The sequence below is a fragment of the Talpa occidentalis genome, unplaced genomic scaffold (genome assembly GCF_014898055.3).
Source record: "Talpa occidentalis isolate TD23 unplaced genomic scaffold, MPIMG_talOcc4v2.1 talOcc4.12, whole genome shotgun sequence".
Classification (NCBI taxonomy): domain Eukaryota; kingdom Metazoa; phylum Chordata; class Mammalia; order Eulipotyphla; family Talpidae; genus Talpa; species Talpa occidentalis.
Window position 1 is genome coordinate 73,623,981 of NW_023601212.1, and position 138,916 is coordinate 73,762,896.

Consider the following 138,916-nt stretch of genomic DNA (forward strand, 5'->3'; position numbering starts at 1 on the left):
GGTGTGGAAGATCAGATCATTTAATTTGGATTAGGTCAGACTCTCAAGAGATAATAAAAAAGGGAAAAAGGCACAGCCACCCCCAGGGGGAGGAGCCGAGGGCTCGCTCAGTCACATTGGTATCTAAAATGTATTTATTGCACCGCGCCCCCTAAGCTCCTCCCGCCCCCGCCCTGCCCCGCCCCGCCCCTCTCGAAGCCCCGCCCCTCCCGCCCTCCGGCCCCGCCCCTCCCCGGCCCCGCCCCCGGGCCCAGTACCGCGGCCTCCTCCTGCGGGCCCCTCCTCCCCGGCGGTTGCGCGCTGCGCTCCTCCCCCCGCGCCCGCGCGCGCCTTCCCCGCCCCGCCGGGCTCTCTCCTTTCGGGGCGGTTGGGCCGCGCGCCTGTGGGGGCGGGGCCCGGAGGAGGCGGCCGGGCCAATGGGGCGCGGCGGCGGCGGTGGCGGTGGCGGCGGCGGCGGCGGCGGTGGCGGTAGCGGCGGCGGCTGGGTCGGGCCCCGACGGGCGGCGGCGGCTGAGGTGGAGGCGGAGGGCGGCGGCGGCGAAGGCGGCGGCGGCGGCGGCGGCGGGGGGAAGATGGCGGCGCCCGTCCTGCTGAGAGTGTCGGTGCCGCGGTGGGAGCGAGTGGCCCGGTATGCAGTGTGCGCCGCCGGGATCCTGCTCTCCATCTACGCCTACCACGTGGAGCGGGAGAAGGAGCGGGACCCCGAGCACCGGGCCCTGTGCGACCTGGGGCCCTGGGTCAAGTGCTCCGCCGCCCTCGCCTCCAGGTAGCCCGGCCGGGGGGAGCGGGCCGGGAGCGGCCGAGCGGGACGCGGGCGGCGGCCGCGGGTGGGGGCGCGCGGGCGCTCGGGCCTGGGGGCGGCGGGCCCGGGCGGCGGGGGGACCCGCGGCGCGGCGGCCGGGCGGGGGGCGGCGCGGGCCGGGCCGGGGCGGCGGCGCGGGCCGGGGCGGCGGGCGGCGCGGAGGGATGAGGTGGCAGCGCCGCCGAGGCCGCGCGCCCGGGCGCCGGGCAGGCTCGTCCGGCCGGGGAGCGCCGAGAGGGGCTCGCGGTGGGTGGGTCCCGCGGCCGGGCGGGGCGGGGGTCCTCGCGGCGGGCGGCGAGCGGGGTGGGCTGCGGGGTCCGCGAGGCCGGGTCCGCCCCTCGCCCCGGGCTGCGGCCGCGGGGGCTCCGGGGCTGCGCTCCCCCGTCTCCCGGGCTGGCGAGGACAGGTGTTCCCTGCCCAGGCCTCTTTGTACTCGGCGCTGAGGGGCTGCGGACTTCTGGGGACCGTGACATTCGGGGCGAGCGCGGGTTTGACCCCGCTCTGGAGGAAGGTTCCGGCACCTGATAGGTCTGATTTCTTGGATCCCCCCTCCCCCCCGTGTATTTCAGTGTCCGGGCGCAGGGAATGGCCCGAGTTTGGGTCCAGTTGAAGCGGGAGTAGCAGGAGTATGTCCTGGGGAGTGATGGTTTGGACACCGGGGTGACTTTCCAGCGTTGTGGGTGAGCGCGATGGTGTGTGCCTCAGATTGGAAACACTCGCCGTGCTCAATGGGAGGGACGGGTTGGTTTTACCGATCACTTTAGGTTTTTTAAATGTTACGTTTTCTTTTCTGCTTTAGATTTTCCTAGGTAAGTTACTTTGGGGAAAAGAGGCATTTACATTTTAAAAGAGGCTGGTTTGTTTGTTTCTTGTTGTTTTTGTTTTTGTTTTTTTTTTTAACTTGAGCAGGGTTCATTTAAAAAAGGAGCACCAGCGAGAGAACTCTGTTCACAATTGATAGGTTACAGTTTTAATAGAGGCATACTTTGCCTTGAATTTTGAACTTGTTAGCATCAGTCACACTGGAACAGCTTCTTTCCCTCCGTTGATCTGCAAATTGCTAGGTAGACGGTGATGGAGAGCTCACTAATTTATTTTGACCTACATATTGCTGACTGTTTGAACAAGCGAGGATTGAAGTTTATCTTACAACTATTGGTAAAGTTCAGGCTGCTGATCTTTTCCGGTTAAACAGTCCTTTTCGTTGACCAGGTATTGCCCATAAACTAATTTTCAGTGGGAAAGTAGTCATCATTATTGGTACAGTAAACAAAGTGTTTAAAATGGTAGGTATCTGTTGACAGTTAAAATACAGCCATGTGACAAAAAGCGCACATTTGTTGTTGGGTACTTTGAACCAAATTAATAAGAGTTAATAGGTTGTCAGACTCCCTTTGAGAACTATGGAGTGTATTTTAGGCAAACATTTTAATGTTATCTTCACTAGCCATTGGAAAGGACTTTTATACTTGAAAGTATCCCGCACCCAAAGTTAGCTGAATAAATACATAATGAAAAGACTACCCCAACAGTACATTTCAAGTATTTTTAAAAAAGAAATGAAAAATAACTTTTGATACTAGATTAATGAGGAATGTAGGTAGAATTATTACCAATTTTAGATTTTTATAATCATTGTAGTCTATAATTTTTTTTTTTTTTTTAAAGATTTATTTATTTATTTATACTAGCACTGGATACAGTCAGAAGCGCGGGAGGGTGAGAGAATTCACCAGAGCCAGAGCAGGGAGCAGAGCAGGCAGAAGGACCGAAGTACACTGCTGAGGGGAGCAGCGGGCGGCAGGAGAGGTCTGCGGCGCCATGGGGGACCCTCCTCCGGTGGCCGGGGAGCAGCCGGGGATCGAACCTGCGTTGCAGAGGCTGCGGGCAGCTTCGCAACCCAGCGCTCAACCGCTGCGCCACCGGGGAGGCCCTGTAGTCTATAATTTAACTGGACTTTTTTTTAACATTTGGGCACGGAAAGAGTGCTTTATGTTATCCAAGCAGTATGTTTAAGTTCGTTTTTATAAAAAAGAATATTTTGAACCAAGTGTAGACTATAAATATTTTCAGCTAATGTATCCTACAAGATTCACGTTTTTGTGCCTTTTAAAATAAATCACCGTAAAATAATAACATCAAGTATCAGTAGCATATTTTATGCTGTTTATGTAAGAATATATGACTCACTGGATCTCTTTATAGTTTTAAATATTAAATTGATATGTTGTGACTGAAACTAGTGTTTGTGTAGTTGTGCGCATAAAATATTTGCTAGTCCCTAAAGGAGGATAGGTAAGAAATAACACAATAGGGAGTACATACCTTATTTATCATTATATGCAATAAAGGTATTTTCGAGAAGTTTACCCAGTTTGATCATCCTGTTTATAAACTGCTTGTAAAACCATATGTATATGTAGGAATATATGTATATGTAGGAATATATGTATATGTAGGAATATGTAGGAATATGTATACATATGAACATATCTTTTTTAATAGAGATATAGAAATTTGGAAATTAAAAGTGGTCTGAATCTTATTTATAGACCAATTTTATTTTGGAAGTAAGTAGAATAAATATTCAAAGTTTTTATTTTGTCAAAGTGAAAAAATGCATTAAATAAAAGCAGATCTTGAAGACGTCAAGTATAGTTCTTTTTATTTGACTTAAATATTGATTGCCATGCGGTAGTATTAAAAAATGTGACTATAGGAAAAGAACATTTGAGCTGAGGTTTGAGAGTAGGATTGAAAATAAAGGATGGAAAAGTTAGCAGGTGAAAAGAATCCTTCCAGAATCCAGTGTTAATTCATGTGATTTTGAATTGCTTGAACTCACTTCATTTCTCATTTCTCAATCCTAAGTGTCCTAAACCAAAGAGGTTAATGAGACACTGTGTGTGTGTGTGTGTGCGCGCGCGCGCGTGTGCGTGTGTGAAGTCGTTTAGTATTCTGGAAGGTATGGTTGCTTAAAGGAGTAGTTCTCAAACTTTTGGATATCTAAAGAAATATTCCCCCCCCCGCCCCGCCCCCAAACTCAGAGGTTGTATGTAGTTGGCAGTTTTCTGTTGTGGTTCTGCTGGGTAGTCACACCACTGTCTACTGTGACCTTCACTTCATTAAAAAAAGGGATATTTTAACTAAAATAATTTGAAAGAATCAGAATAGAATACCTATAAGTTTAATCATTTAGCTTTATTAAAAATTATACTTTGTTCCCCTTATTTTAATGAAAACTCTGTTGCACATGTTCAAGGGCTTGCCAGCTGACATTAAGTAGTAACCTATTGGGTGTACTGAGCTCAGATCCAAAGAGTCTAGGTGGGCTCCTAGCTCTGCTCGCAGTGAGACTGTGGCTTTATGCTGTTACTTGTCTTCATATACTCAATTATTTATAATTGTTATTGTTGATTAGAGGTGTTATTTTTTTCATAGTGTCTGATAGTAAACACCATTAAGTAATATAAACTTCTCGATATAGTTATTTATGTCTCTTAAATGTGGGTTGTTTTAGTGTACTTCATTGCTCATTCCATGGCCTGGCTTAAGGACTTAAAGTTCATTTACAACATTTTCAGAATTGTGGCAAGAGAAACAAAATAATGTGCAGAATATTCTTTATAGGTATTACTTATAAAGATTCCTTTATTAGCTCCATTAGATCCCTTCTTACATTAGATCCCGTTTTTATGTAAAAGTAGTACAGATGATCTTGAAAGGTTAATAGACTTGACAAATTCTCCAGTTAAAACTGTAAAATAGTATTTGAAAACTATGTTGCCTTGTTTTGTAAAATGTTGGACTAGTAACTCTGATGTCTTCAAAAAATATGTAATGCCATCTATTTACTACTCCCTTCATAGATGATGCAGTTTTAGAAATAGAATAGAAATCTTTGCTGCTGCTCCTTACTTTGTCCAGCTGAGACTCAGAGGTTAAATCACTTGCACCAGGTAACATAGTGGCAGGTTGAGGCTAGTTTTCTAGAGTTTAGAGTTCTCCCTCCCCCACTTTTCAGTGAAATTCCTGTACAGGTAATACATTTGCAGATTCAAATTTGAAAAATATTAAGACACATACAGTGAACAGTTTTCATACCCCTTTCCCAAAGGCATGCAGTTCTCTCTTTCCACAAATAACCATGAAATTATCCAGAGTTTGTTTTATGTATATATAACCATAAATATATTATTGTCCCCATTTTTAAAACATAAAATTAGCCGTTCTGTTCTGTGCTTTGACAGCATTCTTTCTATCATCCTCATACTTTTATGCGCTTATATTTTTATTTAGTGGAATGTTAATAATGCCTAATATGTAAAAGAAAATTAGTTCTAGTAGTTTTGACTGTGATGGAGTAATTAAATTACAGATTCATATGTTCATTGTTTTTTGGTATGGAAATTTAGAAGCAGTATGAACTTAACGAGTGTGAGAGGAATAGAAGGATGTCACAAAGAGAGGAACTTGGGTTACCATGCATCAGTAACTGTTACTTAGATATTAACTGTGAGCTAGGAAGTGTTCTAAATGCAGTATATATGTTATATAATTCTCATAATAGTCCTGTGAGGCATGTAACATCATTTTATAAGTGAGAAAACTGAGGTAGACAGAATGTAAACGTAACTTGATCTAGATAACAGTGGCAGAGGCGTGATTTCTAACCCAGGCAGTGTGATTCAAGAGTCTCATGTCTTTACCATTACTTTGAGTTCCACTTGGAGCTAATATTGATTGTATTCAATAGTATTGCTTATTAGTAAAATTTTAGAAATATGCAAGCATTTGTGCCTTCTTTTACATTATCTTTCCGCACAATTCCTAGATAACTTTACTTGTTTTAAGCAATCTTTTCTTGAAAAGCAAGGAAGTTACTACAAAGGCCTGGGATTCAAGAAGTTTTCCTTCTGTATGGCATTTTTCACACCTACTCAGCTAACTATATAAGGAAGATTTAATAGATCAGCCAAGGGAAGAAAGATATAGTAGATTTAGGGACCTGGAAGTTGGGGGTGGGGGGTGGGTTGGGAAGGAAAGTTTGTTTGAATTTGGGTGGATTACCTCTTTCTGATAGTGGTGTTGAGTTCTGTGGACCTGCTGTGCATATAGATAGGAGAATTGGGCCTATGAGTTAGACATAGGAATTTAAGGGGAATTTATTTCCTCTGTGATTTGGAAAGACTCTAGGGAACATTGTGAGGAATACCAAAATACAGTGGCCATGGGTGGGGGGTGGATAGAAAGTGGTAATATGTGATATAACATAAACCCACCTGAGTGTTGGACTGGAATCTAATCTTGGCCAGAAAAATACAAAGGGCCTCCCTGGTGGCGCAGCGGTTGAGCGCTGGGTTGCAAAGCTGCCCACAGCCTCTGCAGCGCCGGTTCGATCCCTGGCCGCGGGGGGAGGGTCCCACATGGCGCGCAGACCTCTCCTGCTGCCCGCTGCTCCCTCGGCAGTGTACTTCATCTGTCTGCCTGTTCTGCTCTCCGCTCTGGCTCTGGTGAATCCTCTCACCCTCCCGCGCTTCTGACAGTACCCAATGCTTGTATAAATAAATCTTTAAAAAAAAAAGAAAAAGAAAAATACAAAACCAGAAATTCTTGTAAAACCGTATGTTCCTGTAAACATAGAGAAGACTTGTAAGCACTGAGCCTTGGATTTCTCTATATAGTGTTTGTAACACAGTTTAAAGTGTACTTTCAACTTTGAAATAGTAAACATTTATATACTTTCAAATGCATATCATGCTAAATATTAACATATTAGAGAGCACTGACCTGTACTGCCAGGTTATCGCAAAGGAGATAGGTTGGTGGAAAAAAAAAAGGTGCCAATTTTAAATTGTTACATATTACGTGGTTGTGTTTATATAGCATTTTTTAAAAAGATTTATTTATTTATTTATGCATACAAAAGCTGGGGTATAGGGCAGAGGTAGGGGGCGGGAGTGAGAAGATTGACCAGAGTCAGAGTGGGGAACAGAGCAGGCAGATCTACTGAAATGCGCTGCTGAGGGGAGCAGCAGGCAGACAGGAGAGTTCTGCACCGTGTGGGTAATTCCCTGGCTGGGGATCAAACTCGTGCTGCAGTGGCTACAGGTAGCTTCATAGGTTGCCTCTTAACCCCTTGTGCCACCCGTGAGGCCCTTATATAGCATTTTTGAAATAACAAAATTATAGAGGGTGGAGGACAGGTTAGTGGTTGCCAAGAATAAGGAATTGGGAAAGGGGTGGTGTGATTAAGGAGAAAGTGTGAAGGAGCCTTATGGGGATGGAACAGTTTTCTGTCTTGATTGTGATTGCACCAAGCTACAAATGTGATGAAATTGTGTAGAATTACACACACACACACACACACAGACACACGTGCGCTTGCTTGCTTGCTTCTTGTAAAACAGATGACATCTGAATCAACTCTGTGGATTGTAGCCCAGTCAGTTTCCTGGTTATGATATTGACTAGCGTTCTTCAAGTTGTTATCATTGGAGGGCAGGTGACAGGTGCTTAGACCTTCCTTTAATTTTTTTTTTTCCCAATTCCTGTGGTTTAGAATTTTTTTTTTTACTTTGTGTCATTTTTTTTTTTATCAAGATAACATTGATTTAGAAGATTGTATGGCTCGGAGTATAGGTTCTCACCTCTTTAAATGTGTTACCACACCAGCTCTACCTCTGAAGCATCTATATTCCTCCACTATAGGTCTCCTTACCTTTTGCTGTACACCTCCCACCTTCCCTTTCTGGTAGCCTCAGTTCCACAGTCAGACATTTATGGTTTGTTTTGGTTTATTTTTTCTGCTCCTTTGCTTTGTTTCTTTCTGGTTTTCATCTTTCTCCTTCTGACTTTTCTTATCATAATCCCCTCCAATTGTAATCATGTTGCAAATGGCAAGATTTCATCATTTTTATAGCTGTGTAGTTTTCCATTGTGTAAATACACCACATATTCCTGATCCACTCATTTGTTGGGCCTTTAGGTTGTTTCTATGATTTATAATTTATTTTTTTTTAAGATTTATTTATTTATACAAGAATTGGAGTACAGGCCAGATGCGCAGGAGGGTGAGAGGATTCACCAGAGACAGAGTGGGGAACAGAACAGGCAGACTGACTGAAATGCACTGCTGAGGGGAGCAGCGGGCGAGACAGGAGAGGTCTGCAGCGCCATGTGGATTTCTCCCCGTCCGGGATCCAATCCGTGCTGCAGAGGCTGCAGACAGCTTCACAGCACTGCACTCAACCGCCTGCGCCACCAGGGAGACCCTATGATTTATAATTTAAAAGGTAAACCAAAAAAAAATGTACTTAGAATATTTGAGCGAAAATAAAAGGAAAAATTAAAATTATATATAATGCTCTCTACCAAGGATAGCAGTCCTTATAATAGTTTCTTACTTTCTTTGTGCATATACTTGAATTTTTAAGGATTTAATTGATTTGGGCCTCCCTGGTGGCGCAAGGGGTTAAGCACCACACTATGAAGCATTCCGTAGCTTCTGCAGCATGAGTTCGATCCCCTGCTGGCCAGGGAGCAACCCACATGGTGCAGCTGATCTCTCCTGTCTGGCCAGCTGCTCCCCTCAGCAGTGTATTTCAGTCTATCTGCCTGTTCTGCTCCCTGCTCTGTCTCTGGTGAATCCTGTCACCCCCCCACACCTCTGTCCTGTACCCCAGCTCTTGTATGCATAAATAAATAAATCTTTATATAAAAAAAAGAATTTAGTTGATTAGAAAAGTTGTAACTTTATGTTGGTATATTTAAAATTCAAGCCAGTGCTTGCATGCTCATGTAAAATTATATAAGGAAATTGACTACTATAGAATTCTCACTGACCTATGTAATATTATGTGACTGTCCTTATGCATAATATCCTGATGTCATGATTAGGATATAGTTTAAAATTTTATTTTTTTCTAACAAAATAGTTATAGTTATCAAGTATTTACATTCCTTAATATTATTAGAGGGTCTTCCTGGTGGCGCAGGCTGTTGGGTTGAGCGCCGCACTGTGAAGCTGTCCGCAGCCTCTGCAGCGCGGGTTCGATCCGATCCCTCCCGGCCCTCCTGGCCGGCCGGCGAGAATCCCACATGGCACAGCAGACCTCTCCTGTCTCGCCTACTGCTCCCCACAGCAGTGTATTTCGTCAGTCTGCCTGTTCTGTTCCCCTCTCTGTCTCCGGTGAATCCTCTCACCCTCCCGAGCATCTGGCCTGTACCCTAATTCTTGTATAAAAATAAATAAATCTTTAAAAAATATTAAAAAAAATTATTAGAGATTTAAATTAGAGATGCTCTACTTCTTAGATTTCTGAACAGTTGTAGTAAGTTCCTGATAGCATTCATGTACTGCTTTTTTTAAGTTTAAGACATACAACCTGATTGTTTGATTTACATATATTATGAAATTGTCACTACAGTAACTTTTGCATTTCTTATAGATAGAATAAAAAGAAAATAAAATCTCCCCATGTGATGAGTATAATTAAGTTCTTACTGTCTAATTTCATATCAGCTTTCTTTTGTCAATAGCAGTGTTGTCTGTAATCATCATGTATATTACATGCTTGATACTTATCTGAAACTGAAAGTTGGTACCTTTTGACTGCTGTCCTTCAATCTGCTTCCATCCCCACCACCTCTGGTAACCACAAATCTCATCTTTTTTTTATAAGTTTGGATGAGTTTGGTGGTGTTTTTTTTTTTTTAAATTCCACATGTAAGTAAGATCATACAGTATTTGTCTTTGACTTATTTCACTTAATGTTTTCAAGGTCCATCCATGTACATGGTAGGGTTTCATGATTTTCTTTTTATGGCTGAATAATATTCCATCATATATGTTCTTTACCCATTCATCCATTGATGGAACTTTAGGTTCTTCTGTGCCCTGGCTATTGTAAATAATGTTGCTATAAACATGGATGTGCAGATCTTTTTGAATTTGTGTTTTCATTTTCTTTGAGTGTATTTCCAGAAGTGGGATTGCTGGGTCATACAGTAATTCTATTTTTTTTTTAAGGTTTATTTATTTATACAAGCACTGGGTACAGTCAGAAGCACAGGAGGGTGAGAGAATTCACCAGAGCCAGAGTGGGAAACAGAACAGGCAGACTGACGAAGTACACTGCTGAGGGGAACAGCGGGTGCGGCAGGAGATCAAACCGGCACTGCAGAGCCTGTGGGCAGCTTCGCATCCCAGTGCTCAACCACTGCCACCAGGGGAGGCCCTGTCTTATTAATTTTTTATGGCATGTAACTTTTAATTAAGTATGTAAAACATTTTTTTTCTTTGTGATTTTTTTTTTTTCCCCTTTCGGTTTTCAGCCTGATATCTGATATCTGATCGATGTGTTTTGAAAAAAACCAGTTTTTTAATGTCTAGAATGTAGCTTATCAGGTATTAGTTGAGTCTGTATTCTAATTTTTGTACAGGTGTATGTTTAATAATACTTGTTTTCTTCTGGATATTTCTTGTTCATACCTTGTTCTTCCTACCCCACCACCAGGTTGTTTGTCTTTTTCTTTTTTATTGGTTAGCCAGAATTCTTTCAATTTTACAGTAGTTACTCCTTTGTTATATGTATTACACATATTTTCTCTTATTTCCTCATTTGTCTTTTATGTATCTTTAGTCATATAGAAGTTTTAACTTTTTATGTGTCATAAAAAGTTCCTTATAGCTTTTGACTTCCTTATAGCTTTTTTTTTTTAAATAATAAACTTATAGCTTTTGCATTTTCTTTAATCTTACCAGAAAACTCACTACCACTCCAAGATTATTTTAGCTCATATATTTTGTTTGAAACAATATTTTTTTCATATTTAGCTCTTTTAGTTTATGTGGAATTTACTTTTTTTGTCTGGTGTGAGGTAGTGATCTAACATACATTTTTCTCAATTGAAAGTCTTGCCTAACTCCATTTATTTTCTTGTCCATCATTCAAAATTAAATGAATTTCCCTATATACTGTGGGCTTCTTTCTGTACTTTCCAGTTCTGTTGCTGTGATAAGTGTATTTTCCACATAATTCCATTACCACAGTCCCCCTCTTGCATGACTTTGTACAGTAAATTTGATATCTGATAGGGCAGATAGACTTGTTTTCAAAATTTTCTTGACTGTTATGCATTTATTGTTTCAGGTGAATTTTAGAATTTATTGTAGAATTTTATTTCTCACTGAATTTATCAATAAATTTGGAAAGGAGCCAATCTTCCTTTTATCTTTTTGTTTTGAAGTTGCTAATGTGACACTGTTTTGACCTAGATGCTCATTATGGTTTTTATATATCGTGTATGGTGCTGGAAAATTGAGAAATTTTATAATGTGATCCTGGGACTATTCAAATTTTCTTCAGTTTATAACCACTATTCTCAAGTTAATGGGGGTCCCTGAGAGGGATTTTGTATTATATATTTGTACTGATAAATGAGACAAAAATACTTTGCATTTTATTCTTAATTAAGGACTTGGGCTGCAAGCTCCAAGAAAAAAGACTCGAATGAGCTCAGGTAGTTCATGTGGAGATGCTGGGTTTTTATTCCCCTCCTTCCATCTAGTTAAGCCCATTTTGTTTTACACTGAAACACACCATGAGATGGGTCCTCTCATGTCCCCCCTTCTCAGGCACCTTTATGATGTGACCGAAGCCTGCTCTAACTCAATTCCTATCGGTTCTTGGGGCCATGTAATTAGAGAGAGTCCATTTCCCTGGCTGACTGCTAATTTGGCTTTAGTCACCTGCTTCAGGCCTTTTCTGCCCAAGTAGTAGATTTGACCCTGGCTCTCACTTGGTTAAGAGAGACCCTTTCCTGAAGCCACCAGGTATCACTTCCATCACATGGACTAGGTCGAAAAGTGAGTCAGCACCTTTGTACTGACCTTTTAATGGTGAGTCTGCCCAGTAGCATTAAGACCTGATGTGCTTTTGTTTTCCTTCCTGCATTAGGGAGGGAGTGGGCCTTGATTCCTGATTCCTCACTTCCAAAGATAACACAAAAACTTTCTTTCAGTCATTCTCAGCAGCATTGTTTTTCTCTTGCATTGTTGCTTTTCTCAAATCAACCAGAAAGAGGTGGAATAAAAACTGGCTTGCTGAGTATTACACATAACCCTTATACTTTCTTAACTATGCATCAGCCTCCAGTTAGTGACTTATTTACTCATGAGACGTTCTCTTCCCTTGCTTAATGGCTCATGACATGTTCATGATTTCCCTCCTACTGCTTGGTTCCTTCTCATTTTTCATTACTGGCTTATCTTTCTTTACTTGCCCATTAAGTGTTCGTGTATCAAGGGTTAACCCTATACTCCATTGTCAGTTTTCTCTCCCTAAACATTCACATTCATGTCCATGACTCACTTAAGAGATGAATCCAAAATTTATATCTCTACCCTGGACCTCTCCTTTGAACACTGGATCAGCATATCTGATTGGCTACTGAACATCTCCACTTGGATGTCTCAAAAGAACTGTAAATTTTACATGATTTAATGCATATTTTTCCTCTAACAAGGCAGTTTCCTACCTCAGTGGCATGCACACCCTCCCAAGCAGTTGTGCAAGTCAGAAAACTGGGAGGTTGTCCTTGGTGATTTCTCCACCCTTCCCTCTCACACCAGATTCATCCGATCTCCAGTTCCAATTGATTTAACCATTTTTGTTACATATAGAGACGGCATCAAGCTGTTCATATTTGTCCATTTTTTTATGTAATTGTAAAAGCATATTCCTTATAAACAACATTTAAATAGATTATTGTCAGTATTCAAAAAAACATTCCTTTTTTTTTTTTATAGATTGATTTATTTATGCATACAAGAGCTGGGGTACAGGCCAGAGGTGTGGGGGGTGAGAGGATTCACCAGAGGCAGAGTGGGGAACAGAACAGGCAGATTGACCAAAGTACATTGCTGAGGGGAGCAGTGGGTAAGGCGGGAGAGGTCTGCTGTGCCATGTGGGTAGCTCCCTGGCCAGGGATCAAACTCATGCTGCAGAGACTATGGACAGCTTCATAGGTTGCATCTTAACCCCTTGCGCCACCAGGGAGGCCCCCAAAAAACCTTCCTTAAACTACCTCCAAATCAACTGTTCTCTTCCTCTTCCTCTGGAGTAGCTTTTGTCTTTTCTTACTCTTATATCCAAGGTTGTAACAAACTTGGTAGTTTAGTTTTGCTTGCTTTTATAAATAGAACCATTTAGTTTGTTTGTTATTACACTGTTGGTGGGAATGTGAATGTGCTTTCTCCCAACTATTTCAATATTCACCTTCATTTTTATGAGCGTAGTTTGTCATTGCTGAATAATAATATATGGACATACCACAATTTATTCACTCGGATATTTAAATTGTTTTTGGATGGCAAAATTATAAATAATGTGACTGTGAGTACTTTTCTGTATCTTAAGTTTCATTTGGTAGTGCCAAACTATTTTCCAAAGTTGTACTATGTTAGGTTCCTAAAACTCTTTGCCACACCTTGAAACTGTATTGGTACGACTTTTTTTTTTTTTTAGCCATTGTAGCATGTATGTAGTAGATTTTTGTGTGTAATTGAGGTATGTTTTATATGCACTAAAATACAGAAATCTTAAATGTACAGCTTAAAAATATTCTTACATATATAAGTACTATATCCAGATAAAAATACAGAAAATTTTCATCACCCCAGAAAGTTATCTCATGTTCTTTTTCAGTCATAAGTTGTTATTCTGACAATACTGCTTTGACTTTTATTATAATATCATTTTGCCTTTTTTTTTTTTTTTTTTTTTAAGATTTATTTATTTTTATGCAAGAGCTGGGGCATAGGCCAGAGGTGCGGGAGGGTGAGAGGATTCACCAGAGACAGAGTGGGGAGCAGAACAGGCAGATGACTGAAATACACTGCTGAGGGAAGCAGTGGACGTGACAGGAGAGGTCTGCTGCGCCATGTGGGATTCTAGCCAGCAGGCCGGGATCGAACCCATGCTTCAGAGGCTGTGGACAGCTTTATGGCGCTGCGCTCAACCCACCAGGGAGGCCCCCATTTTGCCTTTTCTTGAACTTCATATAAATGGGCTCATCACAGTATGTTCTTTGGTGTTAGACTTTTTTTTTTTTTAAAGATATATTTATTCATGCGTATAAGAACTGGAATGTAGGCCAGAGGTGTGGGGATGAGAGGATTCACCAGAGACAGAGTGGGGAGCAGAACAGGTAGATTTTCCTGAAATACACTGCTGAGGGGAGCAATAAGTGAGACAGGAGATGTCTGCTGTGCCATGCGGGTCAGCACCCTGGCCGGGGATCGAACTCATGTTGCACTGGCTCATGATAGCTTGATAGTGCTGTCTTTAACAAACCCTGTGCTACCGGGGAGGCCCTGGTGTTTGACTTCTTTAGCCCAGCCTAATAATGTTTTTTGCATAAACAATTGGAATTACCTCAAGTTAAAAAGCTATAAAGGGACTTCCTTGGTGGTGCAGGGGGTAAAGTGTCAGCGCTATCAAGTTGTCGCCAGCCACTGTAGCATGAGTTTGATCCTTATCCAGGGAACTGACCCACATGGTGTAGCAGACCTCTCCTGTCTCACCTGCCGCTCCCCTTAGTAGTGTATTTCAGTATATCTGCCTTTTCTGCTCCCCATTCTTGTCTTTCACCTCCTGCACCCCTGGCCTACACCCAAGTTCTTATATGCATAAATAAATAAATCTTTAAAAAAAATAAAAAGCTGGGCCTCACAGGTGGCGCAGGGGGTTAAGACACAGCACTATCAAGCTATCCATAGCCACTGCAGCATGAGTTTGATCACTGGCCACCCAGATGGTGCAGCAGACCTTTCCTGACTCGCCTGCTGCTCCCCTCAGCAGTGTATTTCAGTCAGTCCATATTTCAGTCAGTCCACTTGTTCTTTTCCCTACTCTGTCTCTGGTGAATCCTCTCACCCCCCAACACCTCTGGCCTGTACCCCAGTTCTTGTATGCATAAGTAAATAAATCTTAAAAAAAAAAAAAGTAAAAAGCTATATACAGCAAAAGAAAATACAAGACAATTAACTAGACACCCTAATGAATGGGATAAGATATTTACACAGTATATAACTAATAAGGGGTTAATATCTAAGATATATAAAAAACACATACACTTCAACTAGATAAAAACAAATAACCCAGTTAACAAATGGGCAGCAGAGGGCCTCCTTGGTGATGCAAGGGGTTAAGCACAGCACTGTGAGGCCCTCCGCAGCCTCTGCAGTACAAGTTCGATCCCCGGGCAGGGAGCTACCCACATGGCACAGCAGACCGCTCCTGTCTTGCCCTGCTCCCCTCAGCAGTGTATTTCAGTCAGTCTGCCTGTTCTGCTCCCCACTCAGTCCCTGGTGAATCCTCTCATTGGCCACACCTCTGGCCTGTACCCCATTCTTGTAATGATAAAAGTAAATAAATCTTTAAAAAAAAAAAACCCAAAAAACAAATGGGCAGCAGATATGAACAGATAATTCACTTAAGGGATTATCCAGCCAAAAGACATGAAATATGTTCATCATGACTCTTAATAAGAGATGCAGATTAAAACTATGAGATTACCCAACAAGTACAGAGAGGATGTGGAGAAAAGGAATCTTATTACACTGTTGGTGGGAATGTGAACTTGTGAAACCACTATAGAAAGCAGTCTTCCTATTTCTTTAAAAAAATTAAAAACAGAAATACCATAGTACCTGGCATCCTACTCTTGGACATATATCTGCAGAATATGAAATAATCAACAGAAAAATTCCTTATGTCTACTAGCAACAACAAATGTTGGCGAAGACGCAATGAAAAATGAACTCTCCTACATTGCTGGTGGGAATACAAACTAGTCCAGGCTCTTTGGAAAGCTGTCTGGAGGTTCCTCAGTCTACTAAAAATGAAGCTACCATATGACCCAGTAATTCCACTCTTAGGGATCTACCCAAAGAACACCTGTACACCTATGTTTATTGCAGCACTATTTATAATAGGTAAAACCTGGAAACAACCCAAATACCCAAAAATAGAGGACTGGATCAAGAAGATGTGGCATATATACACAATGGATTATTACTCAGCAATCAAAAAAGGTAAACTCACTCCATTCGCAGCAACTTGGATGGAGCTAGAATGAATTATGGTCGATGAAATTAGAAGGAAAAAGAAAACTATCTAATGGCTTCATTTATAGAAGGAATATAGGGGAACCAAATAAGACATTAGTGTAAAAAATAATAATACAAAACACAGAAAAACAAAAACAGACAATTATAAATCAGAGACATCCTGCAGGAGAAGAGGAGGGAGAGGGATCAGAGGGAGGGAGGAGCACAGGGGGTTCAGGTGATGGTGCATAGATGCATTGGTGAAGGAAATCCTATGGGGACTACACCTGAGGTTGGTGGGGGGTGGGGGGAAGCAATATTGTTTAAAAATGAACAATGGTGTAAAAAATAAATTAAAAAATGAACAATGATGTAAAACATTAAAAAATAATTTATAAAAAGTAAAAAAAAAAATTCCATATGTCCTACGATGTTTAGAGCATCATTATTCACACCAGCTATGACATTGGAGGCAGCCTAAGTCATCATCAGTGAATGAACTGGTCAAAAGGATTTGGTGTGTTCATATCCTAGAATACTGCATGGCTGCAAGAAAGGATGAAATGCAGCCATTTTCAACAAAATATATTTCAAAAAAATTTATGCACCAGAACAAGTCAGAACCCACAATTTGGCGATATAAAAAGCGCTAAAAAACTACTGAATATCAACAAACATCCTGAGGGCTCTGAGGTTAAGAGGGAGGGGGAGAGACAAGGAGCAACACAAGACCAGCTTTCGGCAGAATGTCGGGTCAGGTGTCCCTGAAAGAATGAGACTGCCTAGGCGAAACTTGAGGGCTGAGGGGAAGGGGAGTCAGGCAGACACAGACACTCTTATATTGGTGAAAGTATCTCCCGCTGAGGGTCTCAGTGTGTCTTTATTTATACATTAAGGCAAGTGGTGGGATTACATCATCGTATGCATAGAAGCAAAACAAACAATCACTACATTCCATTTCCATAGACATTTTTGTGCCTACGTGTTTTTGAGAAAAGAAGAGACCTTAAAAGGTTAATAGATAAGGGCCTCCCCTAGTGGCGCAGTGGTTGAGCCCTGGGCTGCGAAGCTGCCCACAGCCTCTGCAGTGCCGGTTAGATCCCCAGCCCCCTGCGAGGGCCCCACATAGCACGGCAGACCTCTCCTGCCGCACCCGCTGCTCCCCTTGGCAGTGTATTTCATTAGTCTGCCTGTTCCGTTCCCCACTCTGGCTCTGGTGAATTCTCTCACCCTCCTGCGCTTCTGACTGTACCCAGTGCTTGTATAAATAAATCAATCTTAAAAGAAAAAGTTAATAGATAATTAAAACTTAGACTCATTATTTCAGCCTAAACTACTACTTAGGACAGCTAATAGTCTTTGGTACATCCCTATCGCCAAGGCTACAATATCAGGAGACTCCTCTATCTATATGGCCTGCAGCTACAGTTGCTTCCCAGTAATCAGTTATTAGAACTTTTTTCTACCTAGAAACTTCTAGCCTAATCAACTTTATGATTCATTACAAGGCTTCTTTATGGAACTTCCGTATAAGGAATATTGTGGCTCGCTCTGGGTTGCTTATCAGGCATGCCCTTGCACAATAATTATTTCCCATAGTCAAGTGGGCCAAATTATTCAGTGTTTAATTTTTAAGCAAGTAATTCTCCGTGCCATGTACTTACAGTATTCTTACATGTATAATTTATTGCCCAATGTATATTCCATGAAGTTTTTTCTTTTTATGACCAAGAACAAAAAACAAAGGGATGTTTAATTTTTTAATTAATTAATTAATTAATTTTTTGCGGGGCCCTCGCTGGTGGCCGAGGAATGAACCGGCGCTGCAGAGGCTGCGGGCAGCCTCGCAGCCCAGCGCTCAACTGCTGCGCCACCAGGGGAGGCCCGGGATGTTTAATCTTCAGCCCCACGGTGTGAGGCACAAGGAGTCTTCGGCCCCACGGTCTGAGGCCCTTTTTCTTCAGCTCCACGGTGTGAGGCCCTTTTCTTAGCTGCTTGCCAGTGTCTTACCTGGCTGGGGCAGCAAGGCCCCCTGCAGCAGGTGATGGTGGGGAAATACTAACAGTAGAAATACATATGATCCAGTAATACCACTCCTAGGATTTATCCAAAGAATATGATAATTCAGAAAAATACAAGTACCTCCTATGTTCACAGTAACATTAGTCACCATAGCCAAGTCATGCAAACAACCTAAATGCCTGTCAACAGATGAATGAATAAAGAAGCTGTGGTATGTATATTCAATGGAATATTACTTGACTTTTAAAAAAGATGAAGTCTTGCCTTTTGCAGCAACATGGATGGAATTTGAGATGATTATGCTAAGTGAAATAGATCAGAAGATGAAACCAGATGGTTTCATTCATGTAGACTAAAGACTTCAAGCAAGTGAACTAACAAAACACAAGAAAAATAACTCTTACACTGTGAGAAAAATATGGTAGTTACCAGAGGGGTAAGGAGAGAGGATTGCGTTAGGAGGAGAAGGTAGAGGGGGGGTCATTTGGATAGTGTGACTGGCACTAGAATCTGTGTGTGAAAATACTGCTTTTGGATTTTGGGCTATTGTAAATTAAGCAGCGGTGAACATTCTCATGCAAGTCTGTCTTTTCTTCCATCCATCCATCCATCCATCCAGATAGCTGTATTGCAAATATCTCCTCCAGTTTGTGACTTGATTTGCCTTTTCTTTTTCCTTAAAAGTTTATCTTTTGATTAACAGAAAACTTTAAATGTATTGTAGTTAAATAAATTATCTTTTTCTTGATTAGAGTTTTTTATATTGTAGTGTTGAAGATACTCTATATTTTCTGCTATCTTTTGCATTTCACCTTTAGGTCAGCAATCTATGGAATTTTTTTCATTGAGCCATAATTAACATATAATGTATTCGTGTCAGGTATACAACGTAATTTGATATTTGTACATATTGAGAAATTATTACAGCAAGGAGTCTACTGAATACCCATCACCATACATAGTTATATTTTTTTCTTGTGATTAGAACTTTCAAGATATACTTTCTGGAACTTTCAAATACGTAATACAGATTTATTGACTATAGTCATTACCATCCTGTATAACTGGAAGTTTGTATCTTAACTTTCAAACACGCCATACAGATAGATTTATTTATTTATCTATCTATTTATTTAAGATTTATTTATTTATACAAGATCCAGGGTACAGCCAGATGTGCAGGAGGGTGAGAGGATTCACCAGAGACAGAGCGGGTAACAGAGCAGGCAGACTGATGAAATACACTGCTGAGGGGAGCAGCAAGCGAGACAGGAGAGGTCTGCTGCTCCAAGTGGGCTTTACTGTGGCCAGCCAGGATCCAACCTGTGCTGCAGAGGCCGCAGGCAGCCACACAGTGTGACGCTCAACCGCTTGTGCCACTAGGGAGACCCCATACAGATTTATTGACTATAGTCATTAACATCCTATATAACTGGAAGTTTGTATCTTTTGAGTTCTTCTCTCATTTCACCTAAGTGAGATCAAGCAGTATTTGTCTTTATCTGACTTACTTCATTTAGCATAATGCCCTCAATTTCCTTCCATGTTGTTGTAAATGGCAAGACTTCATTCTGGTTTTGACTGAATATTTCATTATATATATACAAATAGTCCTCAACTGATGATGGGCTGATTTTTTTCAACATTATGATGGGTTGGGAGGTATATGCATTCAATAGAAACTACATTGAATTTTGCAGTATGTAGTAAGATACTCTCTCAATGATGGGCAGCAGCAGTGAGCCTCAGCTCCCAGTCAGCCATGGGATCACGAGGGTAAATAACCCATACTCTACAGACTGTTGTAATTTTCAATAAGTTAACTAGACTTTGTGTTAGATGATTTTACCATTGTAGGCTAATGTAAGTGTTCTGAGCGTGTTTAAGGTAGGCATGACTACGATGTTTGGTAGATTGAGTATATTGAATGCGTTTTTTTACTTATGATATTTATGATGGGTTTATTGGTGTGTAACCCTTTGTAAATGGAAAAAGATCTTTATACCTACATTTCCCTTATAAATGGACAACTAGTTGTTTCCATTTATTGTTTATTATAAGTAATGCTGTGGGTACAGATATCTTTTCGAGTTAGTGTTTTTATTTTCTTCAGCTAACTACCCAGAAGTGAAATTGATTCTTCATATGGCAGTTCTATTTTTAATATTTTGAGGAACCTCCATACTGCTTTTCAGAGTGGAATATTTAGCTGCACCAGTTGACCTTCCCACCAGTGGTGTACAAGGCTTCCCTTTTCTCCACATCCTTGCCAACACTTACTTTTGTGTTTTTGGTAATACCCACTCTAACTGATGATATCTTACTAGTGGCTTTGATTTGCATTTCCCAGATGTCTCATGATACTGAATATGTTTTCATATATCTGTTGGCTATTTGAATGTCTTTGGAAAAATTTCTTTTCGGATATTTTGCCCATATCTTAACTGGATTGTTTGTTTTTGTGTGGATTTTTTTTTTTAAGATTTATTTATTTATGCATACAAGAGTTGGGGCACGGGCCAGAGATGTGGGAGGTGAGAGGATCCATCAGGGACAGAGCTGGGAGCAGAACAGGCAGATTGACCGAAAAACACTGCTGAGGGGAGCAGCGGGCGAGACAGGAGAGGTCTGCTGCACCCGTGTGGGTTGTTCCCTGGCCGGCCAGGGATCGAACTCCTGCTGCAGAGGCTGTGGATTGCTTCATAATGTGGTGTTTAACCCCTTTGCGCCACCGGGGAGGCCCCTATATGGAATTTTTTTAAAGATGTGAGATAATGGTTAACTTAATTTTTTTCCTGTATGACTATGTGGTTGTTATTGTTGTGACATCACTTATGAAAGGACCATTCTCTCTTGTTCTGTGGAGTTACTTGTCATAAATCATCTGTGTGTGCAAGGATTTGTTTGGGTTCTCACTTCTGCTCCATTCTTTTATTTGTCTTTGTGCCAGTGTGTACCATTGTAAGTACTCTATTTCAGTAGTTCTCCTGGGACCAAGTGGGGTCCCTGAGTCCCTTTCATGGAGTTTTCAAGGTGAAAACTCTTTTCATAGTGATATGATGATGTTACTGTCATCCACTTTCATTATCTCACAAGTGTGCAGTAGGTTTTCCAGAGACTGCATGACATGTGATATTGAAAGAGATTGAATGCAGAAACAGATAAGAGAATCCAGCTGTCACCTATTTAGCCAGATATTAAAGAGAATTACAAATATGTTAAAACAGTGCCACTCTTCACTATTTTTTTTTAAAGATTTTATTTTTGCATAGAAATGCTAGGATGTAATCCAGAGGTGTGTGTGGAGGGGGGGATGGAGAGAGGGATAGGGGTGGATGTGTATGAGAGGATTTACCAGAGAGAGTGGGGCGCAGAGGAGATGGATTTACTGAAATACACTGCTAAGGGGAGCAGCAAGCAAGACAGGAAAGGACGCCATATGTGGGTTAGCTCCCTGGTCGGGGATCAAACTCAGGTTGATCAAACTCAGCCTTAACTCCTGGGCCACCAGGGAGGCCCTGAATTTTTTGTTTGAAAAACATTTTTCCTAAAAATGCTATTTCTGCTAGCATGTAATAGATTTCTTATTTTAAGTAACTATTTAAAAATTTTATGTTTTATTTTTGAATGTGGTAAATAGATAAGTTCACATAATCTAAAGCTCTTTGGAATCTCAATGATGTGTAGGGGTATAAGACCAAAAAAGTTTGAGAAACACTACTCCATTTTTATACAATCTTGATGCCTGGTGAATGGTAACTCTTGGCTAATTTTGTTCCATTGTATTTGCATATACATTTTAGCATCAGCCTGTGAGGTTCCACAAGAATACCTGGTAGGATTTTGATTGAAATGATGTTGAATACATTTAGGAATAATTGAAATCTTTTGTACCACTGGGTCTTCCAAATCATGAAAATCTCTATGTGTTTTGACTTAAATTTTTTCACTGCTTTATAGATCCCTAAAGAAGTTTTGCGTATCTTCTTGACAGAATTTTTGAAGGAAGAAAGGTCTACAGTGAAATAAATTTAACAAGAATATGAAGTGACCAACTTAGTATGTTTATTTTTTTTTAAGATTTATTTATTTATTTATGTGTTTAAGAACTAGGGTACAGGCCAGGGTTGTGGGAAGTGAGATGAGGATTCACCAGGGACAGAGCGGGGAACAGAACAGGCAGACTGACTGAAATACACTGCTGAGGGGAGCAGCGGGCGAGACAGGAGAGGTCTGCTGTACCATGTGTGTTGCTTCTTGGCCAGGGATCGAACTTGTGCTGCAGTGGCTGCCGCGAGCTTCATATATTGTGTCTTCACCCCTTGCACCACCAAGGAGGCCCTTAGTAAATTTTTATTTTTTTATTTTAAAGATTTATTTATTTGTTTTTAAAGATAGATTTATTTATGCATACAAGAGCTAGGGTACAGGCCAGAGATGCAGGGGGTAAGAGGATTCACCAGAGACAGAGCGGGGAACAGAACAGGCAGAATGACCAAAGTACGCTGCTGAGGGGCGCAGCAGGAGAGTCAGGAGAGGTATCCTGCACCATGTGGATTGCTCCCTGGCTGGCCGGGGAATCGAACTCGTGCTGCAGAGGCTGTGGATTTCTTCATAGTGCAGTGCTTAACTCCTTGCGCCACCAGGGAGGCCCAAGATTTATTTATTTATACAAGCACTGGGATACAGGCCAGAGTGTGGGAGGGTGAGAGCATCCACCAGAGACAGAGCAGGGAGCAGAACAGGCAGAAGAACTGAAATACACTGCTGAGGGGAACAGCAGGCAAGACAGGAGAGGTCTGTCGCACCACGTGGGAATCTCCCCTGGCGGGAATTGAACCGGCGCCAGGGAGGCTGCGGGCAGCTTCACAGCGTTGGGTTCAACCTGCTGCGCCACCAGGAGGCCCTTAGTAAATTTTTAATGTCTGTATATACAAAGTATCCTAGAGCAAGGTGGACTGTCTCCAGCACCCCCCAAATTTCCCTTATGCTCCTCTTACTCAGTATCCTCTCTTACAGTGGTAAACTCTTTTCTGATCTCTATGTATACATTTATGTTTTGCCTGTTTTTTGATTAACATGTCTATGAAATCTTTTTATGTTTCATGTAACAGTTCTTTATTACTGTATAATATCATATTAATATGCCACATTTTATTCTACTGTTAAGAGAGATTTTGGTAGTTTGCATCTTTTTGGCTAAAATGTGTATAACTCTAAGGACCTTCTTGTAAATGTTGCATAGACATAAGTACTCATTTTCTGTTGGAACTGAGTGGAACTGCTGGGTTATAGGTTATATGCATTTTTAATTTTATTTTTCCAGAGAGACTGTCAGCTTACACTTCTGACAGCAGAATACCAGTTGCTCTGAGTTTTATAAAAACTTGATGAATTTGCCTAAAGACAGGCAAAACCTGTGCATGGCAAAAGCTAGCACAAGCAAAATTGAAATTCCAAAGATAAACTGGAAAAAATATTTGCTATCATGTTGAAGAGGCTAATTTCCTTTAAAATAGGAAAAAAAAAATCAGGAGTCCTTTTAAATCAGTAAGGAAAGACCAGCAACTCAGTAATAGGCAATTGGGCACAGGGCGTTCAAAGACAAACACATAGTTTTTCAAATTTAGTCATAAGAGAAAAACAAATTGAAATTATCTTGAAAGCACTTTTGATGTGTCATTAGCATAGATCACGAGGTTTGATTAACTTGGAGAAGGTATTGAGAAATAGCTTCTGTTATATAGTGTTGGTAGGATTCCAGACTGGAAAGCAATTTGATAATATCCTTTGAAATTAAGAATACATATACCTCACAAGTGGTATGGATAAAATAAATTGTGACATATTTATACAATGGAATATTACAGAGGAAAAAGATTGAGTGAAGTTGCGGCTCACACAATAGATGATTTTCACAACATAATTTGAATGAAAGAGCCGGATACAAAAATCTAAGTTCAAAAACAAATGATTTATGATCTTGGGAACTCGCTAAAAAAGAGCACAGAAGGGCTTTTGGGGACTTGTAAAACATATCTATAAAGGCATAATAAATAGACTATCTCTGGAAGGATGGACAGATAATATTAATGCTGACTCTGCAGAGTAGAACTGGGCAAAATTAGAGATGCTTTGTCTCTGTGTGTATTGTTTCGTGACTTTTAAGTTAAAATTTTTTTTTTTTTTTTAATAGAGGCATGTTTTATTTATTTATTTATTTGTTTGTTTGTTTATACATGCACTGGGTACAGTCAGAAGCGCGGGGGGGTGAGAGAATTCACCAGAGCCAGAGCGGGAGCAGAGTAGGCAGAAGGACCGAAGTACACTGCTGAGAGGAGCAGCGGGCGGCAGGAGAGGTCTGCGCGCCATGTGGGACCCTCCTCTGGTGGCCGGGGAGCAGCCGGGGATCGAACCGGCGCCGCAGAGGCCGCGGGCAGCTTCGCAACCCAGCGCTCAACCGCTGCGCCACCAGGGAGGCCCGTTTTAAGTTAAAATTTTTAATTGTGCCAAAATACACACAACATAAAATTTACTGTCATAACTATTTTAAGTTCAATGCTATTAGGTATATTCACTCTGTTGTATACCAGCCTCCTGGTATACATATACAACTTTCTCATGCATATTAAATAACTCCTCACTTCCCCTACCTCCTGAACCCTGGCAACCACCTTTCTTTTCTGTTTCTGTGAATTTATTTTAGATACCTCCTAAAAGTAGAATCATAGAGTATTTGTCTTTTTTGTGACTGACCTGGTTCACTTAGCATAATGTCCTGGTCTTATCCATAATAGTTTAAGACTTTTGAATTCTGTGCCTTGTTCATTTATTACTTTTTTTTTTTTAATATTTTTAAAAAGGACAGGTTTATTAGGAAAAGGAAGGAGAAGAGGCTTGCATAGACAACAGCCGGCAGAAAGAGTTCAATTATTGCCTATTTTTTTTAGAAGAGCATTAAAATAAAAAGGCATGACCTCTTCAGAGCTGGCTAATTATATGGTAAAAAGTTGATAAGTATACATCATTCAGCTCAACCACATTTAATACCTGTTTTGGCAGTAAGACAAACTTCATGTCAAAGTGCCATTAGAAATTTTATTTTACTTGTGTTTTTTTTCCCCCACATTGATAGGTATCAGCCAAAATGCAGGCTCATTTGGTCCCCAGCCTCTTTTTTTTTTTAAAATATTAATTTATTAATTTATACAAGAACTGGGGTATAGGTCAGAGGCGTGGGAGGGTGAGAGAATTCACCAGAGAGAGTGGGGAACAGAACAGGCTGACGGACCAAAAGCACTGCTGAGGGAAGCAGTGGGCGAGACAGGAGAGGTCTGCTGCTCCATGTGGGAATCTCCCTGGCCGGCTGGGAATAGAACCCAGGCTGCAAGGGTGCCAGACAGCTTCACAGTGCAGTGTTCAACCTGCTGCGCCAGCAGGGAGGCCCTGGTACCCAGCCTTTTGACTGTTTGCTCAGTAATTTTTCCTTTGGGCTTACTGTCCAACTTTGACTCCCTCCTCAAAATCTGCCTCCTATCCCAGGCACAATCTAAGTTTAAGCCAAGGAATTTGCTTCCTCTTGCAGATTTATCCTGTATCTCTGACCTGGAACCCAAGGGTTTTTCATTCTTTTTACTATTCAGTGCTGCTTGAGATTATTATTCAAAAGCTTTTCTGCAGTATTTTTTTCCATGAGTTGAAATTCATTGCTTCCATTAAGATTGTTGACTGGATGTGGGGACAGTGGAACAAATTGAAATGTCTCTGAATCATCGTATCACTAACTTTGTGTCCTTAGCTAGAACAAAGGAGGCCAGGCAGGCTCTTGATGGAAGATTATGTGACTGATATTTGAAAGTATTGGTTTGAGGTGCTGGGTTGTGAGACAGCTGGAGCTTTGAGCCCTTAATGGGGTCTTAGAAAATAACATTATATTGGTACATTTAGTGTGTGCCTGTATGTATATACAGAAAAGTGTGAAGAAGAAAAAGTTATCTATAAAACATAATCATTTTTAATATTTTAATTGAATTAACAGCTGAGTTTTCTTCTGGTTTTATACATAAAAAAGTACATACATAAACTCACATTTTAAGATGTGGTTTTTTCTTTGTGTTTTATTATAAATGAAGAAGTCAAAGGCCAGTTACATGTTCTTTTGAGTGAGCAACAAAAGAGATCATAAATGGAATTGTGGGACTCCTGATTTTACACATGGTGAGATCCTGCACAGATGGAAAAGAAAATTTGGAAAGGACAGAGCTTTGGAAACTTGCCCATATTTGAGGATATGAGAATAAGAAATCCTAAGTAGAGAAGACGTATAATTAAGAGTTCAGTGTCAGTCAAATGAAGAATGGAGCAAATTGTAAGGAAAAAGAAGAGTAATTCACATTGTTAAGTATCTTATTTTTCCATTTATTTTTTTGGAAGTGAACTTAACCTCAAGGTTTTATCATCTTCATAGTACACAAAAGATGAAGCTTAGAAGTAGATGACTTGGCCATTTTTCTTTTATCTCCTCCTAGTTCAAAGTGCTTGCATCTTTTAATAGCCAGCCTTCTCTTAGATTTGCATTTGGGCTCAGAGCACTCAAGACTCAGCACAGAAATCTGTAGTGTTAGCCTTTTCCCAGAAAGCTGCCTTTGTCTGCCCACCATTGGCACTCTGCTCCCTGCCGTAACACCGCATTCCCAGGGCTTATAGAGAATCTTGCCCATCTTGTATTGTGTCACTTTGTGGGGTTGGTGCTTGCCACACTTCTTATAGAAAGTTTAGTGGATTTTAGGAACCATCACCATGTTTGCAAGAGTGCTGTCAGCATGGAAAGAGCTTATTAGATATTTTTTAGAAGAAGAGGTAGCATTGCATGAAGACTAAGAAAAAGATTTTAGATAGGAAATTGTGAAATCATTAGTAGATTTAGAAAACTTATTCTGTCTAGCAATGAAGAAATAGCAAGGATTAACAAGAATGTCAGCAAATTTCTCATCAGAAATTTAGCAGATCAAAAGGCAGTGAAGAGACATCATTGAAGCGCTTAAACAACAACTATCAACCTAGTATTCTTTACTTAGGAAAATACCTTTCAGAAATGGGAAGGGAATGAAGACTTCAAGAAACTGATGATGAGAGCATTTGTTGTCAGTGGACCTACATAACAAAAAATGTTTATAGAAGTATTCAGGCAGAAGGGAAATTATTTAAGATGGAAATTTGAATTTTTTTTTTTAAGATTTATTTATATAAGAGCTGGGGTACAGTCCAGACTCACGGGAGGGTGAGAGGATTCACCAGAGACAGAACTGGGAGCAGAACAGGCAGACGGATGGAAAACATTGCTGAGGGGAGCAGCGGGCTAGACAGGAGAGGTCTGCCTCGCCATGTGGGATTCTCCCTGGCCAGCCGGGAATCGAACCAGTGCTGTGGAGGCTGTGGACAGCCTGCTGTTCCCCTGGGGAGGCCTGGAAATTTGAACTTTTTTACAAAGGATTGGAAATTATTGGGACTGAGTGACTGCTGACAGGTATGGAGTTTCTTTTGAGGGTGATGGTTATACAATATGTGAATTAAATATCTAAATATTAAGCTTACATAAGCCTAGCGCAGCATTTCTTAAAATGTGGTGAAGGAAGTTTTTAAAATTTCCAATCCATTGTGGACTGATTTTTTTGCAAATTGACTTGATGAAAACAACAGACATGAAAAATATAAGCTCCAGTTTATACCACTGCCAAAAATCACATTTTAACAATGTAATAATAGATACCTTGAATATATACCTTGAACAAATACTTTCATCTGTTTTTAAAGTTATAATGTGACAAATGTGGTTGTATCTTGCTTGTTATTTAGGTTGGGTTGAAGACAGCTTTACTTTCAAGTGATACATATAGCTAAATTGTTGCTTTGCTTTAATTTAATAATACTCAAATAGAGAGACCATTGTTACTGAGTTATGTCGGTGGGATTGTTACAGGGCAGGGAGAGGTGACACCCAAGAACCCCCAAACCTGTCCATTATAAATAGGTTCTGGGCCTCCCCGGTGGCGCAGCGGTAGAGCGCTGGGTTGCGAAGCTGCCCGCAGCCTCTGCGGCGCCGGTTCGATTCCCGGCTGCTCCCCGGCCACCGGAGGAGGGTCCCACATGGTGCGCAGACCTCTCCTGCCACCCGCTGCTCCCCTCAGCAGTGTACTTCGGTCCTTCTGCCTGTTCTGCTCCCCGCTCTGGCTCTGGTGAATTCTCTCACCCTCCCGCGCTTCTGACTGTACCCAGTGCATGTATAAACAAAACAAATGAACAAACAAATAAATAAATAAATAAAACATGCCTCTATAAAAAAAAAATAAAATAAAATAAAATTAAAAAAAAAAAATAAATAAATAGGTTCTGCTACCTGCTGCATTAAGACAAAACATAAGACCTTTAATGGAAAGGAACTTTAATACAATTAGTGTGCAACAAAGAAAAGACAATATAGTTTCCAAAACAAGCACCTGAAGTTCCCCATCCTCTCATGGGTAAATGTTCAGCCAAACAATGTTGGCCAAAGCAAGGCCTGAAAGATTGCCCTAAGTCTAAAGCACCTTCCAGCGGGGACCCACAGAAAAGGGTCAGAAACAGCCAGACAAGTCTGGAAGGATAAGAGCAAAATCAAAATCAAAGCTGCTCGAGGTGCAAGGGACTAAGACGCAGCCTATGAAGCTTTCACAGCCGCTGCAGCATGAGTTCGATTCCTGGCCAGTGAGGTGACCCACATGGTGCAACACACCTCCTGACTCGCCCACTGCCCCCCTCAGCAGTGTATTTCAGTCAGTCTGCCTGTTATGCTCCCCACCATGTCTCTGGTGAATCCTCTCACCCACCCCACCTCTGGCCTGTACCCCAGTTCTTATATGCATAAATAAATAATTCTTTAAAAAAAAAAATTAAAGCTGCCATTGTTAACCTCCCCATGGGTCTTTCACCCACGTCTGTTTTGACCAGGCCAAAGCCAAGAAGCAAGCGCAGTTCTTCACATGTCTCTCTGCTCCATGTGCCTCCTTTAGGTCTCCTGGCTCTCCATCCCACCTTCCTTCTCCAGTGTCCTCTCTAGCTGCTTCTCTTCCTGCTCAGCAACACCCTCCTTTGGGAGGGGCCAGGGACACTGGCATCTCTCCCTTCCCTGGGACCATCCTGTTACAGGACTGGAAGAAATCTTAAAAGAAATTTCATAAAGCTCAGGATGTTAATTTAGAATTTTATCCAAAACCAAATGATGCTGTAGCCTAAAGTATATCCTTTATCTTTCAGTAGTAGCCATTTCCAACAGGTCATCCTGCGAGTAAATTATTTTTTTAATGAAATAAATGGATTTCATTCTATTACATTTCCTGTTGTGGTCCTCATTTGCTTGGTAAATTGTTTTGTTTTTTTTTTAAGGGTTGTTAGAATTTTTTTTCTTTTTCTTTCTTTTTTTTTTTTAAAGATTTATTTATTTATTCATACAAACACTGGGTAGAGTCAGAAGCGCGGGAGGGTGAGAGAATTCACCAGAGCCAGAGCGGGGAGCAGAGCAGGCAGAAGGACCAAAGTACACTGCTGAGGGGAGCAGCGGGCGCAAGAGAGGTCTGCGCGCCATACGGGACCCTCCTCCAGTGGCCGGGGAGCAGCCGGGGATCGAACTGGCGCCATGGAGGCTGCAGGCAGCTTCGCACCCCAGCGCTCAACCGCTGCACCACCGGGGAGGCCCCGGTAAATTAAGTTTTAAAATATTCTGTTACCTATATAAAGTATATGGTGGTAACCTGTTCAAACTTACAAATTTTGTTATTTTTTAATTTTATATATTTTACATCATTTTTCATTTGTGCACAATGTATGCATTTTTGTCTTGGTTATAGTCCCCATACAATTCCCACCACCCTTGTTTTGATCCTACTCTCTTACCCACCCTCCTCCCCTTGTGTCTCTGGTTTATAGCTGCTTGTTGATTCTGATTTTTACTTTATTTTAATTAGTCTTTTTCCTGGTCCCTTATTTAGGTTTTATAAATTTCTGCTATGAGTGAGACCATCCAGTGTTTTTCTTTTTCTATCTGGCTTCTTTCATTGAGCATGATCCCTTCCAGCTCCATCCATGTTGCTGCAAATTGCACGAGTTTATCTTTTTTGATCGCTGAGTAATATTCCGTTGTGTATATGTACGACATCTTCTTGATCCAGTCATCTATTTTTGGGCATTTGGGTTGTTTCCATAGCTTAGCTATTGTAAATAGAGCTGCTAAAAACATAGGGGTGCAAGTGCCCTTTTGAATTAATGTTTCTTGTCCTTGGAGTAAATACCTAGGAGTGGAATTGCTGGATTATATGGAAGCTCCATCTTTAGCAGATTGAGGAATCTCCACACAGCTCTCCATAGTGGTTGGACCAGTTTGCACTCCCACCAGCAGTGCAGGAGAGTTCCCTTTTCTCCGCATCCTTGCCAACATTTGTTGTTGCTAGTTTTTTTTAAAATGTGCCATTCTCACTGGTGTAAGATGGTATCTCATTGTAGTTTTGATTTGCATTTCCCTGATTACAAGTTGGCCATTTGCCATGTGGGACCCTCGCCAGCCGGCCGGGATCGAACCAGCACTGCAGAGGCTGTGGACAGCTTCACAGCGCTGCGCTCAACTGACTGTGCTACCAGCGGAGGCCCAATTTCATCTTTTTTATAGCTGAGTAGTATTCCATTACATTTATACCACATCTTCTTCACTCATCTGTTGGGTTATTTCTATAGCTTGGTTACTGTAAATAGTGCTTCAGTGAACATAGGAGCACATATATATCTCTTCAGATTAGTGTTTTTTGCATTCTTCAGGTAAATCCCTGACGATCTGGATCATGTGATAGGTCTATTTTTAATATTTTGAGAGACCTCCATACTGTTTTCCGTAGAGACTGGAGTGGTCTGTATTCCTACCAAAAATTCTGGAGTAGTCTACATTCTCACCAATAATTTAGAAGAGTTCCCAGACTTGTGTTTTATCTTGCAGAAACACTAAGAGTTTGTTCTGTAACCCCAGCTTTCTCTCAGTAACCATTGTTTTAAAATTGACATTTTAACATTAATGCATTAGCAGATATTTATAATTCTTTATTATCACATCATAAAGATAATGATCTCTAATGCTTTAACATTTACATTCTCATGATTTTTATTATAACACTGAACATGTTTAGTTTTTTTTTTTTAAAGATTTATTTATTTATGCATTCAAGAGCTAGGGTACAGGCCACAGATGCGGGGGTGAGAGGATTCATCAGAGACAGAGTGGGGAACAGAATAGGCAGATCCACTGAAATGCACTGCTGAGGGGAGCAGCGGGCGAGTCAGGAGAGGTCTGCTGCGCCACATGGGTTGCTCCCTGGCCGGCCGGGGATCGAACTCGTGCTGCAGAGGGTGCGGATTGCTTCATAGTGCGGTGCTTAACCCCTTGCGCCGCCACCAGGAAGGCCCTAAACATGTTTAGTTTTACTGATTTTTTATATGAAGAATTTGTTGGTGACAGAAGTAATGTGTTGGTTTACTTTCTGGTGCGCCTTTTTAATCTGAGGAAATAACTTGTTTTCTTTAAACTATTAGCCATTCAGAGCTACTATATTTGTGGACTATAAAAATGAGAACAAGAATTCTTCCTTCATAGAGCCATAGCGTTCAGATAGCATATTAGCAATATCTGTGCACCTGTTTAGGTGCAATAATAATTACTTTGCAAGCATTTTTTTGTAAACTGGTTTTCCATAGCATTAGTTTCTAAATGTGGCAAGCTGTGCTATCATTGAAAAGTGCAAGTCTCCCTGGTACTTCCAAGCAACTATCTTTGATGTAATCATTTCCTTGCTTCCTAACTTTTGTATTTAGTGTTTTTATCCTAACAAGCCTGTAAAATAAACACTTATGAAGTTCTGAACATCTACTTCTGTTTGCTTTTTAAATTCAGTGTGCTTTTCTTTCAAATAATTCTTTTGGTTCTGAACTTATTTCAATGTACTTTTTAAAATATTCCTTAGATTTTGATGGCTTTGTTGCTCCATTAATTAATATATCTCTGTAATTCACACACTGTAGTACTAGCACTTTACTATCAATTATGGCTACAAAATTGAACTCAGTTTTATGAGGAATCTTATTCCTAAGTGAAAGTAGGCCTCTTGATCTTCATCTCTTCATAATCACTTCCTTTACACTCATTTGGTTTATTGATTGGTATTGGTGCATTCAGAGGTGTGTGTTTTCCACTAAAAAGCTGCTGAAAAATCCACTGAAGCTTTTTTGTCCATATGTAAATTAGGTTAAAAATAATGTTTCGGGGCCTCCCTGGTGGCACAGGGGTTAAAGTCTCAGTGCTATCAAGCTATCACCAGCCACTGCAGCACTTAGATCCCCAGCTAGGGAACTAACCCACATGGTGCAGCAGACTTCTCCTCTCTCACCTGCTGCTCCCTTCAGCAGTGTATTTCAGTAGATCTGCCTGTTCTGCTCCCCATTCTGTCTCTGGTGAATCCTCTCATCACCCCGCACCTCTGGACTACATCCCAGCTCTTATATGCATAAATAAATAAATCTTTGGGCCTCCCTGGTGCTCAAGGGGTTAAGATGCAACCTATGAATCTGTCCACTGCCACTGCAGCATGAGTTTGATCCCCAGCCAGGGAGAAACCCACATGGTGCAGCAGACCTCTCCTGTCTCGCCCGCTGCTCCTCTAAGCAGTCTATTTCACTTAGTCTGCCTGTTCTGCTCCCCGCTCTGTCTCTGGTGAATCCTCTCACCACCCCCCACATACACACACCTCTGCCCTGTACCCGTTCTTGTATGAATAAATAAAAATAAATAAATCTTTAAAAAATAACATTTCACTTCTCTAATATAGCTAGTAATATTAGATTGTGTTTTAAAACATGATTAAAATGTTTGTAAAATTAACTAGTTATGAAAATGAGTAAACCTGTGCATTTCCTCAGATTTTTATACACCTTTAGGTAGATGACAAAATAACTTTAAGATATCACCTATAACTTGATTCTCCTATGCCTGATTTGTATACATCATGCCATATCTGACTTACACATGAGTGTTGCAACACGTGGTTCTGTCAATATTCTGTTCAACAAGAAAAAACACTAATCATGAATTTAGATGTTCTGGCAATATTAAACTTTTAAAAAAATTTCTAAACTGATCTCATCATGGATACATAACAAATAGATCATAGACCACCATTGGCTTATGATTCATGCTTTGAATGGCAATAGACTAGATGATTGTATGAATCCCAATAAAGTTGTAGATTTTATGTACACTAATAAGTCTATAGGAAATTGTCAATTTCATTGAAGAATTTATTTGATACCTATTATATGATACCATAGCATATTAACACTTTTAAATTGATATACTTAACATGTAACATTGTGTTAGCTTTTTTTTTTTTTTTAAGATTTATTTATTTATGCATACAGACATGGGGAACAGGCCAGAGGTGCAGGGGTGGTGAGAGGATTCACCAAAGACAGAGTGGGGAGCAGAACAGACAGATTGACTGAAATACAGTGCTGAGAGAAGCAGCGGGCGAGCCAGGAGAAGAAGTTCTGTTACGCCATGTGGGAAGTTCGCTGGCTGGGGATTGAACTCGTGCTGCAGTGGTTGCGGATTGCTTCATAGGTTGCGTGTTAACCCCTTGCCCCACCAGGGAGGCCCTGTGTTAGCTTTAGATTACTCATATTGATCTATAATTCCATAATAAGCTTTTGTTTTATTAGAAACAACAACAAATGTTATACGTAGTCGTTAAATTTTTAAAAATTTGACCACTCATGAAACAATTTGCAGGCATATACTGCTTTCATGAAATTTCAGGGCTTTTAAAGTAGACCTGAGCCTTTACATTGTGTTTGAGATTTGAATTTACAGATCCAATTTGTAAGTGATGGTGGAGTTTTATTGTTTCTTCTCCAAGAAGCCTTCAAGAAGTCACAGGTTTTATTTGTGAAGTCACAAGTTCTCTATGTGATCTTTCCAGGATCCAGAGTAGTTACAGCTGATACTTCTCAGTGCATGTATATATTCCATGGTTCTGAACTAGCTCCATTGGGTCTCTTCTGATTTATATAATGGATCAGTGAGAATTACCCAACATTTTATTAGAAAATTCCAAATGTACAGAAACGTTTAAAGAATTTTATAGGCTTATGTACTCATTACTTATAGTCTATCATTAACATTTACTATATTTGCATAATTATGTGCTTATATAAATACCCCTCTCTCCAACCATCACTAAAGCTTTCTCCTAAATGTTTTAGCATACATAGCATTAACTAGAGTTCATTCTCTGTTTATAGTTTGTTTTCCTTTGAGCTAAACTAGTCATATTGCAATACAAAGATTTTTAGTGTGTGTTCTCTGAGTTTCAACAATCGCATACCTATATAAGCCATGGTACTGTCAAGATATAGGCGTGGTATTCAATTAGGGGTGAATTTGCTTTCCAGGGAATATTTAACACTGTCTGGAGACATTTTTGGTTGTTACTACAGGGTGGAGTAGTACTGATACCTAGTGACAGTTCTTTTGCTGTAGAGTATTACCATAACCCTGCAAAGTTTCATCATCCCTCTTGCCAGTCATCTCCCCCACTCCAACCCCCAACCTCCCGCAAGAAACTGTTGTGTATTTTTTTTTCTATTATAGTCTTGCTTGTCCTAGAATATCATGTAAGTGGGATCAAACATCACACACACAAGGGTTCATGGCAGTCTTGCCTTAAAAGGAAACATTGCCCTACAACTCTTTGTTTTTTCCCTATTAGTTATAAATATCTTACAGGTTTTGCATAAAGGTCACAGATGTAGTGTTTTCAGCAACATTCCTATAGCAAAGGAGTTCATGTGACTCTTTTATTTAGAAATTACCAAGATGTAAAGTCAAAATGGAACTCAGTGTAAACAGTTTGACACAGGAGAGGCAATATAATTTAAAGACACACACTGCTGATGGTCCAGTTGACTTCAAATTAATACTCATAGAAATGATGTTGGGATGATCTTCAAACACTCTCCACAAGGGGGCAGTCAGGATTTAGTAAGTCTTAACAGCTTTCATTTCAAGATACAGGGTTAAGGTAAATTTATCAGCTCTGGAAAATAAGAGGAAACTTGCCTGGCCTTAGTATTGGCTATGCAATGTTTTCTTTTTTCTTCTTCTTTTTTATTTCTTATATATTTCTTACATCATTTTTCATTTTTGCATAATGTGTGCATTTTCATCTTGGTTATATTCCCCATACAATTGCAGCCCCCTTATTTTGACCCCAGTCCATCCTCTCCCCCTATCCCCCGTAGTGTTTCTCTGGTTTATAGTTGCTTGTTGATTTTGATTTTTTCTTTCTTATAGTTATTCTTTTTCCTGGTCTCTTATTTAGGTTTTCTAGACTCCTGCTATGAGTGAGGCCATCCGGTATTTTTCTTTTGCTTTATGGCTTATTTTGCGATGCATGATCCCTTCCGGCTCCATCCATGTTGCTGCAAATTGCATGAGTTTATCTTTTTTGATTTATGCAATGTTTTCTTAAAGATAGTATTGGAGAATATCTGAAGGCAAAGGAAGGTTCTTTAAAAAAACCAGACAAATATGGTTGTGGTTTCACAACAACAAAAACTTAAGTCCCCAATATTGTACATCACATTGTCCTCGACAGCTCTGGTGGCACATAGTCATATATTTATTAGTCATTAATTAATAGATTGATTCATTTATCAAAGGTTACTTGGTGATGTCATTCACTCTCATGACTAAGTACCGCCAGTATCCACATTTTTATCTCTAGCTTAAACTGCTAAGATAGTCAATTGCTTATCTTATGTCTCTACTTGGAGATATAAAAGACAGTTCAAATTCAGTGTGTCCAAAACTGAATCTCTCCTTGCTCATCCATCCAAAGCCTTCTCTTTCACAGCATGAAAATTAGCAACTTCTCTTCCCAGCTGCACAAATCAAAACCTTGCTATCATCTTACACCACTTTCTTTGTCTTACACTGCACATCCAATCTGTGCACAGCTCTTGGTGGTGCTGCCTTTTAGATCTATCTTGTGTTCAACCACTTCTCACGACTACACTGCTATCATCTGGCCCAAGCCACCATAATCTATTTCTGGTATTGTTGCTGAAGCCTCATAACTGGATTTACTTCCAACCATCTTCCTCATGGACTATTTCTAACAGTGTAGCCAGAGTGATCCTTTTAAAATACAGATAAGAACTTCAGACTAGCTACCTATTTCATTCAGACTTAAAAGTCAGAGTCATAATAATGGCCTAGAGACCTTATATGATATGCTACTACCCTGACCCTGATTTTTTTTTTTTTACCTTGTCTCTTACTACTCTCTCCTTTCATTTGTTTTTTTTTTCTCTTCCATCCATAGTTCCTGACTGTTCCTCAAACCTGCCAGGTGAGCACGGATTATTTTCTTACCTCAGTTTGTCCATTCCTGAGCACCTGACTTTGAATGTAAAGTTTAAATTGCAGTTTTCAACCCTCTACTCACCTTTGTCTGCTTTGTTTCTGCTTCTCTCCATATGACCTTGTTTATTTTTTACTTATTTGCTTGTCTCCTTCCATAAGAATGTAAACTCCATGAGGTCATTGAATTTTGTCTATTTTATTTTTTGTGAGCACCTAAAACATTAACAAGCACACAGTATTGGCACTCAGTATCTGTTGAGCGAGTGATTATTGAATCCTCCCTACCCTACCTACTACATGCTATGTGCCTTGTGCTAGTCCCCGCACAGTCAGTAGTGAGTGATCCCCACCCTCATAGACAACTAGTACTGGAGACATTGACTAATTAATACAAATATATGAAGTGTGATACAATGATATTTAGAGTTGAATATGGAATTGTAGATGAACAGTCTTTTGGCTTCCCTTTCTGTTGGTGTTAGCTGTCAATCTTTTTGTTTCCTATTTAAGAATGTGTCTTTTTTTCCTCTTTGGCTATTTCTTTAAAAAGCCAATTTCCTTGTGTTTTTCTGGAATTTTATTATGATGTCCCTGCATGTAATTTTCTTTATATGTCCAACTTAGGGTTCAGCACTATAATCTACAGCATGGAGTCTTTAATCTTAGAAATTCTGAACCGTCATCTATCACTCCAAATATTGCTGCTTCTTCATATGGTTTCTCCACCTTGCAAAGTGGAAGATTTGATTATGGAAATAGATAGCTGAGTTGGAATTATTGAGGGTATAATTGATGGTTTGTCTATGTTATGTCGAAGTCTAAAAATTGACAGGAATTAGGGAGGAGAGAAAAAATATGAACATGGAGTTAAAGGCTTCCTTGAATGAGTGTAAGAGTATGTCTGTGAGATTATGAGGTTGGAAAGTGGTGACACTGTGAGTGGTGCCTGGGACATGTATAATTAAAACACAACTGTAAGGAGCAAGGAGTTTTGCCAGAGGAAAAGAAAAGCAAAGCCCTGAGAGCAAAACTGAGAAGGAAGTAGGATATGTTCCTTTTTGGGCTCTAATAGATGAGGACTATGAGACCAAAAAAATCTACTTGAATGGGCTACTACAAAACTTGCAAGGGAAGACTAAAATAGGCAGAAATATCGCTTTTAAAAATTAATAGCTTACTGATCAATGAGAAGGAATTTCAGACAGTCTGAGAAAATCACTTTTTTCAAGGACCAACTCTGGAAACAGGGTAATAGAATAATGTCTTAAACGTCCTGACGGAAAATTATGTTTACTTTGTAAGTATATACCCAAGCAATCAGTCCAGCATGGCAGTAGAAAAATAACATTTTTATTTTTAAACTTTCAACATCTCAGAAATTTTACCTCCAGTACTTATTTTCTCAAGGAAGCTGTTAGAATACTGTTTCACCAGAAGAAGTTAATAAACCAAGGTGAATAGGACAATGCCAAATCTAAGGAAAGAAAGATCCAGTATGGGGAAGAGGTTGGAAGTTTCAGGGTGACAGTTGTGCAGCAAGTCTAGAGAGCGGCCAACCTGAATGTGTCATCCAGAGCGGATGTGCCGGCTTGAGGGCTCTGGGGAAGATGTCTCCAGAATGTGCAGTTCACAGATTTCTTGATATGGGTGAAATTGTTGAAAATACTGCTCAGAAGGATTTTGAAAAACTAATGATGGAGGCATGGAGAGCTAAACAAGCAAAATAAGAATTATTAACCCCAGGAAAAGCAGTCTGTGCAGAAAAGAATATAATTATGGTTTATTATAGGTATGTTTGATATAATGTGTTCCTGGGAAACTCACTTTCTGTGAAATTGAGACTTTAAAATGCCAGGAATAGGGCCTCCCCTGGTGGCGCGGCAGTTGAGCGCTGGGCTCAAAGGTGCCTACAGCCTCTGCAGAAGCCAGTTCAATCCCCAGCTGTTGGCAATGGTCCCATATGGCGCACAGACCTCTCCTGCTGTGCCTGCTGCTCCCCTCAGCAGTGTACTTCGTCGGTCTGCCTGTTCTGTTCCCCGCTTTGGCTCTGGTGAATTCTCTCACCCTTCTGCGCTTCTGACTGTACCCAGTGCTTGTATAAATAAATAAATAAATGTTAAAAAAAAGAAAAGAAAAAAAATGCCAGGACTAGGAATATATAGCTTAAAAGTGACGCAACATGTCAAGTAAAAGAAAATGGGAGTAGGGACAAATTAAATCATATCTCTAGGAATTTTCACTTGTGATAAGTCCATATAGAAACTCATGGGTAAAAGTTGGAGAACCTCTGCTTTTGGAGAACAGGAGCATCTGATTAGATTCAGCCACATTAAGGGGATATCAGAGTTCCATTTTCTGACCTAAGTGGTGATTATGGTATCCAACTTATATTTGTTTCTTAGGATTTATCAAATATTTTATCATTTCAAATTCATATTTAATGTATTTTCAATATACTTTAAATTATAATTTAATATTCTATTTGAAAAGGATAGTGGTTATTATTGCAGGGGAGGAGGAGTAATTGTAAAGGGAGCTTAAGAGTTCTTCTGAGAAAAAGAAATACCAGATGGTCTCACTTATATGTGGAATAGAGAGAGACCAAACAAAAGGTCCAGAAAAAGTCAAAACTAGCAAGCTGACCATAGAACTGAGGCATACAGCAAAGGAGAGGGAGGAGTCGGGGCAAAACAGGGGGGGGGATGAACACAAGGGAATATGGTGATGGTTCACGGGTGATACAGTGGTGTGGAAACTATGGGAACTACAACAATGTAAGGAAAAAAAATTAATAGAATAAATGAGACTAGGAGGAAAAAAGGGAGTTCTGAGGTTTTGGTAATGTTCTTTTTCTTGAACTAGGTGCTAGTACACAAATATATTCTGCTCATGGAAATTCATTTTGCTTTGTATACTTTTGTGCACTTGTCTTGATACTTCAGTAAAAAGTATTTTAAGAAATGCCAGGGCTTGAGATAAAGGGTGGGGTGGACCATTCAAAACCTCCATAATTTTGTAACCAACTGTTGGAAAAAAAATAATAATCCCAATAAAGATGTGGGGGGGGGTACCCCTCATCTCCTTTGATTTGCCTTGACGTTGGGTTTTACTTGAAATTTACTACCAAGTGGGCTTGTCCCTGTAGAGAAATGGGTGAACAATTGTAAGGGAAGGATGAAAAAGATAAATACTGGATGAAATAATACATCTGTTTGACAATAGTGGGAATATGTTTAACATTCTTGAGCTGTACACTTAAAAATGGTTAAGATAATAAGTTTTATTGTGGTTTTTTTAACCATAATTAAAAAAAAAATAATTCGGGTTGCAGCTTTGTTTAGGTAGATAGATCCCAAAGAAGAAATTCAGAAGGGTCTCAGTTCCTTCTTGTAAGTGGATAAATTAAGTTGTGGCCACTGGTCTGGCCAGGAATATGTGAAGGCATGGAAGTATACAAAAGGCAAGAAGTATTGATCAGATGGAGATCTGAGCTCATATTGAGATCTCTCCTCTTAGAAATTTGAGGGATAGGGGATAATTCCTCCCAACATATTATATAGAAGTGTGCACACACACACTGTCACACCCAGTCACAATCAGGATACATTTTGAGAAATAGTTGAGGTGATTTTATTGTGCAAACATCAGAGCCTACTTGACAGCCTAGATGGTACAGCCAACTACACACCTCAGCTGTATAGAGGGGCCGCTGTCATATGTGTGGTCCATTATTGACCAGAGCATCAATATGTAGCATATGATTAAATATAATTCAAATATACATATATTAATTTGGAGAGAATTCTTAAATTATTGTTTTAAAAGAATATTGATATTATTGAAGTGTAATGTTAAAAGCAAAATAATTGCACATTTTATAGTACCAAAAATTTAAATACCAGAGCATCACCTTGGAGCACTCTTTTGCTTGAAAATGCAGTCTTAGACCCCATCACAGACCTACTGAAGTAAAATCTGCATTTTAAAAAGCACCCATGGTGATTATATATACACTTTTCAATTCTCAAAAGCTCTGGTCTATAATGACCTCCCTCTTCAATTTTCCTGTGAATCTATTAATAAGTTGGTCCTTTTCTGTTGGCAACTTATTTATTCACCAGTTTTAATTACTTTCTAAATGGAATATGAGCTCCTCAAGGGCCCACCTAGTCTGACTTACTCATTCCTGGAGACCATCACCTGCACCTAGAACAAAGTAAATTTTTGTTTGATATTTCTATCAGATTTTGTTACATTTAGTGATTTTTTTAAGAAAATAAGATTATGAAAATGTTACGTCAAATGCAAGGTTTGAACTTTAACTGAAAATAACTGATGGGACATACAATGCATCAGTTATTCCTGAGATAAGATTCGAGGAAAGATCTTCAGTTTCTGATTTGTGTTATATTTAAAAATACCTTCAGCATATATTTTCTAATGCATATCCTGTTGAAATGTGTCAGGAAGCAATGTTTCAGTCTGCATACTTTGAAGACATAGGACAGTGTATATCTATGGCTCTTAACTGGGGGTAATTTTGTCCCCGGGGATGAGGAGTGGCGATTCTATATCTAGTGGGTAAAGGCCAGGCGTAATGCTAAAGCCCTGTAATACACTGAACAACCCCCCATCACCAAGAGTTATTTAACCCAAAGTGTCAACACAATGGTGTTGCTTAGAGATCCTGGCTTAATTGAGAAAGCCCTTCCTCTGCAATACTAATGCTATCAGAGGAGTCTCTGTCCTAGATCTTTTGGAAAAGAGAATATATGGAAATTGGCAACTTAGAGATTTGGATGAGTGTTAGGGTAGCATTCTCAGATTTTACGTTTTTAAGAAAACAGGGTTACTGGTTTTCCTTATTTTACAGATGGGGTCGAGGATTTGGTCTTCTGGGTTCCATCTTTGGAAAGGATGGTGTATTAAACCAGCCAAACAGTGTCTTTGGACTTATATTTTATATACTACAGTTATTGCTTGGTAAGTATCATACAGCAATACAAAAACAAGATTGTTTCATTATATTCCATTTAGTACTTGTGTCTTTATCCTGAAGTGTGTCTTTATATTAAAGTATATATTAGAGCTAGAAACACACTCATTTGTAGTGAATTTTTGTGTTATGAAACTTGGTTCATTAAGGTTTTGATGATGCTGATGCTGAACTTGGTATCTGTGGCAGTATCACATGATGTCCAGAAAAACCAGTTCCACACAGGGAAGTTATTACTCCAAGCAGTCTCCCTTGGAAGCATAACCCTTAATTTCTTACTTTGAAGTTCAAGGTTTCAAATGTTCTATATTTTAAACAATACTATGATCAACTGTTAATATAATTGGTACTCCTTGCACAAACCCTTTCCTCTGAATTATTTCAAAATAAACAATAACTTTGGCCTCCCTGGTGGCGCAAGGGGTTAAGACGCAACCTATGAAGCTGACCACCACACCCATTACTGCACTAGTTCGATTCCCGGCCAACCAGGGAGAAACCCACAAAGCGCAGCAGACCTCTCCTGGCTCGCCGGCTGCCTCCCTCAGCAGTGTGTATCAGTAGATGTACAGTAGATCTGTTCCCCCTCTGTCTCTGTTGAATCTTCTCACCCCCCACACCTCTGTTCTGTACCCCAGTTCTTGTATGAATGAATGAATGAATGAATGAATGAATGAATGAATGAATAAATAAATAAATCTTTTTAAAAACCCAGTAATTTCAAAATAAATTTCAGACATGAAATAACAATAAATGGGAAAGCAGAAGTATTTTTTATCTATCAAATTGCTTTTCCCTCAATTGTCAGATTTTCCTGAAACTTTTACTCTTGTAAAAGTATTTTCTGTAAAATTTCTAATTTAAGTTCCATATTAGTAGCTGTTTTTTAATTTTACTACAATTAATTTCCTTTATAGCCAAATTTCGTTATTGGGATCCTGATAAGAATCCATTTCACATGTGTTACATTTTACCCATTCTTTTTTGCATTTGTTTTGTAAGTTTTGATGTATAAGAATTTTTATGAGCTAAGAATTCCATGCCTACATTTTTACCCTTGTATTTCAATTGTTAATATTTTATCTTGTTATCTACCAGCTAGCTCTGCTATTTACGTGTGAAATTGACTTGCTCATAGGCAAAGTGTGAATCTAAATTTTTCTCATTAGTCCTATCAAATGTGCCCAAATCCATCTCTGTATATACTTATCCTGTAGAATATAAATACAGTCACAAGGGTATTCATAGCAGTATAGTTTAAAATAGCAAAAAATTGGAAGCAGCTTAGCAAAATGTAATGGTTGAGTAAATTAGGTTGCATCCATACTAGAAAATACTATGTAACCATTAAAGGAAAAAGTAAGTCTATATAATTATCCTGGAAACATCAAGACATAGTTTAGTGAAAAAATTGTGATATAATGGGTATGAGTTAAGTTTATGTTGATACACACACACATACAATGTATAGAAAAAGATGCTTGGTGACTAGGGGTGAGACTTTTACTTTGTTTTCCATTTATTGGTCTTGTTTAAAGATATTTAGCATAGGTGAGGTCAGCAATTTTTTTTTTTGGTATGTGATTTTATTTTATTTTTAAAGATTTATTTATTTATTTATTATTCATTTATTTGTGCAAGCACTGGGTACAGTCAGAAGCGCGGGAGGGTGAGAGAATTTACCAGAGCCAGAGCGGGGAGCAGAGCAGGCAGAAGGACCGAAGTACACTGCTGAGGGGAGCAGCGGGCGGCAGGAGAGGTCTGCGCGCCATGCGGGTCCCACCTCCGGTGGCCGGGATAGCAGCCTGGGATCGAACTGGCGCTGCAGAGACTGAGGGCAGCTTCGCAACCCAGCGCTCAACCACTGCGCCACCTGGGAGGCCCAGCAATTTTTTTTTTAGTTAAGGACAAGACAGCAAATAACCTAGGCTTAGCGCGCTGTCACAACTACTCAACTCTGCCATTTTTGTGAGAAAGCAGCCACGGACATTACATAAATGCTTCTGTGTGGCTGATTCCTGTAAATCACTTAAGATTGGCTTAAATAATCCAACGATATCTTAATTGTTTTGAAGACTAGGCTAGGCTGCAGCTCACAGGCAGCTTCTCATTCAAGCAGAGATTTCAGCTCCTTAATTAACCTCTTCAAAGCCCCTACCACCTATTCTTATTTCTTCCTGTTTGTTACCCTTATACGTAGTTGTTAAGTAGGAGGGTAGTTTAATATGTACTCTGCTGTCCTCTCCTCCTTGAAAGTAAATGTGTGTGTTGGCTACAGGAAATTATAAACCAATACATGTGAAGATGTCAGTCAAGAATTGGGGCAGGTTTTTGTCTGGAAAGCCCCACTTAGCAGACGTACCTGCCTTCTTTCTCGATCTGGTTTGATCCACATGTAGCCAACTGGTCAAATGTTTCCCGTATCCTCCAGGGTGAGACTTTTCTGAAATGTGTATCATGGGTTTATTTCCTTCACCAGCTTGTTGGTGTTATCATCTCCCATTTTGACTTTTGATCAATTTGATCTAAACATGGGAAAACAAATTTTATATTTCACAGATAGGGAACTTATAATGAAAAGACAGGAGAGGGTCTCACCAGATGTTCTCTGCTCAATAGAGGTTTTGGTCCTCAGATTCCTTTATTCGTTAGGAAAGGTAGGGCTACCAGTTTTACAAAACAGCTCCATTGCAAAGTGATTACAAGATTGCATATTTTCTTTGCATGTCTTAACTAAAGTAATAGTTCCTAGAATTTTGACAAGTTAGAAACATTGGAGCTATAAAATTGGTATCCTCGGCCTCCCCTGGAGGCGCAGCAGTTGAGCGCTGGGCTGCAAATTTGCGCATAGCCTCAGCAGCTCGGGTTTGATCCCTGGCCACTGGGTGAGGTTCGCACATGGCACACAGACCTCTCCTGCTGTCCGCTGCTCCCCTCAGCAGTGTACTTCATCACTCTGCCTGTTCTGCTCTCCGCTCTGGCTCTGGTGAATTCTCTCACCCTCCCGCGCTTCTGACTGTACCCAGTGCTTGTATAAATAAATATATAAATCTTTAAAACAAATAAATAAATAAATAAATAAGATTGGTATCCTGTCTGCCGAGCCAATCTGCATAACCTTAACAAAAGAGACCAGTTGTTCTCATATTGCATAGTGTTTTACAGTAAGATTGGTAATTCCAGCACTGCAGCAAATCAAAATGTTACTTTCAACTCAGACACTTTCTCTCCACTGTCAAGGTCTGATTGAGCCAAGTGTCTCTTTCTGTTACAGGCATGACAGCAAGTGCAGTTGCAGCTTTAATCCTCATGACGTCCTCCATTGTGTCTGTAGTAGGCTCTTTGTACCTGGCCTACATTCTGTACTTTGTGCTGAAGGAATTTTGCATCATCTGTGTCATCACATACGTGCTGAACTTCATTCTTCTAATCATCAACTACAAACGACTAGTTTACTTGAACGAGGCCTGGAAACGGCAACTGCAGCCCAAGCAGGACTGACAACCTGACAAACTCTTAACTGACAGTCTAAGTCCCTTTTCCATTAAGTTTATTTTGCAGCAGTTTTTGTTTTTTTTTTTTTAATTCAAAACAGACACTTACCCTAAGTATCTTAAACTGATTTTTAAAATCCTGTAAATTAGAAGGGGCCCTAGCTATTTTCTCTGTCAATCTTCATTTTAAATATGGACACAAAAAAGATAAAGAGGATACACCGAGCCAATCAAAGACAAGCTTTAACTTTACTTTGAGGATATTTCTGAAATAATAAAATGTAGCCCCAGCCCCCTGCCCTCAATTGTAAAGTGAGCAACCAATGCTAGTAATTCTCTAATGTGTATAAATTAAATTTCAGGTATAACAAATGTGATCATGACATGAAAATATTTTAGAATAGATACTGTATTAAATATTGCCATGTTTACAATATGTAATATGTTTTTAGCCAATGGATTTAAATATGTAGATTCAACTAGAACCCACTTATGTGATATTTGTAAATAAAGGTAGAAATATTGGATCCATCCCTGCAGAACTTAACTGTACAGTGTAGGTGAAGTGTAGCAATGAAGAATTGTCAGCTCAACACTGACTGAAGAAATAGTGAAAATAGTAAGTCCATACAGAGCATCTTGTGCAAAGTACTGACAGCTGTGGGTCCAGCATTGACGGCAAAAATAATGGGGTGGTTGGTTCTCTTTCATCTCCTTCCTCTGAAAGGAAGAAACTAAATTTGGACATTCAAGTCAAGCTTGTGCCTAGTCATAAAACTGGATCAATTATAACCTTACAGAATGAGTCCACGTGACCAGACCTTCAAGTCCAAGGCCTTCAGAACACTAAAGATGGGAAAATGAGATTTCTTTGCAGAAAAGTTGGAAATATTAATGGCATTTTTAAGAAAAGTCTCTTACAATTTAAATTTCATGCAGATATTTTTCCATGATATTGGTGCCAGTCAACCAGACAGTATTATGACTTTGAAATAACCAGTGTAAGCCCATTTGCTCCAGAGTAGGATTTCTCTTTGGGTAGCTCTGTAGTGTTTTCCATGTTTCTTTCTGCACTAACTAATCGAATGTCTAGTTTGTTTTAGGGTGAAACATTGACTTTGTAAACTTTAGGGCTAAAATGCTGCTCAGTTTGCCTAATTGGGAGTAATACTATAGGCAGAACTATCTGAAGATGAAATTCAGCAAATGTTGTCACTACTCTTTCTAAAAACTACATAAACGCAGAATTTTTAAAGGTGATTTGAATAAACCCAAATGAAGTTGTGACAGTATGTTTCTGTGGTTAACATCTTATATCAGAATGTTAAAAGTGCCTTCTGTCTTAAATCTCAAACCAAATATTTTGTGTGTTGAACTTGGGCAGAAGTGTCCTTCCTTCCTTTCTTACCACAAGTAGAAAACTTGCATTCTGCAGAAAGGTTCTATATGATCATTTTATTCCTTAGATTGAGAAGTAGTAGCAATGTCTTGCTTACAATTCGATTAATCATTATGTTAAAAATAGACCGGTAACTTCTGAGTGTTTTATTTGCTTTCTTTTTGAAGGGAGGGGACAGGCTCTGCTCTGTAAATCATAATGTGTCCAGTCAGCAACTATTCAGCAGTTTTCAACTGTCATAATTGATGCAATGTATTCTTCTGGCACCCAGGCAGGTTTAAAGTCTGAATTGTAATGAACTTTTAACCAGTTTTGTAAAAGATAGCTTAATTCAGATTTCGTCAAGGTTTGTTTTCCCATGAATGTGAATATTTCAATGCCTGTTTTATTTTGTATGTATTGTTCTTGTTTCTATAGTTAAAGTACTTTTGGAAGCTTTGATTAGATGTCTGGTGTTTATGGAGAAACAATGAAGTCATCTTGTAGCATTGCTTCTAGTTCTACCAAGCAGTTTACTGCTTCTCTTTTCTAAGATAGAGTGGAAATGGCTTAACGGCTAAGACTTCTGTGGTATATGTAATACACCGGTTGTGCTAAACAAGTTCCTTGTGTCCTAATTTAGAACGGTTTTTTCATCTTTTATATCAGCCGCAGAGTATAGTTAAAGCTTGTCTTGATGTTGCAGTGACTTAAACTTTTACATGAGAAGATGTAAAAGACCTTCAAGTTTTTCCTTTGCTTTCCAAGCCTTGCGGAAAACACTAGTTTCAGTTGTATAAAAAAATTTTGTCACATTCCTGTGACCCCAGAATTCATAACCTTTTTCTCACTGAGCAGTGAACTTGTGCTGCCTGAAATAACAGCATCGTAATGCCACTATCTTAGTAAGCGACAGAACCCCAGTGGGTGTTATTTGGTATTTTTGCTCTGGAAGATTTTAAGATTCCCTCTGCATCATCCATTCCATCCCAGAAGAGGGAGAAAAAAGATGTTATAAAATTTGAATAACTTATTTTAGATTGAACATTTAAACAACACATAACTTGCCACCAAAATTGAACTGTTTAAGGGAAAAAATGAATTTGTTTTTAGTGGTAGTTACATGCTTCTTGTTTTTGAAATAATTTGTAACAAAATGAAACCTCCTTTACTTGATAGTCATAAATGTCATTTGAAGAAATGGGTTGTGGTTAGTTGATAAATCCTAGAGAATCTAGGTGGTTTTAGAAGTTTTATTTGGTTTTTTTATTGCAGCTAGTTGTCAGTGAGGTTGGACTTCTGGTGAAATAACTCAGGTTTAACTAGCTGTGTGCCAGGAATTACTTTTATTTGATGTGTGAAGCCTTTCCTTGTATCCATTACTTTTAAAGAATGTTGAACTCATTGACTGTTTTCATACAAACATACAAAGATCTGAAACTTGGAACAGAAGATCTTTGGGCCTACTAAGTAGGACATAGGACCAAGACTACAGTTAAAACTATTTATTGGCTTGTATTTCATTGACATTTAGTTTTAACATGACCAGCAAAATATGCAAGGTTACCTTCAGCAGTTACTTCATATCTTAGATTGGTGCCACTCTGTGAAACCAGTGAACGCTGACAGGAGCTCTTGTCTTGAAAATCAGTATTAGATAAACGCCAACAAGAAACCACTGTCACATTTGGTGGCTGACTTGGGCAGGAGTACCTAATGTGCAACCTTTGTCCTCATCTATTTTCCCCCAACACACACACATTGGTGAAACATTTTTATTTAGATATTTTAGGCAGCACTTACGATTACTAATTTCTGAGAACTACCCTTCAATAAAACAAAAGGGGCAGGGGTGGGAGTCCAGGCTACTTTGTTCAACCTTTTTCACAAATGAGCCCAGAAAAGGTGAAATGTTTTGTTATAAAACTGTGTTAGGCATGACCTAAGTATTAGGTGTATGATCTGTATAGTATGTTCCATCAAAAATATTTATTATTAGTGCTTTAAGCTCCAGAGTAAACATTCATTCAAAATGGAGTTCACTGGGCAGATTTCCCCTTTAATATAGATAGAGATATTCTTTATCAGAGATTTAGGACACAGTTTTGCTAACTGGTAAAAACAAATGTAAATATGTAAGAATGTTTATTTGTTGCACATAACTTTTTTGGTATAAAATAAATGTAGAAGTTACCTGTGGAAGTTGTGCTGCCATCATTCTTATTCTACAGTTTTACATTTCAAAAAAGAGGACCTCATTTCTGCAAGTATACTGACTTGATTCCTTTTATCTTTAGTTTTATGTAACGTGTGGAAGACACAAGCAGAATCCATAGAGATTCTAGTTCTTAGAACTGGTGTGAGTTTGAGGATGTCAAGAATTAATGAAAAAGGTGTTACTGCTCACAGGATTGGAAGCACACAGAATGTATATAAATCAGCTGTTTTTCCCATACAGTCTTTGAAAAAGGTAATATATTCAAGAAAGATGAATCCATTTGAAATATTTAATTGCATAGAACAAAAAAATGTGTTCTGTGCTAGAACCTTAAGATTTAAGAAATGAAACTTATCCCTAAGTTTTAAAACATTGTATTTTCTTTGTCAAGTAAAGACTTCTCAGTATTATTCCTTGACATTAAACTGCAACACAGAACTTAATTTGAGAACCTTGAACCGTCTCTTAAAGTTTAGTGGTAACAAAAGAAATATGGAACCACTACAAATCTTAATCGACTATTTGAATTGAGTGCGTTTTTATTTGGTCCAAAAAATGCCCAATAAAATTAGGTTAAATTATCAGTTCATGGATTTTGGAGAGGAAGCGTAAAAGGCATGTGTACACATGATATCAACCACAAGTGAAATGAATCAAGTTCTATGTGAAAAACTATTGGTTCATGGTCTTCCATTTGAGTGGACACCAAAAGAAATATTTTTCCAAAGCATTCAGCCTTAAATCAGCATTAATGAATACTGAGGTCTTGGGAATCATGTAGCTTAGTTACTTCAATGGAGCCTGTTGAAGATGAAAGATTCTGTAAGAAAAGACCATCCTTTGGGAGCAGAGTTCAGGTACAAAGGCCTGAAGCACTTGTCTGCCAGGACAGCTTAAAGAGGTATCAAGTTGAATGGAGTCAGCTGTGACAGGGCCAGTAGGCTTTCTGCTCACCTGTTCATTCCTGTCAAGACTAGTCTTCAGCTATAGTTGGGACAGTGTCCTAGAGGAATGTAACCTAAGATCCCTCACAATGCAGACACTCCTTCACTCTTAATGATTGTTACTACTTATTTGTCAGCTATGTGGAAACTGATAGAAAGACCCTGCTGACTATTCTGGCACAGTATCAGGTATCACTTTCTTTAAATTTGTCCTGACTTCTGCTCATCTGTGGAGTTTAACAGCAGTTGTCTTTTACTCACTCAGAAAAGGTTGGCCTGGTTTGGATGTGACCACGATGGCCCTAGAGCTGTAGAGCTACTCCTCTGGGTGCACATGGTCTGTGAGCAGCAACTCTGCGTGTGATGTGAGTATTGAAACACGATTCGCGAGTCCTTGTGCAGGTAAGACTATGAAAACAGCCAATACAAAAATAATCACAGATGCTTTTCAAGAATACCGATCAATCAATCAATGGATGGTCACTTTTAAATCAACTCTTTATTTCCATACTACAAATGCTATTATTTTCACCTCAGTGTTACCGTTCTGCCAGAAGATTACAAAGTCCAGACCAGAAACTTTCTGGTCTGCCACACACAATCCAGGAAGCACTTGCTTTGTTTGCTGTGGAATCACCCCTTACTTGGGAAGGATGGGGAAGTAGTCTCTATCCAGTACAGATGGTTTTTGCTCTAAAATGTAAACGGGTTAAAAAAAATTAAAAATTAAAAAAATTAAATGTAAACGGGTTGTTTTCCAAACACCGTGACTTGGCAGCTGACTGGTGGTACCTGGTTTCATTGGCAAGTTTCCAGTATCTCTCTCGCAAAAGGAATGCTGCACTTTTCGGTTGTCTCTGACGAGTGAAGATTCCCTTTTTATTCCCCAATACTCTTGTTGGTGCTAGAAACAAGGCAAAAGTGTTTCAGATGACTTCTGGTGGGCCAAAATGGAACCAACCTGGAGCCAAGCTGGGCACTAAATAGAAATGTCTTATACAGTTTAGGCTTACTTGGGTGTATGAAGTGAGCACTTAATGGGTTAAAATACTATCACTCCCCAGAACACCTCAGCTCCCCAGTGTGTACATTTTTTGAATGGTAGAGGGAAAAAAGTCCAAAACTTTTACTTGTAAAATAAGGTTTAAAACATAGTGACCCCGGAAAGGCTTCATCTTTCTGAAGAGACGACCCTCTTGTTGGAAACTAGAGTCCCTCCAGTCATAGGTGCCCAGTGAGATCTACTCTACCCTCCTGGTAGAGTCCCAGCAGGGTCCCCACCACTGCTGCCTGGTCTGCCAGACGCTGCAGCCAGGAGTGAGCAAAGCTGGCACGGCTGTGAGGGCTGCTCTCAGAGTACATTCTCTCTCCCCCTAGAGAAACCATGGATGCTGCTCATGGAAAGCAGATCTTTTCTACCAAGAAGTTCAAGGCAATGGTAATTTTGTTTTTTAAGATTTATTTATTTATGCATATAAGAACTGGGGTATAAGCCAGAGGTGCGAAGGATGAGAGGATTCACCAGAGACAGAGTGGGGAGCAGAAGAGGCAGATTTTTTTTTTTTTTTAAAAGATACATCTTTATTTATTTATACAAGCACTGGGTACAGTCAGAAGCGCGGGAGGGCGAGAGAATTCACCAGAGCCAGAGCGGGGAGCAGAACAGGCAGACTGACGAAGTACACTGCTGAGGGGAGCAGCGGGCGGCAGGAGAGGTCTGCGCGCCATGTGGGACCCTCCTCCGGTGGCTGGGAAGCAGCCGGGGATCGAACCGGCGCTGCAGAGGCTGCAGGCAACTACGCAACCCAGCGCTCAACCGCTGTGCCACCGGGGAGGCCCAGAAGAGGCAGATTGACTTAAATATACTGCTGAGGGGAGCAGCAGGCAAGACAGAAAGGTATGCTGCCCCTTGTGGGTAGCTGGCTGGGGATTGAACTTGTGCTGCAGAGGCTGCGGAGGGCTTCACAGTGCTGTGCTTAATCCCTTGTGCCACCAGGGAGGCCCCGACAATGGTAATTTTTTCCTCAATAAGTAAATGCCAGTCCCTGGGACAACCACTTCATTTGTACAATCCCTACCTCAGGGCCTCCCTGGTGGAGCAGCAGGTTGAGCGCAGCACTGTGGAGATGTCCGTGCAGCCCCTGCAGCGCAGGTTTGAATCCTGGTCGGCCAGGGATATACTCACATGGCATGGCAGACCTCTCCTGTCTCACCCGCTGCTCCCCTCAGTCTGCCTGTTCTGTTCCCCACTCTGTCTCTGGTGAATCCTCTCACCCTCCTGTGCCTCTGGCCTGTACCCCAGTTCTTATATAAATAAATCTTTAAAAAAAAAAAGAATCCCTACCTCAACCTGCAAGGTGATAAGCAACAGCCATCCCCGCTTCACAGGTTTATGAAAAGGGTAGGTGATTTGTTCAAGGTCACTCAGCTAATTTCTTATTACACAAAGCCAGTACCTATTCACAAATATCAGGGTGAATTTCAGAATCCAGACACCTTTAATCTAAATTGCCTAGCAGAGTAAAAGCTCATGTTCTCATTCTTTTCTCTTTACCTCTTTCCATTCTAGTTTTTTTTTTTTTTAATATTTATTTATTTATTTATACAAGACTGGGTACAGTCAGAAGAACAGGAGGGTGAGAGAATTCACCAGAGCCAGAGCGGGGAGCAGAACAGGCAGACTGATGAAGTACACTGCTTAGGGGAGCAGCGGGCGGCAGGAGAGGTCTGCGTGCCATGTGGGACCCTCGCCTGTGGCGGGGATTGAACCAGTGCTGCAGAGGCTGCGGGCAGCTTCGCAGCCCAGCGCTCAACTGCTGCGCCACCGGGGAGGCCCCCATTCTAGTTTTTAATTAAACCTGTCTTTGTAATGTAATTCCCACTAACTACCAAATCCTTCCCAAGTTGCTATCCTAAATTCATGGTATATCAAAACTCTAGTAATCTTGAGGTGCAGGGGCAAAGGGGAAATATTTCATTTGGAACTGAAGTAGCCTCATCTATCTCAGCTTGAGAAAGACTGCAGGTCATATTCACTTTGAGACTGTGAAACACACGTTCAAAACACTTTGAAACTTAACTGTCTTTAGTGAATCTGCCTTTTGCAAGTGAATAATATTAAAAGACTACGTTTTTCATGCTTTGTATCCTCTTCTGGAATAACGAATACATCCCACAAATAACCCAATACGAGGTCCACTTTTTCCTCATACTGTGGTGAAACAGACACAGGCAAGTTAGCCATTTCTGCCTCAAGACAGTCTCTCCCATTTATTTTTAAACCATAAAATAGGGCCTCCCTGGTGGCCTAGGGGTTAAGTCTCAGCACTATCACCGCTACGACCTGAGTTTGATACCTGGCCAGGGAGCTGACACATATAAGGTGCAGCAGATCTCTCCTGTCTCACCCGCTGCTCCCCTCAGCAGTGAATTTCAGTAAAATCTGCCTGTTCTGCTCCCCACTCGGTCTCTGGTGAGTCCTTTCACCCCACCCCCACACCTCTGGCCTACACCCCAGTTCTTCTACACCAAAAAAATAAAGAAAACCAATTCGGGAATCAGGCAGTTTCGATTGTTGTTTGCTAAATGCAATTTATTGTAAGAAATTAGGTAGCATTGATTGAATCAACTTCCCACCTCCCACCCCCATCTTATATCCAGTATTCTTACAAGCAAATCTCCAGAAATGAAAAGCCAATCTTAAAATATCAAATAGCAGAAATTAGTTAGATTTCAAAAACCACTGCTATTTACCTTGGTCAGTCATAAAATCAGCAAAATTCCAGATGAGCTCTCCAACCACATATTCTTTACGCTTTTGATCCAGAACCAAATGATACTGTTGTAGCATATTTTTCTGATACTCTTCACTGAACATCAGAGATGGATCCTGGAATTCAAGGCAAAAAGAGAGTTAATAGTCAGAACTGTCAGAATTGTAAAAGTTAGATAAAAACAAAAGATCCACATGATGATGACCAAAATATCTGTCTTCGGTCGGCAGCAGTGACTGGGACTTGTTGGTGCTGGTACAAGCACACAGCCAGGATATGAGTTTACTCTTCATCTCTCCTCACTAGACCAGTCTTAAAGTTGAACTACACTGGAAACAAAATTGCATCTTTGGGCTTAAGTCGGAGATGTTTAAGCAGATGTAGGAGTTCAGCTATTTTAGGAGAGAACAAAACCCTGTTGGCTCTGGCTTTCTTTTCCAACAAGAAGGACTAAAATCCTATATAATAGGATGCACTGAAAATATATTCTATTTCTAAAGGTGCAGTTGACTGCAGGGCAAGATATAGATTTCCTTTGTTTTAATGGAAGTGAGCCTGCTTGATCTAATCCTAGCCACAAGTGGCTATTTCAACTTAAACCTAAATTAAACTTAATCAAGTCAGTCACAGGCCTACTAGTAACAATTCCAGTCCCCAATATCCCATGTAGCTAGTGCCTACCATTGTGGATATAGGCATACCTCATTTTATTGTGCTTTACTTTGTTGAGCTGTACATAGATTTGATTTTTACAAATTGAAGATTTATAGCAAAAAGCTCACAACTTGTGAAAGTTCAGATGACAGTATTCTTTAGCAATGAAGTACTTTTTAAAATTAAGGTATATATATATATATATTTAGGCAATGCTATTACATATTCAATAGACTACAGTATAGTGTAAACATAACTTTCGTATACACTGGGAAACCGAAACATTCACGTGACCCACTTCATTGCAACATTCATTTTATGGCGGTGATGTGGAACAGAACCTGCAATAACTCAGAGATGGGCTTATACAAAACATTTCCATCCCTTCGAAAGGTTTTATGACTGACCAGGACTCAGCATTTCTGAAAAATTCAGTTGGTTACCTTTTCAAAGAGGGAGAACAATTTTGCATCTACATTGTCTTCATATTTCCCCCATTTTACCTTTTTACAGAAGTAGGTAGCTACTCAGCATACCAAGGATAAGCATATTAAGTGTGTCCACTGGGAATCCCAGTAGTGACAGGTGTGAAGTGGTTGGAGTGGGATAAGAGGCTGTGCTTCAAGAATCCGCATGACAAAATCCCCACAAGACAAAGAAGCATATCTTTGGCGAGGAAATGAACAAAGCAGTGAGGAAAAAGCTAATGATTAAACCTTGCTCCAAGATTTCACCCATTTCCAATACAAATATTTAGTGCCTGCTGTGTGCTCGGGAGCAACAATAAATAATAGGCTTCAGTCTCTTGTGTGAAGCCCATGGTGTGATTAAGGAGAAAGTCCCCAGTGAGAAATGCCGCGATGGACACCGAGCAGAGGAGTTTACTCCACCTGCAGCAAGTGAGGTAAACTGAACAGGGACATGAACACAGAATAAGAGTCCATTTAGTTGATGACTATAGTGAGATCTGGGCAGAACAGCCCAAGCCAGAGTAGGAAGAGCCAATGAGCAGCGTGAAGAGTACATTGTCCAGGAGTGAAGGCAGATGGCAAGGATCTAGGAAAGGAGTGAGAGCAAAGGAGAGCAACTGCCCTCATAGCCAGGAGAAGCAATGACAAAACTCCCTGGGTTTAGACTGTTTAGAAGACCATGTAAGCAGCTAGTGGGAGACTGCTCTGGGGACCACACAAGAAAGGCAGGGGCCTGAGACATGGGCAGTTTCAAGTGCAAGGGCAGGCCATGATCAGTACAAGAGGGACGGGGAAGGCCATTTCTAACTCAGGCCGATGAGTAACATCACTGTCCAAGGATGAAAAACAGGCTGTTCACTCCTTACGTGGTGAAATCCTGCAATGGCGTCTGCTCCATACTCGCTCTGAATGATTGGCTTCTGATAGGTCTTATACCAGTTCTCAAACTGGGCTGTCAGTTGCAGCTGAATCACCTCTAGGTGCCCAAAGTCATGATACCAGGAGTAGTAACTGTTCACACAGATAACGTCCACATACGGTGCCTGGGACGAGAGTGGTAAAGTTTGTTCAAAAACCAGAAGAGTATATGGCCTCCCTGGTGGCACAAGGGGTTAAGACGCAACCTACGAAGCTGTCCGCAACCTTTGCAGCATCAGTTTGATCCCCAGCTGTCCAGGTAGCTACCCACTGGCACAGCAGCCCTCTCCTGTCTCGCCTGCTGCTCCCCACTCTGTCTGGTAAATCCTCTCACCCCCCACACTTCTGGCCTGTACCCCAGCTCTTACATGCATAAATAAATCAATCTTTAAAAAAAAATAAACCAGAAGGTTGTAGAATAGTCAGGACTCACACTTGTGGGGCTACTCTGGAATACAAAGTGGGAGATGCTGTCAAGAAGTGACCTGAATGGAATAAGTCTGTTAATTGTGGGCTGACATTCCCCCGGCTGCAGCTGGGCCCTGTAAGCTGATAGGCAGCGCAGACGCCCGATGAGCTAGCCTCAGTGGATGCCCAGGGCCTATCCGGATTGGATTTTATTCCCCCCTGGACAATGCTCCTCCACTGATCTCCCCTCACTTTGCCCTGAAGAACTCTTCCTAACTGAGGGACAGATGCAGTTTTTCTCCTTCCAGAGAATCTTGGTCCAACACGCCACCCATGAGCTGGTGCTGTAGGCCAGAAACTGGCTGGAAAATTCCTTCCTGAGAGGACAGTTGAGATGAAGGAGCAGGACTGTGAGTCTACAAGATGCAGAGCTCATGTCTGAGACTGGACGACCCAACTAGTATCTAATGCTACTTGAACAAATGTGTCTCCAAAACCTGCACTGGGTCTGATATGTTCTCTTTCCCAAGTGAACACAGCCCAAATTGTGGCAGGAATGTGCAGGCAGAAGTTGGGAAGGTGCCTCTGGGTGGACATAAGTTCACATCCCACCAGGTAAATCTGCAACCTTCTCAAGAAGCCAGGCAGGTGCCCACACAAAGGCTTCTCTGACCACACAAGAAGACTAAAACAGTCAGTTCCCAAGAATGTTGAGGTCAGCCTTGTGCCACACTAGTGCTTAAGCACAGCCTTAATGGTTCTTTGAAGGGGCATTCTTGAGAGATGGCAAGAAGATACAAATTCTTTTCTTCTTTCAGGCTAAAATAAGGGTTCACAATTTACATCTGTACACAGTGTTTTCTCATCCATCCTTCCCTTGGATAATTTCTCTTTCTGTAGCACTTTCCTTTGAAGCCCTGGCCTTCAAGTCTCTAGCAAAGAAGCATTTTTTATTTCCTGTCCCTTAAAGCTTCAGTGCCACTGGGTCGTTTCCAGGAGCTGTTGTGGCCAGAACAGTGAGGGAGGCTCTGTGGTCCAGCCGGCTGGGTGAGCCTGTCCCTTCCATTCTCAACAGCGGGCGCTGGCTCTGTCAATGGTTGCCAAAGCCAGTTCCTGGTGGAATCACTAAAGATTTTTTAAAAACTTATGTTCCCACCCTAAATTTACTAAATCAGAATCCAGAGAGCTGCACTTTCAAAAAGCTTCCCTTAGTGATTGTGAGAATCAGCCAGGTTTAAGGAACACTGGACCAAGGCACCTATGAGCTCCCTTAAACTGCTGCCATTTTATGAGGATGTTAAATTGAAGTGCATAAAAATTTGAGTCTGAACTCAGAATGAATGAAATCTTTCCCTTCCCAGCCTCCTCAGATTTAGGAAGCCATGGTGCCCAGTGGATAGAGAGTTCTTCCCAGCAGTTCATTTGAGCAAGCATCAGGGCAGGACTAGAGGTCAGACAGAAGTGGTACGGAGACCCCCAGGCTCACCCCCAGGTCTGCTTCATAGTTGGAGTTGGTCACAAAGGTCACAGGCCGGGAGGGGTCCAAGGCTTTGGTATGGGCAATCAGCGTCCTGTCCATGGAGGGCAGAAGACACAGGTGCCATCAGTCCAGGCAGGCCTCTCAGATACCCAGCTCACCTCCTCCCTTCCCCCATCGCCACCAAGACAAAGACACTGATCTCTGCCCTACCTCGAAGTGCATTTCAGGGAAGTAACCATGTTCCTCTAGTCCTTAGGGCATGTCCCCTGATGTCATTCTTTCTCCCTCCCAAAGTCCTACCCCCAGGGGAGAGGTCACCATGCAGGGGCCAGAAGACCCAGGGATGAGGTCCTAGGCAGTGCCAAAAACTACGCTTGGAAGCTCTGAAAAAACTTGAAAACAGGAATGGATGGGGTGTGAATGAGGATGGAATATTAATTTAACAAACAGTTAGGGAATGTGCCCTGTACCGGACACTCGCTAGAGACATGAACAGCTACATACAGAGCTTCATGGGTAAATGTTACTAACTGCAGTGAGAGGAGACAGGAGGATTGTAAGGGGTGAACACAGGCTCTATATCAGCATATAATTGAGACAGGAGAGTCAGCGACAGACTCTGAAGAAATGGCATTTATCCTGAATGGTGCTAACCAAGGAGGGCAGGTGAAAAGAGGCTTTTGACAGCGGGACCAGTCTGTGGGCAGGCCTTCCTAGCAATCACTGGGTCATTCCCTTCACTTTCCTCACAGCACCTTTTCTCTCCCTTCACACACTCTTGCCATCTCTTCTCGTCGAAGGCTGTGGTTTCTACATATCAGACCAGTGACCCTCACCCTCAAGCCCCAAACCCATACTCTCAAACAACCTGCTGGTCAGCTGAAGCTCCCATACCCAGCTGAGCATCTCCAGTCTGGGCAGCTCTAGCCATACCCTGCCCCATCCCTGCCGCCCTAAAAATCATGCATCTCCCTCTCTTTCCCCCCAAAGCTCATCTGAAATCCCAGGCATCAATTCCTGAACCTGTACTCCTTACGCCCTCACAGCAGAAATTCTGTCCATCTGCCCCAGTTCCATATTCCCACCCCACAGGCTCTGGGGTTGTACTGGGAGGTGGCCTTTGCGGGATTGGTGGCGGGGGCACTCCTCAGAGCAGAAATGGCTCAGCTCAAAGCATTCCACGAACTGGGATGTGCTGTATGACCAAGGAGGCATTTCCATAGCCTCTCCTGACTCTACAGTATGTGAAATAATTCCCCTCTGCAGCCTCCTTACCACTGTCCAATTGTGAGAGAGGGAGCCAAGGAACACCCCAGGTGGCCAGCCTCCCTCAGAAATAGTAAACCTCCTCATATGGGGAGACGCCCCTATTTTTAAGTAGTGTTTCATTGCTGTTCCCTGGGAGGCAGAGGTAGGGGGCGGTACTGGCATTTAGTGAATGGGATCATGAACTTTAGACAGCCTGGTCCTGTCCAACAACATCGAAACTTTAGAACAACGTATGCATGCCATTGAAAAAGCTGTTTATGTTGCACAATTAGCTGATTTTATAAAGTGTAACCCAAACCTGAAGCACCAGTGGTTTTTTGCAGTTTTAACACAAGCCAAATCTCTCAGGAATGGTGAAACCATAAAAAGTGAGGGAAACTCATACTTGGTTTTGTTTGCAGCTTCATCTAGAGGGGTTCAGTTTAGAAATGTGCGCAGGAATGCACAGCACGGGAGGAAAGGGCGCCCACGCAAGCCAAGGTGCAGTCCCCCATCAGCTCTTGGGATCTGCTCTCAGGGCGAGTCCACTTCTAGCTGCAGGTCTGACCCTTCGCTGGGCCTTCTAGAGTCAGGCCTATGCATTCGTGTGAAATGACTTTCTTTTATATCACAGGCCTATCATGATTTGTTAAAAATTTGAAGTTGGTATGAAAAGCTTAGGTTAATTCTGGATTTAATTTCAGGTATGAAGGGGAGACACTGGTGCTCGCTGGTTGCAATCAGTTTGATTAGGGAGGTGTTCTGTCCCCTGAACTCACCAGGTATGGTGCCCCCTCGGTCTGGGCTGGGAGGGATGGTGACCATAACACAGGCCCACCCCAGGACTGACCTCCACACTCCCAGCCAAGGCCTACCCAGGCTGGAGGGCTGAGGTCCCATTCGTGATCCACTCTGGGGGAGGCAGGGACACTCACTTGAAGTATTCACCAGCAGGTGGCAGGTAGGAAGTGGGCTCATTGGCCACTGACCACATCACAACGGCTGGGTGATTCTTGTCCCTGCGCACCAGCTCCTCCATCACCTCCAGGTGGTGTTGCAGGGACACGTTGCTGTAGCTCTGGCTGCAGGGCAGGGGGAAAGACAGAGGGAGGAAAGAGGAATCCATCAGGACCCGCCAAGCAGTGCAGACTGGGCACTATGGGCGCTGGGCACTCACAGCAGCACAATGCCCACACCAGGGCTCTCGTCAATGACCACAATCCCATAGCGGTCGCAGAGCTGCATCACCTCCTCCGCGTAGGGGTAGTGGCTGGTGCGGAAGGCGTTGGCCCCAAGCCAGCGCAGCAGGTTGAAGTCCTTCATCAGCAGTGGCCAGTCAAAGCCCTTCCCTCGGATCTAGGAGGCAGCAGAGCAAAGTGGCCCCCACCCCCGTCCCCCTCGGAGATGCACTTCTAGAGTCAGACCTCTCAAGTCTCCCCATTAGACTTCTACCAGCCCAATACAGGCCCTAGCAGACAATTTGTTTAACTGCTCTACTCTACCCTCAACTGTTTCAGGGGGCATGGGGAAGATGAAAATGAGAAAGCGCCCCCAAGGGACCCAGCAGCCCCAACTCACGTCTGCATCCTCATGCTTGTTGACCCCATGGAAATAGAAGGGCTTTCCATTGATGAGGAACTGGCTCTCTGTGACAGCCACAGTGCGAATCCCCACAGGGAGAGTGTAGAAGTCAGACACAGGCCCAGCGGCCGTCTGTGCTGTCAGCTTCACCTAGGAACACCAAGCACCAGGTGGGAGGCATCCCTGGCTGGGGCCCCACACCTATCCCCCCTGAAGCAGGAAGGCCCCTCATAAACCACAGCAGCCCACCCACTGCAAGAGGGAGATGCAAAAATCACAGGCTTCTGCCTTTTGCCCACCCTGACCTCTGGCCACGCTCTTCAAAACTGGGCCTCTCCACCAAGGGCTGAGAAAAATCAGGCCGGGAACACATCACTTCAATGGACTAGGAAGCTCAGAGGATGATGCCTCCCTGTCCTCCTGTCCAATGCCCCTGCTGAAGCCAGGGCCGCTGGCTGGGGGCAGAGGGCCTCCAGGAGCCCCAGAACTAACCACCATTACCTCCAATGAGTACAGGTAGGCAGGGTGCTCATGCATCAGGTATGGCCACCAGAGGTGGGCACTCGGCACCTGCAGCTGGCCCCGTCCTCCCGTCCCCTGGGCCACGACTTTGCCTTCCTCATCCAGAAGACACACTTCTAGTTGGAAATGTTCACTGCCCTGGACAGAAATCTGGTAGTTCACTAACGCTGCAGGAGACAAAAGAGATCAGACGAGAGAGGAAAGTGACCTGAGGTGTACAGATGAGAGCTGCAGCACAGCAGGGAAGGGGCATGGAGTCTTGTGACTCCTGAGCTATTCAGCCTGAGTTACGTGATTAAGGTAAGCACGCTCCATCTGTCATCAGATCTCATTTCCTCACAAAATACGGGTATATCCAGATGGGCTGGATTTAGCTTCTTAGGTGCATAGGACCTTGTGACGGTTAAGAAATGCTGGGAAAGCCTTTTTGCCAGGGTATCTTTCCTCACAGGAAACTAGGCCACTTTGGATCTGGCTGAGGGCAGCTCCTGCCCAGAGCCCTTACCAATGTCTTGGTCCACATCAGTGTTGACAGTGATGTCATCAATGTAAGTGGTGGGTGTGGTGTAGAGGAGCACAGGCCGATGCAGTCCCGCATAATTGAAGAAGTCAAAGTTTGTGTTCTGGACAAAGTAACCTTTAGGATACCTAGGGTGGGAGGACAACAGCCAACTGGGACCTTGCCCTGGGTGCTTCAGCCTCAGCTCATGCCTGCTGCGCCTCACCTTTGCCAAGGCAGCCCTACCCCTAATGGGAAGACCACTGGGAGAGGCGAGGGGAAGCAGGGTGCTGCTCACTTTGCTTTATCGTTCTTGTAGAGGATCGTCCCTGGCGGCAGGGTATGAGGGGTGAGTGTGTTGTTGATGGCGATGGTAATGCGGCAGGAGGACAGGGGCCCACTCTGGACCAGCTTGCTGATGTCAGCCTCAAAGGGTAGATGGCCCCCCGTGCTCTGCCACATGAACCCCATTCACCCACTGCAGACACAGGGAGGGAACAGCAGGCCAGAGCATGTGGAGGGGACGCTGCCATCTCAGGCACTCCCTCACACAGAAGTACAGTATGTGGGGGCTGAGGGCCTGCCAGTGGCCTCACCAGAGAGGAGTGACAGCCGGCAGTCAGGCACCCAGGGCAGCCTCCCTCCTGCTCAGCTGCCACACCTGCCCACCAGCCCTGCCCACTGTCCCCTGCACTGACCACAATGGCATGGTAGTGGGCGCTGCCAATCCTTAGCACCACTCTTGTGTCCAGGTCCTGGGTCCATCGCTGAGGCAGGGTTGCCTCCCGTTCGTACCACACCCAGCCGACAAAGCTACGCAGATACCTGTCTTGGCCCACGTCATTGAAGCTGGAGGGAACAGGCATATCCAGTGTGGGGCCAGACTGTGGACAAAGGGCCAGCATCAGGTCCAGATCTCCTAGGCATCTAGGACTCAGGCCCAGGAGCTACTTTCCCAGAGACCAGTCCCCCTGTAACCCTGACTACAGGAAGGCTGAACAAGGTGACTTCTCCCAGACCCTGGGATTCCAGGTCACCCCACCATGACTGCTCTCTGCCAGCATCTGATCAATGTCTTTTAAGGAGTTCGTTTAATTCTCACAACTCCTAGAAGTACACACCTGTCATTCACTCATTCAAAAGCAAAAGTGTTTTAGGTGCTAGTAGGAAAAGAGTGAACAGGCCAGGTGATGGGCACTTTTTGGAAAAAAGCTTGAGAGGGATGGGGAGTGGCAGGGGACTGATTACCTTAGGAGTCAGGGCAGGCTTTTTGGAGCCAGTACCAGAGGGATACTGCCTCAGGACACCCTGGCAGAACTGAGTGTACCTGAGCCCCTCAGAGAATCCCTTGGACCTCTAGCCTCTTGAAGCAGTCAGGTGGAAGGCAAGGCAGTGAGCCTCCAAGCAGCCTGGGGATGATCCCCTGAATGTGGGACATGTGGACCGCCCTCCCCCCAGATGATCAGCTGCCGCCGATTTCAGGAAGGCTGGCAGGGGCTGCTCTTTTTATTATTATTATTATTATTATTATTATTATTATTTTTAAAGATTTATTTATGCATACAAGAGCTGGGGTACAGGCCAGAGAAAACTGACGAGTGGGCACGCCTCGCAACCGGGCCCCTCACTTCCCCGTGAACCCTGCGCGGGATCTGGGAGGGGGAGAGGCCAGAGGGACTCACAGATGTGCCTCAGGCCCTCTTCTCGGTGGACTGGCCAAAATTAGAGGGCAGACCTGGAGTGGAGCCGCCGGCTGGCTGGGTGCCAAGCTCGGTCCTCCAGCTGAGCTTCGCAACCCAAAGTCTTCCCTGCCAGGCTGAGCTGGCCCCGAACGTCCAGAGCTACACACACCCACCCCGCCGCGCGCGGCCGCAGACGCAGCCCAGGCTGTCTCCCCGCGCGGGTGGGGTGCAGCTGGGGCGGCGGCCCTGCGCTCACCGGGGTGCCGGTCCCCGCTCCCCGCCCATTTCCTGCGCCCGCTTTCCCGGTCGGCCAACCACAGCCCCGCGCCGGTTCCCTTTAACCACCGCCAGGCCGGCAGCCCGAGGACGCTGGGGAAGGCTCCCCGCTCGCGCCGCGCGGCCTCCAGGGGCTCCCGCCAGGCCCGGCGCCCCCTCCCCGGAGGCCGCACCTCCCGCAGCGGCGCCCGGTACCACTGCTGCTCGAAGCCCTGGCGCCGGGTGTCCGAGAAGTCGGCGCGAAAGCGCCACAGGCCGTCGAGGTCCTTGCGCTCCCGCGACGGGCTCTCCCGGGGGTACAGCATGCCGCCCCGCAGCGCCAGCCCGCAGCCCCACAGCAGGGGCCCGAGCGCGGCCCAGAGCCCCGCCGGCCGCCGCAGCATGGTTCCCGCGGGCGGCTCGCGCGCGTGCAGGGCGCAGGCTGGCCGGGCGCCGCCGCAGCCGGGGAGGACGGGCGGGGGCGGGGCGGGGCGGGGCGGGGCGGGGCGGGGCCAGGTCACGTGCTCGCCTGACGTCCCCCGCCGCGCGGTTTCAAGCAGAGCCAGGCCTGGGCGCCTTCGTGTCCTGCGCTCTCTGCCTGCCCGCCCGCCCTCCCGCCCGCGGTAAGGCGGCCGACGGTCGCTCAGCAGTAGCAGGGGCGCGACCCTCAGCTCCCACCCCGCGCACCCTCTGCCTTCCCCGCCCCAGACCCTGGTCTGAGGAGACTGGGCCGGGTTCCCATTTTTCAAAGAGGGGGGCCTGGGACGTGTCCTACGTGAGGCCTCTACCTTGTCACGCCTCATAACCCTTGGCCAAGCCCTGCTGTTGACTGACCCCCCACAGGGCGGACTCCCTTTTGGCCTTCCTGGAACAGGAAGAAGGGAGGAGAGGGGGCTTGTGGTCCCAGTAATCTTATACCGGACACTCGCCATCTTGCAACAGAAAACACCCCCAGACTAAAAATTAGGAATAACTGGGATTAAACTCTAATCACTGAATTGCATTTCCTCTTACATTGCATTTCCTCTCTATGATTAACATAGTCACAAACGGGGTAATGTTGACCCTAAATTACCCACTAACCTCAAGAAAATATCCTTGTAATGAGATACACTGTGAAACACCACGGTAGTCTGAAATCTGAGGTGAAAACTTAGTTACCTCAGAAAAGTCCGTGCACAGCAATATTGCACAAAACAATCTCCTTTCAGAGATGTAAAAAAAACCCAAACCCCTTATAAGGTCAGTTTTGCTCAGAAACCTCTCCCAGGGATGTCTAATGTAGTGAAATTCAAGTTGCCCTTCTGAGAGAGAAACCAAGTCCATCAATGAAGGTTTTCTCTCAGCTAGTTCAGTCAACCTACCTGGGCCCAGTGCAGGCCTGCATGTCTCCCCATTCATCACTTGGGTTTGTGTCTGGTTCAAAGAGAAATTCCATTTATCTTGACTAGATCTTTTTGGGTCTCTTCTTGGGTCTTCGGTTATCATTATTGTATACTTGGAGCCTGGACTCACTATGCGATTTGACTGTGAATCTGTTTTAGACTACTTTTCAGTGATATCCCCTACCCCTCATGCATTTCTAACCATACACCTGCTCCTTGGGCCCACAAATACCTTCCCAGTGTTGTTGTGGATGCCATAGCTTTCTTTCTCTTGTTCTCCAGATCATCTCTCCAACTTGGCTCAGATGCCAGCTTTGATTTCTTCAGTCAGAAGGCACCTATCCTTCCTGCTACGGTAGGTGTCACTGCTTGTGTAGTCAGGGGTCTGACACAGAGTTCTGGATGTCTGGCCTTAACCTAATTGGGACTCATCTTTCTCATTGTTCTAAGACCAGAATGATGTCTTAGAGGCCCTTAGGGGCCCTGCCCCCCACATGAGAGCATTATCATTTGGGTAAAGGTAACTTGGGGCATATGAGGGTGGCCTTTGGATTCCTACTACTTGAGGGCAATAATAACAGCATTCCTCCTGTGCAGACCCTAGTCCGCTAAGGAATTCTTAAGCTCTGAAAAACTGTAAAATGAGTTCATCTTTTTGTGTACAGACAAGGAAATTGAGGCTGAGAGAGGTGAAGTGACTTGCTCAAGGTAACACCCCCAAAGCAACAGTAACCATTGTTGCCATATTCACCCTTCTCCTTCCCCAGTATTCTGCATCCAGAGAACTTCTGATATTAAGGACAGAAAAATAACATGTGCTCCTCCTGGTGGTGGAGTGCAGCAATGCACAGATGTGAGGGCCCAAGATTGCTTGTAACAAGCAAGTCACAGGACACTCAGCTGATCAGAGGGCAAGTTTGACACTTCCTTCATAATGCTTTTAATAGATAAATTTATTGCATTTTTGAAATATCACAATTTGATATTGAGAATTATTAGACATCTTGTTTCCATCACTGAACAACAAATAGATGTTATTCATTAGTCTGCTAATCACTTTCTTGTTCAGAGAGGCAGGTAATATAAAAAGTTTTCTGATATCTTTGAGTTTAACTCTTGTGACCGGCTGTATTGAAGCAGTTGGATTTGATGCCAATAACTTTATGAGCTTGAAATATTGAACAAACAATACCTACACTCATTTTAACCCTACAGGTAGATTTTTTTTATTCAAGAAATTCAAATGTCAACAAGAGACCCACTCTCCTAAATAATGGCACAGATGGGGAAGTGAGCATACACATCCTCATCTTGCTATGGAAAATCAGTGGAACACCCTTGATCATATGCCGTATTTGGCAACAGATTGCTGTGGCCAGTTCCTTTTCTTTCTTTTTTAATGTTACTTATATTTTTTCAGGGTTCATGTTGCAATCATGAAACCAAGTGTGGGTTTTGATTCCAAATTCACATATTTAGGGAGATAAAAGCAGACTATTATACATGTATATGGATGAAAAGTAAAGGCTCATGGTTAATCACATTGTAGTTTTTCTATGATAGTCAGAAGCCTCAGTCTTTTAAGTCCTTCTGGATGTCCCACAGGGTATCTGCACTTCTCTTGATTTGAGCAACCTCATTATCTTTCAGCTTCTAATTGCTAATACTGGTTAATTCACAAGCATTCTGGGTACCTGGGAAGCTCAGGAAGATTTCATTCTCAGTGCTATATACATCCCTTTCTCCATTGTTGACATTGAATGAATCCTGGACAGATTTTTGAACATGGATTCAGTGCAATCAACTACACATAATCCAGTAGCCCAGTTGGTGTATCCTTTCAGCTAGATGAGTTATTGGCATTTGCAATCACCATGTTATCCAGTTCCTTCCAGTTTTTACTATCATTGTTTGTTCCCATTTGGGATTCAGTCCCTGGAGAGAAACATCTGCCCCATTTACTCCACTCCACACAGCCACACTTGAGTCACCATGGCAGCTCCTGGGATGAGTGTCAAGTTTTTCAGCCATAAAATAGCAAAAACCTAGCAGAGTCCAGATTAAACCCACTTGTAATCACACGGTACTTGGGTACTTGTCAATTCATTCATTCAATGTTAGTTTCTAGGTAACATATGTGAGAATATCCACTGGGATGGAAACCACATTTATGATGCAATCAGGACTGTACTTGATAATCTGAGGGACAATGAATTTGAAGACATGGACATTCTTCTGCCCCAGATTGAGACAATTTTCTCTCTCTTGCTGGCAGACTCCCATCAGTCCTACCACCACAGTCTTAGAATTGGCAATCAGAAAGTAATCTTTATCTACTAGTTTTACATGTCTGAAAAAATAAGCTCCCATGCTGGAGACCCATCATTCTCTTTTGAGTTTATCTTCTAAAAATATCCACAAGGGGCTCCCTGGTGGTGCAAGGGGTTAATCATCGCACTATGGGGCAGTCTGCAGCTTCTGCAGCGTGGGTTCCATCACCAGCCGGACAGGGAGCAACCCACATGGGGCAGCAGACCTCTTCTGTCTCACCCACTGGTCCCCTCAGCAGTGTGTTTCAGTCAGTCTGCCTGTTCTGTTCCCCACTCTGTCTCTGGTGAGTCCTCTTAACCCTCCCCACATCTGGCCTGTACCCCAGTTCTTGTATGCACAAATAAATAAATCTTTAAAAAAAAAATCAAAGCTGCCATTGTTAACCTCCCCATGGGTCTCTCACCCACATCTGTTTTGACCAGGCCAAGGCCAAGAAGCAAGCAATTTCTTCACATGTCTCTCCTCCATGTGCCTCCTTTAGGTCTCCTGGCTCTCCATCCCACCTTCCTTCTCCAGTGTCCCCTCCAGCTTCTTCTCTTCCCTGCTCAGTTCCACCCTCCTTTGGGAGGGGCCAGGGACACTGGCATCTCTCCTTTCCCTGGGACCATCCTGTTACAGGATTGGAAGAAATCTTAAAAGAAATTTCATAAAGCTCAGGATGTTAATTTAGAATTTTATCCAAAACCAAATGATGCTGTAACCTAAAGTATATCCTTTATCTTTCAGTAGTAGCCATTTCCAGCAGTTCATTACTGCTGGAAATTATTTACTACATTCATTACTACAAGTAAATTATTTTTTAATGACATAAATGGATTTCATTCTATTACATTTCCTATTGTGGTCCTCATTTGCTTGGTAAAATAAGTTTTAAAATATTCTGTTACCTATATAAGGTATATGGTGGTAACCTTTCAAACTTACAAATTTTTTTTGATTTTTAAATTTTACATCATTTTTCATTTGTGCACAATGTATGCATTTTCGTATTGTTTATAGTCCCCATACAATTCCCACCACCCTTGTTTTGAACCTATTCTCATACCTATCCCCTCCGAGTGTGTCTCTGGTTTATAGCTGCCCGTTGATTCTGATTTTTACTTTATTTTAATTAGTCTTTTTCCTGGTCCCTTATTTAGGTTTTATAAATTCCTGCTATGAGTGAGACCATCCAGTGTTTTTCTTTTTCTTTCTGGCTTCTTTCACTGAGCATGATCCCTTCCAGCTCTACCCATGTTGCTGCAAATTGCATGAGTTTATCTTTTTTGATCGCTGAGTAATATTCCATTGTGTTTATGTACCACATCTTCTTGATCCAGTCATCTATTTTTGGGCATTTGGGTTGTTTCCATAACTTAGCTATTGTAAATAGTGCTGCTATAAACATAGGGGTGCAAGTGCCCTTTTGAATTAATGTTTCTGTGTCCTTGGAGTAAATACCTAGGAGTGGAATTGCTGGATTATATGGAAGCTCCATCTTTAGCAGATTGAGGAATCTCCACACAGCTCTCCATAGTGGTTGGACCAGTTTGCACTCCCACCAGCAGTGCAGGAGAGTTCCTTTTTCTCCACATCCTTGCCAACATTTGTTGTTTCTAGTTTTTTTTAATATGTGCCATTCTCACTGGTGTGAGATGGTATCTCATGGTAGTTTTGATTTGCATTTCCCTGATTACAAGTGATGTTGACCATTTTTTCATATGCCTGTTGGCCATTTGCATTTCCTCCTTGGAGAAGTTTCTTTTTAGCTCTTCTGCCCCGTTTTTGACTGGGCTGCTTATTTTGTTTTTGTTGAGTCTCGTCAGCTCTTTGTAGATTTTTGTGATCAGTCCTTTATCATTAGTGTTGTATACAAAAATTTTCTCTTGTATGCATAAATAAATAAATCTTAAAAAAAATAAAAATTGGAACAAAGCATACATTTTTAAAAATTATTTTTATTGAGTAACATTGGTTTACACCATATGTTTTAGGGGTATAGCTTCACAATTTTTCAATTGTATGTTATACCATGCACACCACCAAAGCACCTGTACTCCTCCAGTGTAGCCCACTGGGTCCCCTTCCCTTTTTGCTCTTCATCTCCACCCTTCTCTTCTGGTAGCCTTAGTCAGATTTCAAGGATTTGGTTTTGTTTGGTTTTATCTGTTCCTTTGCTTTTTTTTTTTTATATTCCACATGAGTGAAATGATCTGGTATTTGTTTTTCTCCTGAATTATTTCACTTAGCATAATTCCCTTCAGTTCCATCCAATTTCATCTCTTTTTTTTTTTAAGATTTATTTATTTATTTATACAAGAACCGGGGTACAGGCCAGATGTTCGGGAGGGTGAAAGGATTTTCCAGACAGAGCAGGGAACAGAACAGGCAGACTGACGAAATACACTGCTAAGGGGAGCAGCGGGCGCGACAGGAGATGTCTGCCTCGCCATGTGGGACCCTCGCCAGCTGGCCGGGATTGAACCAGCACTGCAGAGGCTGTGGACAGCTTCACAGCGCTGCGCTCAACTGACTGCGCCACTGGCGGAGGCCCAATTTCATCTTTTTTACAGCTGAGTAGTATTCCATTACGTTTATACCACATCTTCTTCACTCATCTGTTGGGTTATTTCTATAGCTTGGTTATTGTAAATAGTGCTTCAGTGAACATAGGAGCACATAAATATCTCTTCAGATTAGTGTTTTTTGTATTCTTCAGGTAAGTCCCTGACGATCTGGATCATGTGATAGGTCTATTTTTAATATTTTGAGAGACCTCCATACTGTTTTCCGTAGAGACTGGAGTGGTCTATAGTCCTACCAAAAATTCTGGAGTAGTCTACATTCTCACCAATAATTTAGAAGAGTTCCCAGACTTGTGTTTTATCTTGCAGAAACACTAAGAGTTTGTTCTGTAACCCGAGCTTTCTCTCAGTAACTATTGTTTTAAAATTGACATTTTAACATTAATGCATTAGCAGATATTTATAATTTATTTATTATCACATCATAAAGATAATGATCTCTAATGCTTTAACATTTACATTCTCATGATTTTTATTATAACACTGAACATGTTTAGTTGTTTTATTTTTAAAGATTTATTTATTTATGCATTCAAGAGCTAGGGTACAGGCCAGAGATGTGGGGGTGAGAGGATTCATCAGAGAAAGAGTGGGAAACAGAACAGGCAGATCCACTGAAATACACTGCTGAGGGGAGCAGCGGGTGAGTCAGGAGAGGTCTGCTGCACCACATGGGTTGCTTCCTGGCCGGCCGGGGATCGAACTCGTGCTTCAGAGGGTGCGGATTGCTTCATAGTGTGGTGCTTAACCCCTTGCGCCGCCACCAGGGAGGCCCTAAACATGTTTAGTTTTACTGATTTTTTTATATGAAGAATTTGTTGGTGACAGAAGCAATGTGTTGGTTTACTTTCTGGTGCCCCTTTTTAATCTGAGGAAATAACTTGTTTTCTTTAAACTATTAGCCATTCAGAGCTATTGTATTTGTGGACTATAAAAATGAGAACAAGAATTCTTCCTTCATATAGCCTTAGCATTCAGATAGCATATTAGCAATATCTGTGCTCTTGTTTAGGTGCAATAATAATTACTTTGCAAGCATTTTTTTGTAAATTGGTCTTCCATAGCATTAGTTTCTAAATGTGGCAAGCTGTGCTATCATTGAAAAGTGCAAGTCTACCTGGTACTTCCAAGCAACTATCGTTGATGTAATCATTTCCTTGCTTCCTAACTATTGTATTTAGTGTTTTTATCTTAACAAGCCTGTAAAATAAACACTTATGGATGAAGTTCTGAATATCTACTTCTGTTTGCTTTTTAAATCCAGTGTGCTTTTCTTTCAAATAATTCTTTTGGTTCTGAACTTATTTCAATATACTTTTTAAAATATTCCTTAGATTTTGATGGCTTTGTTGCTCCATTAATTAATATATCTCTGTAATTAACACACTGTAGTACTAGCACTTTACTATCAATTATGGCTACAAAATTGAACTCAGTCTTATGAGGAATCCTATTCCTAAGTGAAAGTAGGCCTCTTGATCTTCATCTCTTCATAATCACTTCCTTTACACTCATTTGGTTTATTGATTGGTATTGGTGCATTCAGAGGTGTGTGTTTTCCACTAAAAAGCTGCTGAAAAATCCACTGAAGCTTTTTTGTCCATATGTAAATTAGGTTAAAAATAATGTTTCGGGGCCTCCCTGGTGGCACAGGGGTTAAAGTCTCAGTGCTATCAAGCTATCACCAGCCACTGCAGCACTTAGATCCCCAGCTAGGGAACTAACCCACATGGTGCAGCAGACTTCTCCTCTCTCACCTGCTGCTCCCTTCAGCAGTATATTTCAGTAGATCTACCTGTTCTGCTCCCCATTCTGTCTCTGGTGAATCCTCTCATCTCCCCGCACCTCTGGACTCTATCCCAGCTCTTATATGCATAAATAAATAAATCTTTGGGCCTCCCTGGTGCTCAAGGGGTTAAGATGCAACCTATGAATCTGTCCACTGCCACTGCAGCATGAGTTTGATCCCCAGCCAGGGAGAAACCTACATGGTGCAGCAGACCTCTCCTGTCTCACCCGCTGCTCCCCTCAGCAGTCTATTTCACTTAGTCTGCCTGTTCTGTTCCCCGCTCTGTCTCTGGTGAATTCTCTCACCACCCCCCACATTCACACACCTTTGGCCTGTACCCCAGTTCTTGTATGAATAAATAAAAATAAATAAATCTTTAAAAAATAACATTTCACTTCTCTAATATGGCTAGTAATATTAATTTGTGTTTTAAAACATGATTAAAATGTTTGTAAAATTAACTAGTTCTGAAAATGAATAAACCTGTGCATTTCCTCAGATTTTTATACACCTTTAGGTAGTTGACAAAATAACTTTAAGATATCACATGTAACTTGATTCTCCTATGCCTGATTCACATACATCATGCCATATATGACTTACCACATGAGTTTTGCAACACGTGGTTCTGTCAATATTCTGTTCAACAAGAAAAAACACTAATCATGAATTTAGATGTTCTGGCAATATTAAACTTTTTAAAAAATTTCTAAGTGTTTAAGTTTCTAAACTGATCTCATCATGGATTCATAACAAATAGATCATAAACCACCATTGGCTTATGATTCATGCTTTGAATCGCAATAGACTAGATGATTGTATGAATCCCAATAAAGTTGTAGATCTTATGTACACTAATAAGTCTATAGGAAATTGTCAATTTCATCGAAGGATTTATTTGATACCTATTATATGATACCATAGCATATTAACACTTTTTAAATTGAGATACTTAACATGTAACATTGTGTTAGCTTTTTTTTTAAGATTTATTTATTTATGCATTCAAGAACTGGGATACAGGCCAGAGGTGCGGGGCTGGTGAGAGGATTCACCAAAGACAGAGTGGGGAGCAGAACAGACAGATTGACTGAAATACAGTGCTGAGGGAAGCAGCGGGCGAGCTAGGAGAAGAGGTTCTATTGTGCCATGTGGGAATTCGCTGGCTGGGGATCGAACTCGTGCTGCAGTGGTTGCGGATTACTTCATAGGTTGCGTGTTAACCCCTTGCCCCACCAGGGAGGCCCTGTGTTAGCTTTAGATTACTCATGTTGATCTGTAATTCCATAATAAGCATTTGTCTTATTAGAAACAACAAGAAATGTTATACTTAGTCGTTAAATTTTTAAAAATTTGACCACTCATGAAACAATTTGCAGGCATATACTGCTTTCATGAAATTTCAGGGCTTTTAAAGTAGACCTGAGCCTTTAGATTGTGTTTGAGGTTTGAATTTACAGATCCAATTTGTAAGTGATGGTGGAGTTTTATTGTTTCTTCTCCAAGAAGCCTTCAAGAAGTCACAGGTTTTATTTGTGAAGTCACAAGTTCTCTATGTGATCTTTCCAGGATCCTGAGTAGTTACAGCTGATACTTCTCAGTGCACGTATATATTCCATGGTTCTGAACTAGCTCCATTGGGTCTCTTCTGATTTATATAATGGATCAGTGAGAATTACCCAACATTTTATTAGAAAATTCCAAATGTGGGCCTCCCTGGTGGCGCAGCGGTTGAGCGCTGGGTTGCGAAGCTTCCCGCAGCCTCTGCGGCACCGGTTCGATCCCCGGCTGCTCCCCGGCCACCAGAGGAGGGTCCCACATGGCCCGCAGACCTCTCCTGCCGCCCGCTGCTCCCCTCAGCAGTGTACTTCAGCCCTTCTGCCTGCTCTGCTTCCCGCTCTGGCTCTGGTGAATTCTCTCACCCTCCCGCGCTTCTGACTGTACCCAGTGCTTGTATAAATAAATAAATAAATAAATAAATAAATAAATAAATAAATAAATAAATAAATAAAAGTTAGAACAAGGAAAGTATTAAAAAAAAAGAAAATTCCAAATGTACAGAAATGTTTAAAGAATTGTATAGGCTTATATACTCATTACTTATAGTTTATCATTAACATTTACTATATTTGCATAATTATGTGCTTATATAAATACCCCTCTCTCCAACCATCACTAATGCTTTCTCCTAAATGCTTTAGCATACATAGCATTAACTAGAGTTCATTCTCTGTTTATAGTTTGTTTTCTTTTGAGCTAGACTAGTCATATTGCAATACACAGATTTTTAGTGTGTGTTCTCTGAGTTTCAACAATCGCATACCTATATAAGCCATGGTACTGTCAAGATATAGGCGTGGTATTCAATTAGGGGTGAATTTGCTTTCCAGGGAATATTTAACACTGTCTGGAGACATTTTTGGTTGTTACTACAGGGTGGAGTAGTACTGACACCTAGTGACAGTTCTTTTGCTGTAGAGTATTACCATAACCCTGCAAAGTTTCATCATCCCTCTTGCCAGTCATCTCCCCCACTCCAACCCCCAACCTCCCACAAGTAACTGTTGTGTATTTTTTTTTCTATTATAGTCTTGCTTGTCCTAGAATATCATGTAAGTGGGATCAAACATCACACACACAAGGGTTCATGGCAGTCTTGCCTAAAAAGGAAACATTGCCCTACAGCTCTTTGTTTTTTCCCTATTAGTTATAAATATCTTACAGGTTTCACATAAAGGTCACAGATGTAGTGTTTTCAGCAACATTCCTATAGCAAAGGAGTTCATGTGACTCTTTTATTTAGAAATTACCAAGATGTAAAGCCAAAGTGGAACTCAATGCAAACAGTTTTACACAGGAGAGACAATATTATTTTTTTTTAAATAATAAATTTTATTGTTATATTCCCCATACAATTGCAGCCCCCCCATTCTGACCCCAATCCCTCCCCTCCCGCCCCCGCCCCCCAAAAAGTGTCTCTGGTTCATAGTTTTTTGTTGATTTTGATTTTCACTTTCTTATAGTTATTCATTTTCCTGGTCCCTTATTTAAGTTTTCTAGATTCCTGCTATGAGTGAGACCATCCGGTATTTTTCTTTTTCTTTTTGGCTTATTTCCCTTATTACCCAAAGGACACAGAAACATCAATTCCAAAGAACACCTGCACCCCTATGTTTATAGCAGCACTGTTTACAATAGCTAAGCTTTGGAAACAACCCAAATGCCCAAAAATAGATGACTGGATCAAGAAATGTGGTACATATATACCATGGAATATTACTCAGCATTCAAAAAAGATAAACACATGCAATTTGCAGCAACATGGAGGGCGCTGGAAGGGATCATGCTCAGCGAAATAAGCCAAAGAGAGACAATATTATTTAAAGACACACACTGCTGATGGTTCAGTTGACTTCAAATTAATACTCAGAGAAATGAAGTTGGGATGATCTTCAAACACTCTCCACAAGGGGGCAGTCAGGATTTAGTAAGTCTTAACAGCTTTCATTTCAAGATACAGGGTTAAGGTAAATTTATCAGCTCTGGAAAATAAGAGGAAACTTGCCTGGCCTTAGTATCGGCTCTGCAATGTTTTCTTTTCTTCTTCTTTTTTATTTTTTATTTCTTACATATTTCTTACATCATTTTTCAATTTTGCACAATGTGTGCATTTTCATCTTGGTTATATTCTCCATACAATTGCAGCCCTTATTTTGACCCCAGTCCCTCCTCTCCCCCTTGCCTCCGTAGTGTTTCTCTGGTTTATAATTGCTTGTTGATTTTGATTTTTTCTTTCTTATAGTTATTCTTTTTCCTGGTCTCTTATTTAGGTTTTCTAGACTCCTGCTATGAGTGAGGCCATCCGGTATTTTTCTTTTGCTTTCTGGCTTATTTCGCTGAGCATGATCCCTTCCGGCTCCATCCATGTTGCTGCAAATTGCATGAGTTTATCTTTTTTGATTTATGCAATGTTTTCTTAAAGATAGTATTGGAGAATATCTGAAGGCAAAGGAAGATTCTTTAAAAAAACCAGACAAACATGGTTGTGGTTTCATTACAACAAAAACTTCAGTCCCCAATATTGTACATCACATTGTCCTCGACAGCTCTGGTGGCACATAGTCATATATTTATTAGTCATTAATTAATAGATTGATTCATTTATCAAAGGTTACTTGGTGATGTCATTCAATCTCATGACTAAGTACAGCCAGTATCCTGACAACGTCCACATTTTTATCTCTAGCTTAAACTGCTAAGATAGTCAATTGCTTATCTTATGTCTCTACTTGGAGATATAAAAGACAGTTCAAATTCAGTGTGTCCAAAACTGAATCTCTCCTTGCTCATCCATCCAAAGCCTTCTCTTTCACAGCATGAAAATTAGCAACTTCTCTTCCCAGCTGCACAAATCAAAACCTTGCTATCATCTTACACCACTTTCTTTGTCTTACACTGCACATCCAATCTGTGCACAGCTCTTGGTGGTGCTGCCTTTTAGATCTATCTTGTGTTCAACCACTTCTCACGACTACACTGCTATCATCTGGCCCAAGCCACCATAATCTCTTTCTGGTATTGTTGTTGAAGCCTCATAACTGGATTAACTTCCAACCGTCTTCCTCATGGACTATTTCTAACAGTGTAGCCAGAGTGATCCTTTTAAAGTACAGATAAGAACTTCAGACTAGTTACCTATTTCATTCAGACTTAAAAGTCAGAGTCATAATAATGGCCTAGAGGCCTTATATGATATGCTACTACCCTGACCCTGATGTGGTTTTTTACCTTGTCTCTTACTACTCTCTCCTTTCATTTTTTTTTTCTCTTCCATCCATAGTTCCTGACTATTCCTCAAACCTGCCAGGTGAGCACGGATTATTTTCTTACCTCAGTTTGTCCATTCCTGAGCACCTGACTTTGAATGTAAAGTTTAAATTGCAGTTTTCAACCCTCTACTCATCTTTGTCTGCTTTGTTTCTGTTTATCTCCATATGACATTGTTTATTTTTTACTTATTTGCTTGTCTCCTTCCATAAGAATGTAAACTCCATGAGGTCATTGAATTTTGTCTATTTTATTTGATTGTGAGCACCTAAAACACTAACAAGCACACAGTATTGGCACTCAGTATCTGTTGAGCGAGTGATTATTGAATCCTCCCTACCCTACCTACTACATGCTATGTGCCTTGTGCTAGACCCCGCACAGTCAGTAGTGACTGATCCCTGCCCTCATAGACAACTAGTACTGGAGACATTGTCTAATTAATACAAATGTATGAAGAGTGATACAATGAGATTTAGACTTGAATATGGAATTGTAGATCAACAGTCTTTTGGCTTCCCTTTCTGTTGGTGTTAGCTGTCTGTGGACTTCTAGCGAGTCCGAGACTTGGGACACGACAATGAGGGAACTCAGACATGGGGGACTGTCATGTCCAGCATGCAGTAAATCTTTATTGTCTTGGTGCTCATTATATACTATTTTAATTACAGCAGGTATAACATCAAAGCATACCATATAATGATAACATGCATGAGTGATTAGTCTATTTTCTTACTATTATCTATTTACTTCAGACACTAGGGTACCAGGTGGTTAGTTCTCACGCACATAATCTTATCGCCCCCTAGCCAGAGCCTGGGAAGTTCGCTCATTATTTTTGTTATTCTCAAATTGTGGAGCTGTACGCAGTTCACTTCTAGGCTCTCAACACCAAGTCCTGTCACCCAGAGGTTTTCCTCCAAGACACATGTGTTTTCACATGCCTTAGGGACTCGGGTCAAGGCCCTTCTGCTCACTACGCAGGGTCTCTCCATTTTGTTATTCTCAGACTGTGGAGATGTAGAAGCCTGACTTCACGCAGGTCGCTTTCCAGGCTCTCAGCACCAAGTCCTGTCACTCAGAGGTTTTCCTCCGAGAAGCATGTGTTTTCACATGCCTTAGGGACTCAGGTCAAGGCCCTTCTGCTCACTATGCGGGGCGTCCTCCAACATCTCCCCCTTTTGTCTTTAATAATTCAAGCATCAATTTAGCCAAGTCGAACCGGAGGCTTGTCCATCGTCGGAGGCAGTAGTACCCTATTTCAAACAACAAAGCACATATTAGTATAACTGTAATTCCACTACCAATACTATGAGTCAGACTTTGAGCAAATGAACGAGGGTCCATGCCCTGTAGAGCATTGGCAGTACCCTCAGCCAATCCATCAATAGAATTTGTAGGCAGTTCTTTAGAAAAGTATTGAAGTACTTGATTTTGCAAAGACTTTACATCCAAAGACAAATTACCATGAACACAGTTAAGTAGTCTCCAGTCACTGGAGACTCTTCCCAGGGTTGGGTCAGCTTCACAGCCAGCCACAAGTGTGTTTTAGTTTTTAACACAATGAGAGAGTGGCAGCTAATCTTAAACTTAGCCATGAGTTAACACAGGAATATAAAGAGCAGTCATTACATGTTACAGTTTTAACTTTTTCATCAAATGAAACAGTGCCAATAACTATTACAAAAGGGAATCGAACACAAGCTTGTATATAGAAACTGGTATTATATACAAAGTGATAGTGAGATATAGAACTTGATGTTCCCAAGAAGTTGCCTTTCCAAAATTGCACAAGGGTAGTGGCAACTATTAGCTTTCAAAAGTCCCATTGTTCAGGTCCCCACCATCCGGAAGCAAGCGACAAGCTAGGTCTCGGGGGTGCCATGCCTCCATCATGCCAAGCCATGAGTCCATATTGGTTCCTATCTTTTACAGTCCCATTCTTCGACACATTCCAAACTGCATTTGTAACATAATCACAAACTGTAGGACCATATTCATCAGAACAGTTAGTCAAAAACTTTTCATGAGGTCCCCAATCAACAAAAACATACTTTCCTGATTTTAACAATTTCCCTTTTAACCCATGGCGCTGACTCCAAAAAGTAGGGGAATATGTTTAATTCTTATATGAAATTTGCTGACAAACCGTCTTATTGCTGCGTGCCTTAGATGTTGTATTTATTTCAGTAAAATTAAAAGAAACAGCAACATACATATCCATAAGTGTACGAATTTGTGAGCCAAACTGATTATTGATTTTAATAGGAGGAACAATATTAACCCAGGTCTGAGGGGCAATGGGTATACAAGGTGTCATACCAGCACACAAAGGAAGATATTCATATCCTAAGGTAAGATTAAAGATATGTCCTTCCTCATCAGGATGAGAAGATCCCTCTTTTGACCAAGGACCAGGCATGTGTTAAGTGTCATTGGTCAAGGCGACAGGCCCAATGTGTCCCCATTCCACCACCTGTAGCAATGGGGGGTGTGGAATATATGCCCAATATACATACGTATAGTTGGCACCTACCGCAGAGGCGCACGTGATAACTGCCGCCATAGCGAGGAACATATTTTCCGGGTTAACTGGAGCTCCCTGGTTGTGGAGAACTTGTTCACCGTGATTGCTGAGTGCCTTGACACTGCCCCATGTAATGGGTGCAACAGGACTATTGGTGGCCTTCCTTTTTCTTTTCATTGAAAGACGGGCCATGCCTTGGATCAATGGCTTCTGTGTCTCCCATAGTAGTGGCTGAGAAGTGACCGGAGGGTCTCTCATGGTGTTGTCGTTCAGAGTCTGAGGTGGTCTCTTGGATGGCCGGGATCCAGGGCCGGACAAGCCCAAGAGGTGTCCAAATTGTTTCACAGGATCCATCTAAAATGACAGAAGCATAGCCTTTTCCCTTTAAAATCATCACCCCCGCCTCCCACACATTTGTTCCTGGGGTTTTCACCCATACTGTTTCTTGCACACTGCGTGCTGGTTGAGTAGCAAAATGCTTACTGCTGCGTGTTACAGGGTCCCCCCTGCGGTAAATTCAGAAAGTTTAAAGTAAAAAGAGCTGATAACAGGGTTTCTTGTATCCAACGCTGTCGTCCTCCCTGTGCTCCCCCTTTTCTGTTTATAATTAAAGAGGAAAGCAATATTTTTAAAGTACGATGAGAACGGTCAACAACGGCTTGGCCGCGAGGATTGTAAGGAATACCTGTAAGATGAAGATTCTGCCATTCCCTGCAAAAATCAAAGAAACAACGAGAAGTGTAAGAAGGACCATTGTCTGTTTTGAGTTCTGTGGGAAGGCCCATAACAGCGAAGCAAGAAACTAAATGATTTTGAACATAAACAAAGGCTTCCCCTGACTGGGCTGTTGCCCACAAAAAACCCTGAAAAGGTATCAATAGTAACATGTAAATATGATAAAGGGCAAAAAGCAGGGAATTGGGTGACATCCATCTGCCAGATCTGATTAGGGCACAAACCGCGTGGGTTACTTCCAGCTGGAGAGGTCCGGCATAGATATGGTGCGCAGGCAGAACATCTCTGGAGGATACAATGAGCTTGATGTAAAGGAATATGATAGGCAGAATGTAACCGAAAAGCATTGGAGTGTAGAACAGCATGCTCTTCTTCTGGGGAAGAAAACACAGGAAAAATTTGTTTGGTTAATGCATCAGCTGTTTCATTGCCTCAAGACAGAGGTCCAGGGAGGCCGGAATGTGCACGAATATGTGCAATATGGAGAGGATAATTATGAGATCCCAGCGCTGATTGAAGCTGCTGTAACAAGGAGGCAAGAACAGGGTGTTTAGAATGTAAAGTACCTGTAACAAGACGAGGAACCAATTGGGCAACATATAAAGAGTCAGTAATAATGTTAGCTGGGCCAGGAGGCAGTTGCTGCAAGAGATGAAATATAGCAAATAATTCAACTTGTTGAGCTGATGAATAAAAGGTGTGGACTGAAAATTGAATTTGTGGTCCCACAGCAGCTGCAATACTGGAAGAAGAGCCATCTACAAAATAAACAGGAGCTCCAGGTATAGGCTCAAGAACAACAGTATCAGAAATTATCCATTTTGTAGACTTGAGAAAATCCCATAACTTTCCAGCAGGGTAGTGACATCCAGTGTAATTAGGATAATCGGCCAATGCAAGCTGCAGTGTATCTGACAAGGGAAAAGTCCGTTGAAACCAAGAGGAAGAAAATGGCAAAATAATAACAGAGGGATCAAAGCCCCATATGGATTTAACACGGAGCTTTCCTTTAACAGTAATTTGAGCAATGAGTTCAATATATGGAGTTACAGGTTGAGAATTTGAGTTTTTAATATCTATCCATTTCAGTGGCTTGTCCTGTTGTGTAATTATTGCTGTAGGACTTTCAGAAGTGCCAAAGATTAATAAATTAAATGGTAAATCAGGCTGGTATCGAGAAACAAACTGTTTTTTAATTTGTTGCTCCACAAAAGAAAGTTGTGCTTGGGCCTCAGGGGTTAAATGCCTAGGGCTTTGTAAATTCGAATCGCCCTCTAGTGTTTGAAAAAGATGGGTTAAAGCATAATCAGGAATGCCCAACTTAGGGCATAACCAGTTAATATCTCCAAGTAACTTTTGAAAATCATTTAAGGTTTTTAAATGTTTTTGTTGCAGTTTCATGCACTGAGGCCGCACAGTATGCCGGTCAACAAGGCTACCGAGATATATAAAAGGTGATAAGGTTTGAATTTTTTCGGGAGCTATTAAAAGACCAAACTTTGGAAGTTCCATTAATAAAAACTGTACAACTTGAGAAAGGACAGAGTTACTGTCAGCAGCTATTAAAATATCATCCATGTGGGCCTCCCCGGTGGCGCAGTGCTTGAGCGCTGGGTTGAGAAGCTGCCCGCGGCCTCTGAGGTGCCGGTTTGATCCCTGGCTGCTCCCCGGCCACTGGAGGAGGGTCCCACGTGGTGTGCAGTCCTCTCCTGCCACCCGCTGCTCCCCTCAGCAGTGTGCTTCGGTTCTTCTGCCTGCTCTGCTCCCCGCTCTGGCTCTGGTGAATTCTCTCACCCTCCCGCGCTTCTGACTGTACCCAGTGCTTGTATAAACAAACAAACAAACAAACAAATAAATAATACATGCCTCTTTAAAATAAAATAAAATATCATCCATGTAATGTAAAATGCAAGCATCTGGAAATCGCTGCCGTGAACTAACTAGAGCCTTGTCAACATAAAACTGACACATAGTAGGAGAATTTGCCATGCCTGGAGGCAGCACCTTTCATTGATATCACAGGGCAGGCTGTTCATTATTTAAAGAGGGCACCGTAAAGGCAAATTGAACAGCGTCCTCAGGATGGATAGGAATTGTGAAAAAACAATCTTGGATATCTATAATAGTCATAGGCCAATTTTGAGGAATTGCTGCAATAGCAGGAATGCCAGACTGAAGTGCCCCCATAGGCTGCATAGCAGCGTTTATTTGTCTTAAATCTGTTAAAAGACGCCACTTGCCTGTTTTCTTTCTTTCTTTTTTTTTTTATAGAGGCATGTTTTATTTATTTATTTATTTTATTTGTTTGATTGTTTGTTTATACATGCACTGGGTACAGTCAGAAGCGCGGGAGGGTGAGAGAATCACCAGAGCCAGAGCGGGGAGCGGAGCAGGCAGAAGGACCCAAGTACACTGCTGAGGGGAGCAGCGGGCGGCAGGAGAGGTCTGCACACCATGTGGGATTCTCCTCCAGTGGCCGGGGAGCAGCCGGGGATCGAACCGGCGCTGCAGAGGCCGCGGGCAGCTTCGCAAGCCAGCGCTCAACCACTGCGCCACCGGGGAGGCCCTTGCCTGATTTCTTTTTAATTACAAACACAGGCGAATTTCAAGGGGAGAAAGAAATTTCTCTGTGGCCCTTTTGAAGCTGTTCTGCAACTAAAGTATGGAGAGCCTGGGTCTTTTCTTTAGACAGGGGCCATTGGCCGACCCAAATAGGTTCTTGTGTTTTCCACACTATTTTAGGAACATATTGTAATTGAGAAACCAAGGCCCCTATGGAAAAGATGACTGTAAGGCCAATGCAATGGGCTGAGCAATGCCTTGTAAAATTTTTCTTAGACCTTTGCCAGGTATATATCTCATTTTAAACATCATATTTTGAACCACAGAATTATTTATAGGAATTTATAGCTGAGCACCCCATTGCTGCAGCAAATCTCTCCCCCACAAATTTAGAGGAACCAAAAGAATGTAAGGTTGAAAAGTAGCTAACTGACCCTCAGGCACCTGACATTGTAACATCCTAGCACTTTGACGAATTGCATGAGCGGACACAGAGCCAATTCCAGTCATATTAGTAGTAGTAGTCTTTACTGGCCACTTGTCAGGCCATTTATCATTGTTAATTACTGAAACATTAGCACCTGAATTAACTAATCCTGTAAAAGTTTGGCTTTTTATCATTAAAGGCATCATAGGACGTTCAGCTTTTTGTAATAATTCTGACCAATAAATTCCAGCAGTGTCTGTGCTGCTAAAACCACTTTTCCTTTCAACTTTAGAATGACCAATAGGCATGTGAGGAAGCAAGAGAAATTGTGCAATTAAATTTCCTTTTTTAATTTCCCAGGAAATTTTAGTCTCAGCCACCACTTTCAACTCCCTGGCAATTAGAATCTATAACGCCAGGCAGTACATTTAACCCTTTTATATTTAAACTAGATTTACCTAAAATAAGCCCCACAGTCTTTGGTGGTAAAGGACCATAACATCCAGTAGGAATTCTGTAAGGGCCATAATTGGGCACAAAGTAACATCAACAGTGGAGATTAAATCTATTGCTGTACTGCCGCCAGTGGCGGGACTGAGTGATAAGGTGGAGAATCGGCTGTTTGCTGCATTATCGGGTATTGATGCCTGTTCTGCTGATGGAACTGCCGTAGGAATTGCTGTCCCACATTTGTCGGGGCCTGGGACTGGCCCCTCAACCCATTTCCCAACGGCGTACCATCTTTGTGATATTTAGATTTACAATTTCTCACATAATGAAACCCTTTTTGGCATTGGGGACAAGGAAAATGCGGTCGAGCAGAGGAGCCCTTTTGAGAATTTATGGTGGATGACAGTCGACACTCCCTCTTAAAATGCCCAATTTTTCCACAATTAAAGCATTTTTTAGTAGTTGTCTGTTGAAGGGATGCTGCAGCCATTACTGCCACAAGTGCCTGATATTTTATGCTGCTCACATCTCGGCACACACGTAAATATTTCAAGGTGTTATTAGTGTCCCGAATGGGGCGTATGGCATCCTGGCAATCTTTGTTAGCATTATTGTAAGGGACAGGACTGACCACAGTGCGGGTTTTCTGATCCCATGCAGACTGGGTAAAGGAGGAGTCAGAGTCCTTAGTAGTTTTGCAGGTCTTTTATTGGGGTTCACCAGGCATATGGCAGGCAGGGGTGCTGTCTCCAGCAAGTCTTCACTCTATCTGGACTCTCTGGCGTTCGTTCTGCTGCTTCTCGGCTTCAGCTTCAGCTGCTGCTGGTGCTGCTGCTGCTGCTGCTGCTGCTGCTGCTGGCGTCCCCCCGTGACGCCGCCCTTAAAAGCACAGTCTCAGCTCAGCTGAATCCCATCTACCTATGCCCACACCCTATTCCAGGTGCCCGCCATCAGGCATGCATTCAGGACAAGGATCCATCATCTATCCTGATGGCGGAAGGGCAGAAAAGCCTGACATTTTCTTTACCCTACAGTCCACCCCCTCAGGGTTTTCTGCCATACAGTCTATACATATATATACAATTTTCTAAGCAAACAAACAATGCAGCCATGGCCCACAAAAGCAAATACATCAAATATAACAAAATACAATATAACAAAATACAACAGAACACAAATAAGTCCAGGCAGGGCACCAACCTAGTGCAGAAGACAATTATTGGTACCAGCAGATAAGCCACCAAATCTGCTGCCGAAGGCACTGCTCATACGAGGGAGGGAATCACTCACGGCATCTACTATATCACACCAGGAGCCGTCAGGCTTCCTGGCCTTCTCTGGCTGTAGTCTCGGCTACAAGGCACACACAGCATCCACCCCCAGGATGCACTAGCTCTGGGATTGGCAATTTTATTCTGTTGGGGGTAATCGCCAACCCTCAGGGTTTCTGTCTGCAGTCGTTCCAACACTCGGCCTCCAACACCCCAAGCCACGTTCCCCACCTGTCCCCCAAGGACAGGTTCTTCAGCTCCTCACCCTCACTCAAGAATGAGCAGGGCATCACCCACAGGTGATTTTACGAGACTCACAGGTCTTCAGCATACCCAGGCTGCTTAACAGCCGCTTAGGGCTTCTCAACTTAGCATCAGTACCAGCTTTTGCCTACTTAGTTGGCTTTTCTCCTCCGCCTGGCTGCTGGGCATGCACAGGCTGCTTTTGGCCATCTAGGCCCACTGGCCACCCCCAGATTCCCATCTCTTGGGGTTTACAAACAAAACTGTTCCACCCCCAGGGTCCCAAAACATATCAACCTGCAAGGTCCTCCGCCTTCTGGCGGGAATGTCATTCCATCAGTCCATCAGTTCAAGTCCATTGGTCTCTCCCTGCGTCAGCAATGGCCTGCTGCCTCAGGGGTCATTGGCTGGTCCTTTCCGGTGTCGTTGGCTGGTCCTCTTGGGCGTCTCCTTCATGCCAGGTCCCGTCCTGCAGCTCCCGAACCGTATCCATCTTCTGTGCCGCCCTGGCGCCTCCAGCGTTGTCACAGGCAAACACTTACTCCTTAGTCCCTTCCAGGTCTTCGGAGGGCTCCAATACCCGTCTGCATGGATCCTGCCGACTACGCCAATTGTAAGGGACAGGACTGACCACAGTGCGGGTTTTCTGATCCCATGCAGACTGGGTAAAGGAGGAGTCAGAGTCCTCAGTAGTTTTGCAGGTCTTTTATTGGGGTTCACCAGGCATATGGCAGGCAGGGGTGCTGGCTGGGGGGCTGGGAGGCTGGCAGGCCTCCCAGCCCCCAGCAAGTCTTCACTCTATCTGGACTCTCTGGCGTTCGTTCTGCTGCTTCTCGGCTTCGGCTTCAGCTGCTGCTGCTGCTGCTGCTGCTGCTGCTGCTTCTGCTGCTGGCGTCCCCCCGTAACGCCGCCCTTAAAAGCACAGTCTCAGCTCAGCTGAATCCTATCTACCTATGCCCACACCCTATTCCAGGTGCCCGCCATCAGGCATGCATTCAGGACAAGGATCCATCAGCTATCCTGATGGCAGAAGGGCAGAAAAGCCTGACATTTTCTTTACCCTACAATTATCATATGCTAACTGTGTTAAAAGTCTATTTTGTATATCAGGATCACAAACTTGCTTTTGAAGAGCGTCTTCCAGACGCTCTGAGAGAAAATCAGCGTATGATTCATCATTCTTTTGCAGTATTTTAGTATAACTAGTTGCAGCCGTGCCAGAGCTAATACGAGCCCAGGCTGCAAGAGCAGCATCCCGAGTTTGTTTAAGAGACAACTGTGAAGCAGTATTAATTTGATAATCAATGGACGCAGCAGGCCCAGTTTCAGCCAAAATATCAATATTAATATGAGCCGTTTGCGGATCTCTAGCATTTTCTTGAGCAGTAGCATGAGCCTCCTCAGCAAACCACATTTTTCATTGCATATATTGAGCTGGGGAGAGAGTAGTTTTACAAACCAAATGCCAATCATGGGCAATCCAGTCAGTACTCTTGGTCAGACCAGCTAGAAAGCATTTCCACACAATACGGAGATGTTGGCCCATACAGGTGAACACTCTTTTTAAAGTCTCTCATAATTGACATTGGTAATCCTTTATATATAGGCACATTATTATCACCCATTACTACTGGAAAAGACATGTGAAATTCATGAGTACCCTTCATGGCCTTTTCCATGGGAGAGCGATTTTGTTTCCATGGGTCAACTCTTTTATAGACAATTTGGGTGTCAGTCAGATTGCTGTCTGTAACAGGATCCACCGCTTTTTTTTGTAATTGTTATTGTTGCTCCTTTTTCTTTTTGTTCCTTTTTTACATCCCATCCTTTACCCTTAAGATCTAATGTAATATTATCTTCCATAAGGATAACAGAACTTTCTGATAATGCAGATTCCTCCTCCCCAGTGTCAGGTAAAGACACATCCTCAGGCCGTATTTTATGAGACCTTACTGTTTTCATTTCCTCCTCCTCCTGAAGAGGGATGGGAGGCCTGATTTGAAGTCCAGGGGAAGCTGAACCTCCTAAAGTAAGCTCTCGTAAATTCTCTGCAGCTGGTTTAAGACCTGAGCACTGTCTACGACCCTGTTTAAGGGGGGATTGCAACATTGAACACGGCTCCTCTGGTGACATATTTGAAAAAGGTTTGGCAGAATTATTAACAGGAGCCGCAACAAAAGGCTGAGCCCCTTGGTCACTCTTATTGGATATTTGCAAAGGAACATCATCATCACAATCTTCTAGAAATTGCTGAACAGCTTGACCTGCCTTAGTCAGAGTGACATCATCAAGATTATACTTATGTAAAGATTCCTGCGCCGTTTGAACCAAAACGGCTGTGTCAGGACGGATTTTTCCGTCGACAGCTAACATAGCTTCTCTAAGTATAGCCCATGTGGACCAAAACTTTACAGGGATCGGCTCCCCCTGCTTATGTTTCGGGACCATTGTCTCTCGGACCCGGTCCCATGTTCCAAGATCAAAAATACCAGTATCAGGAAACCAAGAATTATATTCAGTAACAACATTCAAACATTCAAGAATTTGAGAGAGCGGGACTTTTGCCCCATGTTCAGTCAATAAATGTTTCAACAGAGAAGCAAAAGTAGAAAGATGAAAAGAAGAATGCCCCATTCTGTTAATTTCCCCTTATTTACTCACCACCTTCTGTAAACTGTCACCCGCCGCCGTCGTCACCTCGTCACTCTGGGTGGGAGGTATTAGCTACAGGTCCGTTTGTTCGGGCGCCACTTGTGGACTTCTAGTGAGTCCGAGACCCGGGACACGATGGTGAGGGAAATCAGACATGGGGGACTGTCATGTCCAGCATGCAGTAAATCTTTATTGTCTTAGTGCTCGTTATATACTATTTTAATTACAGCAGGTGTAACATCAAAGCATACCATATAATGATAACATACATGAGTGATTAGCCTATTTTCTTACTGTTATCTATTTACTTCAGACAGTAGGGTACCAGGTGGTTAGTTCTCACGCACATAATCGTATCGCCCCCTAGCCAGAGCCTGGGAAGTTCGCTCATTATTTTTGTTATTCTCAAACTGTGGAGATATACGCAGTTCACTTCTAGGCTCTCAACACCAAGTCCTGTCACCCAGAGGTTTTCCTCCAAGACGCATGTGTTTTCACTCGCCTTAGGGACTCGGGTCAAGGCCCTTCTGCTCACTACGCGGGGTGGCCTCCAACAGCTGTCAGTCTTTTTGTTTCTGATTTAAGAATGTGTCTTTTTTTCCTCTTTGGCTATTTTTTTAAAAAGTCAATTTTCTTGTGTTTTTCTGGAATTTTATTATGATGTCCCTGCATGTATTTTTCTTTATATGTCCCACAACCTGACAAACTCTTAACTGACAGTCTGAAGTCCCTTTTCCATTAAGTTTATTTTGCAGCAGTTTGTTTTTTTTTTAATTCAGAACAGACACTTATCCTAAGTATCTTAAACTGATTTTTAAAATCCTGTAAATTAGAAGGGGCCCTAGCTATTTTCTCTGTCAATCTTCATTTTAAATATGGATACAAAAAAGATAAAGAGGATACACCGAGCCAATCAAAGACAAGCTTTAACTTTACTTTGAGGATGTTTCTGAAATAATAAAATGTAGCCCAGCCCCCTGCCCTCAATTGTAAAGTGGGCAACCATTGCTAATAATTCTCTAATGTGTATAAATTAAATTTCAGGTATAACAAATGTGATCATGACATGAAAATATTTCAGAATAGATACTGTATTAAATATTGCCATGTTTACAATATGTAATATGTTTTTAGCCAATGGATTTAAATATGTAGATTCAACTAGAACCCACTTATGTGATATTTGTAAATAAAGGTAGAAATATTGGATCCATCCCTGCAGAACTTAACTGTACAGTGTAGGTGAAGTGTAGCAATGAAGAATTGTCAGCTCAACACTGACTGAAGAAATAGAGAAAATAGTAAGTCCATACAGAGCATCTTGTGCAAAGTACTGACAGCTGTGGGTCCAGCATTGACGGCAAAAATAATGGGGTGGTTGGTTCTCTTTCATCTCCTTCCTCTGAAAGGAAGAAACTAAATTTGGACATTCAAGTCAAGCTTGTGCCTAGTCATAAAACTGGATCAATTATAACCTTACAGAATGAGTCACGTGACCAGACCTGCAAGTCTAAGGCCTTCAGAACACTAAAGATGGGAAAATGAGATTTCTTTGGAGAAAAGTTGTAAATATTAATGGCATTTTTAGGAAAAGTCTCTTACAATTTAAATTTCATGCAGATATTTTTCCATGATATTGGTGCCAGTCAACCAGACAGTTATCACTTTGAAATAACCAGCGTAAGCCCATTTGCTCCAGAGTAGGAATTCTCTTTGGGTAGCTCTGTAGTGTTTTCCATGTTTCTTTCTGCACTAAATAAGTGAATGTTTAGTTTGTTTTAGGGTGAAACATTGACTTTGTAAACTTTAGGGCTAAAATGCTGCTCAGTTTGCCTAATTGGGAGTAATACTACAGGCAGAACTATCTGAAGATGAAATTCAGCAAATGTTGTCACTACTCTTTCTAAAAACTATATAAACACAGAATTTTTATGGTATTCCTTTATTTATTTATTTATACAAGCACTGGGTCAGAAGGGCGGGAGGGTGAGAGAATTCACCAGAGCCAGAGCGGGGAGCAGAGCTGGCAGAAAGACCGAAGTACACTGCTGAGGGAAGCAGCGGGTGGCAGGAGAGGTCTGCGCGCCATGTTGGACCCTCATACGAGGGCGGGGGAGCAGCCGGGGATCGAACGGGCGCTGCAGAGCCTGCGGGCAGCTTCGCAACCCAGTGCTCAACCGCTGCGCCACCAGGGAGGCCCTGTCCTCATCTATTTTCCCCCAACACACACTCATTGGTGAAACATTTTTATTTAGATATTTTAGGCAGCACTTATGATTACTAATTTCTGAGAACTACCCTTCAATAAAACAAAAGGGGCAGGGGTGGGAGTCCAGGCTACTTGGTTCAACCTTTTTCACAAATAAGCCCAGAAAAGGTGAAATGTCTTGTTATAAAACTGTGTTAGGCATGACCTAAGTATTAGGTGTATGATCTGTATAGTATGTTCCATCAAAAATATTTATTATTAGTGCTTTAAGCTCCAGAGTAAACATGCATTCAAAATGGAGTTCACTGGGCAGATTTCCCCTTTAATATAGATAGAAATATTCGTTATCAGAGATTTAGGACACAGTTTTGCTAACTGGTAAAAACAAATGTAAATATGTAAGAATATTTATTGCACATAACTTTTTTGGTATAAAATAAATGTAGAAGTTACCTGTGGAAGTTGTGCTGCCAACATTCTTATTCTACAGTTTTACATTTCCAAAAAGAGGACCTCATTTCTACAAGTATACTGACTTGATTCCTTTTATCTTTAGTTTTATGTAACTTGTAGAAGACACAAGCAGAATCCATAGAGATTCTAGTTCTTAGAACTGGTGTGAGTTTGAGGATGTCAAGAATTAATGAAAAAGGTGTTACTGCTTACAGGATTGGAAGCACACAGAATGTATATAAATCAGCTGTTTTCCCATACAGTCTTTGAAAAAGGTAATATATTCAAGAAAGATGAATCCATTCGAAATATTTAATTGCATAGAACAAAAAATGTGTTCTGTGCTAGAACCTTAAGATTTAAGAAATGAAACTTATCCCTAAGTTTAAAAACGTTGTATTTTCTTTGTCAAGTAAAGACTTTTCAGTATTATTCCTTGACATTAAACTGCAACACAGAACTTAATTTGAGAACCTTGAACCGTCTCTTAAAGTTTAGTGGTAACAAAAGAAATACGGAACCACTAGAAATCTTAATCGACTATTTGAATTGAGTACGTTTTTATTTGGTCCAAAAAATGCCCAATAAAATTAGGTAAAATTATCAGTTCATGGATTTTGGAGAGGAAGCGTAAAAGGCATGTGTACACATGGTATCAACCACAAGTGAAATGAATCAAGTTCTATGTGAAAATCTATTGGTTCATGGTCTTCCATTTGATTGGAAGCTCTCCTGAAAAAAAAAGAAGGGAATGGAGGCATCACACTCCCAGACTTCAAACTATACTACAAAGCCATAATCATCAAAACTGCATGGCATTGGAACAAGAACAGACATACAGACCAATGGAATCGAATAGAAAATCCAGAAATAAACCCACAGATTTATGGTCAACTAATCTTTGACAAAGGAGCAAAGACTATGCATTGGAGCAAAGAAAGTTTGTTCAATAAATGGTGCTGGGAAAACTGGGTCGCTACATGCAAAAGAATGAAGCTTGACCACTACCTCACACCATACACAAAAATCAACTCAAAATGGATTAAAGAACTAGACATAAGACCTGAAACCATAAAATATATAGAAGGAAATATAGGCGAAACACTACGTGATTTGCACATCAAAGACATCTTTATTTTATTTATTTATTTTTTTAAAGACTACTTTTTTTTTTTAAGATTTATTTATTTTTTTATTTATACAAGCATTGAGTACAGTCAGAAGCGTGGGAGGGCGAGAGAATTCACCAGAGCCAGAGCGGGGAGCAGAGCAGGCAGAAGGACTGAAGTACACTGCTGAGGGGAGCAGTGGGCGGCAGGAGAGGTCTGCACGCCATGTGGGGACCCTCCTCTGGTGGCCGGGGAGCAGCCGGGGATCGAACCGGCGCTGCAGAGGCTGCGGGCAGCTTCGCAGCCCAGAGCTCAACCGCTGCGCCACCAGGGAGGCCCAAAAGACATCTTTACAGACACATCACCCAAAGCAGTGATAGTGAAGGCAAAGATAAACAGCTGGGACTACATCAAATTAAAGAGCTTCTGCACAGCAAAAGAGACAATAACAAAAACAAAGAGAAACCCCACCAACTGGGAGAACATTTTTGCACACAACACTAATGATAAAGGACTGATCACAAAAATCTGCAAAGAGCTGATGAGACTCAACAACAACAAAGAAAATAATCCAGTCAAAAAATGGGCAGAAGAGCTAAAAAGAAACTTCTCTGAAGAAGAAATGCAAATGGCCAACAGGCATATGAAAAAATGTTCAACATCACTTGTCATCAGGGAAATGCAAATCAAAACTACCATGAGATACCATCTCACACCAGTGAGAATGGCACATATTAAAAAAACTAGCAACAACAAATGTTGGTGAGGGTGTGGAGAAAAAGGAACTCTTCTGCACTGTTGGTGGGAGTGCAAACTGGTCCAACCACTATGGAGAGCTGTGTGGAGATTTCTGGACCTACTAAACATAGAGCTTCCATATGCCAGCAATTCCACTCCTAGGTATTTACCCAAAGGACACAGAAACATCAATTCCAAAGAACACCTGCACCCCTATGTTTATAGCAGCACTGTTTACAATAGCTAAGCTTTGGAAACAACCCAAATGCCCAAAAATAGATGACTGGATCAAGAAGATGTGGTACATATACACCATGGAATATTACTCAGCATTCAAAAAAGATAAACACATGCAATTTGCAGCAACATGGATGGCGCTGGAAGGGATCATGCTCAGCGAAATAAGCCAAAAAAAAAAAGAAAAATACCGGATGGTCTCACTCATAGCAGGAATGTAGAAAACTTAAATAAGGGACCAGGAAAATGAATAACTACAAGAAAGTGAAAATCAGAATCAACAAAAAAACTATGAAACAGAGACACTTTTGGGGGGGTGGGGGGCGGGAGGGGAGGGATTGGGATCAGAATGGGGGGGTTGCAATTGTATGGGGAATATAAAAATAAAATTTATTATTTAAAAAAAATAAAGTACATCTGCCAACCTGATTAACTCCCATTAAAAAAAAAAGAAATATTTTTCCAAAGCATTCAGCCTTAAATCAGGATTAATGAATACTGAGGTCTTGGGAATCATGTAGCTCAGTTACTTCAATGGAGCCTGTTGAAGATGAAAGATTCTGTAAGAAAAGACCATCCTTTGGGAGCAGAGCTCAGGTGCAAAGGCCTGAAGCACTTGTCAGCCAGGAGCTTAAAGAGGTATCAAGTTGAATGGAGTCAGCTGTGACAGGGCCAGTGGGCTTTCTGCTCACCTGTTCATTCCTGTCAAGACTAGTCTTTAGCTATAGTTGGAACAGTGTCCTAGAGGAATGTAACCTCTAAGATCCCTTACAATGCAGACACTCCTTCACTCTTTTTTTTTTTTTAAAGATTTATTTATTTATTTATTTGTTTATTTATTTATACAAGCACTGGGTACAGTCAGAAGAGTGGGAGGGTGAAAGAATTCACCAGAGCCAGAGTGGGGAGCTGAGCAGGCAGAAGGACCGAAGTACACTGCTGAGGGAAGCAGCGGGCGGCAGGAGAGGTCTGCGCGCCATGTGGGACCCTCCTTCGGTGGCTGGGGAGCAGCCGGGGATCGAACCGGCGCTGCAGAGGCTGCGGGCAGCTTCGCAACCCAGCGCTCAACCGCTGTGCCACCGGGGAGGCCCACACTCCTTCACTCTTAATGATTGTTACTACTTATTTGTCAGCTATGTGGAAACTGATACAAAGACCCTGCTGACTATTCTGGCACAGTATCAGGTATCACTTTCTTTAAATTTGTCCTGACTTCTGCTCATCTGTGGAGTTTAACAGCAGTTGTCTTTTACTCAGAAAAGGTTGGCCTGGTTTGGACGTGACCACGATGGCCCTAGAGCTGTGGAGCTACTCCTCTGGGTGCACATGGTCTGTGAGCAGCAACTCTGCGTGTGATGTGAGTATTGAAAGACGTTTGGCGAGTCCTTGTGCAGGTAAGGCTATGAAAACAGTCAATACAAAAATAATCACAGATACTTTTCAAGAATACCGATCAATCAGTCAATGGATGGTCACTTTTAAATCAACTCTTTATTTCCATACTACAAATGCTATTATTTTCACCTCAGTGTTACCGTTCTGCCAGAAGATTACAAAGTCCAGAACAGAAACTTTCTGGTCTGCCACACACAATCCAGGAAGCACTTGCTTTGCTTGCTATGGAATCACCCCTTACTTGGGAAGGGTCAGGAGTAGTCTCTATCCAGTAGAGAGATGGTTTTTGCTCTAAAATGTAAATGGGTTAAAAAAAATAAAGAAATTAAAAAAATTAAATGTAAATGGGTTGTTTTCCAAACACCGTGACTTGGCAGCTGACTGGTGGTACCTGGTTTCATTGGCAAGTTTCCAGTATCTCTCTCGCAAAAGGAATGCTGCACTTTTCGGTTGTCTCTGACGAGTGAAGATTCCCTTTTTATTCCCCAATGCTCTTACTGGTGCTAGAAACAAGGCAAAAGTGTTTCAGATGACTTCTGGTGGGCCATATTGGAACCAACCTGGAGCCAAGCTGGGCACTAAATAGAAATGTCTTATACAGTTGAGGCTTACTTGGGTGTATGAAGTGAGCACTTAATGGGTTAAAATACTATCACTCCCCAGAACACCTCAGCTCCCCAGTGTGTACATTTTTTGAATGGTAGAGGAAAAAAAGTCCAAAACTTTTACTTGTAAAATAAGGTTTAAAACATAGTGACCCTGGAAAGGCTTCATCTTTCTGAAGAGACGACCCTCTTGTTGGAAACTAGAGTCCCTCCAGTCATAGGTGCCCAGTGAGATCTACTGATAGATTTCAAAGCCCTCCTGGTAGAGTCCCAGCAGGGTCCCCACCACTGCTGCCTGGTCTGCCAGACGCTGCAGCCAGGAGTGAGCAAAGCTGGCAAGGCTGTGAGGGCTGCTCTCAGAGTACATTCTCTCTCCCCCTAGAGAAACCATGGATGCTGCTCATGGAAAGCAGATCTTTTCTACCAAGAAGTTCAAGGCAATGATAATTTTGTTTTTTAAGATTTATTTATGCATATAAGAACTGGGGTACCAGCCAGAGGTGCGGAGGATGAGAGGATTCGCCAGAGACAGAGTGGGGAGCAGAAGAGGGAGATTGACTTAAAATACTGCTGAGGGGAACAGCAGGCAAGACGGACAGGTCTGCTGCACCTTGTGGGTAGCTCCCTGGCTGGCCGGGGATTGAACTTGTGCTGCAGAGGCTGCGGACAGCTTCACAGTGCTGTGCTTAATCCCTTGCGCCACCAGGGAGGCCCTGACAATGGTAATTTTTTCCACAATAAGTAAATGCCAGTCCCTGGGACAACCACTTCATTTGTTAGAATCTCTACCTCAGGGCCTCCCTTGTGGAGCAGCAGGTTGAGCGCAGCGCTGTGGAGAGGTCCATGCAGCTCCTGCAGCGGAGGTTCGATTCCTCATCGGCCAGGGAGATACCCACATGGCGTGGCAGACCTCTCCTGTCTCACCCGCTGCTCCCCTCAGTCTGCCTATTCTGTTCCTCACTCTGTCTCTGGTGAATGCTCTCACCCTCCTGTGCCTCTGGCCTGTACCCCAGTTCTTGTATAAATAAATAAATCTTGAAAAAAAAAAAAGAATCCCTACCTCAACCTGCAAGGTGATAAGCAACAGCCATCCCCGCTTCACAGGCTTATGAAAAGGGTAGGTGATTTGTTCAAGGTCACACAGCTAATTTCTTATTACACAAAGCCAGTGTACCTATTCACAAATATCAGGGTGAATTTCAGAATCCAGACACCTTTAATCTAAATTGCCTAGCAGAGTAAAAGCTCATGTTCTCATTCTTTTCTCTTTACCTCTTTCCATTCTAGTTTTTAATTAAACCTGTCTTTGTAATGTAATTCCCACTAACTACCAAATCCTTCCCAAGTTGCTATCCTAAATTCATGGTATATCAAAACTCTAGTAATCTTGAGGTGCAGGGGCAAAGGGGAAATATTTCATTTGGAACTGAAGTAGCCTCATCTATCTCAGCTTGAGAAAGACTGCAGGTCATATTCACTTTGAAGACTTTGAAACATACGTTCAAAACACTTTGAAACTTAACTGTCTTTAGTGAATCTGCCTTTTGCAAGTGAATAATATTAAAAGACTATGTTTCTCATGCTTTGTATCCTCTTCTGGAATAACGAATACATCCCACAAATAACCCAATACGAAGTCCACTTTTTCCTCATACTGTGGTGAAACAGACAAAGGCAAGTTAGCCATTTCTGCCTCAAGACAGTCTCTCCCATTTATTTTTAAACCATAAAATAGGGCCTCCCTGGTGGCCTAGGGGTTAAGTCTCAGCACTATCACTGCTATGACCTGAGTTTGATACCTGGCCAGGGAGCTGACATATATAAGGTGCAGCAGACCTCTCCTGTCTCACCCGCTACTCCCCTTAGCAGTGAATTTCAGTAAAATCTGCCTGTTCAGCTCCCCACTCTGTCTCTGGTGAGTCCTCTCACCCCACCCCCACACCCCTGGCCTACACCCCAGTTCTTCTACACCAAAAAAATAAAGGAAAACAACCCAGGAAGCAGGTAGTTTCAATTGTTGTTTGCTAAATGCAATTTATTGTAAGAAATTAGGTAGCATTGATTGAATCAACTTCCCACCTCCCACCCCCATCTTATATCCAGTATTCTTACAAGCAAATCTCCAGAACTGAAAAGCCAATCTTAAAATATCAAATATCAGTAATGTTAGATTTCAAAAACCACTGCTACTTACACTGTTCAGTCATAAAATCAGCAAAATTCCAGATGAGCTCTCCAACCACATATTCTTTACGCTTTTGATCCAGAACCAAATGATACTGTTGTAGCACATTTTTCTGATACTCTTCACTGAACATCAGAGATGGATCCTGGAATTCAAGGCAAAGAGAGAGTTAATAGTCGCAACTGTCAGAATTGTAAAGGTTAGATAAAAATAAAAGATCCACATGATGATGACCAAAATATCTGTCCTCGGTGGGCAGCAGTATATGTGGGACTTGTTGGTGCTTGTACAAACACACAGCCAGGATATGATGTAGTCTAAAGCAAAAAAGCTTTTTAAAAAAAAACTGAATTAGTAACTGCCTTGTTTATCAACATAATTTGATATTTGCTTTACTTTTCATCTCTCCTCACTAGACCAGTCTTAAAGTTGAACTACACTGGAAACAAAATTGCGTCTTTGGGCTTAAGTCTGAGATGTTTAAGCAGATGTAGGAGTTCAGCTATTTTAGGAGAGAACAAAACCCTGATGGCTCTGGCTTTCTTTTCCAACAAGAAGGACTAAAATCCTATATAATAGGATATACTGAAAATATATTCTATTTCTAAAGGTGCAGCTGACTGCAGGGCAAGATATAGATTTCCTTTGTTTTAATGGAAGTGAGCCTGCTTGATCTAATCCTAGCCACAAGTGGCTATTTCAACTTAAAACTAAATTAAACTTAATCAAGTCAGTCACAGGCTTACTAACCTGTAACATTTCCAGTCCCCAATATCCCATGTAGCTAGTGCCTACCATTGTGGATATAGGCATACCTCATTTTATTGTGCTTTACTTTGTTGAGCTGTACATAGATTTGATTTTTACAAATTGAAGATTTATAGCAAAAAGCTCACAATTTGCTGAAAGTTCAGATGACAATATTTTTTAGCAATAAAGTACTTTTTAAAATTAAGGTGTATATATATTTAGGCAATGCTATTACATATTCAATAGACTACAGTATAGTGTAAACATAACTTTCGTATACACTGGGAAACTGAAACATTCACGTGAGCCACTTCATTGCAAAATTCATTTTATGGCGGTGATGTGGAACAGAACCTGCAATAACTCAGAGATGGGCTTATACAAAACATTTCCATCCCTTCGAAAGGTTTTATGACTGACCAGGACTCAGCATTTCTGAAAAATTCAGTTGGTTACCTTTTCAAAGAGGGAGAACAATTTTGCATCTACATTGTCTTCATATTTCCCCCATTTTACCTTTTTACAGAAGTAGGTAGCTACTCAGCATACCAAGGATAAGCATATTAAGTGTGTCCACTGGGAATCCCAGTAGTTGTGACAGGTGTGAAGTGGTTGGAGTGGGATAAGAGGCTGTGCTTCAAGAATCCGCATGACAAAATCCCCACAAGACAAAGAAGCATATCTTTGGCGAGGAAATGAACAAAGCAGTGAGGAAAAAGCTAATGATTAAACCTTGCTCCAAGATTTCACCCATTTCCAATACAAATATTTAGTGCCTGCTGTGTGCTCGGGAGCAACAATAAATAATAGGCTTCAGTCTCTTGTGTGAAGCCCATGGTGTGATTAAGGAGAAAGTCCCCAGTGAGAAATGCCGCGATGGACACCGAGCAGAGGAGTTTACTCCACCTGCAGCAAGTGAGGTAAACTGAACAGGGACATGAACACAGAATAAGAGTCCATTTAGTTGATGACTATAGTGAGATCTGGGCAGAACAGCCCAAGCCAGAGTAGGAAGAGCCAATGAGCAGCGTGAAGAGTACATTGTCCAGGAGTGAAGGCAGATGGCAAGGATCTAGGAAAGGAGTGAGAGCAAAGGAGAGCAACTGCCCTCATAGCCAGGAGAAGCAATGACAAAACTCCCTGGGTTTAGACTGTTTAGAAGACCATGTAAGCAGCTAGTGGGAGACTGCTCTGGGGACCACACAAGAAAGGCAGGGGCCTGAGACATGGGCAGTTTCAAGTGCAAGGGCAGGCCATGATCAGTACAAGAGGGACGGGGAAGGCCATTTCTAACTCAGGCCGATGAGTAACATCACTGTCCAAGGATGAAAAACAGGCTGTTCACTCCTTACGTGGTGAAATCCTGCAATGGCGTCTGCTCCATACTCGCTCTGAATGATTGGCTTCTGATAGGTCTTATACCAGTTCTCAAACTGGGCTGTCAGTTGCAGCTGAATCACCTCTAGGTGCCCAAAGTCATGATACCAGGAGTAGTAACTGTTCACACAGATAACGTCCACATACGGTGCCTGGGACGAGAGTGGTAAAGTTTGTTCAAAAACCAGAAGAGTATATGGCCTCCCTGGTGGCACAAGGGGTTAAGACGCAACCTACGAAGCTGTCCGCAACCTTTGCAGCATCAGTTTGATCCCCAGCTGTCCAGGTAGCTACCCACTGGCACAGCAGCCCTCTCCTGTCTCTCCTGCTGCTCCCCACTCTGTCTGGTAAATCCTCTCACCCCCCACACTTCTGGCCTGTACCCCAGCTCTTACATGCATAAATAAATCAATCTTTAAAAAAAAATAAACCAGAAGGTTGTAGAATAGTCAGGACTCGCACTTGTGGGGCTACTCTGGCATACAAAGTGGGAGATGCTGTCAAGAAGTGACCTGAATGGAATAAGTCTGTTAATTGTGGGCTGACATTACCCCGGCTGCAGCTGGGCCCTGTAAGCTGACAGGCAGCGCAGATGCCCGATGAGCTAGTCTCAGTGGATGCCCAGGGCCTATCCGGATTGGATTTTATTCCCCCCTGGACAATGCTCCTCCACTGATCTCCCCTCACTTTGCCCTGAAGAACTCTTCCTAACTGAGGGACAGATGCAGTTTTTCTCCTTCCAGAGAATCTTGGTCCAACACGCCACCCATGAGCTGGTGCTGTAGGCCAGAAACTGGCTGGAAAATTCCTTCCTGAGAGGACAGTTGAGATGAAGGAGCAGGACTGTGAGTCTACAAGATGCAGAGCTCATGTCTGAGACTGGACGACCCAACTAGTATCTAATGCTACTTGAACAAATGTGTCTCCAAAACCTGCACTGGGTCTGATATGTTCTCTTTCCCAAGTGAACACAGCCCAAATTGTGGCAGGAATGTGCAGGCAGAAGTTGGGAAGGTGCCTCTGGGTGGACATACTGTTCACATCCCACCAGGTAAATCTGCAACCTTCTCAAGAAGCCAGGCAGGTGCCCACACAAAGGCTTCTCTGACCACACAAGAAGACTAAAACAGTCAGTTCCCAAGAATGTTGAGGTCAGCCTTGTGCCACACTAGTGCTTAAGCACAGCCTTAATGGTTCTTTGAAGGGGCATTCTTGAGAGATGGCAAGAAGATACAAATTCTTTTCTTCTTTCAGGCTAAAATAAGGGTTCACAATTTACATCTGTACACAGTGTTTTCTCATCCATCCTTCCCTTGGATAATTTCTCTTTCTGTAGCACTTTCCTTTGAAGCCCTGGCCTTCAAGTCTCTAGCAAAGAAGCATTTTTTATTTCCTGTCCCTTAAAGCTTCAGTGCCACTGGGTCGTTTCCAGGAGCTGTTGTGGCCAGAACAGTGAGGGAGGCTCTGTGGTCCAGCCGGCTGGGTGAGCCTGTCCCTTCCATTCTCAACAGCGGGTGCTGGCTCTGTCAATGGTTGCCAAAGCCAGTTCCTGGTGGAATCACTAAAGATTTTTTAAAAACTAATGTTCCCACCCTAAATTTACTAAATCAGAATCCAGAGAGCTGTACTTTCAAAAAGCTTCCCTTAGTGATTGTGAGAATCAGCCAGGTTTAAGGAACACTGGACCAAGGCACCTATGAGCTCCCTTAAACTGCTGCCATTTTATGAGGATGTTAAATTGAAGTGCATAAAAATTTGAGTCTGAACTCAGAATGAATGAAATCTTTCCCTTCCCAGCCTCCTCAGATTTAGGAAGCCATGGTGCCCAGTGGATAGAGAGTTCTTCCCAGCAGTTCATTTGAGCAAGCATCAGGGCAGAACTAGAGGTCAGACAGAAGTGGTACGGAGACCCCAGGCTCACCCCCAGGTCTGCTTCATAGTTGGAGTTGGTCACAAAGGTCACAGGCCGGGAGGGGTCCAAGGCTTTGGTATGGGCAATCAGCATCCTGTCCACGGAGGGCAGAAGACACAGGTGCCATCAGTCCAGGCAGGCCTCTCAGATACCCAGCTCACCTCCTCCCTTCCCCCATCGCCACCAAGACAAAGACACTGATCTCTGCCCTACCTCGAAGTGCATTTCAGGGAAGTAACCATGTTCCTCTAGTCCTTAGGGCATGTCCCCTGATGTCATTCTTTCTCCCTCCCAAAGTCCTACCCCCAGGGGAGAGGTCACCATGCAGGGGCCAGAAGACCCAGGGATGAGGTCCTAGGCAGTGCCAAAAACTACGCTTGGAAGCTCTGAAAAAACTTGAAAACAGGAATGGATGGGGCGTGAATGAGGATGGAATATTAATTTAACAAACAGTTAGGGAATGTGCCCTGTACCGGACACTCGCTAGAGACATGAACAGCTACATACAGAGCTTCATGGGTAAATGTTACTAACTGCAGTGAGAGGAGACAAGAGGATTGTAAGGGGTGAACACAGGCTCTATATCAGCATATAATTGAGACAGGAGAGTCAGCGACAGACTCTGAAGAAATGGCATTTATCCTGAATGGTGCTAACCAAGGAGGGCAGGTGAAAAGAGGCTTTTGACAGCGGGACCAGTCTGTGGGCAGGCCTTCCTAGCAATCACTGGGTCATTCCCTTCACTTTTCTCACAGCACCTTTTCTCCCCCTTCACACACTCTCGCCATCTCTTCTCGTCGAAGGCTGTGGTTTCTACATATCAGACCAGTGACCTTCACCCTCAAGCCCCAAACCCATACTCTCAAACAACCTGCTGGTCAGCTGAAGCTCCCATACCCAGCTGAGCATCTCCAGTCTGGGCAGCTCTAGCCATACCCTGCCCCATCCCTGCCGCCCTAAAAATCATGCATCTCCCTCTCTTTCCCCCCAAAGCTCATCTGAAATCCCAGGCATCAATTTCTGAACCTGTACTCCTTACGCCCTCACAGCAGAAATTCTGTCCACCAGCCCCAGTTCCATATTCCCACCCCACAGGCTCTGGGGTTGTACTGGGAGCTGGCCTTTGCGGGGTTGTTGCAGGGGGGGGGGCACTCCTCAGAGCTTTCTGTATTTAACAGAAATGGCTCAGCTCAAAGCACTCCACAAACTGGGATGTGCTATATGACCCAGGAGGCATTTCCATGGCCTCTCCCGACTCTACAGTATGTGAAATAATTCCCCTCTGCAGGCCTCCTTACCACTGTCCAATTGTGAGAGAGGGAGCCAAGGAACACCCCAGGTGGCCAGCCTCCCTCTGAAATAGTAAACCTCTTCATATGGGGAGATGCCCCTCTTTTTAAGTAGTGTTGCAGTGCTGTTCCCTGGGAGGCATAAGGAGGGGGCAGTACTGGCATTTAGTGAATGGGATCATGAACTTTAGACAGCCTGGTCCTGTCCAATATGAGGAGACGCCCCCTCTTTTCAAGTAGTATTGCCGTGCTGTTCCCTGGGGGGCAGAGGGAGTGGGCAGTACTGGCATTTAGTGAATGGGACCATGAACTTTAGACAGCCTGGTCCTGTCCAATATGGGGAGACGCCCCCTCTTTTTAAGTAGTGTTGCCGTGCTGTTCCCTGGGGGGCAGAGGGAGGGGGCGGTACTGGCATTTAGTGTATGGGACCATGCACTCTAGACAGCCTGGTTCTGTCCAACAACAACGTCGAAAACTTTAGAACATCGTATGCATGCCATTGAAAAAGCTGTTTATGTGCCACAATTAGCTGATTTTATAAAGTGTAACCCAAACCTGAAGCACCAGTGGTTTTTTGCAGTTTTAACACAAGCCAAATCTCTCAGGAATGGTGAAACCATAAAAAGTGAGGGAAACTCATACTTGGTTTTGTTTGCAGCTTCATCTAGAAGGGGTTCAGTTTAGAAATGTGCGCAGGAATGCACAGCACGGGAGGAAAGGGCGCCCACGCAAGCCAAGGTGCAGTCCCCCACCAGCTCTTGGGATGTGCTCTCAGGGCGAGTCCACTTCTAGCTGCAGGTCTGACCCTTCGCTGGGCCTTCTAGAGTCAGGCCTATGCATTCGTGTGAAATGACTTTCCTTTATATCACAGGCCAATCATGATTTGTTAAAAATTTGAAGTTGGTATAAAAAGCTTAGGTTAATTCTGGATTTCATTTCAGGTGTGAAAGGGAGACACCGGCGCTCGCTGATTGGAATCAGTTTGGTTAAGGAGGTGTTCTGTCCCCTAAACTCACCAGGTATGGTGCCCCCTTGAGTCTGGGCTGGGAGGGATGGTGACCACAACACAGGCCCACCCCAGGACTGACCTCCACACTCCCACCCAAGGCCTACCCAGGCTGGAGGGCTGAGGTCCCATTCCTGACCCACTCTGGGGGAGGGAGGGACACTCACTTGAAGTATTCACCAGCAGGTGGCAGTTTGGAAGTGGGCTCATTGGCCACTGACCACATCACAACGGCTGGGTGATTCTTGTCCCTGCGCACCAGCTCCTCCATCACCTCCAGGTGGTGTTGCAGGGACACGTTGTTGTAGCTCTGGCTGCAGGGCAGGGGGAAAGACAGAGGGAGGAAAGAGGAATCCATCAGGACCCGCCAAGCAGTGCAGGCTGGGCACTATGGGCATTGGGCACTCACAGCAGCACAATGCCCACACCAGGGCTCTCGTCAATGACCACAATCCCATAGCGGTCGCAGAGCTGCATCACCTCCTCCGCGTAGGGGTAGTGGCTGGTGCGGAAGGCGTTGGCCCCAAGCCAGCGCAGCAGGTTGAAGTCCTTCATCAGCAGTGGCCAGTCAAAGCCCTTCCCTCGGATCTAGGAGGCAGCAGAGCAGAATGGCCCCCTCCCCCGTCCCCCTTGGAGATGCACTTCTAGAGTCAGACCTCTCAAGTCTCCCCATTAGACTTCTACCAGCCCAATTACAGGCCCTAGCAGACAATTTGTTTAACTGCTCTACTCTACCCTCAACTGTTTCAGGGGGCATGGGGAAGATGAAAATGAGAAAGCGCCCCCAAGGGACCCAGCAGCCCCAACTCACGTCTGCATCCTCATGCTTGTTGACCCCATGGAAATAGAAGGGCTTTCCATTGATGAGGAACTGGCTCTCTGTGACAGCCACAGTGCGAATCCCCACAGGGAGAGTGTAGAAGTCAGACACAGGCCCAGCGGCCGTCTGTGCTGTCAGCTTCACCTAGGAACACCAAGTACCAGGTGGGAGGCTGGTGCCCCACACCTATCCACCCTGCAGCAGGAAGGCCCCTCATAAACCACAGCAGCCCACCCACTGCAAGAGGGAGATGCAAAAATCACAGGCTTCTGCCTTTTGCCCACCCTGACCTCTGGCCACGCTCTTCAAAACTGGGCCTCTCCACCAAGGGCTGAGAAAAATCAGGCCGGGAACACATCAGTTCAATGGACTAGGAAGCTCAGAGGATGATGCCTGCCTGTCCTCCTGTCTAATGCCCCTGTCTAATGCCCTCTGGCTGGGGGCAGAGGGCCTCGAGCAGCCCCAGAACTAACCACCATTACCTCCAATGAGTACAGGTAGGCAGGGTGCTCATGCATCAGGTATGGCCACCAGAGGTGGGCACTCGGCACCTGCAGCTGGCCCCGTCCTCCCGTCCCCTGGGCCACGACTTTGCCTTCCTCATCCAGAAGACACACTTCTAGTTGGAAATGTTCACTGCCCTGGACAGAAATCTGGTAGTTCACTAACGCTGCAGGAGACAAAAGAGATCAGACGAGAGAGGAAAGTGACCTGAGGTGTACAGATGAGAGCTGCAGCACAGCAGGGAAGGGGCATGGAGTCTTGTGACTCCTGAGCTATTCAGCCTGAGTTACGTGATTAAGGTAAGCACGCTCCATCTGTCATCAGATCTCATTTCCTCACAAAATACGGGTATATCCAGATGGGCTGGATTTAGCTTCTTAGGTGCATAGGACCTTGTGACGGTTAAGAAATGCTGGGAAAGCCTTTTTGCCAGGGTATCTTTCCTCACAGGAAACTAGGCCACTTTGGATCTGGCTGAGGGCAGCTCCTGCCCAGAGCCCTTACCAATGTCTTGGTCCACATCAGTGTTGACGGTGATGTCATCAATGTAAGTGGTGGGTGTGGTGTAGAGGAGCACAGGCCGATGCAGTCCCGCATAATTGAAGAAGTCAAAGCGTGTGTTCTGGACAAAGTAACCTTTAGGATACCTAGGGTGGGAAGACAACGGCCAACTGGGACCTTGCCCTGGGTGCTTCAGCCTCAGCTCATGCCTGCTGCGCCTCACCTTTGCCAAGGCAGCCCTACTCCTAATGGGAAGACCACTGGGAGAGGCGAGGGGAAGCAGGGTGCTGCTCACTTTGCTGTATCGTTCTTGTAGAGGATCGTCCCTGGCGGCAGGGTATGAGGGGTGAGCGTGTTGTTGATGGCGATGGTAATGCGGCAGGAGGACAGGGGCCCACTCTGGACCAGCTTGCTGATGTCAGCCTCAAAGGGGAGATGGCCCCCCTCGTGCTCTGCCACATGAACCCCATTCACCCACTGCAGACACAGGGAGGGAACAGCAGGCCAGAGCATGTGGAGGGGACGCTGCCATCTCAGGCACTCCCTCACACAGAAGTACAGTATGTGGGGGCTGAGGGCCTGCCAGTGGCCTCACCAGAGAGGAGTGACAGCCGGCAGTCAGGCACCCAGGGCAGCCTCCCTCCTGCTCAGCAGCCACACCTGCCCACCAGCCCTGCCCACTGTCCCCTGCACTGACCACAATGGCATGGTAGTGGGCGCTGCCAATCCTTAGCACCACTCTTGTGTCCAGGTCCTGGGTCCATCGCTGAGGCAGGGTTGCCTCCCGTTCGTACCACACCCAGCCGACAAAGCTACGCAGATACCTGTCTTGGCCCACGTCATTGAAGCTGGAGGGAACAGGCATATCCAGTGTGGGGCCAGACTGTGGACAAAGGGCCAGCATCAGGTCCAGATCTCCTAGGCATCTAGGACTCAGGCCCAGGAGCTACTTTCCCAGAGACCAGTCCCCCTGTAACCCTGACTACAGGAAGGATGAACAAGGTGACTTCTCCCAGACCCTGGGATTCCAGGTCACCCCACCATGACTGCTCTCTGCCAGCATCTGATCAATGTCTTTTAAGGAGTTCGTTTAATTCTCACAACTCCTAGAAGTACACACCTGTCATTCACTCATTCAAAAGCAAAAGTGTTTTAGGTGCAAGTAGGAAAAGAGTGAACAGGCCAGGTGATGGGCACTTTTTGGAAAAAAGCTTGAGAGGGATGGGGAGTGGCAGGGGACTGATTACCTTAGGAGTCAGGGCAGGCTTTTTGGAGCCAGTACCCGAGGGATACTGCCTCAGGACACCGCCTCAGGACACCCTGGCAGAACTGAGTGTACCTGAGCCCCTCAGAGAATCCCTTGGACCTCTAGCCTCTTGAAGCAGTCAGGTGGAAGGCAAGGCAGTGAGCCTCCAAGCAGCCTGGGGATGATCCCCTGAATGTGGGACATGTGGACCGCCCTCCCCCCAGATGATCAGCTGCCGCCGATTTCAGGAAGGCTGGCAGGGGCTGCTCTTTTTATTATTATTATTATTATTTTTAAAGATTTATTTATGCATACAAGAGCTGGGGTACAGGCCAGAGAAAACTGACGAGTGGGCACGCCTCGCAACCGGACCCCTCACTTCCCCGTGAACCCTGCGCGGGATCTGGGAGGGGGAGAGGCCAGAGGGACTCACAGATGTGCCTCAGGCCCTCTTCTCGGTGGACTGGCCAAAATTAGAGGGCAGACCTGGAGTGGAGCCGCCGGCTGGCTGGGTGCCAAGCTCGGTCCTCCAGCTGAGCTTCGCAACCCAAAGTCTTCCCTGCCAGGCTGAGCTGGCCCCGAACGTCCAGAGCTACACACACCCACCCCGCCGCGCGCGGCCGCAGACGCAGCCCAGGCTGTCTCCCCGCGCGGGTGGGGTGCAGCTGGGGCGGCGGCCCTGCGCTCACCGGGGTGCCGGTCCCCGCTCCCCGCCCATTTCCTGCGCCCGCTTTCCCGGTCGGCCAACCACAGCCCCGCGCGGGTTCCCTTTAACCACCGCCAGGCCGGCAGCCCGAGGACGCTGGGGAAGGCTCCGCGCTCGCGCCGCGCGGCCTCCAGGGGCTCCCGCCAGGCCCGGCGCCCCCTCCCCGGAGGCCGCACCTCCCGCAGCGGCGCCCGGTACCACTGCTGCTCGAAGCCCTGGCGCCGGGTGTCCGAGAAGTCGGCGCGAAAGCGCCACAGGCCGTCGAGGTCCTTGCGCTCCCGCGACGGGCTCTCCCGGGGGTACAGCATGCCGCCCCGCAGCGCCAGCCCGCAGCCCCACAGCAGGGGCCCGAGCGCGGCCCAGAGCCCCGCCGGCCGCCGCTGCATGGTTCCCGCGGGCGGCTCGCGCGCGTGCAGGGCGCAGGCTGGCCGGGCGCCGCCGCAGCCGGGGAGGACGGGCGGGGGCGGGGCGGGGCGGGGCGGGGGCGGGGCGGGGCCAGGTCACGTGCTCGCCTGACGTCCCCCGCCGCGCGGTTTCAAGCAGAGCCAGGCCTGGGCGCCTTCGTGTCCTGCGCTCCCGGCCCGGCCCTCTGCCTGCCCGCCCGCCCTCCCGCCCGCGGTAAGGCGGCCGACGGTCGCTCAGCAGTAGCAGGGGCGCGACCCTCAGCCCCAGCCCCGAAGGGAGGAAGGTCCGGGGCCTGCGCCCCCGTCCCGCCCCTACCCCCACTCCCACCCCGCGCACCCTCTGCCTTCCCCGCCCCAGACCCTGGTCTGAGGAGACTGGGCCGGGTTCCCATTTTTCAAAGAGGGGGGCCTGGGACGTGTCCTACGTGAGGCCTCTACCTTGTCACGCCTCATAACCCTTGGCCAAGCCCTGCTGTTGACTGACCCCCCACAGGGCGGACTCCCTTTTGGCCTTCCTGGAACAGGAAGAAGGGAGGAGAGGGGGCTTGTGGTCCCAGTAATCTTATACCGGACACTCGCCATCTTGCAACAGAAAACACCCCCAGAATAACTGGGATTAAACTCTAATCACTGAATTGCATTTCCTCTTACATTGCATTTCCTCTCTATGATTAACATAGTCACAAACGGGGTAATGTTGACCCTAAATTACCCACTAACCTCAAGAAAATATCCTTGTAATGAGATACACTGTGAAACACCACGGTAGTCTGAAATCTGAGGTGAAAACTTAGTTACCTCAGAAAAGTCCGTGCACAGCAATAATGCACAAAACACTCCTTTCAGAGATGAAAGGTTCGGCGCGGTAAAGAAAAGGGGAGCCAGGCTAAATTTCTCAAAGGAAGGGTAAATTTATTGTGCCCCGGGCGGATCTAGGGACCCAAGGTTGGGGGGTCAGTGAAGCCGCGCACATTGTCAGGGGGAGGCAGGCTTTTATGGGGTGAGGAGAGGTCAGGTGGGAGACTGGGTTCGTTGGGCGGTGTGTTAGTCTGGGGGTGTTTTCTGTTGCAAGATGGCGAGTGTCAGGCTATAAGATTACTGAGACCACAAGCCCCCTCTCCTTGCTTCTTCGTGTTCCAGGAAGGCCAAAAGGGAGTCCGCCCTGTGGGGGGGGTCAGTCAACAGCAGGGGTTGGCCAAGGGTTATGAGGCGTGGCAAGGTAGAGGCCTCACGTAGGCAACCCACCTCCCAGCCCAGCCTTTTTGAAAAATGATGACCCGGCGCAATGGAAAAAGTTTTTTGGGCAGGAGGAGTTTCTTTGTCTGAGAAAAGATTTGTAAGGGGGGGTAGGGGGGTGGAGGTTCACTGAATTCTCTAGGCAGCAGGCTTCTGCATTCCTGTTCCCAGGTGGGCTTCCTGGTGGGTTTTTGCATATCGGCCTCTGCTGAGGACCAGCCCAGCGGTGGTGGGAGATTGAGACAATCTCAGGGGTTGAGTGAGAATGAGCAGAAGGTGGTCAAAGGAATTAGGGCGAGGGACGAAAGAAATGACACACAGACACACTCAAGGGAGAGTGAAAATCTGAGTGCGCTTTATTGGAATCAGCCTTCTCTTTTTATACATTTCCAAAGTCATTACCTCAATATGATTTTCACAGTATGTGGTTAATCATACGTCAGATTTATCGTAAATGCAGTGAAACATGAATAACATAACATATTGTCTATTATTTATCAAGGAATCAAGAACTCATCGTAACACCCCCAGTGGAGGCTTTCTTTAACATTATGATTTCTTACTATGATTATACATTTTTGTCATATCTTTAACATCATATTTTTATTCTTTCTAGTACTATTTATTATTCCTATAGTTCTACTTGGTTACACATTTGCTAGAAGTCATAGAGCCAGTTTCTCTCACCATAATTGAATTTCTTCAGTAAAAGACCTAGACTATTAATGATTAACAACATGCCTTGGTTGTGTCTCAACATTTCCCAGACTTGTTTTCCACCAGTTATTTTCCATAGTTAAAAGGTGGGAACCATTAAAATCCCCTTGGGGACTGCGCCTGTCTTAGGTCGTCAGAAATCTTTTCTGATCTTACCCGTCATTGACTGTCCAGTCCAGCACACAGGGGAAGAGGGACTTAGTACTTTCATAGTACAGCTACTCTTATATTAACGATAAATTGTGGCAATGGTAACTTTGCTCTCTGGGGGAGCAGGAGCCCCCACAGTTCCCCCTTTATTTTTAAATTTAAGCTGCATTTGATGCACATCACGTCGTAAAGTTCCAATAGATTCGCTGAGTATCTTCAAGAATATAGGGACCATGAGACAACAAACCAAGACAATGAGCATGATTACACCAAATGAAATAAGAAAGTGTAACCAATTAGAGGGTGCCAAAGATCGTAAGGACTCAGAAAACGTAGATGCAAAATCTGACAAAGGTGGTTCGGACAAATGAGCTTGACTCATTGCTGAGATTTCAGCCTGGAGAGAAGACAAATCATGACTGGTGTCACTTTCATGCCAAATGCCAAGTAAATGATTTTTAATAAAAGTCCAATCATAGGAAGAATTTTAAAGTTTGGGCGTAACACAAATAAACCTGAATTGAGCATGGCACCGAGTAGAGAGAAATCGTTTAATTTGCTGGACTTCTTTACCAAGTGCCAACACTGTCTCCTCCAAAGTATTTAGTTTGTGTTCTAGATTTTGATCAATGTCATGTTGCAGAGCTAAAGCCAAAGTAACATTTTTTGTGAGATCATTAACAAAATGAGCAGTATGCGTTTCCTGAACCAGGGCAACAGACGAAACTGTAAGAAAAGTCACAATAGCAATTAAGGCAGTAATACCTAAAATAAGCGTAGCAACAAAATGTTTAGAACGAATTAAGGCATTGACTTCCTGAATAACTTGTAAAGCAATATTGTCAAATCATGGGGTATCTTGTAAATCAACAGGTAATATAACATAAGAAGGTCTTTTTAACATAACCATAGTAGAAAAATTATGAACAATATTAGGAGTTAGGCAATTAGACAACATGCATTTAGAACAGGTGACAGAATAGGAATTCCCGTGGCGGGAAATGTTCATTGTGTTGGCAGATCCAAAAAACAATGTATAGGGGTATCCAATGCAGGCACGAAGATTGAAATTCCATATGGCGTAGATATGTTGTCTGGTGCTAAAAAGTTTGATAGTATTCACAGTAGCAAAAAGACGAAAAAGTTCAAGTAAGCACAAGTCCCATTGGAAGTGGTGAAGGAGTAGGTGATCTGTGACTTTTCAGGTTTCAGTCAGTGAAGAGGAGGAACCAAGGTGTTGGTTTAATTTAGCAGGGACCAGATGGGTGAATTAGCATTATTAAACAAGTAGTAGACAAATTAATAAAAAGAAACAAAAATTTAGAGCTTTGTACCTATTTTACATACAGGTGACTTAATAGGAAAGACAAAAGTACCTTTTATACCAGACTTTTGAAATAAACACATTTAAACAAAGTAAATTATTAATACTTAACATAACTTTAAGGCATATATGCTTTAAATTATAGCATAAAATTTGAATTAGTTTTTGTTTACCAAAAATGATTGTAATTATAAGATTTGTTTTTATGAAAATTTATATAGGCGCCATTTATAATTAATCCTCCAGAGAGAAAAAACAAAACAAAATAAAACAACACAAAACAAAACAAAACAAAACAAAACACAAAGACAGACAAACAGATACAGAGATCTCTTGATATATATTTAAAATTTTGGCCATATGTATATATTTTAAGAGATAGTTATTTTATTAATTTTTGTGATGCCACTGAGGTTTTTTAATGAGTTAAAAGCAAAAAACTGTGCAGAGAATTTTAATTATTACCAAAGACCTTGGGCTCAAGACCACAACAGTCAGGCAGTTTTACTAACTTTTTTAGATAAGAGAATATTTTTTGAGTTTATATTTTTAAGAAGTGATTTTTTGGCTTTAGGTTGTCAATGTTTTGTTATACTGAGAGCAAGTATATATTAAAACAAAAGGAACACTGTTATTTTGATAACAGGAGATGAGGGAAATTTTTACAGTTTGCCTGTTTTTAGGCTTTTATTAAAATTTGAGGTTTGAATTTAGCTCAAATATGTTTGTATTATTATTTAAAATTTTTTTTGAGAGCTTAATTAATTTTAACAAGAAATTTAACCTTTTACAGGTCCACTAAGTAAATCTAAAAACTTTTATTCAACCAATAAGCATTTTGTATAGCTTGTTAGCAAATTCAAAATAACTCAGCAGTTTTTTCCTTAGACAATTTAGACTTTAAAATTCAGAAAAAACATAGGGAAATAAAACTTTTTTCCTAGAATGAACCAAAACAGTTTAGTCCCCCACAGTAGGAAGGCAGTAGAGACTTGCCAGTGATCCCAACACTGGAGAAAAAGTCCAGGCAGCTGCTTGTTGAGACCAGGGGCAGCCCCCACCCATCCGTTGCAGTGGGTTTATAATATTATTATAAAAACCTGTAGTTATATTATATAGTTATATTTAACCATTTTTTATTACCTTAGCAATAGTAAATGAACTTTAAATACTATTATTTAGAAATATTTTATTTATTTATTTTAAAAGAATAAATGGCCTAACCACATACTTAGAATCAGAAAACAAAGTTAAAGGCTGAGCAAAATGCTCAAGTGTCATAATGACTGTAATTATTTCAGCCTGCTGAGCAGAGACATTTTTAGAGACTTTTTGTAAAGGTTCATTTCCAAGACTATAAACTGCAAAGACTCCAGACGGAGAGCCATCAGTGAAAATGACCTTTGTATTGGGTACAGGTTCAGAATTAATAATTTTTGGAAAAATAAGTTTAGTTTTTTCTGCAAATTTCAATAATGGATGTTGAGGCAAATGAAATTTAATTTGTCCTGTAAAATTTTGCACTGCAACTCCCCAACCATTATCATTTTGAAGTAAAAATTCAAATTGAACTCTATTATAAGGAATTACAATATTAGCGGGATCATGTCCAAATAGTTCACAAGATCTGGTGATGCCTTTCATGATTAAAAATGCACACATACATGGATAAGCTGTCACCACACGTGTTTGTGCATGGGAGAGATGCAACCATTCCAAAATGCCCTTCTGCCATAAGCAGGCTGTAGGTGTATAGGCAGTTTGCATAATTAATAAATCCCATGTCTTAGAGTAATTAACTTGAATAACTTTAGCCTCTGAGATTTTTTGCTCAACCAATCGAAGACTTTGTAATGCTTCTTGAGTCAAAATACAGGGAGATTTAGGATTTGAATCTCCTTGCAAAATTGCAAAAAGTGGATGTAAATCTCCAGTAGTAATTTTTAAATAAGGTCTTATCCAATTGATATTTCCCAATAATTTCTGAAAATCATTTAAAGTTTGCAATTTGTCAACACAAATTTGTAAATTTTGAGACATAATACAATCATTGTAAATAACTTTTCCTAAATAATTTAATGGTCGGTCCTTCTGGATTTTATCCGGTGCTACAACCAGACCATAAGTCGTCAATTGTTCTATTAAATGAATTAAAATTGAATCTGCAACATCTTTTGAAGGATGACTTAAGAGAATATCATCCATATAGTGAATAATATATGCTTCTGGAAACTTTAGTCTAGTAACTTGTAATGCCTGGTCAACAAATTTTTGACATAAAGTAGAAGAATTTTTCATACCTTGTGGCAAGACTTTCCACTGATATCGTTGCCATGGCTTTTGAAAGTTGCTAGATGGGATGCTAACAGCGAATTTTTTGCAATCCTCTGGATGCAATTTAATTGTAAAGAAACAATCTTGTAAATCAATAATAATAACATAATTATCTTTTGGAACCGCTACAGGAGAGGGTAACCCTGGTTGTAGGGCACCCATATCCTGCATGGTAGCGTTAACTGCTCTCAAATCCTGCAGAAGACGCCATTTACCAGATTTTTTCTTTATACAAAAAACAGGAGTGTTCCAAGGACTTGTAGATGGCTCTAAATGATCTTTAGCCAATTGTTCTTGCACTATTGTTTGAATAGCCTGGATCTTTTCTGTTGTGAGGGGCCATTGATCGATCCAGACAGGATTTTCATCTTTCCAATTAATTTTATCAGCATATTTCTGAGTTTCAATGGCCCCTACAAAAAAACCTGTTCATCAATTACATCTGGAGTGACTAAAGACAATTGCAAAGATTCCATATCACGTCCCCATAGGGAAAAAGGCAAGGCAGGGATCACATAAGGTTGAAACAAACCTTTTTGTGGTCCTAATTGCCAAGACAACACTTGTGAACTTTGAGCTACATTATTGGCCATGCCTAATCCAATCAATGTAGAGGAGGAATTTAAAACTGGCCATGCCGCAGGCCAATCTTTTCCTGCAATACATGACCTGTCAGCTCCTGTATCTAGCAACCCCATAATTGGGTGTCCATTAACAATTTTTTCAATGGCCGTTCTTTCGTTATGCTCTGGGTCCATGCAATTACATCCGTGGATCCAAAGCCTTCATTTCCTCTTTTATCTTTTAAAATCGGATTAGGTAATTTAACATAAGACAGCACAAGAATTTGAGCGATACGCTGATCTTTATGAATTTGTATTGTTTCTTTCAAAGGTCGAATCATAACTTTAACCTTCCCTTCAAAACTTGAGTCAATTATTCCAGGTAGAACTTCAAAATTCTTTTTATAATTTGAACTACGGCCAATTATAAGTCCGACAGTTCCTTGTGGAAGCGGTCCCTTTAAGTAAGGGTCAACTAAATGAACTCCATCCGTGGCCTACATGATAACATCAGCCATGGCTGCAAGATCTAATCCTGCACTTCCAGGAGTGGCTCTTGGCAAATCATGTACGGCTACATTCGTAGCAGGCGCAGGTGTTTCTTCAGAGCTTATTTGCGCCGGAGTATACCCTCCTTCATTTATGGGGCTGAGGGCTCGCCCCTCTGAGAGTTTTTTTTTTTTGGATTCTCTTCTATTTGTTTTAATTTATGTCCATCCTTATGCCACTTACTGTTCCTGGAGGAGGGGCGTGCAGCCTCTTTGGTTTAGAGCATTTACATTGTTTAATTCACTGAGGGACATGTTACTTATGGTCATCCCTCGACTCTTTAACATGTGACTTAAAACTGAAAGGAAAAGTCCTCTATCTCTAGAGTAAGAATGTCCCATATTTATAGATTACTCGTCCTCTTTAACTGGTTAGCCTTTACCAGCGGGCCGGCGGCGCCCCGACGAGATTCCCTATCCTTCGACAAAAATTTTTTAGAAAAAAAAAAAGTGGAGAGATAGCTTACCTCAAGCTCGTTCTTCCAAACACGTCTTCTTCTTAAGGAAATGCCTAGAGAGTTGTTCGCCTAGAAAGCGAAACGAAAAACACTCAGCGATGCTCGCCTGACCGTACTCCTCGCGGAGTATTAGAAAGCCTTGGTATAGGGGTGACCGTACAAGCCCCGGTCTTGGACTCCACAAGGAGACCCCACTAAACCTTACGGCTTTCGCGGAACTGCAGGTACGAGCCCACACAGGCTCCGCGGCTCAAAAGAGCCTTGGAACTCAAACACAGTTACTCACACAAACATACACACAGTCTCACAAAGCAGAGAAAGTCGATTCTTCCAGCTTCACTGAGCCCCACTGTTTGGGACTCGAGCCCCACGTTGGGCGCCACCTGCCGCGGACCAGCCCAGCGGTGGCGGGAGATTGAGACAATCTCAGGGGTTGAGTGAGAACGAGCAGAAGGTGGTCAAAGGAATTAGGGCGAGGGACGAAAGAAATGACACACAGACACACTCAAGGGAGAGTGAAAATCTGAGTGTGCTTTATTGGAATCAGCCTTCTCTTTTTATACATTTCCAAAGTCATTACCTCAATATGTTTTTCACGGTATGTGGTTAATCATACGTCAGATTTATCGTAAATGCAGTGGAACATGAATAACATAACATATTGTCTATTATTTATCAAGGAATCAAGAACTCATCGTAACACCCCCAGTGGAGGCTTTCTTTAACATTATGATTTCTTACTATGATTATACATTTTTGTCATATCTTTAACATCATATTTTTATTCTTTCTAGTACTATTTATTATTCCTATAGTTCTACTTGGTTACACATTTGCTAGAAGTCATAGAGCCAGTTTCTCTCACCATAATTGAATTTCTTCAGTACAAGACCTAGACTATTAATGATTAACAACATGCCTTGGTTGTGTCTCAACATTTCCCAGACTTGTTTTCTATCAGTTATTTTCCATAGTTAAAAGGTGGGAACCATTAAAATCCCCTTGGGGACTGCGCCTGTCTTAGGTCGTCAGAAATCTTTTCTGATCTTACCCGTCATTGACTGTCCAGTCCAGCACACAGGGGAAGAGGGACTTATGTACTTTCATAGTACAGCTACTCTTATATTAACGATAAATTGTGGCAATGGTAACTTTGCTCTCTGGGGGAGCAGGAGCCCCCACAGGCCTCCTGCATGGACCTTTCAAGAGATGTAAAAAAACCCCAAACCCTAAGGTCAGTTTTGCTCAGAAACCTCCCCCAGGGATGTCTAATATAGTGAAATTCAAGTTGCCCTTCTGAGAGAGAAACCAAGTCCATCAATGAAGGTTTTCTCTCAGCTAGTTCAGTCAACCTACCTGGGCCCAGTGCAGGCCTGCATGTCTCCCCATTCACCACTTGGGTTTGTGTCTGGTTCAAAGAGAAATTCCATTTATCTTGACGAGATCTTTTTGGGTCTCTTCTTGGGTCTTCGGTTATCATTATTGTATACTTGGAGCCTGGGCTCACTATGCGATTTGACTGTGAATCTGTTTTAGACTACTTTTCAGTGATATCCCCTACCCCTCATGCATTTCTAACCATACACCTGCTCCTTGGGCCCACAAATACCTTCCCAGTGTTGTTGTGGATGCCATAGCTTTCTTTCTCTTGTTCTCCAGATCATCTCTCCAACTTGGCTCAGATGCCAGCTTTGATTTCTTCAGTCAGAAGGCACCTATCCTTCCTGCTACGGTAGGTGTCACTGCTTGTGTAGTCAGGGGTCTGACACAGAGTTCTGGATGTCTGGCCTTAGCCTAATTGGGACTCATCTTTCTAATTGTTCTAAGACCAGAATGATGTCTTAGAGGCCCTTAGGGGCCCTGCCCCCCACATGAGAGCATTATCATTTGGGTAAAGGTAACTTGGGGCATATGAAGGTGGCCTTTGGATTCCTACTACTTGAGGGCAATAATAACAGCATTCCTCCTGCGCAGACCCTCTGCTAAGGAATTATTAAGCTCTGAAAAACTATAAAATGAGTTCATCTTTTTGTGTACAGACAAGGAAATTGAGGCTGAGAGAGGTGAAGTGACTTGCTCAAGGTAACACCCCCAAAGCAACAGTAACCATTGTTGTTGCCATATTCACCCTTCTCCTTCCCCAGTATTCTGCATCCAGAGAACTTCTGATATTAAGGACAGAAAAATAACATGTGCTCCTCCTGGTGGTGGAGTGCAGCAATGCACAGATGTGAGGGCCCAAGATTGCTTGTAACAAGCAAGTCACAGGACACTCAGCTGATCAGAGCGCAAGTTTGACACTTCCCTTCATAATGCTTTTAATAGATAAATTTTATTGCATTTTTGAAATATCACAATTTGATATTGAGAATTATTAGACATCTTGTTTCCATCACTGAACAACAAATAGATGTTATTCATTAGTCTGCTAATCACTTTCTTGTTCAGAGAGGCAGGTAATATAAAAAGTTTTCTGATATCTTTGAGTTTAACTCTTGTGACCGGCTGTATTGAAGCAGTTGGATTTGATGCCAATAACTTTATGAGCTTGAAATATTGAACAAACAATACCTACACTCATTTTAACCCTACAGGTAGATTTTTTTTATTCAAGAAATTCAAATGTCAACAAGAGACCCACTCTCCTAAATAATGACACAGATGGGGAAGTGAGCATACACATCCTCATCTTGCTATGGAAAATCAGTGGAACACCCTTGATCATATGCCGTATTTGGCAACAGATTGCTGTGGCCAGTTCCTTTTCTTTCTTTTTTAATGTTACTTATATTTTTTCAGGGTTCATGTTGCAATCATGAAACCAAGTGTGGGTTTTGATTCCAAATTCACATATTTAGGGAGATAAAAGCAGACTATGATACATGTATATGGATGAAAAGTAAAGGCTCATGGTTAATCACATTGTAGTTTTTCTATGATAGTCAGAAGCCTCAGTCTTTTAAGTCCTTCTGGATGTCCCACAGGGTATCTGCACTTCTCTTGATTTGAGCAACCTCATTATCTTTCAGCTTCTAATTGCTAATACTGGTTAATTCACAAGCATTCTGGGTACCTGGGAAGCTCAGGAAGATTTCATTCTCAGTGCTATATACATCCCTTTCTCCATTGTTGACATTGAATGAATCCTGGACAGATTTTTGAACATGGATTCAGTGCAATCAACTACACATAATCCAGTAGCCCAGTTGGTGTATCCTTTCAGCTAGATGAGTTATTGGCATTTGCAATCACCATGTTATCCAGTTCCTTCCAGTTTTTACTATCATTGTTTGTTCCCATTTGGGATTCAGTCCCTGGAGAGAAACATCTGCCCCATTTACTCCACTCCACACAGCCACACTTGAGTCACCATGGCAGCTCCTGGGATGAGTGTCAAGTTTTTCAGCCATAAAATAGCAAAAACCTAGCAGAGTCCAGATTAAACCCACTTGTAATCACACGGTACTTGGGTACTTGTCAATTCATTCATTCAATGTTAGTTTCTAGGTAACATATGTGAGAATATCCACTGGGATGGAAACCACATTTATGATGCAATCAGGTCTGTACTTGATAATCTGAGGGACAATGAATTTGAAGACATGGACATTCTTCTGCCCCAGATTGAGACAATTTTCTCTCTCTTGCTGGCAGACTCCCATCAGTCCTACCACCACAGTCTTAGAATTGGCAATCAGAAAGTAATCTTTATCTACTAGTTTTACATGTCTGAAAAAATAAGCTCCCATGCTGGAGACCCATCATTCTCTTTTGAGTTTATCTTCTTTTTTTTTTTAAATTTTTTTTTTTTTATAGAGGCATGTTTATTTATTTATTTGTTTGTTTGTTTGTTTGTTTTGTTCATACATGCACTGGGTATAGTCAGAAGCGCGGGAGGGTGAGAGAATTCACCAGAGCCAGAGCAGGGAGCAGAGCAGGCAGAAGGACCGAAGTACACTGCTGAGGGGAGCAGCGGGCGGCAGGAGAGGTCCGCGCGCCATGTGGGACCCTCCTCTGTTGGCCGGGGAGCGGCCGGGGATCGAACCGGCGTCGCAGAGGCTGCGGGCAGCTTCGCAACCCAGCGCTCAACCGCTGCGCCACCGGGGAGGCCCTTGAGTTTATCTTCTAAAAATATCCACAAGGGGCTCCCTGGTGGTGCAAGGGGTTAATCATCGCACTATGGGGCAGTCTGCAGCTTCTGCAGCGTGGGTTCCATCACCAGCCGGACAGGGAGCAACCCACATGGGGCAGCAGACCTCTTCTGTCTCACCCACTGGTCCCCTCAGCAGTGTGTTTCAGTCAGTCTGCCTGTTCTGTTCCCCACTCTGTCTCTGGTGAGTCCTCTTAACCCTCCCCACATCTGGCCTGTACCCCAGTTCTTGTATGCACAAATAAATAAATCTTTAAAAAAAAAATCAAAGCTGCCATTGTTAACCTCCCCATGGGTCTCTCACCCACATCTGTTTTGACCAGGCCAAGGCCAAGAAGCAAGCAATTTCTTCACATGTCTCTCCTCCATGTGCCTCCTTTAGGTCTCCTGGCTCTCCATCCCACCTTCCTTCTCCAGTGTCCCCTCCAGCTTCTTCTCTTCCCTGCTCAGTTCCACCCTCCTTTGGGAGGGGCCAGGGACACTGGCATCTCTCCTTTCCCTGGGACCATCCTGTTACAGGATTGGAAGAAATCTTAAAAGAAATTTCATAAAGCTCAGGATGTTAATTTAGAATTTTATCCAAAACCAAATGATGCTGTAACCTAAAGTATATCCTTTATCTTTCAGTAGTAGCCATTTCCAGCAGTTCATTACTGCTGGAAATTATTTACTACATTCATTACTACAAGTAAATTATTTTTTAATGACATAAATGGATTTCATTCTATTACATTTCCTATTGTGGTCCTCATTTGCTTGGTAAAATAAGTTTTAAAATATTCTGTTACCTATATAAGGTATATGGTGGTAACCTTTCAAACTTACAAATTTTTTTTGATTTTTAAATTTTACATCATTTTTCATTTGTGCACAATGTATGCATTTTCGTATTGTTTATAGTCCCCATACAATTCCCACCACCCTTGTTTTGAACCTATTCTCATACCTATCCCCTCCGAGTGTGTCTCTGGTTTATAGCTGCCCGTTGATTCTGATTTTTACTTTATTTTAATTAGTCTTTTTCCTGGTCCCTTATTTAGGTTTTATAAATTCCTGCTATGAGTGAGACCATCCAGTGTTTTTCTTTTTCTTTCTGGCTTCTTTCACTGAGCATGATCCCTTCCAGTTCTACCCATGTTGCTGCAAATTGCATGAGTTTATCTTTTTTGATTGCTGAGTAATATTCCATTGTGTTTATGTACCACATCTTCTTTTTTTTTTTTTTTTTTTTTTAATTTTCTAGAGGCATGTCTTATTTATCTATTTGTTTTGTTTGTTTGTTTGTTTTGGTTTATACATGCACTGGGTACAGTCAGAAGCCGGGAGGGCGAGAGAATTCACCAGAGCCAGAGCCGGGAGTAGAGCAGGCAGAAGGATCGAAGTACACTGCTGAGGGGAGCAGCGGGCGGCAGGAGAGGTCTGCGCGCCATGTGGGACCCTCCTTCGGTGGCCGGGGAGCAGCCGGGGATCGAACCGGCGCCGCAGAGGCCGCGGGCAGCTTCGCAACCCAGCGCTCAACCGCTGCGCCACCTGGGAGGCCCTGTACCACATCTTCTTGATCCAGTCATCTATTTTTGGGCATTTGGGTTGTTTCCATAACTTAGCTATTGTAAATAGTGCTGCTATAAACATAGGGGTGCAAGTGCCCTTTTGAATTAATGTTTCTGTGTCCTTGGAGTAAATACCTAGGAGTGGAATTGCTGGATTATATGGAAGCTCCATCTTTAGCAGATTGAGGAATCTCCACACAGCTCTCCATAGTGGTTGGACCAGTTTGCACTCCCACCAGCAGTGCAGGAGAGTTCCTTTTTCTCCACATCCTTGCCAACATTTGCTGTTTCTAGTTTTTTTTAATATGTGCCATTCTCACTAGTGTAAGATGGTATCTCATGGTAGTTTTGATTTGCATTTCCCTGATTACAAGTGATGTTGACCATTTTTTCATATGCCTGTTGGCCATTCGCATTTCCTCCTTGGAGAAGTTTCTTTTTAGCTCTTCTGCCCCGTTTTTGACTGGGCTGTTTATTTTGTTTTTGTTGAGTCTCGTCAGCTCTTTGTAGATTTTTGTGATCAGTCCTTTATCATTAGTGTTGTATACAAAAATTTTCTCTTGTATGCATAAATAAATAAATCTTAAAAAAAATAAAAATTGGAACAAAGCATACATTTTTAAAAATTATTTTTATTGAGTAACATTGGTTTACACCATATGTTTTAGGGGTGTAGCTTCACAATTTTTCAATTGTATGTTATACCATGCACACCACCAAAGCACCTGTACTCCTCCAGTGTAGCCCACTGGGTCCCCTTCCCTTTTTGCTCTTCATCTCCACCCTTCTCTTCTGGTAGCCTTAGTCAGATTTCAAGGATTTGGTTTTGTTTGGTTTTATCTGTTCCTTTGCTTTTTTTTTTTTATATTCCACATGAGTGAAATGATCTGGTATTTGTTTTTCTCCTGAATTATTTCACTTAGCATAATTCCCTTCAGTTCCATCCAATTTCATCTCTTTTTTTTTTTAAGATTTATTTATTTATTTATTTATACAAGAACCGGGGTACAGGCCAGATGTTCGGGAGGGTGAAAGGATTTTCCAGACAGAGCAGGGAACAGAACAGGCAGACTGACGAAATACACTGCTAAAGGGAGCAGCGGGCGCGACAGGAGATGTCTGCCTCGCCATGTGGGACCCTCGCCAGCTGGCCGGGATTGAACCGGCACTGCAGAGGCTGTGGACAGCTTCACAGCGCTGCGCTCAACTGACTGCGCCACTGGCGGAGGCCCAATTTCATCTTTTTTACAGCTGAGTAGTATTCCATTACGTTTATACCACATCTTCACTCATCTGTTGGGTTATTTCTATAGCTTGGTTATTGTAAATAGTGCTTCAGTGAATAGGAGCACATAAATATCTCTTCAGATTAGTGTTTTTTGTATTCTTCAGGTAAATCCCTGACGATCTGGATCATGTGATAGGTCTATTTTTAATATTTTGAGAGACCTCCATACTGTTTTCCGTAGAGACTGGAGTGGTCTATAGTCCTACCAAAAATTCTGGAGTAGTCTACATTCTCACCAATAATTTAGAAGAGTTCCCAGACTTGTGTTTTATCTTGCAGAAACACTAAGAGTTTGTTCTGTAACCCGAGCTTTCTCTCAGTAACTATTGTTTTAAAATTGACATTTTAACATTAATGCATTAGCAGATATTTATAATTCTTTATTATCACATCATAAAGATAATGATCTCTAATGCTTTAACATTTACATTCTCATGATTTTTATTATAACACTGAACATGTTTAGTTGTTTTTTTTTTTTAAAGATTTATTTATTTATGCATTCAAGAGCTAGGGTACAGGCCAGAGATGTGGAGGTGAGAGGATTCATCAGAGAAAGAGTGGGAAACAGAACAGGCAGATCCACTGAAATACACTGCTGAGGGGAGCAGCGGGTGAGTCAGGAGAGGTCTGCTGCACCACATGGGTTGCTCCCTGGCCGGCTGGGGATCGAACTCGTGCTGCAGAGGGTGCGGATTGCTTCATAGTGTGGTGCTTAACCCCTTGCGCCGCCACCAGGGAGGCCCTAAACATGTTTAGTTTTACTGATTTTTTTATATGAAGAATTTGTTGGTGACAGAAGCAATGTGTTGGTTTACTTTCTGGTGCCCCTTTTTAATCTGAGGAAATAACTTGTTTTCTTTAAACTATTAGCCATTCAGAGCTATTGTATTTGTGGACTATAAAAATGAGAACAAGAATTCTTCCTTCATATAGCCTTAGCATTCAGATAGCATATTAGCAATATCTGTGCTCTTGTTTAGGTGCAATAATAATTACTTTGCAAGCATTTTTTTGTAAATTGGTCTTCCATAGCATTAGTTTCTAAATGTGGCAAGCTGTGCTATCATTGAAAAGTGCAAGTCTACCTGGTACTTCCAAGCAACTATCGTTGATGTAATCATTTCCTTGCTTCCTAACTATTGTATTTAGTGTTTTTATCTTAAAAAGCCTGTAAAATAAACACTTCTGGATGAAGTTCTGAATATCTACTTCTGTTTGCTTTTTAAATCCAGTGTGCTTTTCTGTCAAATAATTCTTTTGGTTCTGAACTTATTTCAATATACTTTTTAAAATATTCCTTAGATTTTGATGGCTTTGTTGCTCCATTAATTAATATATCTCTGTAATTAACACACTGTAGTACTAGCACTTTACTATCAATTATGGCTACAAAATTGAACTCAGTCTTATGAGGAATCCTATTCCTAAGTGAAAGTAGGCCTCTTGATCTTCATCTCTTCATAATCACTTCCTTTACACTCATTTGGTTTATTGATTGCTATTGGTGCATTCAGAGGTGTGTGTTTTCCACTAAAAAGCTGCTGAAAAATCCACTGAAGCTTTTTTGTCCATATGTAAATTAGGTTAAAAATAATGTTTCGGGGCCTCCCTGGTGGCACAGGGGTTAAAGTCTCAGTGCTATCAAGCTATCACCAGCCACTGCAGCACTTAGATCCCCAGCTAGGGAACTAACCCACATGGTGCAGCAGACTTCTCCTCTCTCACCTGCTGCTCCCTTCAGCAGTGTGTTTCAGTAGATCTACCTGTTCTGCTCCCCATTCTGTCTCTGGTGAATCCTCTCATGTCCCCGCACCTCTGGACTATATCCCAGCTCTTATATGCATAAATAAATAAATCTTTGGGCCTCCCTGGTGCTCAAGGGGTTAAGATGCAACCTATGAATCTGTCCACTGCCACTGCAGCATGAGTTTGATCCCCAGCCAGGGAGAAACCTACATGGTGCAGCAGACCTCTCCTGTCTCACCCGCTGCTCCCCTCAGCAGTCTATTTCACTTAGTCTGCCTGTTCTGTTCCCCGCTCTGTCTCTGGTGAATTCTCTCACCACCCCCCACATTCACACACCTTTGGCCTGTACCCCAGTTCTTGTATGAATAAATAAAAATAAATAAATCTTTAAAAAATAACATTTCACTTCTCTAATATGGCTAGTAATATTAATTTGTGTTTTAAAACATGATTAAAATGTTTGTAAAATTAACTAGTTCTGAAAATGAATAAACCTGTGCATTTCCTCAGATTTTTATACACCTTTAGGTAGTTGACAAAATAACTTTAAGATATCACATGTAACTTGATTCTCCTATGCCTGATTCACATACATCATGCCATATATGACTTACCACATGAGTTTTGCAACACGTGGTTCTGTCAATATTCTGTTCAACAAGAAAAAACACTAATCATGAATTTAGATGTTCCGGCAATATTAAACTTTTTAAAAAATTTCTAAGTGTTTAAGTTTCTAAACTGATCTCATCATGGATTCATAACAAATAGATCATAAACCACCATTGGCTTATGATTCATGCTTTGAATAGCAACAGACTAGATGATTGTATGAATCCCAATAAAGTTGTAGATCTTATGTACACTAATAAGTCTATAGGAAATTGTCAATTTCATTGAAGGATTTATTTGATACCTATTATATGATACCATAGCATATTAACACTTTTTAAATTGAGATACTTAACATGTAACATTGTGTTAGCTTTTTTTTTAAGATTTATTTATTTATGCATTCAAGAACTGGGATACAGGCCAGAGGTGCGGGGCTGGTGAGAGGATTCACCAAAGACAGAGTGGGGAGCAGAACAGACAGATTGACTGAAATACAGTGCTGAGGGAAGCAGCGGGCGAGCTAGGAGAAGAGGTTCTATTGTGCCATGTGGGAATTCGCTGGCTGGGGATCGAACTCGTGCTGCAGCGGCTGCGGATTACTTCATAGGTTGCGTGTTAACCCCTTGCCCCACCAGGGAGGCCCTGTGTTAGCTTTAGATTACTCATATTGATCTGTAATTCCATAATAAGCATTTGTCTTATTAGAAACAACAAGAAATGTTATACTTAGTCGTTAAATTTTTAAAAATTTGACCACTCATGAAACAATTTGCAGGCATATACTGCTTTCATGAAATTCCAGGGCTTTTAAAGTAGACCTGAGCCTTTAGATTGTGTTTGAGGTTTGAATTTACAGATCCAATTTGTAAGTGATGGTGGAGTTTTATTGTTTCTTCTCCAAGAAGCCTTCAAGAAGTCACAGGTTTTATTTGTGAAGTCACAAGTTCTCTATGTGATCTTTCCAGGATCCAGAGTAGTTACAGCTGATACTTCTCAGTGCACGTATATATTCCATGGTTCTGAACTAGCTCCATGGGGTCTCTTCTGATTTATATAATGGATCAGTGAGAATTACCCAACATTTTATTAGAAAATTCCAAATGTGGGCCTCCCTGGTTGCGCAGCGGTTGAGCGCTGGGTTGCGAAGCTTCCCGCAGCCTCTGCGGCACCAGTTCGATCCCCGACTGCTCCCCGGCCACCGGAGGAGGATCCCACATGGTGCGCAGACCTCTCCTGCCGCCCGCTGCTCCCCTCAGCAGTGTACTTCAGCCCTTCTGCCTGCTCTGCTTCCCGCTCTGGCTCTGGTGAATTCTCTCACCCTCCCGCGCTTCTGACTGTACCCAGTGCTTGTATAAATAAATAAATAAATAAATAAATAAATAAATAAATAAATAAATAAAAGTTAGAACAAGGAAAGTATTAAAAAAAAAGAAAATTCCAAATGTACAGAAATGTTTAAAGAATTGTATAGGCTTATATACTCATTACTTATAGTTTATCATTAACATTTACTATATTTGCATAATTATGTGCTTATATAAATACCCCTCTCTCCAACCATCACTAATGCTTTCTCCTAAATGCTTTAGCATACATAGCATTAACTAGAGTTCATTCTCTGTTTATAGTTTGTTTTCTTTTGAGCTAGACTAGTCATATTGCAATACACAGATTTTTAGTGTGTGTTCTCTGAGTTTCAACAATCGCATACCTATATAAGCCATGGTACTGTCAAGATATAGGCGTGGTATTCAATTAGGGGTGAATTTGCTTTCCAGGGAATATTTAACACTGTCTGGAGACATTTTTGGTTGTTACTACAGGGTGGAGTAGTACTGACACCTAGTGACAGTTCTTTTGCTGTAGAGTATTACCATAACCCTGCAAAGTTTCATCATCCCTCTTGCCAGTCATCTCCCCCACTCCAACCCCCAACCTCCCGCAAGTAACTGTTGTGTATTTTTTTTCTATTATAGTCTTGCTTGTCCTAGAATATCATGTAAGTGGGATCAAACATCACACACACAAGGGTTCATGGCAGTCTTGCCTAAAAAGGAAACATTGCCCTACAGCTCTTTGTTTTTTCCCTATTAGTTATAAATATCTTACAGGTTTCACATAAAGGTCACAGATGTAGTGTTTTCAGCAACATTCCTATAGCAAAGGAGTTCATGTGAATCTTTTATTTAGAAATTACCAAGATGTATAGCCAAAGTGGAACTCAATGCAAACAGTTTTACACAGGAGAGACAATATTATTTAAAGACACACACTGCTGATGGTTCAGTTGACTTCAAATTAATACCCATAGAAATGAAGTTGGGATGATCTTCAAACACTCTCCACAAGGGGGCAGTCAGGATTTAGTAAGTCTTAACAGCTTTCATTTCAAGATACAGGGTTGAGGTAAATTTATCAGCTCTGGAAAATAAGAGGAAACTTGCCTGGCCTTAGTATCGGCTCTGCAATGTTTTCTTTTTTCTTTTCTTCTTCTTTTTTATTTTTTATTTCTTACATATTTCTTACATCATTTTTCATTTTTGCACAATGTGTGCATTTTCATCTTGGTTATATTCCCCATACAATTGCAGCCCCCTTATTTTGACCCCAGTCCCTCCTCTCCCCCTCGCCCCCATAGTGTTTCTCTGGTTTATAGTTGCTTGTTGATTTTGATTTTTTCTTTCTTATAGTTATTCTTTTTCCTGGTCTCTTATTTAGGTTTTCTAGACTCCTGCTATGAGTGACGCCATCCGGTATTTTTCTTTTGCTTTCTGGCTTATTTCGCTGAGCATGATCCCTTCCGGCTCCATCCATGTTGCTGCAAATTGCATGAGTTTATCTTTTTTGATTTGTGCAATGTTTTCTTAAAGATAGTATTGGAGAATATCTGAAGGCAAAGGAAGATTCTTTAAAAAAAACAGACAAATATGGTTGTGGTTTCATTACAACAAAAACTTAAGTCCCCAATATTGTACATCACATTGTCCTCGACAGCTCTGGTGGCACATAGTCATATATTTATTAGTCATTAATTAATAGATTGATTCATTTATCAAAGGTTACTTGGTGATGTCATTCAATCTCATGACTAAGTACCGCCAGTATCCTGACAACATCCACATTTTTATCTCTAGCTTAAACTGCTAAGATAGTCAATTGCTTATCTTATGTCTCTACTTGGAGATATAAAAGACAGTTCAGGGCCTCCCCGGTGGCGCAGCGGTTGAGCGCTGGGTTGCGAAGCTGCCCGCGGCCTCTGCAGCGCCAATTCCATCACCGGCTGCTCCCCGGCCACCAGAGGAGGGTCCCACATGGCACGCAGACCTCTCCTGCCGCCCGCTGCTCCCCTCAGCAGTGTACTTGGGTCCTTCTGCCTGCTCTGCTCCCTGCTCTGGCTCTGGTGAATTCTCTCACCCTCCCGCGCTTCTGACTGTACCCGGTGCATGTATGGACAAAACAAACAAACAAATAAAGAAATAAATAAATAAAACATGCCTCTATTTAAAAAAAAAAAAAAAACAGCTTGGAAAACAAATACATTTTTCAAAAAAAAAAAAAAGACAGTTCAAATTCAGTGTGTCCAAAACTGAATCTCTCCTTGCTCATCCATCCAAAGCCTTCTCTTTCACAGCATGAAAATTAGCAACTTCTCTTCCCAGCTGCACAAATCAAAACCTTGCTATCATCTTAGACCACTTTCTTTGTCTTACACTGCACATCCAGTCTGTGCACAGCTCTTGGTGGTGCTGCCTTTTAGATCTATCTTGTGTTCAACCATTTCTCACGACTACACTGCTATCATCTGGCCCAAGCCACCATAATCTCTTTCTGTATTGTTGCTGAAGCCTCATAACTGGATTTACTTCCAACCGTCTTCCTCATGGACTATTTCTAACAGTGTAGCCAGAGTGATCCTTTTAAAATACAGATAAGAACTTCAGACTAGCTACCTATTTCTTCAGACTTAAAAGTCAGAGTCATAATAATGGCCTAGAGACCTTATATGATATGCTACTACCCTGACCCTGATGTGTTTTTTTACCTTGTCTCTTACTACTCTCTCCTTTCATTTGTTTTTTTTTTCTCTTCCATCCATAGTTCCTGACTGTTCCTCAAACCTGCCAGGTGAGCACAGATTATTTTCTTACCTCAGTTTGTGCATTCTTGAGAACCTGACTTTGAATGTAAAGTTTAAATTGCAGTTTTCAACCCTCTACTCATCTTTGTCTGCTTTGTTTCTGTTTATCTCCATATGATTGTTTATTTTTTACTTATTTGCTTGTCTCCTTCCATAAGAATGTAAACTCCATGAGCTCATTGAATTTTGTCTATTTTATTTGATTGTGAGCACCTAAAACACTAACAAGCACACAGTATTGGCACTCAGTATCTGTTGAGCGAGTGATTATTGAATCCTCCCTACCCTACCTACTACATGCTATGTGCCTTGTGCTAGACCCCGCACAGTCAGTAGTGACTGATCCCTGCCCTCATAGACAACTAGTACTGGAGACATTGTCTAATTAATACAAATGTATGAAGAGTGATACAATGAGATTTAGACTTGAATATGGAATTGTAGATCAACAGTCTTTTGGCTTCCCTTTCTGTTGGTGTTAGCTGTCTGTGGACTTCTAGCGAGTCCGAGACTTGGGACACGACAATGAGGGAAATCAGACATGGGGGACTGTCATGTCCAGCATGCAGTAAATCTTTATTGTCTTGGTGCTCATTATATACTATTTTAATTACAGCAGGTATAACATCAAAGCATACCATATAATGATAACATGCATGAGTGATTAGTCTATTTTCTTACTATTATCTATTTACTTCAGACACTAGGGTACCAGGTGGTTAGTTCTCATGCACATAATCTTATCACCTCCTAGCCAGAGCCTGGGAAGTTCGCTCATTATTTTTGTTGTTCTCAAATTGTGGAGCTGTACGCAGTTCACTTCTAGGCTCTCAACACCAAGTCCTGTCACCCAGAGGTTTTCCTCCAAGACACATGTGTTTTCACATGCCTTAGGGACTCGGGTCAAGGCCCTTCTGCTCACTACGCAGGGTCTCTCCATTTTGTTATTCTCAGACTGTGGAGATGTAGAAGCCTGACTTCACGCAGGTCGCTTTCCAGGCTCTCAGCACCAAGTCCTGTCACTCAGAGGTTTTCCTCCGAGAAGCATGTGTTTTCACATGCCTTAGGGACTCAGGTCAAGGCCCTTCTGCTCACTATGCGGGGCGTCCTCCAACATCTCCCCCTTTTGTCTTTAATAATTCAAGCACCAATTTAGCCGAGTCGAACCGGAGGCTTGTCCATCGTCGGAGACTGTAGTACCCTATTTCAAACAACAAAGCACATATTAGTATAACTGTAATTCCACTACCAATACTATGAGTCAGACTTTGAGCAAATGAACGAGGGTCCATGCCCTGTAGAGCATTGGCAGTACCCTCAGCCAATCCATCAATAGAATTTGTAGGCAGTTCTTTAGAAAAGTATTGAAGTACTTGATTTTGCAAAGACTTTACATCCAAAGACAAATTACCATGAACACAGTTAAGTAGTCTCCAGTCACTGGAGACTCTTCCCAGGGTTGGGTCAGCTTCACAGCCAGCCACAAGTGTGTTTTAGTTTTTAACACAATGAGAGAGTGGCAGCTAATCTTAAACTTAGCCATGAGTTAACACAGGAATATAAAGAGCAGTCATTACATGTTACAGTTTTAACTTTTTCATCAAATGAAACAGTGCCAATAACTATTACAAAAGGGAATCGAACACAAGCTTGTATATAGAAACTGGTATTATATACAAGTGATAGTGAGATATAGAACGTGATGTTCCCGAGAAGTTGCCTTTCCAAAATTGCACAGGGGTAGTGGCAACTATTAGCTTTCAAAAGTCCCATTGTTCAGGTCCCCACCATCCAGAAGCAAGCGACAAGCTAGGTCTCGGGGGTGCCATGCCTCCATCATGCCAAGCCATGAGTCCATATTGGTTCCTATCTTTTACAGTCCCATTCTTCGACACATTCCAAACTGCATTTGTAACATAATCACAAACTGTAGGACCATATTCATCAGAACAGTTAGTCAAAAACTTTTCATGAGGTCCCCAATCAACAAAAACATACTTTCCTGATTTTAACAATTTCCCTTTTAACCCATGGCGCTGACTCCAAAAAGTAGGGGAATATGTTTAATTCTTATATGAAATTTGCTGACAAACCGGCTTATTGCTGCGTGCCTTAGATGTTGTATTTATTTCAGTAAAATTAAAAGAAACAGCAACATACATATCCATAAGTGTATGAATTTGTGAGCCAAACTGATTATTGATTTTAATAGGAGGAACAATATTAACCCAGGTCTGAGGGGCAATGGGTATACAAGGTGTCATACCAGCACACAAAGGAAGATATTCATATCCTAAGGTAAAATTAAAGCTATGTCCTTCCTCATCAGGATGAGAAGATCCCTCTTTTGACCAAGGACCAGGCACGTGTTAAGTGTCATTGGTCAAGGCGACAGGCCCAATGTGTCCCCATTCCACCACCTGTAGCAATGGGGGGTGTGGAATATATGCCCAATATGCATACGTATAGTTGGCACCTACCGCAGAGGCGCACGTGATAACTGCCGCCATAGCGAGGAACATATTTTCCGGGTTAACTGGAGCTCCCTGGTTGTGGAGAACTTGTTCACCGTGATTGCTGAGTGCCTTGACACTGCCCCATGTAATGGGTGCAACAGGACTATTGGTGGCCTTCCTTTTTCTTTTCATTGAAAGACGGGCCATGCCTTGGATCAATGGCTTCTGTGTCTCCCATAGTAGTGGCTGAGAAGTGACCAGAGGGTCTCTCATGGTGTTGTCGTTCAGAGTCTGAGGTGGTCTCTTGGATGGCCGGGATCCAGGGCCGGACAAGCCCAAGAGGTGTCCATATTGTTTCACAGGATCCATCTAAAATGACAGAAGCATAGCCTTTTCCCTTTAAAATCATCACCCCCGCCTCCCACACATTTGTTCCTGGGGTTTTCACCCATACTGTTTCTTGCACACTGCATGCTGGTTGAGTAGCAAAATGCTTACTGCTGCGTGTTACAGGGTCCCCCTGCGGTAAATTCAGAAAGTTTAAAGTAAAAAGAGCTGATAACAGGGTTTCTTGTATCCAACGCTGTCGTCCTCCCTGTGCTCCCCCTTTTCTGTTTATAATTAAAGAGGAAAGCAATATTTTTAAAGTACGATGAGAACGGTCAACAACGGCTTGGCCGCGAGGATTGTAAGGAATACCTGTAAGATGAAGATTCTGCCATTCCCTGCAAAAATCAAAGAAACAACGAGAAGTGTAAGAAGGACCATTGTCTGTTTTGAGTTCTGTGGGAAGGCCCATAACAGCGAAGCAAGAAACTAAATGATTTTGAACATGAACAAAGGCTTCCCCTGACTGGGCTGTTGCCCACAAAAAACCCTGAAAAGGTATCAATAGTAACATGTAAATATGATAAAGGGCAAAAAGCAGGGAAATGGGTGACATCCATCTGCCAGATCTGATTAGGGCACAAACCGCGTGGGTTACTTCCAGCTGGAGAGGTCCGGCATAGATATGGTGCACAGGCAGAACATCTCTGGAGGATACAATGAGCTTGATGTAAAGGAATATGATAGGCAGAATGTAACCGAAAAGCATTGGAGTGTAGAACAGCATGCTCTTCTTCTGGGGAAGAAAACACAGGAAAAATTTGTTTGGTTAATGCATCAGCTGTTTCATTGCCTCAAGACAGAGGTCCAGGGAGGCCGGAATGTGCACGAATATGTGCAATATGGAGAGGATAATTATGAGATCCCAGCGCTGATTGAAGCTGCTGTAACAAGGAGGCAAGAACAGGGTGTTTAGAATGTAAAGTACCTGTAACAAGACGAGGAACCAATTGGGCAACATATAAAGAGTCAGTAATAATGTTAGCTGGGCCAGGAGGCAGTTGCTGCAAGAGATGAAATATAGCAAATAATTCAACTTGTTGAGCTGATGAATAAAAGGTGTGGACTGAAAATTGAATTTGTGGTCCCACAGCAGCTGCAATACTGGAAGAAGAGCCATCTACAAAATAAACAGGAGCTCCAGGTATAGGCTCAAGAACAACAGTATCAGAAATTATCCATTTTGTAGACTTGAGAAAATCCCATAACTTTCCAGCAGGGTAGTGACATCCAGTGTAATTAGGATAATCGGCCAATGCAAGCTGCAGTGTATCTGACAAGGGAAAAGTCCGTTGAAACCAAGAGGAAGAAAATGGCAAAATAATAACAGGGGGATCAAAGCCCCATATGGATTTAACACGGAGCTTTCCTTTAACAGTAATTTGAGCAATGAGTTCAATATATGGAGTTACAGGTTGAGAATTTGAGTTTTTAATATCTATCCATTTCAGTGGCTTGTCCTGTTGTGTAATTATTGCTGTAGGACTTTCAGAAGTGCCAAAGATTAATAAATTAAATGGTAAATCAGGCTGGTATCGAGAAACAAACTGTTTTTTAATTTGTTGCTCCACAAAAGAAAGTTGTGCTTGGGCCTCAGGGGTTAAATGCCTAGGGCTTTGTAAATTCGAATCGCCCTCTAGTGTTTGAAAAAGATGGGTTAAAGCATAATTAGGAATGCCCAACTTAGGGCATAACCAGTTAATATCTCCAAGTAACTTTTGAAAATCATTTAAGGTTTTTAAATGTTTTTGTTGCAGTTTCATGCTCTGAGGCCGCACAGTATGGCGGTCAACAAGGCTACCGAGATATTTAAAAGGTGATAAGGTTTGAATTTTTTCGGGAGCTATTAAAAGACCAAACTTTGGAAGTTCCATTAATAAAAACTGTACAACTTGAGAAAGGACAGAGTTACTGTCAGCAGCTATTAAAATATCATCCATGTGGGCCTCCCCGGTGGCGCAGTGGTTGAGCGCTGGATTGAGAAGCTGCCCGCGGCATCTACGGTGCCCGTTCGATTCCCAGCTGCTCCCCGGCCACCGGAGGAGGGTCCCACATGGCGCGCAGACCTCTCCTGCCACCCGCTGCTCCCCTCAGCAGTGTGCTTCGGTCCTTCTGCCTGCTCTGCTCCCCGCTCTGGCTCTGGTGAATTCTCTCACCCTCCCGCGCTTCTGACTGTACCCAGTGCTTGTATAAACAAACAAACAAATAAATAAATAATACATGCCTCTTTAAAAAAATAAAATAAAATATCATCCATGTAATGTAAAATGCGACCATCTGGAAATCGCTGCCGTGAACTAACTAGAGCCTTGTCAACATAAAACTGACACATAGTAGGAGAATTTGCCATGCCTGGAGGCAGCACCTTTCATTGATATCGCAGGGCAGGCTGTTCATTATTTAAAGAGGGCACCGTAAAGGCAAATTGAACAGCGTCCTCAGGATGGATAGGAATTGTGAAAAAACAATCTTGGATATCTATAATAGTCATAGGCCAATTTTGAGGAATTGCTGCAATAGCAGGAATGCCAGACTGAAGTGCCCCCACAGGCTGCATAGCAGCGTTTGTGTTAAATCTGTTAAAAGACGCCACTTGCCTGCCTGATTTCTTTCTTTTTTTTTTTTTATAGAGGCATGTTTTATTTATTTATTTATTTATTTTATTTGTTTGATTGTTTGTTTATACATGCACTGGGTACAGTCAGAAGCACGGGAGGGTGAGAGAATCACCAGAGCCAGAGCGGGGAGCAGAGCAGGCAGAAGGACCCAAGTACACTGCTGAGGGGAGCAGCGGGCGGCAGGAGAGGTCTGCATGCCATGTGGGATCCTCCTCCAGTGGCCGGGGAGCAGCCGGGGATCGAACCGGCGCTGCAGAGGCCGCGGGCAGCTTCGCAACCCAGCGCTCAACCACTGCGCCATCGGGGAGGCCCTTGCCTGATTTCTTTTTAATTACAAACACAGGTGAATTTCAAGGGGAGAAAGAAATTTCTATGTGGCCCTTTTGAAGCTGTTCTGCAACTAAAGTATGGAGAGCCTGGGTCTTTTCTTTAGACAGGGGCCATTGGCCGACCCAAATAGGTTCTTGCGTTTTCCACACTATTTTAGGAACATATTGTAATTGAGAAACCAAGGCCCCTATGGAAAAGATGACTGTGAGTCCCATGCAATGGGCTGAGCAATGCCTTGTAAAATTTTTCTTAGACCTTTGCCAGGTATATATCTCATTTTAAACATCATATTTTGAACCACAGAATTATTTATAGGAATTTATAGCTGAGCACCCCATTGCTGCAGCAAATCTCTCCCCCACAAATTTAGAGGAACCAAAAGAATGTAAGGTTGAAAAGTAGCTAACTGACCCTCAGGCACCTGACATTGTAACATCCTAGCACTTTGACGAATTGCATGAGCGGACACAGAGCCAATTCCAGTCATATTAGTAGTAGTAGTCTTTACTGGCCACTTGTCAGGCCATTTATCATTGTTAATTACTGAAACATTAGCACCTGAATTAACTAATCCTGTAAAAGTTTGGCTTTTTATCATTAAAGGCATCATAGGACGTTCAGCTTTTTGTAATAATTCTGACCAATAAATTCCAGCAGTGTCTGTGCTGCTAAAACCACTTTTCCTTTCAACTTTAGAATGACCAATAGGCATGTGAGGAAGCAAGAGAAATTGTGCAATTAAATTTCCTTTTTTAATTTCCCAGGAAATTTTAGTCTCAGCCACCACTTGCAACTCCCTGGCAATTAGAATCTATAACGCCAGGCAGTACATTTAACACTTTTATATTTAAACTAGATTTACCTAAAATAAGCCCCACAGTCTTTGGTGGTAAAGGACCATAACATCCAGTAGGAATTCTGTAAGGGCCATAATTGGGCACAAAGTAACATCAACAGTGGAGATTAAATCTACTGCTGTACTGTCGCCAGTGGCGGGACTGAGTGATAAGATGGAGAATCGGCTGTTTGCTGCATTATCGGGTATTGATGCCTGTTCTGCTGATGGAACTGCCGTAGGAATTGCTGTCCCACATTTGTCGGGGCCTGGGACTGGCCCCTCAACCCATTTCCCAACGGCGTACCATCTTTGTGATATTTAGATTTACAATTTCTCACATAATGAAACCCTTTTTGACATCGGGGACAAGGAAAATGCGGTCGAGCAGAGGAGCCCTTTTGAGAATTTATGGTGGATGACAGTTGACACTCCCTCTTAAAATGCCCAATTTTTCCACAATTAAAGCATTTTTTCAGTAGTTGTCTGTTGAAGGGATGCTGCAGCCATTACTGCCACAAGTGCCTGATATTTTATGCTGCTCACATCTCGGCACACACGTAAATATTTCAAGGTGTTATTAGTGTCCCGAATGGGGCGTATGGCATCCTGGCAATCTTTGTTAGCATTATCATATGCTAACTGTGTTAAAAGTCTATTTTGTATATCAGGATCACAAACTTGCTTTTGAAGAGCGTCTTCCAGACGCTCTGAGAGAAAATCAGCGTATGATTCATCATTCTTTTGCAGTATTTTAGTATAACTAGTTGCAGCCGTGCCAGAGCTAATACGAGCCCAGGCTGCAAGAGCAGCATCCCGAGTTTGTTTAAGAGACAACTGTGAAGCAGTATTAATTTGATAATCAATGGACGCAGCAGGCCCAGTTTCAGCCAAAATATCAATATTAATATGAGCCGTTTGCGGATCTCTAGCATTTTCTTGAGCAGTAGCATGAGCCTCCTCAGCAAACCACATTTTTCATTGCATATATTGAGCTGGGGAGAGAGTAGTTTTACAAACCAAATGCCAATCATGGGCAATCCAGTCAGTACTCTTGGTCAGACCAGCTAGAAAGCATTTCCACACAATACGGAGATGTTGGCCCATACAGGTGAACACTCTTTTTATTTTTATTTTTATTTTTTTATAAATTTTATTGTTATATTCCCCATACAATTGCAGCCCCCCCATTCTGACCCCAATCCCTCCCCTCCCGCCCCCCTAAAAGTGTCTCTGGTTCATAGTTTTTTGTTGATTTTGATTTTCACTTTCTTATAGTTATTCATTTTCCTGGTCCCTTATTTAAGTTTTCTAGATTCCTACTATGAGTGAGACCATCCGGTATTTTTCTTTTTCTTTTTGGCTTATTTCGCTGAGCATGATCCCTTCCAGCGCCATCCATGTTGCTGCAAATTGCATGTGTTTATCTTTTTTGAATGCTGAGTAATATTCCATGGTATATATGTACCACATCTTCTTGATCCAGTCATCTATTTTTGGGCATTTGGGTTGTTTCCAAAGCTTAGCTATTGTAAACAGTGCTGCTATAAACATAGGGGTGCAGGTGTTCTTTGGAATTGATTGAACACTCTTTTTAAAGTCTCTCATAATTGACATTGGTAATCCTTTATATATAGGCGCATTATTATCACACATTACTACTGGAAAAGACATGTGAAATTCATGAGTACCCTTCATGGCCTTTTCCATGGGAGAGCGATTTTGTTTCCATGGGTCAACTCTTTTATAGACAATTTGGGTGTCAGTCAGGATCCACCGCTTTTTTTGTAATTGTTATTGTTGCTCCTTTTTCTTTTTGTTCCTTTTTTACATCCCATCCTTTACCCTTAAGATCTAATGTAATATTATCTTCCATAAGGATAACAGCACTTGGGCCTCCCCGGTGGCGCAGTGGTTGAGAGCTGGGTGGCGAAGCTGCCCGCGGAGTCTGCGGCGCTGGTTTGATCCCCTGGCTGCTCCCCGGCCACCGGAGGAGGATCCCACATGGCGCGCAGACCTCTCCTGCCGCCCGCTGCTCCCCTCAGCAGTGTACTTCGGTCCTTCTGCCTGCTCTGCTCCCCGCTCTGGCTCTGGTGAATTCATTCACCCTCCCGTGCTTCTGACTGTACCCAGTGCATGTATAAGCAAAACAAACAAACAAACAAATAAATAAATAAAGCATGCCTCTATTAAAAAAAAAAAAAAAGGATAACAGAACTTTCTGATAATGCAGATTCCTCCTCCCCAGTGTCAGGTAAAGACACATCCTCAGGCCGTATTTTATGAGACCTTACTGTTTTCATTTCCTCCTCCTCCTGAAGAGGGATGGGAGGCCTGATTTGAAGTCCACGGGAAGCTGAACCTCCTAAAGTAAACTCTCGTAAATTCTCTGCAGCTGGTTTAAGACCTGAGCACTGTCTATGACCCTGTTTAAGGGGGGATTGCAACATTGAACACGGCTCCTCTGGTGACATATTTGAAAAAGGTTTGGCAGAATTATTAACAGGAGCCGCAACAAAAGGCTGAGCCCCTTGGTCACTCTTATTGGATATTTGCAAAGGAACATCATCATCACAATCTTCTAGAAATTGCTGAACAGCTTGACCTGCCTTAGTCAGAGTGACATCATCAAGATTATACTTATGTAAAGATTCCTGCGCAGTTTGAACCAAAACGGCTGCGTCAGGACGGATTTTTCCGTCGACAGCTAACATAGCTTCTCTAAGTATAGCCCATGTGGACCAAAACTTTACAGGGATCGGCTCCCCCTGCTTATGTTTCGGGACCATTGTCTCTCGGACCCGGTCCCATGTTCCAAGATCAAAAGTACCAGTATCAGGAAACCAAGAATTATATTCAGTAACAACATTCAAACATCCAAGAATTTGAGAGAGCGGGACTTTTGCCCCATGTTCAGTCAATAAATGTTTCAACAGAGAAGCAAAAGTAGAAAGATGAAAAGAAGAATGCCCCATTCTGTTAATTTCCCCTTATTTACTCACCACCTTCTGTAAACTGTCACCCGCCGCCGTCGTCACCTCGTCACTCTGGGTGGGAGGTATTAGCTACAGGTCCGTTTGTTCGGGCGCCACTTGTGGACTTCTAGTGAGTCCGAGACCCGGGACACGACGGTGAGGGAAATCAGACATGGGGGACTGTCATGTCCAGCATGCAGTAAATCTTTATTGTCTTGGTGCTCATTATATACTATTTTAATTACAGCAGGTGTAACATCAAAGCATACCATATAATGATAACATGCATGAGTGATTAGCCTATTTTCTTACTATTATCTATTTACTTCAGACAGTAGGGTACCAGGTGGTTAGTTCTCACGCACATAATCTTATCGCCCCCTAGCCAGAGCCTGGGAAGTTCGCTCATTATTTTTGTTATTCTCAAACTGTGGAGATGTACGCAGGTCACTTCTAGGCTCTCAAAACCAAGTCCTGTCACCCAGAGGTTTTCCTCCAAGACGCATGTGTTTTCACTTGCCTTAGGGACTCCGGTCAAGGCCCTTCTGCTCACTACGCGGGGTGGCCTCCAACAGCTGTCAATCTTTTTGTTTCTGATTTAAGAATGTGTCTTTTTTTCCTCTTTGGCTATTTTTTTTAAAAAGCCAATTTTCTTGTGTTTTTCTGGAATTTTATTATGATGTCCCTGCATGTATTTTTCTTTATATGTCCCACTTAGAATTCAGCACTTGAATCTACAGCATGGAATCTTTAATCTTAGAAAATTCTGAACCGTCATCTATCACTCCAAATACTGCTGCTTCTTCATATGGTTTCTCCACCTTGCAAAGTGGAAGATTTGATTATGGAAATAGATAGCTGAGTTGAAATTATTGAGGGTATAATTGATGATTTGTCTATGTTATGTTGAAGTCTAAAAATTGACAGGAATTAGGGAGGAGAGAAAAAATATGAACATGGAGTTAAAGGCTTCCTTGAATGAGTGTAAGAGTATGACCGTGAGATTATGAGGTTGGAAAGTGGTGACACTGTGAGTGGTGCCTGGGACATGTATAATTAAAACACAACTGTAAGGAGCAAGGAGTTTTGCCAGAGGAAAAGAGAAGCAAAGCCCTGAAAGCAAAACTGAGAAGGAAGTAGGATATGTTCCTTTTGGGGCTCTAACAGATGAGGAGTATGAGACCAAAAAAACTACTTGAATGGGCTACAACAAAATTTGCAAGGGAAGACTAAAATAGTCAGAAAAATAGCTTTTAAAAAATTAATAGCTTACTGATCAATGAGAAGGAATTTCAGACAGTCTGAGAAAAGCACATTTTTCAAGGACCAACTCTGGAAGCAGGGTAATAGAATAATGTCTTAAAAGTCCTGAGGGAAAATTATGTTTACTTTGTAAGTATATACCTAAGCAATCAGTCCAGCATGGCGGTAGAAAAATAACATTTTTATTTTTAAACTTTCAACATCTCAGAAATTTTACCTCCAGTACTTATTTTCTCAAGGAAGCTGTTAGAATACTGTTTCACCAGAAGAAGTTAATAAACCAAGGAGAATAGGACGATGCCAAATCTAAGAAAAGAAAGATCCACTATGGGGAAGTAGTTGGAAATTTCAGGGTGACAGTTGTGCAGCAAGTCTAGAGAGCAGCCAACCTGAATGTGTCATCCAGAGCAGATATGCTGGCTTGAGGGCTCCGGGGAAGATGTCTCCGGAATGTGCACTTCACAGATTTCTTGATATGGGTGAAATTGTTGAAAACACTGCTCAGAAGGATTTTGAAAAACTAATGATGGAGGCATGGAAAGCTAAACAAGCAAAAGAAGAATTTTTAACCCCAGGAAAAGCAGTCTGTGCAGAAAAGGATACAATTATAGTTTATTATACGTATGTTTGATATAATGTGTTCCTGGGAAACTCACTTTCTGTGAAATTGAGACTTTAAAATGCCAGGACTAGGGCCTCCCCTGGTGGCACAGCAGTTGAGCGCTGGGTTGCAAAGCTGCCCACAGCCTCTGCAGATGTCGGTTCAATCCCCGGCTGCTGGCGAGGGTCCCACATGGCGCACAGACCTCTCCTGCTGCGCCCGCTGCTCCCCTCAGCAGTGTACTTCGTCGGTCTGCCTGTTCTGTTCCCTGCTTTGGCTCTGGTGAATTCTCTCATCCTCCTGCGCTTCTGACTATAACCAGTGCTTGTATAAATAAATAAATAAATCTTAAAAAAAAATGCCAGGACTAGGAATATATAGCTTAAAAGTGACGCAGCATGTCAAGTAAAAGAAAATGGGTGTAGGGACAAATTAAATCATATCTCTAGGAATTTTCACTTGTGATAAAT

The 138,916-nt window shown here is 42.6% G+C and overlaps 5 protein-coding genes, 1 long non-coding RNA gene and 2 pseudogenes across 9 annotated transcripts; 2 read left to right on the forward strand and 6 right to left on the reverse strand.

The window, feature by feature from the left end:
• Positions 1-557: 557 nt before the first annotated feature.
• Positions 558-92,847, forward strand: VKORC1L1 (vitamin K epoxide reductase complex subunit 1 like 1). Of its 3 annotated transcripts, XR_008551195.1 has the most exons (7): positions 558-766; positions 41,306-41,415; positions 44,703-48,770; positions 49,728-50,900; positions 59,118-59,195; positions 64,620-64,692; positions 65,003-65,060. XR_008551195.1 is itself a non-coding variant. In XM_037506768.2 (3 exons), the coding sequence occupies exons 1-3, from the start codon at positions 573-575 to the stop codon at positions 44,927-44,929; spliced, it is 531 nt and encodes a 176-aa protein (XP_037362665.1). In that variant the 5' UTR covers positions 558-572; the 3' UTR covers positions 44,930-48,836. The 3 variants fall into 3 exon arrangements, 1 of the variants encoding a protein (XP_037362665.1); XR_008551196.1 differs by lacking the exons at positions 59,118-59,195; positions 65,003-65,060 and adding an exon at positions 92,719-92,847 and having other exon boundaries at positions 49,728-49,864; XM_037506768.2 differs by lacking the exons at positions 49,728-50,900; positions 59,118-59,195; positions 64,620-64,692; positions 65,003-65,060 and having other exon boundaries at positions 44,703-48,836.
• Positions 49,917-106,143, reverse strand: LOC119241461 (beta-glucuronidase-like). Its single transcript, XM_054693570.1, has 14 exons — positions 105,934-106,143; positions 104,503-104,688; positions 104,101-104,282; positions 103,809-103,951; positions 103,283-103,470; positions 102,792-102,944; positions 102,390-102,568; positions 102,148-102,294; positions 99,695-99,779; positions 97,749-97,925; positions 95,656-95,791; positions 93,248-93,359; positions 92,938-93,147; positions 49,917-49,994 (listed from the first exon to the last, which is right to left on the reverse strand). The coding sequence occupies exons 1-13, from the start codon at positions 106,141-106,143 to the stop codon at positions 93,108-93,110; spliced, it is 1,938 nt and encodes a 645-aa protein (XP_054549545.1). The 3' UTR covers positions 49,917-49,994; positions 92,938-93,107.
• On the reverse strand, positions 49,988-63,356 carry LOC119241462 (beta-glucuronidase-like). The gene is given in 14 exon segments (XM_037506764.2): positions 49,988-50,155; positions 50,255-50,366; positions 53,216-53,351; positions 55,226-55,402; positions 57,172-57,256; positions 59,349-59,495; positions 59,591-59,769; positions 59,992-60,144; positions 60,496-60,683; positions 61,022-61,164; positions 61,314-61,463; positions 61,465-61,493; positions 61,714-61,899; positions 63,147-63,356. Coding segments are annotated over 14 exon segments (1,920 nt in total). The 3' UTR covers positions 49,988-50,130.
• On the reverse strand, positions 65,910-66,723 carry LOC119241465 (L-lactate dehydrogenase B chain-like; annotated as a pseudogene).
• Positions 76,405-86,901, reverse strand: LOC119241471 (periphilin-1-like). Its single transcript, XM_037506771.2, has 3 exons — positions 86,725-86,901; positions 78,385-78,729; positions 76,405-77,104 (listed from the first exon to the last, which is right to left on the reverse strand). The coding sequence occupies exons 2-3, from the start codon at positions 78,727-78,729 to the stop codon at positions 77,051-77,053; spliced, it is 399 nt and encodes a 132-aa protein (XP_037362668.1). The 5' UTR covers positions 86,725-86,901; the 3' UTR covers positions 76,405-77,050.
• On the forward strand, positions 101,880-119,050 carry LOC119242320 (uncharacterized). Of its 2 annotated transcripts, none has more exons than XR_008551197.1 (3): positions 101,880-101,993; positions 115,151-115,223; positions 118,954-119,050. It is a non-coding gene; the product is annotated as an uncharacterized LOC119242320 (long non-coding RNA). The 2 variants fall into 2 exon arrangements; XR_008551198.1 differs by lacking the exon at positions 118,954-119,050 and adding an exon at positions 115,531-115,578.
• Positions 116,443-117,265, reverse strand: LOC119241466 (L-lactate dehydrogenase B chain-like; annotated as a pseudogene).
• An 8,480-nt stretch (positions 119,051-127,530) lies between the features above and the next one.
• LOC119241469 (inteferon-activable protein 208-like) lies at positions 127,531-136,764 on the reverse strand. Its single transcript, XM_037506770.2, has 3 exons — positions 136,610-136,764; positions 129,462-129,806; positions 127,531-128,182 (listed from the first exon to the last, which is right to left on the reverse strand). The coding sequence occupies exons 2-3, from the start codon at positions 129,804-129,806 to the stop codon at positions 128,114-128,116; spliced, it is 414 nt and encodes a 137-aa protein (XP_037362667.1). The 5' UTR covers positions 136,610-136,764; the 3' UTR covers positions 127,531-128,113.
• Between the last annotated feature and the right edge of the window lie 2,152 nt (positions 136,765-138,916).

Excerpts from the sequence above, each read along its gene's own strand:
- LOC119241461 (XM_054693570.1), bottom strand. The coding sequence starts at position 106,143 with ATGCAGCGGCGGCCGGCGGGGCTCTGGGCCGCGCTCGGGCCCCTGCTG. Across the intron at positions 103,952-104,100 it reads TACAAGAACGATACAGCAAA|GTATCCTAAAGGTTACTTTG; the intron begins GTGAGCAGCACC and ends TTCCCACCCTAG. Across the intron at positions 99,780-102,147 it reads CCTGCTGGTGAATACTTCAA|GATGCTGATTGCCCATACCA; the intron begins GTGAGTGTCCCT and ends CTCCGTGGACAG.
- VKORC1L1 (XM_037506768.2), top strand. The coding sequence starts at position 573 with ATGGCGGCGCCCGTCCTGCTGAGAGTGTCGGTGCCGCGGTGGGAGCGA. Across the intron at positions 767-41,305 it reads TCCGCCGCCCTCGCCTCCAG|ATGGGGTCGAGGATTTGGTC; the intron begins GTAGCCCGGCCG and ends CTTATTTTACAG. Across the intron at positions 41,416-44,702 it reads TATACTACAGTTATTGCTTG|GCATGACAGCAAGTGCAGTT; the intron begins GTAAGTATCATA and ends TTTCTGTTACAG.
- LOC119241471 (XM_037506771.2), bottom strand. The coding sequence starts at position 78,729 with ATGGATCCTGTGAAACAATTTGGACACCTCTTGGGCTTGTCCGGCCCT. Across the intron at positions 77,105-78,384 it reads TTATCACGTGCGCCTCTGCG|GGTACTACTGCCTCCGACGA; the intron begins GTAGGTGCCAAC and ends TGTTTGAAATAG.
- LOC119241469 (XM_037506770.2), bottom strand. The coding sequence starts at position 129,806 with ATGGATCCTGTGAAACAATATGGACACCTCTTGGGCTTGTCCGGCCCT. Across the intron at positions 128,183-129,461 it reads TTATCACGTGCGCCTCTGCG|GGTACTACAGTCTCCGACGA; the intron begins GTAGGTGCCAAC and ends TGTTTGAAATAG.